The sequence below is a fragment of the Nuphar pumila genome, chromosome 16, assembly GCF_984573655.1.
Source record: "Nuphar pumila chromosome 16, dmNupPumi1.hap1.1, whole genome shotgun sequence".
NCBI classification, from domain to species: domain Eukaryota; kingdom Viridiplantae; phylum Streptophyta; class Magnoliopsida; order Nymphaeales; family Nymphaeaceae; genus Nuphar; species Nuphar pumila.
Window position 1 is genome coordinate 6,508,541 of NC_143264.1, and position 144,179 is coordinate 6,652,719.

At 35.3% G+C, this 144,179-nt stretch overlaps 3 protein-coding genes across 7 annotated transcripts; all 3 read right to left on the reverse strand.

Annotated features, from left to right (window-relative positions):
- Positions 1 to 6,397: 6,397 nt before the first annotated feature.
- Positions 6,398 to 47,631, reverse strand: SKB1 (SHK1 binding protein 1). The gene is made up of 23 exons (XM_089992180.1): positions 47,184 to 47,631; positions 37,543 to 37,663; positions 30,127 to 30,236; positions 27,716 to 27,805; positions 27,106 to 27,180; positions 18,609 to 18,703; positions 17,459 to 17,534; positions 17,269 to 17,355; positions 16,624 to 16,708; positions 14,927 to 15,018; positions 14,796 to 14,831; positions 14,585 to 14,653; positions 14,001 to 14,066; positions 13,822 to 13,875; positions 13,665 to 13,739; positions 13,049 to 13,141; positions 12,217 to 12,320; positions 12,039 to 12,087; positions 11,632 to 11,718; positions 11,243 to 11,348; positions 7,159 to 7,246; positions 6,943 to 7,036; positions 6,398 to 6,836 (listed from the first exon to the last, which is right to left on the reverse strand). Exons 1-23 carry the CDS (start codon positions 47,316 to 47,318, stop codon positions 6,753 to 6,755), a joined length of 1,971 nt encoding a protein of 656 aa, XP_089848306.1. The 5' UTR covers positions 47,319 to 47,631; the 3' UTR covers positions 6,398 to 6,752.
- Positions 47,632 to 76,463: 28,832 nt separating this feature from the next.
- Positions 76,464 to 92,731, reverse strand: LOC149812796 (paired amphipathic helix protein Sin3-like 4). Of its 5 annotated transcripts, none has more exons than XM_089992343.1 (24): positions 92,246 to 92,496; positions 90,821 to 90,970; positions 90,570 to 90,753; positions 90,350 to 90,448; positions 90,017 to 90,196; positions 89,576 to 89,924; positions 86,434 to 86,567; positions 84,704 to 84,769; positions 84,433 to 84,508; positions 84,308 to 84,337; positions 83,860 to 84,143; positions 83,217 to 83,371; positions 82,546 to 82,673; positions 82,173 to 82,427; positions 80,954 to 81,646; positions 80,282 to 80,367; positions 79,148 to 79,807; positions 78,960 to 79,060; positions 78,733 to 78,871; positions 78,496 to 78,648; positions 78,200 to 78,363; positions 77,986 to 78,097; positions 77,264 to 77,439; positions 76,464 to 76,823 (listed from the first exon to the last, which is right to left on the reverse strand). In XM_089992343.1, exons 1-23 carry the CDS (start codon positions 92,353 to 92,355, stop codon positions 77,287 to 77,289), a joined length of 4,461 nt encoding a protein of 1,486 aa, XP_089848469.1. In that variant the 5' UTR covers positions 92,356 to 92,496; the 3' UTR covers positions 76,464 to 76,823; positions 77,264 to 77,286. The 5 variants fall into 5 exon arrangements, with proteins under 5 accessions (XP_089848469.1, XP_089848471.1, XP_089848468.1 ...); XM_089992345.1 differs by having other exon boundaries at positions 83,860 to 84,131; positions 92,243 to 92,496; XM_089992342.1 differs by having other exon boundaries at positions 92,243 to 92,496.
- Positions 92,732 to 111,513: 18,782 nt separating this feature from the next.
- LOC149812797 (uncharacterized) lies at positions 111,514 to 132,067 on the reverse strand. Its single transcript, XM_089992239.1, has 3 exons — positions 132,006 to 132,067; positions 111,938 to 112,114; positions 111,514 to 111,668 (listed from the first exon to the last, which is right to left on the reverse strand). Exons 2-3 carry the CDS (start codon positions 112,106 to 112,108, stop codon positions 111,594 to 111,596), a joined length of 246 nt encoding a protein of 81 aa, XP_089848365.1. The 5' UTR covers positions 112,109 to 112,114; positions 132,006 to 132,067; the 3' UTR covers positions 111,514 to 111,593.
- Positions 132,068 to 144,179: the final 12,112 nt, after the last annotated feature.

Consider the following 144,179-nt stretch of genomic DNA (forward strand, 5'->3'; position numbering starts at 1 on the left):
CCATCCCCGTCCGGGGGTGGAGGCGGGGATGGACGTGCACTTTTCCCCGCCCCGCCCCACCCCGTCCCCGCCTCATCACCGCCCCGACCACTTTTCCCCGCAATATCCTTGCCCCGCCCCGCCTCATCCCCATTTGAACCGGGGATGGAGGACATGAAACGGGGATGGAGGATAAAATTCATTCCCCGCCGGGGATGGAGGTGGGGGTGGAGGATAAAATATTGAGGCGGGGCGGGGGTGGATACCTTGTCCCCCGCCCCGCCCCACTGTCATCCCTACTACCAACATATGGCCTTATCATGGCTGGAAAGCTACCATTGGATGTTCAGTTACATGCATGTCCTTCAATTCAATAACTAAGACAATTTTCGACTCTGTTTGACCTAAAACAGAACAACATTTTTGCTCATACTATTCCAGCGTTGGATTGGCTAGAAATGATCAAGGGTTTCACCCTATTAGTTTTCAGCAATTTGATGACAGAATGTGGCTAGAAAATGCCATTGTAGCATTATCATTGTGTACTCGTGTATAAAAAACAAATTTGCATATATAGATATATATACCTATATACTTGTATATATACTTGCATATGCTTAGATATTTGTTATATTTTTGCAATAAATATTTGATTTAGTGAGTACTGAAAATTAAGATTAATATTAACATCAATATTTATTAAGAAAGTAATAGTTTAGTAATATCACTATTACTATTCTTAATTTAATTTTAGAAACTCCTATTTCACCTTACTTGATTTGGATCCCTACATGAGAAGGTGCTGTTTAGCTATTACATGTGTAATACTTGATAAACAGTAGCAGAAAGGCCCTTATTTACTTTATCTCTAGAAGTGTCGCAGTGAACTAGGTAACCACTTACCCTCTTGCTTTTTGGCTTATGACCATTTGCTAGAATTGTCAGATTGATATGTAGGCCTTGTTAGTGAATTCATAAGCTCAATTCATAAAGAAGCATTTTTTGTTTTTGAGCTTGGAGTTAAAAGCATTGAAATCTGTGGTTCTCTTTTTCTTTATATGATAATAAAGATGTAGGACTTTTATATACAATGAACTTGTAAGCCAGTGCTACATATGTAACTAATATTTATGTATAGCTCATACTACTGATTATTTTATACTTATATCTATTTGAGAGTGCATAATAAACCCTTAGTGTAGGCTTTAATTCCATATCAACTCGAAAAGGGGAGAGCCTTGAAAGATCATACCGGACACATGGTTGATTATTATGCAAAACAAGTTATTTGGGCAATGAATCAAATAATTATTTTACCATCCATTAATTATTGTTCTTTGAGAGTTTGTTTTGTAGACATCTTTAAGTGGTATTTGGTTTCTTTGCTTTTTTTTTGAAAAAAAAAATAATTAGAAATTTGTTTATAGAAAAGTTTAAATCGGTTGCAAAATTTGCAGGTTGGGACAAGGACTTTAAAAGTCTTGACCTGGAAATTTCTTCATTGGCCCTTGATGGAGTCAAAAAGAAGGGAGCAAGAGTTGACCATCAACTTGCTTAATGTGCTTCATGGCAAAACCACAACTACCAGAACTTTTTTCTTGGAGCATCCAAAAGGTTTACGTACTACAGCAATAAGGTCAACAAAGTTCAATTTTCAATTATTTGTTGTTTTGATGAAGTTAAGTTTTCACTTATTTGATATTTTGTTATGGTTTAGTAACATCTTTTATTTAGTTTTTGATATTGTTTGCTTGATAACATATGTTAGATAAATGTCCTACAATAATTTTTTGGGAAAGTGAGTTTAGGATTCATGGAGAACACTTCAGAAAAATGAACTTGTTTATGTCCATGCCCATAAGTAGTTTTATGAGTAACTAAAGTAGATAGGGTGGAATTGGAATCCACTTCTTTTAATATTCTTCCATCAAGAACAGAGAAGGAAATTTGGTGAAATTAGAATCAAGTTTCACCCAAATCCACAATTCTAACACATTGTTACAGTACTCGTGATTGATAAGTTTTTTATGTATAGAAGAGTCCCCTCTTGGATATCCTTTTGAATTCACCATTTGTCAAGGTATTTTAACTTATCCAGAGCTATTGTCATGCTATACAGTATCTTTGTGAAGTTAAGTGATGAAAAATTCTCTTTAAGATCATGAAGCTTGAGTTCATGACATTCTTTAACTATGATCAATCAAAGGCCACTACAATTCTGAATCAGGGATTAAATGTGGAAGACTGGATGTTGCAATAAGTATCATAGGTTCCTCATAAAGAAAACCAGAGCAACAGGGTCACGAGTCTGTCTTAACATGGTTCAGTTTGCAAGAACCCACATCCACAGAAGGAAATCACTCTCTCCACACTTTCATTAGTTACCCATCGCAAAAATATATATAGCTGAGCATGATGAGAGTGGCACCAAAGATAAGGCATGCCAACTCTACAAAGACAATGAGCAAAACTACAGCTCAAAAAAAAAAAACTATATAGTTTTTTGAAATGACGAAGCAGAAATCCAGGAAAGAGATCACAACTAGCAACTGAAAAAATCCTTCTAGTCTCTTCCTTGATCATGATGAGATGTGCATGTTTTATTTCTATCATTTCTCAAAAGTGAATGTGTTGTATCCTTTCATTTTGAGTTTGTTTTGCTGAGTAAAAAAATCTCATCGAAATCCATGCTCTGTAGTTTACATTAAGAAAAGAGAGAATAGAGAATGGAGAACTTGGGTCAATACCCTCACACCTAGGGCAGGTCCTCTTTTATATTATTTATATAACTGATGTTACAAAAAATACGATTCAACTCAAGGAATGATACATCACACCAATGGTGAAAATGACTATTTTACCCTTATAATGACTTCTAACACACCCCTTCAATCTGTACATGGGTTATTTAAGACCATGGATAGTTTGCCTTTCAGTAGCCAATGTTTATTAGAAGTCAACAGCTTGGTAAACAAATCAGCAACTTGCCCTTCTCCTCCAACAAATAAAGGTTGAATTTCTTGACTCGCTACTTTCTCGTGAACAAAGTGTTGATCCAGTTCTACATCTTTCATTTTTTCATGTTGAACTGGATTTGTGGTGATGGTGATTGCACTTACGATCTACTGATGGGTTGATAGTGACGAACCACATCAAGTAATTTGATCATTGAGCTTGAAGGAGAGTTCAATCTTGGACTCGCTTTTGGCTATGATGAAAAATAAATAGAGTAGGAAGAAGATGACAATCACGACCATTCTTCATGAGCTCGGCAAAAGAATGCTTCGGGACACATGAACCTTGAACAAGAAAAGACACCTCTCCAAGATTATAATCACAATAAGGATCAAAGGAGTCTATTGGCTCTGATACCATGTAATGAGATGCCTCTAAAATATAAAAATGCAAAAGCCACAGAAGGCAAAATACAAAAGCCATTAAGGGCATACACAAAGCATAAAGATCACACAAGTACAGGCCACAAAGGGCACAAGAGAGTCTCAATATAAAAGTATAATTGTTATTGATAAAAATGCTCAAGAGAGTATTAACTCTGTAAGATGGGCTTCCTGACCTATACCCTGCCATCATATTGAAATATTTTATATTTTTCTATCAAATTGACACTTGACAAACTTGTGAAAATGGACAAAGCATTAAAAAAAATCTGATTTTCGCTTCATAGGGTGAAACCATGTGAATCTAGTATATCGTTGATAAAACAATGTTATACTTGAAGTTGTCCCAAGATAAGATGAGTGTTGGGCCCCACACGTTGGAATGGATCTTCATAAATGGCTGCATGATCACACTGTCAGAATCTACATGCCTTTCCTAATTGGCAACTGGGATAAATGAAACTTTTATTCTTAACAAAGGAGCAAACATCAATAAAGTTCTTATTCTTGAGAAACTTGATGATGCTAAACCCTGGGTGTCAAAGGGGAGCATGCCACCTTTCTTCATACACTCTTTTCAATTGTTTCAAAAATAGAGTGGTTTCACCTTCTTCAAGAGCGTACAATCCGCCTCTTCTACTCCCCTTGGCTATTATCTTCTCCGACCTCCTGTCCTTTATAACGCAACAGTTTAAAGAAAACTGCAAATCATAAAGAAATTTTGTCATTCATAGGGCTCACAGGCAGTAGATCTTTTTTCAACTTCTGAACATAAAGAATGTTCCTCAAGGAAATTTCAGATGTCTTTGAATGAGTTTTAGCATTATTTGTATGAGTAATTGACAATATTTCACCATCGCCGACCATGATGAAATCTTTCCTATCGTAGGGCTTTAGGTTGAGCAACTTAACTGAGTTCGTAGTCATGGAAGCTGAAGCACCAATGTCGGCAAGCCATTCCGAGTCATGCCCATTAGAAATGGACATCCTGGCTAGGTCCTGAGGTACTTCGTCAACTTGAAAAGCATGATTGAACCTGTTCTAACACTTCAGGACAATGACTTTTCTTGTGACGTATTTGACATACCACCACTTAATTTTCTTTCCCATTAGATGAATTTTGATTTTTCTTTTCATTTTGATTTTCACCATTCCTCTTATTCTACTTGTTGTTCCCTCCTTGAAAAAATCCATGACCATTAGAATTGAAACAATATTGATTGTTTCCCCTTCATTGTTTTGGATTCGTTGATTAAAGAAAGTCATTTTGGTTTGATTATAAGATGGAGGCTCATGCAATTTGTTTGGAACCTAAAAGCTTTGTAATAAGGGAATGACATCCATATAAGGAGGGACGGGAGGTTTAAGCATGATGGTCACAAACGATTCATAGCCATTCCCCAGACCCATGAAGTAGCTCAAAAACTAGCGTTGTCACCAACAAGCTTCCCTATGGCAGCAAGGTCGTTGCATATGCCCTTGAATACTCATGTAAAGAGTCTGCACCTTTGTGTTTTCATTAAAGATTCTTGATCAAAAGCCTCAATGAGCATAGTCCAAATCTCTTTCGAAATTTCAAGCCCCACGGGTATGCCAAGCACGCTTTCTGAAAGCGTGCCTGTGGTCCATCCATTCAGCAGCAATCTGACCTCCTCCCTGAAATGAAGAAGGGATTCAGAAAGTAATTTGCTCAGCTAGCAGCAGCGCTTTTTTGAAATAAGAGATGACAGTATAGGCATCTCTCCATTTATGAAGCCTTGCATGCCTTGGCTCTATAACTGGGCCAAAACCAAGAAGAAAGAGTGAACTGTCTTCTTTATGGCTCTGATACCATAATGAAAATCAGAGCAAGCAGGGAGACAAGTCTTAACATGGTTCGTTTTACAAGAACCAACTTTCGTGGAAGGAAAACCTTACTCACACTACACCTTCATTAGTTGCCTATCAGCAAGACATATACAGCTGAGCACGATGAGGCTGGTGCCAAAGTGATAAAGCAGGCCAACACTACATTGGAAGATACAAATGATAATGAGCAAAACCACAACCATTTTAGGAAATGACCAAGCACAAATATAGGTAAGAAATCAAAACTATCAACTCAAAAAATCCTCTTCTTTCATCACGATGACTTGTGCATGTTTCATGTCTATCCTTTATCAAATATGAATATTCCCTACCCTGGTCATTTTTCCATTGATTTGCAGAAGTTACACTGCCCTGCAAGATGACATGACATATAATACATATGCAGAGTGAATAGGAAACTTGTGATGTTCGAGGTTTCAGCCTAAAATAAATTTATGCAAAAACGTATAATATATGCAACTTAAGTAGGATATTCATGATGCTCGATTTTCAATTTAACCAGATGTTGGCAAATAAATTTAGAAGAGATCCCAAAGTCCACACAAGAAAACATGCAAATGCACATTTAAGTGAGCTTACACTAGACAAAGGGAGAGCGATATATCTCCCAAGAATTCCATCATTCGCAATTAAAAGATCTTACCAATGTTGGATATTTACGATTTCGAACATGAGAATAACAAATAAGGCATTTCAAAAAATGTGTCATTTTTATCCATACAATAGGGTCATTATTTAATTTTATATCCCAAACGTAGCACAAAATAACTTTGTGAGTTCCTTTCAACTTCAAAACAACGTAATTGGGGTTGAAAGCACTAGGCTTGCAAGAAATCAGTTTATAGACATTTTTATTGCTTCCTCACAAGTTCCATCTTTAAAACAAACTTTTTTTATAAATGAGCCAACAATGAAACAATGTACTTTTTCAGTAGGTTTACAGTCAGATCCTATTACTTTCAACAATGGAACAATATACTTCTTCAGTAAACAAGCCAGATCAAGCTTGGGTTCTTTAGCGCAGGCCTATTATGAGCTCGAGCTTCGGCTTGGCACAACACAATAGCAAGCCAAACTTGAACCACCTCAACCTTGGCTTGAGCTCGTTTACTAGCCCTAGGACTCATCTGAATAGGGAAATCTAGCATGAGTTTGGTAAAGGATGTTATCATTCCATATCCAAATCCAATTATGAAACCAGTCATGCAACATCCCATCATGAATTACAACCACTATCTCATGGGCGGAATTCATTCCCGCTGAACCCAAAGGCTTTACAGTATAGATTTGCATCAGTGGAAAGAGGTTTGGGATGAACTTTTGGAGTGATAAATACTGGCACCAAGCACAAGCATCAACAGCGAGGAATAATTTACACTGAAATGTACAGTTCGCATGGGCCTCACGACAGGACACGTGAAAGTATAAAGAAGCTTCTTCACCAGCTAGTGTTTCCTCCATCTCTTTCATGGCTCGCCCCCAACAAACGCTGTACTCATGTATGATTTACAAGCCAACCGAATATGACCGACCATTGCTGTTGTGTATAGGTGATGGTGACGGTGCTGAAACACACCATTCATACCAGACCTACAAGCCACGTGGGTCAACCAAAATCAAAGACAGGTTAATCTTGATACGGGTTCAACAACCAAATTAAATTACGAAGCAAAAATAGAGAAATGCTTGCATGTACCTTAGTAGCGCTGCAGCACCGCCAGAAATGAACTTCCAGTGGAGAGCCTGATGGCACATATACAGGCATTCGCAGCGGGAAGAAAATTGCAAACCTGATAGGATAAATATTTCACTTAGTGGTCAACCAAGAGAAAGAAAATAGAAATTGGCATCTTCTAACAGCTTCCGCTTTACAAGAAACAGAGGCACATCTTCAAGAACTCGGAAAATTTACCAGCTAAACATGTTTGGTGTTGCCATTGTGGGTTCAATGCCGAGGTGAACATCCTTATAAAGTGTAGCATCAAAGTAGCCAGCAAATCCTATGAATAAATAATCCAGTTAGAAAACGGGCAAAGCTTCATCAGCAGACCAGATATGTTCAGTATTATATATTTTTTTAGCCGTTCAAGTATTCAATGTGAATGCACCAAAATTTACAGTATATGACAAAGTTTGGTTAAGACAAGACAATCAAACAGGAGAAGTGATTCAGGCAAATACCTTATCAGCTGAAAGAGGAAAAGAAATATTTCAAAACCCACGATCCAGATGATTAGCACTCTCATGAAGAGAATCTGGTCTCAGTGATTTCAAAACAGAAGTATCAAATGTTTAAGAAACTCCTCTCAATTATTTGAGAAACGCATACCATCTTACATAGAAACTTGTTTTTATTACAATAGAAATGAGTATCAAGTTTGTTTCTATTAGCATCCTTGCTTACGAAGAATAATTTCATTTTATAAAGCCACTATATTTGTTAAGTCTTAAATATTATAATTTGTGAAAATTTATTATATAATAATGATTGATTTACTTTATTATATATAACTACTTTAATTTAATAGGTATCTTTATAGAAATATATACTTCATATAAACTTTTGAGAAACTCATACCAATTCTTTTAGAAACCATATCAACTCATACCATTTTTAACTCATACCAATTCTTTTTATATATTTTTTTAAAATATATATATATAGCATGAGTTTCAAACATAAGCCCCAGAAAAAAGGCGCTACCCCCTTACGGCCCCCCACCAGGGGGGAGCCCCCGAACCCCCCTTTCTGCAAGGGCAAAAGTACAATTTGCAAAGTTTATAAAAACACTCATGCTCGTGCCAAACTTTAGAGGACAATATCCACATATATGCACACAGGATATATTATTATATATATATATATTAAAATATATATATATATATGGCCGAGTCCCCGTGTCCAAAATTTTTAAAATTGCGCCGCACCCGTGTCTCACCCGCACCCATGTGACATAGCCCCTACTTTTTTTTGCTTTAGATAAAGATGAAATAACATCTATTCAGGAAAATATCCTTTGGTGTATGTTCATATATAATATAATACTTGATAGCCAAGATTTACAAAGGAAACTAGAACCATGGAGAAGCATATAAGAGAAAACTGGCCTCTTGTACAAAGGCTAACTAGAGCAATATTATGGCAGTATAAGATTATCACATCAACGATGCCATAAATTTCAATATCAAGGATCTATGGTACAACAGGATAGTGGATTTGAAGAAGATATTACTAGTAGAGGCGCTGGTTGGGTAAAGTGGAGATAGGCAAGTGGCGTGTTACGTGATAAACAAGTACTTCTAAGATTGAAAGGACATCTCTATAAGGCTGTTATAAGACCAACCATATTTTATGGGGATGAATGTTAAACTGAGCATAGTGACAAAAGTTAAAAATGGTAAAATCTCGGGACTCAAACACTCAGGAGATTTTGAAATTTTTCATAAATCTCACATTTTTCAGCAAAATTTTGGCAATAGGAAATAATTTAAAAAATAAAAAAATTAATTATTATAATAAAATATAAATAGAACACAATTAAAAATAAAAATCTCAGGGGGGGGGGGGTCATGATAAATATCTGATAAAACTGTAAATATCGTGATATTTGTCACAGTTTGAAAATCTCGCGAGAAATTTCCATTTTAAACTTTCAGGCAATTTCTCACAATATTATCACGAGAATTTTATAAATCTGGCGATATTTTCTACAGAGCAACCGAGAAGCGACAAGAAGCCAGAATGCATGTTGCAGAGATGCATATGCTAAGATGGATGGTTGGGTTATGAAAAAGTATAAGCTTAGAAATGAATATATCATAATGTGCCCAGGTCTCCAACCAACAATGGATAAGACAGAAAATGTTATTTAGGATGGTTTAGAGTCTTTAGACATATTGATAGCCTATGATTGGCTGCAATATGAAGGAAACACACGCACACACACACTATAGTGGAGGGCAAAACAAGACAACAAATACAAAGCCCCTGAGCTATAACACGCTTTCTATCTTTACGGCTAGGAGACTTACTACAGCTCCCGTGAAAGATTGAAACGATACAAATGGAAGGAATTAAGAAAAGAAGAAGACTAGAAGACTTCAAAGGAGGCAGTAAGAGGCGATATATGAAGGATTATAAAGTGACCAAAGTTGTATCACTAAATACAAAGGAATGAAATTATAGGACTCCTAAAGCTGCAAAGCCCATGCAGTTGGGATAAGGCTTGATGACGATGATGATGATGCAAGATATGCTAACAAAGACCACAATATTGGTTTAATTGATTTGAAATATTAAAGGATGAATGAAAATATTGGGGTGATATGATGGCCGAGCAACCTAGAATTGTGTTCAAAACATGGTCACAAGTCAATATAACATATCGGCCATATATATCAGTAATTCATCAACAACTTGCTAATACTAAAATTTAACTAAATTTGATTAACCAAATCAATTTTATTGGCTGCAACTATTAATTAGCTGCTGGTTAATTGTTTTAAATCTGATATTTTGTTGGAACACACAAGGTGCAATTCTGATTTATTTTTGCCTTGCACAAACAGTATTATATATATAGATGAGACCAGTGGAAACCTACTTACAAATGAGTAACAGAACACAAAGTGAATCAAATCCGACCAATGACAGAAACATTTGAATAGCCTTGGGCCATAAAGATGAAAAAAGGGAAGAAAATAAAAAGTGTGGCCTTTCGCAAACTTTTGATTATTCATCCAAGCTGGTCTAAAACAGAAGTTTCTAGTGTTCCAAGGTCATTAGCATGATACTCCGGAGGTATTGAGAATGATACATTGTTGACGATCAAGCTATACTTCATTAATAGCCTTTAAAATTAATTTAAAAAACCAAAATTTTGTCAAAGGTTAGTTATATTTTCTCCACAACAGTTTATCTAATTATTTACTCTTCAATCTTCCTGGTTCAATTCTGACTTGAAGACCAACAACATTTTATCACTTTGATAATACCATACAAGTTTATGAGATGCTTGTTTTCAATTCCCACATGTTGATCATGATCCCATATGGTTGCAATTCTCCTTCATCATTATCATATAATCAGGGTGTCTCTAGACCTGGAGGATGGGGACATAACCAAGACACAACCAAGACACAATGTGAGAAACAAAAAGCACAAACATGGTCATCTATTTCACGAAAAGAAATGCATGTTCACCTTGTACCAAAAGCAGATCCAACAAGAAAATAGCAACAAACGCTCAGCATGCCACAATAAACCAATGGCAGCATCACTATAGAAGCTCGCCACTTAGGGCAAGTTTTATTCAATGGGTGGGAAGGGAAGTGCCTTTCTTATGAAAGGACACCCTACATGAAAAGAAGCAACCCAGGTGGGCCCTGCAAGAAACCGCATGGCCTACAAAAGGACTTTCAAGTGGAAATCTGCTTTTCATACGAAAATATGGTCCCAAGCCAATAAAACAGGAGAGGTGTTTGTTTCAGCCACCATCGGAAAATGGCCCATTTAAACATGAAAATGGCCACTTTCCTGCAGAATTGGATGAAACAAAAAGGCCCTTAGGTGCCATGTCAGCTTGAGGATTGTATGCAATGGTACTGGTTTTTGAGAAACAATCATCTACAGGGTGGCATGTCCATTAATTATATCTTTTACATGCACTTCTTGCATTTATGACCTACTGTCAGTCACTTTGTGCACTTTGACAAACTGATTTGCAGGGTATAATGAATATAAGACATTTGAAGAAGGAATGCTCCCTAGCCCAATCTGGTTCTTCCCACAGATTTTATAATTAGCAGTACCAGAAGAAAAAATTGCAGCAAACGCATCATTAGTACGCAGACAGAAAGGAACTAATTCTACATTCTTATCACTTATATAATAAGAAAATATCAGCTTATCAAGAAACCATTCTTACACAACAAATTAACCATATCATGCATGGAGAAAATAGCAGCATATGCAAAAAAGGATTATCAAATCATACCATGAACCAACGCAGAACCTGTATCCGTTGGTATATCAAATCGCAATTTCTTGTACTTTTGATTGTCATTCTTAGATGCGGAATGTGGATGATGAAATGTGAAAACCTAAAAATAGCCACAACAATGTATCAAATAGTTAAACAAACATCTCAAAATGATTCACAATGGTGATGCACAAACTAAAAGAAAATAAAAATCGAAGTACTACTCCGAAGCATGCCATGTGTCAATGACACATCCCAGATATAGTTGAAGGGACTTCAAGTACACACAGAAGAATATCCAAGTTGGCAACCATCCAAAGCCAAAAATTATGGTAAGAACTAGGCACATACAGATTATCAAATGCAAACTGCAAATGATCTTCAGACATGGAAGAAGATCTTACCGGTTGTGAAGGAGCAAGCCCAGCCACACTGTGCAGTTTCACAACATAAGCTGTCTCAAAGTGTAACAAGTCTTTGTATGATTTAACCTGCATGGTAAAGAAAAAGTCTATGATAACTCAAACATATGGGAAGCATAGAAAATCTCTGAAAACATTCACAGTCTCAGGTATTCTTCGTGATAAGTTCAAAACTATTCTCAGTAAATACTTGACAAATGACTGTATTATATAAAAGACAATAAACAAAAAGAAAAACAGCAACAAAATTTTGAAAGAAATGTATAAATATCGGATATTTCATGTAAATCTTGGTGACTTAAAAACAAGAAAGCATGGCACTATACTTTAAACATCATGGTATTTCTCACATTACTGATGGGACATCAAAGAACTAAAAGTGACCATACATCATTATATAGCTTTGATGCTGTGATAGGCTGAAGAAAACTTGTATACCTGCAACCAAAATCAACCAGCACACAATCCATAAATTTGTTGAACACAAATGGGAAGTCCAGGAGTGAATCAAAAACACCAAAATCAAGAAACAGTAGCATTAGAAAGACTAGGTTAAAAAGACATTACGACGAAGGAATTGAAATGCCATCATCTTTCAGGAACCTCTGCGCTCCATCAAGGCACTCTGGGGATAGTTCATTGTCACCAAAAGAACCCAGCAACTCACTCACCTAAAAAAATTTAGTTAAGAGGAAAACCTTGAAAAAAAAAGTAATAGATGAAACACGTTGAAGTGTCTGATTAAAATATAAATGCACTTGATCTGACAAAGCTATACTGAAAATTACAAGCAGAAGACCACTTAAATATGACATTTTCAATAATTCTTCTGTAAGCAATTCAAGTAGAATTTACAAACTTCCTATTGGAAGAAACTTTGCAGGCTATACGCATTGAAAACTGCCCTCTTAAAACTATAAATGCCACACAAACAGTTTCTGCAAGCCTCACCACAATGCAAAAAGCAGGGGCTGCTTTCCACTTGAACCAGAAAACTTAGATACGACATTTTCAACAGCTTTTCTGAAATCAATTCAAGAACTTATCACAAAATTCAGCACTATAATAGAATTTTGCAAAAAAAGTTTGAATGATTATGATTTAAGGGTGTGTTTACAAGACTGAAAACCCATCAGGTTTCAGCAGAAACACACCAAATGTGACGCATTTCGGTGGGCCCCACCACACAATGCAAACATGGAAGCTGCTTTATGCAATGAAAAATGGCCACCAAAATCATTTCTGTCCCATCTCCCACCCTACCATTTCAGTTGTAATACTTCCTCCGTGTGGGTGGGTGTGGGCTCGCAACTCTGCTTCTGGGGAAAGCATAAATACAACCTAAGAGTGAGCCAACTTCTCATGGAACAAACAAATCTTATGAGGAACAACTGCTTACCAGGATATCAGCCTTCTCTGGAGCATTCCAAGACCTCATATCGCATCCAACTACAGTGACAACTGCCTCCCAACCCTCAAGTTTAATCAAACTCTGTTCCAGAAGAATTTTTCCAACGGTTAAAGGAAATCAATGATGACAAGGAAATAGAGATAAGAAAATAAATAGACATATAGCATGCGGGAAGCATGACCCTTTCAGACATAAAGAAGAATCTATTTGCAAAAATGAGTAGAAATTTTTCTAATGGTTATTGGAAACCAGGCCTCCTTCCCCTCTTTTAACCTTAAAAACTGATGAAACGCAAGTATAAGAGAGCTTGATTCCCATAATCCCCAACCTTCCCCTCATAAAAAAAAAGAATCGAGAGAAGAAAAGTATTTTCAGAATGTTCTAACTGGAATCTGATGTACAATCAACCGATGGCCATTAGAAATAACTGAATACTGGTATCATTAACGAAAAAAGAGATTGACGCAGGGGAAAGATACACCTTCCAAAGAGAAAATTCCCGTATCCATAACAAGTCGAGATCTGGAATCAGATTAATTAACAACTGTTTTGACCTCAATGCCACTACTTAAACATGAACATCAACATATTTATCAGAACTTACATGGAGTGTCACAACTGCATTGGGATTTTTCTCCACAGCATAAACTCTTAATTTTCGTCCTGCTTCTTCAGCTGCCTGCACTAAGTTTACAAAGTTCTGAACAAGTAGGCAACTTGGATGTCAAAGGCATCTACACTATCAGAAGAGTGAACAAAACCTGTAGTGATGCCCTAACAAGAGGACCTCGTCCTGCACCTACAACCATTAAGACCTATCACAAAAAAACAGGGACAACGTCAATCGGTACTAATCTCATGATAAAGCATTTCAAAAAATGGAATAGTGCAAACAATAATTAGCCAATAGTTGGCAAACATCAACGAGAAAGTGTCTTACAGTTGTTGTCGATGCTTTCTCATCTGAAACTCTTTCAAGCAGCGCTTTATGTACTGCTCTTTGATACTATCCAGGGAAAAATGATGAGCAACAAAAAGTAGATGTTAAACAAAAGTTGAAATTTCAAGGAAAATTCTATTGAAAAGCATGATGAGCTCAAAAACAAGATCAGAAGCATTAAAATAGTAAGCAGCAAAAAAAAGGAAACAAAAAGGAAAAGAAACAAAAATTCGAGAAGAAAACTATGCAGCATTTAGAAGATAACTTCACATATTAGAATGCCACAAAGTAATCAGAAAGGATTTTGAAAATAATTCTCTCATAACATTCTCGGATTTACAAAATACTATCACACACCTGCAGCCTCCAAATTATCATATTCACAATTTATAATACAAGTAAACAGAAAGGAATTTTCAAAATAAGCTGTGCTCATAAACTTATCATATCTACAAGTTGCCATAAACACATATAGCATCCAAAAGGCCAACAAGTAAAAGCTTTACAGAATAAAAGCAAGTTTATACATGTGATAAGAACTTAAACAAGAATGACACAAAAATCCATTAAAACATAAAGCTCACCTGACTGTATTTCACTGTGTCTTTCTCAAAAGTTTCGTATGTTTGAGCCTCAAGATTATCCATCAACGGCTGTATAAGAAGATAGAAAACAAAGCACGCTAAGCGGAAAACAAAAAACAATTAGACCAAGTAAGTATTAAAAGTAACTCTAAAGGAGGTACTCAAAACTGGAAATAGAAAATAAATGACTATATAACAAAATCCGAGTTACCTGCAAAGGTGACTGCAAGAAATCCCTATAACCAATCTGGCATAAGAATATTAAAATCAGTTGACTTTTTATGCATTTGACAGAGGCTATTAAAGTGTGAGGAAAAACCAAATTTTCCATTATCATCACACCTCAAATTGCTCCTGTTCAGGAAGTGGATCCAGCCTTCGATAAAGGAATGCAACATAATCAAAGTATGGTCGCATGGGATGTTTGCTTGAGCCTAAGACAGAAGCACAAACCAATTCAGGCATGCATTAACAGAATTCACATAAACCAACCATTACAACTAACTCCATTTAGCCTTGAATGATGGATGGTAAAGAAACAGAAATAGCTACATTACTTAAACATGCATAGATTTTAATATTTCTTAAATTTTTCAACAAAGCCACAAAGTTCAAGGTAAAGAAGTATGGCAAAACCATGGATACACTTGGCGGCATTTAGTCTACAATCAGCAAGCTGGGCACAACTACAGAAGCCCAGAAAAGGAGTATTGGCAGTTTCTCACAGAGAATTTTTTGAATTAGCATGTAAACTACTAGTTTTTCTTGAGAGACTCGAGTATCGAAAATAGAAATTTACAAAAAAAAGTAAGTCTTTTATGCTGTTTACAATAAAGTAGAAGTAGAAAATGACACCTCATCAAAAAAACAAGAAAAATAAATAAAGAAAATATCATGATAATATTGAGATAACATTGTCATGTATTGAAGTCACTGAAATATTTTCATGTCTTCAAGGTTTTTTATGAAAATCTCATAACAATATGATGATGGTTCACAGAATGTGGCAATCATGTCTGGAGGGACTGTAGTTGCCAGAGACGGGTACGCAAGCCCCTCAAAAGTTTCAGGCATGTTTTTGCTGAAACGTGTCTAAAAAAAATTTGGTATGAGTTTCTAATAGACATTGTTACGAGGTTTTGGTATGCAGTTTCCTTGATGATAATATGAGTTTCTAATGAAATTGATACAAATATTTGAAAATTAGATCTCATCATTTACCTTGTGAGAATAATGGCATTATATATGTTGAGATAAAAGAAATGCTACGAACAAAAGCAAAGGTACTAACTATAAAAATCAAATATCACATAATTTCCCTATGGACAGCTATAGCAATGGGCCAATGTCTTAAGTTAAATGTAAAAGTGAAATGTTTTAAAATAATAACCAAATAAAGAAAAAACATAAAATAATCTCAAGCTAATATGGTCAATATGATGTAAAAAGGCTGCCACTTGCAAGAATTTGTGAAAAGTATATCCAACTATGAGCATGATATTTTGCATATCTCTCAAATCTCAACCATGGGATTAATATAAAAAGTACAAAAAAACAGACTTAGAATAAAAAAAACTTCCATGACAGCCTCCAATGGAAGTGATAGAAGCATGCTGATGGTTTCAATGGAAGCAAGATAGATCTACATATAAAAGGACGGTCCAAAAGGGGCTGTGGAGGTCCTACTATCCCATGTTTTACCCTATTTGAGAGGGATCAATGCCATTACCACAAATGAAACCAGGTTTGGTAGTGGTTTCACTTGTACAAGGAACCAGTTTCTTATATGCTCAGGGACGAGTCTCATATTCATTTAGAAACGAGTTTCTTGACCTTTTTAAAATAGGTTTCTTTGTTTTTTAAGCTAGTTTGGAACCAGTATCAGACATTGGTACCCCTGAAACAGAATACGTAGGGAAAAATAGAGTTTTTATGCAAGTATGGGAGGGACAATTCAAAACCAAGTCATACTGAACGCAGATCAAACCCAAACAAGTGTAACTGCAGACGAAAGCAAACAAGGATTCTCAAATGCATACCTTGAACATGATTTTCACTTCCATTAGTTAACAAGCATCCAGAGCTTTCAACTGAAATATTATGCACTGCTCCAGATACGACAATCTGTCAAAAGGGGCAGAAAGGGTCAATCACAAAACCTAAGTGATGCAATAAATGCTCATTTATCATTTCTGGATATGATTGATGGAAGTAGCTCGCATGATAAATCAGTGCAAAACTATTTAACTATGATTGGATGAGTTTAGCAGACAAAGTGAGATCAATGGTGAAGACCTCTTTTTTCTTCTTTTTTTAACTCAAACAGGTCCACAAAGTACGTGTAACTCCCCTGTGATTGGGCATATAAAGTTATAAATTCCATATCATCACTTTAGATGGTGTTACTACTCAGATGTGGAAAACGAGTAAACTTTTCGCACTTTTCGCATGATATGGCCGTATTACTCAAACAAATAAGATCACAGAAATATCATTTATCTCCATCAATTCCAAGAAGCCATAATAGGCCCAGATGATATTAAGATGCAGAGTTGCAGACTGCCATCGTTTCCATAGAAATAGATCGCTAAGAAACAAGACAAGAAACATCTGAGGAAAATGAACCCCAGAACAGAACAGCAAAACAAGCTAAACCTCAAAGAGAAAGAGCTACTTCAGCTCACCTGCACAGAATGGTCAAAGAAACAGGCCATCAATCTTTGATGATTCCTTGATAGACAAGGGTATCCTCTTGCATTAGTGAGAAATGACTGGCAAAACAAAAATTACATCAGAGCTCCAGCACATTTAATATCACAGATTCACCAAGAGTAGCCCCCAAACTACAACATGCAAACCTTAGGAAATATTTACATTGGTATGCAAAATAGCTGCTCTAACAGGCTCCCCAAACCAACGACCAAGAGAATGAATTGATGGCAATGTGCGGCTGTCAATAACCAAGTTGTGAGATAGCAATTTAAACACAACTCAGTTACTCTTACAAAATTTTTGTCCTTAGATAAAAGTTTAAATCATTAAACTAGCAGACAGGCATCAGGAACAAATAAAAGAAGGGAACTTAAACATGTGCTCAATTGTGAAAAAGGAATAGCCGAATGGGCAAAGCCTATGCTACCATGATGCCTAGGCATAGCCAAAGGTCCTGAAATCATCCTCCAAAAGATGCACTTCTCCTTTTAACTTTGAGTATTGGCACCACAACATTTTAATGATATGCTAAAATCACGACACTATTATCTAACAATCATCAACTCCACAAATCCATATTACAATTTCTAATTGCAGAACAAGTGCACGCATTAGCAAGCAATAAGAATCACATTAACAATCAAAAATAACAAAAAAAGTGTTAGCTGGGCCACAAGAGACACAATTATAATTGAAAGGACTTGGGTTCAAACTGAAGCAAACATTCCAGCTGTCTTATTAAAACAAAAAGGATACCATCACGAAAAGGACGCAAGGCATTTACCACCCACAAATGGATGAATACAGACAAACTTCACCTTTAAAATTAGTAGTTGCCAAGGGATTCCACTTGTCTTGGCAACGCAAAGTCTTGCATTTAACAAAACAGACACACATGAAAGGCAAAAAAAAAACTTACTGGAATGCAAAAATGTGACGAAAACTCTAAACCTCTGAATTAAGATGAAAACCAAAATTTACAGCATAGCATTATAACAAATTGACTCATTTTGGCAGCTTTGAACATGGACTGAGATGTTCGTAAGTGTTCACAGTTAACATAAACATGAAAAACATAGGCCACGAGAAAGAAAGTTGAGCCACAGAGCAGATGTGTGTTTCATGACTGTTAACAGGTAACACAGACATGAAAAGATAAACTAAAGGGTAATGATACCTGTTGCATGAGTACCATAGATTTAGTATAACTTTTGCAAAGCAAAATATTTTATAAGAGAATACACATTTTTGAAGCAGCAAAAACATCAAAATCACCACTTTTCCAGTGAAGGTCCTTTCTTTTGTCACTTACAATATATCAAGAGCAACAGATAACTGGCTATGATGCTCACATAGGAGACGAAATGAATTCCACCATTCCCAGCTATCAATCACATGTTCTTTGCCCTGTAAGCAAATACAACAAAAAGTAAAGACACATCCAAGCATTCACTAAAAGATATTTTAATATTGGAAGTAACTTGTTAATAACAAATTTTTATGCCAAATAGGCAAAGCATTTCATGCAGATCATATAAAGGCATACTATGACAAAGCTGTAAATAAAAGACAGTCAAAAAAGAAGTTTTTTGTCAAAGAATTAGGGATATCACCTTGACTACAACAGGAAACTAGCAGCACAATTTTCACTCTTTCAACTGAAATTAGAATAAGCTCAACCCAAATTCCCCAAAATTAAAAAGGGGCAATGTATTTGAACTAGTTGGACCAGCTAACAAATGTTTATCAATATTTAAAATTACTAGAACAAATAACATCTCAGAAAACTAAAAAAAAGAATAGATAGGATAGGAACAATTTTTTTCAGCATCCACTGAAGATATTAGAATGAGCTCAAGCAAAATTCCCCGAAATTAAAAAGGGGCAATGTATTTGAACTAGTTGGGCCAGCTAACAGTGTCGACTGTTTATGAATATTTAAAATTACTAGAACGAGTAACATCTCAGAAAACTAAAAAAAAGAATAGATAGGAGCAATCTTTTTCAGCATCCACTGAAGATATTAGGAATACAGGCTCAAAACCACACTTTAGTAAGATCTGGTAAAATGGCAAGGATGAAGGAAGTCTCCACACCTGACAGAATGGCCAGGTCTATCATATTTCTTCATGCAAGCCTCCAAGAACATGAAAATTGTGTTAAAATGTACTCATCAATTATTGTAATTAGATATATTTTATATATATAAAAGATGATACATATACATATATGGCTATGTCACATGGGTGCGGGTGCGGGTGCGGGTGCGGGTGCGACACGGGTGCGGCGCAATTTAAAAAATTTTGGACACGGGGACTCGGCTATATATATATTAAAAAAATATAAAAATAAATATATATATATATAAGACTCGGTCAAAGTTGTGCCCATTAGGGGACAGGTGATGAGTTGTGAAGGCATTCTGTACACTTTCTTCATACAGGAATAATTCGCTTTTGGGCACTTTCTTCATACACTGTAATAATTCACTTTCTTCGTACAGGAAAAAACCACAAAAACTTGAGTTGTGCCCATTCTGTACTTAAAACTTGAAAGTGTACAGGTTTTTTAGTTGTGATGGGTTTTTTCCTTACAGCTGTAGCCCAGAAAATTTAAAAAAAAAAATTCAAAAAAAAAAATTCCAAAAAATGGACCAAAATGACCCTGGGTGCGTTGACCACACCCAGGGTCGGGTTGACCGAGTCCGAGCCGCACCCGTGTTGGTGCGTGTCGTCGCGGGTGCGGCGACCTTGGAGCCGAGTCCGTGTGACATAGATATATGGTATATATGTATATGTATCTTCCTATTTATATATATAAAATATATATTTTTCTATATTAGTCGTAGGGGTAGTTTAATCATTTTACGCATATTCCATTTTGGAATATGATTGTATTTTCCCTTTTATTTTTCATTTTATTTTTTCTAAAATTATTTTTTGTGGTTTGTGCCACATTGGAGGGGCCCCCAAAGAGTCGTTGGGGAGCCCCCAACGGTCACAAATGTGACCGTTGAGGGCTCCCAACGACTCCTTTGGGAGCCCCCAATGTGGCTCCTCAAAGGCTTATAAATAGGGGCTTTCCCCCTTGTATTTGTTACTCCTTGGAGGAGCTTTTGCTCCATTGTAATGCGTGTTACACCCGTCTTCTCTTCAATAATAATAACTTATGTCTTATAGGCATTTTTGCCCCTTTTGTGGGTTTATGTGTTAGCACATTATGTGCTTGTGTTTTCCCCTTTAGTGGGTATATCCGCACTTCATGTGCATGTGTATTGGTTCATTATTGAACCTAAATGTATTCAAAGTTGTTTCTTTACATGGTATCAGAGCAAGGTTGAGATCGAGTTGCTCTTTGTTGCATTGGGAAGCGTGCTATTCAAGATATTTTAAAGAAAAATGGTGAAGTTCTCGTTTCTCTCTTTTGCTTCTTAAAATTATTTGGTATGCATTATATTTCTTTAAGTATTGTGCATTATGAAGAATAACATATGTTTTTGCATATGTATTTCTCTCTTTTGCTTCTTAAAATTATTTGGTATGCATTATATTTCTTTAAGTATTGTGCATTATGAAGAATTAGATATGTTTTTGCATATGTGTTCTCCTTGTCTTTATGAGTTTGGATTCTTAACATTCCATTGAACTTTTTATTTTTCTTTCGTATATTATTCTCGTTCGTATGTCTCTTCTTGAAAAATAAGTCTTTTAAGAAAGTTATGTTAGAAGTAAAATGCTTGTGAGATATGTAGCATTGCTCACATACTCTCATCATAATTATTTCATATTAAAGGTATGTGTTTACCATCTAAAATGTCCTATATGAGGCTTTACATTCTTCAATTCAGTTTCAAGAATATGTTTTATTATAAAATTTATGGTCTTCATTAATGTTGCATACTTAGTACATTAGGAGTTGGTTATAATCTATTAAGTCATATAATATTATGAATTTTTTGTTTATAGATTTATGTCATAACGCAATCATATTATTCCTTTTGGGATTTTCTCCACTTTAATAAAGTTTTCTCTCTTCCTTTCGTATGTACCCTCATTTGGGGATTTGTTTTTTTTTTATCTTTCTTTGAGAGGCCTTTTGATCCTTGTGAATCTTCTTATGAGTATATACTCTTTGAGAAGATTTCATGATTGCTATAAGCTTCTATTTAAATAACAATATTGGTTTTTATGAGACTTCTTAAATATTACCATCTTTATGAAAGCATGAGAGACTCAAGCATTTGCCCTTTTCTATATATTACATACATGCCTTAGTGCATGTTTGCTACCTTTACGTTTTTTGCATATTTTGTTCAAGTATTGTGAGAGTGCCTTTGTGCACATCTTTTATAAAGTATTTGTGCTTGTATGCGTATTGTCTCTTCGTAGACATTTTCACATAGTACTCTATTTTCAATAAAGAGATGTTTATATTGCCTTCTTTAGGGCTTGTTTTTTGTCCCTTAATGGACTTGTGAGATTGTTTCTTTTATCGTTATAAGTGCTTCCGCAATATCTTGTTACATGTTGTCCTAAATTTGCACATTTAAGATTATTGCTATTCTACATCTTGGTATGCATATAATTGCAATTTATAAGGCTTGATTTGATTCTTGGATTATTCCAAATCCGTTCTCACACATAACATTGCTTATATATTTCATGTTGTGTTTATTAAGTCTTTTTTATAATGATCATGATTGAACATAATTTCGTGTTTATGCAAAATTATTGTTATAAGGCATATTGTTGTGATTAGTTATGTTGGACCTTTGAATCAGCCCTCTTTGTAAAATCACATATTTGGAAAATGATTTCCTTAAAAAGTTTATTACCTTTTTATGGCATTTATTTTCTATCCATCACAAGTTATATGATGCGTCAATCCTTTTTTTATGGCCTTATTGCTATATTAGAGATGATTGTTGAGGTGAGTTATGGGCACCTTGTGTTATGTCATTTTAGATTGTCCACTTGCCATATTATAAATGGTTGTTGAGGTGAGTTATGGGCACCTTGGGACTCTATAATGATTTGTTATATGATTTCTAATTATGAGTGTGCCACTCATTTTCTTTTGGCCATTAATCTTATGGATGCTCCTATTTATATATAAATGTGATGGATATATGGTGTTTGGAACCTTAAATGTTTTAAGGTATATTTAATTCAAGGGTTTTGAGACTATTGCTCAACCTTTTGTTGTTTATGAATCTTATGAGTGCATTTGCATATTTGTGAGTTCGTGTTTTTGTGCTTTTTGTGCACAAGTGTTTCAAGTGTTCTTGTTGTGCGTATGTGCATGTATTTATTTTCAAAATGTTGTCCAAGGTTTTATTTATATTACAAGTTTTATTGCCTCAAAAGTCTTCTCCTCTTATACCTCTTATCTAAGTGTCATCATATGTAGACAAGACATATTATTAAACCTTTGTGTGTTGTTAGCCCTTGGTTGGCTTTGTTCTCTTGGTCTAGTAGCTGAACACACTTGTCTTGAGTGTTATTATATGTAGACAAGGCACGTTGATTCACACCATGGTGTGTGATTTTAGTCCATGTTGACATTTGTGTCTTTGTTCTATTCGCTGAAATGTATGCCCATAGTTAGCTTCTTTCAATCATTTCAAGTGTCATTTTATGTAGACAAGAGATGTATTGTGTTTTAGCCCATGGTTGGCTTGATACTTTTGTTCTAGTAGCTGAACATACTTAATTTTGAGTGTCTTTTTACGTAGACAAGAGATGCTCTTGGTCCATGTTGGCGTGTATTTTCTTGTTCTTGTCGCTGATACACTCATTTCAAGTATTATTACATGTAGACAAGAGGTATTTTTACACACCTTTGTGTGTGTCTTTTGGCCTTTAATGGCAATATGGTTACGTTCTAGTTCTAGTTACACTTGATTTGTGGGTTTTGGAGGACTAATCAGGTAATTACTTGTAATAGATGAACTATTGTTGAAATTTGTAAAATTTCATTCATATTTTGCTCTTTAAAGATACAAGAGAATCATATCATTAATATGCATATTTTTAGCATTTAATCTACATACTAAGTGCTTATGGTTTTGGCCACCTTTTGTATTTAATATGCAAAATAAATTTTTATAATTGCAATCATTTGAGTGAGATGTTCCTAAATGTGTAAGGTTCCCTACTAAAATAAAGAAATGTGTAGAGTAAGCATTGTAAAATGAATAGAGGAAAAATATATATTTCACTCAAGAAGGCTTCAAAGAAGCATATAAAGAGGTATGAATTAATGGGTGTCTTGCCACTTTTGTGTTTTTTGTTGTTCCCTTGCTTATTAGTGGCTATTTGGGTATGTGCATGCTCTCTTGTTTGCTCTTGAAGACTTTGTTTCTCTTGTTCGGCACTTCATTATAAGCCTCTTATAGGGTCTCATGGCGGACCATTGCTTTATTCCCATTAAGGGGGTGTGTTTTGTCCATTTTTAAGAGCTTATGAAAGCATTATGAAGAAGGCTTCAAAGAAGCATATAAAGAGGTATGAATTAATGGGTGTCTTGCCACTTTTGTGTTTTTGTTGATCTCTTGCTTATTAGTGGCTATTTGGGTATGTGCATGCTCTCTTGTTTGCTCTTGAAGACTTCGTTTCTCTTGTTCGGCACTTCATTATAAGCCTCTTATAGGGTCTCATGGCGGACCATTGCTTTATTCTCATTAAGGGGGTGTGTTTTGTCCATTTTTAAGAGCTTATGAAAGCATTATGCATTCTTGTAATTCGTTTCCTCTTTGACATAATATATGATTTTGAAATTTTGGTTTTTTAAATTTTCTTTTAATGCTAAAGTAATTATCCTATCATGTGCTTCAAATTTCTATGCATAAGTTATATTTTTGCACCATTGTTTTGTGGGTGAGTCATCTGATATGCTTTTGATTAATCTTGTTAGGAATGCTCCATTTGAGTAAAGTGCAAAGATATTTTTTACTTGTTCTTTGTTGTTATTCCACAGGATCTTGGAGATGGGATAAAAATAAGTACCCTGGATAGATCGGGAAATGTGTTCACCATTAGAAGACAATTGGAGGAAGGCATTTGCAAATTTCAATGGCATCCTCACTGAAGCCTCTTGGAGTCTTGCGACTTTTTTCAATCTTTTTGTTTCCCCACGCAAAGTTTGAGGAGGGTGTTAAAATGTACTCAGCAATTATTGTAATTAGATATATTTTATATATATAAAAGATGATACATATACATATGTGGTATATATGTATATGTATCTTTCTATTTATATATATAAAATATATATTTTTCTATATTAGCCATAGGGGTAGTTTAGTCATTTTACGCATATTCCATTTTGGAATATGATTGTATTTTCCCTTTTATTTTTATTTTTCATTTTATTTTTTCTAAAATTATTTTTTGTGGTTTGCGCCACAATGGAGGGCTCCCCAAAGAGTCGTTGGGGAGATGTGACCGTTGGGGGCTCCCAACGACTCCTTTGAAAGCCCCCAATGTGGCTCCTCAAAGGCTTATAAATAGGGGCTTTCCTCCTTGTATGTGTTACTCCTTGGAGGAGCTTTTGCTCCATTGTAATGGGTGTTACACCCGTCTTCTCTTCAATAATATTAACTTATGCCTTATAGGCATTTTTGCCCCTTTTGTGGGTTTATGTGTTAGCACATTATGTGCTTGTGTTTTCCCCTTTAGTGGGTATATCCGCACTTCATGTGCATGTGTATGGGTTCATTATTTAATTTAATATATTCAAAGCCGTTTCCTTACAAATTGAACTCAAGTTGGAGAGTAGAAACAACGAAATGTTAATAGACTTAAAAGCAACCACGTCAGTCTTCAGTCAAAGAGAACCACAAGTACCAAGCTTCAAAGAGAACCAACGTATATGGGAGTACATGGTGGCACATTAGAACAGAAATACCGGAAGTTTCTTAGGTAGGTGGGAAGCGCACTTCCCAGAAGCGTGATACTCCCCACTTCCAAAACTTCATGGGAGTCTCGACTCTACCATGCTTCTCCTATGCTTCCCAGACGTCGTCTATGCTTCCCTACATGCTTCCTATATATTTTTCTCAAATTTCTTTTTGTGTTTTCCATGTGCTTCCTCTCACGCACCCACTCCCTTGCCATATGTTTTCTCTAAATTGGTAACCATCGCTGTTAGGTTTTAACAAAAATTTAATTCTTAAACTACAAAGTCGTGAAATATAAGAAGTCATTTTTTTTGTTTTAGTTTGCTCCTTGTTCCATTGTTCCTGTATTACTTCATTTGTTATTCCTATTTCGCTTTCAAATTGATACCTTGCTTCTCGCTTCCAATAAATTTTAAAATACCTCGCTTCTCGCTTCTCGCTTCTCGCTTCTCGCTTCTCGCTTCTCGCTTCTCGCTTCTCGCTTCTCGCTTCTCGCTTCTCGCTTCTCGCTTCTCGCTTCTCGCTTCTCGCTTCTCGCTTCTCGCTTCTCGCTTCTCGCTTCTCGCTTCTCGCTTCTCGCTTCTCGCTTCTCGCTTCTCGCTTCTCGCTTCTCGCTTCTCGCTTCTCGCTTCTCGCTTCTCGCTTCTCGCTTCTCGCTTCTCGCTTCTCGCTTCTCGCTTCTCGCTTCTCGCTTCTCGCTTCTCGCTTCTCGCTTCTCGCTTCTCGCTTCTCGCTTCTCGCTTCTCGCTTCTCGCTTCTCGCTTCTCGCTTCTCGCTTCTCGCTTCTCGCTTCTCGCTTCTCGCTTCTCGCTTCTCGCTTCTCGCTTCTCGCTTCTCGCTTCTCGCTTCTCGCTTCTCGCTTCTCGCTTCTCGCTTCTCGCTTCTCGCTTCTCGCTTCTCGCTTCTCGCTTCTCGCTTCTCGCTTCTCGCTTCTCGCTTCTCGCTTCTCGCTTCTCGCTTCTCGCTTCTCGCTTCTCGCTTCTCGCTTCTCGCTTCTCGCTTCTCGCTTCTCGCTTCTCGCTTCTCGCTTCTCGCTTCTCGCTTCTCGCTTCTCGCTTCTCGCTTCTCGCTTCTCGCTTCTCGCTTCTCGCTTCTCGCTTCTCGCTTCTCGCTTCTCGCTTCTCGCTTCTCGCTTCTCGCTTCTCGCTTCTCGCTTCTCGCTTCTCGCTTCTCGCTTCTCGCTTCTCGCTTCTCGCTTCTCGCTTCTCGCTTCTCGCTTCTCGCTTCTCGCTTCTCGCTTCTCGCTTCTCGCTTCTCGCTTCTCGCTTCTCGCTTCTCGCTTCTCGCTTCTCGCTTCTCGCTTCTCGCTTCTCGCTTCTCGCTTCTCGCTTCTCGCTTCTCGCTTCTCGCTTCCTAGTCTGGCAACCTTGCATTAGAACCATATGCATAAATTGAATGTTGAATTGATCTTTTTTTAGGACATCAAAGACAGAGATAGCACCACAGTTCATATTTGATGTTTTTTATGCAATAGACCAGGATATCATGTGCACTAATTAGTATCACCAAAGCCCTACTTGTTCTGCACCTTTAATATGATCATCTACATGGGATCAACTCTACATTTGCTATTTCTCTATTTATGCCTATCTAAAGCTAAAGTGAATGCATCCGGTTCCTCTCAATACAACCTGAAAAATCTGGCACTGACTACTTTCTACTTAAAATACTTAAACTAAACGGGTACAATTATCTCATTGTATCAACCCAATATAACGGCAATACCAGAATAACAAGAATCATCATGGCCTAGAGAAAAATCCAGATTGGAGAGTTATTACAAGCAGATAAACGGGCATATGTGCTACACAATCAGGAATGGAAGAGCAAAAGAGCAATTGAGTACTGGGTAATAAAGAAAAAAAGAAAAGAAAAGAAATGTTAAGAAGAGATGGCAACAGTTGCTAACCAGATGCTCAAAGCTGTCTGCCATGGTATTTGCATCATCAAGGTCAACCTTTTCCAAAGGCACCCTTAGCCACAACTTATTTGCAAAAACAAGCAATCATCAGAAAAAGTATCATAGACAAACTGTAGTGAATCTATGTCACATGGGTGTGGGTGCAGCACTTTCAAAAAACTTGGGTACGAGGGTGCAGCGCATATATATATATATATATATATATATATATATATATATATATATATATATATATATTGTGTAGGGGAGGGGTCAAGCCCCCTCCCTGCGCCCTCTTTGTGCAGGGGAGGGGTCGAGCTGATGAGTTGTGGAGCCTGATTCAGAGTTTTTACCCTTGCTGGGCTCCCCCCCTGGTGCGGGTCTTGTAATCAAATTTTTTTAATATAAAAATTGGACACAAATAACCCTGGGTGCGGTCAACGCACCCAGGGTCGAGTTGACCGCACCGGGTGCCGCACCAGCATCGCGTCGACGCGGGTGCGGCACCCGGTTTGCTGAGTCCCTGCGACATAGTAGTGAATATAAATTTTATAAATTTACAAATAATCAAGCAACATATGGAAAAGGACTTGTGATAGTCAACTTGTTGGCAAGCCACCTGCATATTATTCAACCCTTGCAAAATCTGATTGACACATCTGGCATAGTTACCACAAGATGGTCCTCGTGGGCAAGGAAGCAAGCATGCCTACAAAACCACATAAAATAAATTTCAATAGCACAAGCTGACATAAAAAAAAGAAAATCAAGAACTATAAGTTATCAAAAGCTATTGGGACCACTTCCAGAAAATGTACAAAGCACAGGCCAAAGCATTATATAACATCCAATGAAATGCAGCACTTCTCCATATCAAATAAATTTTGCAGAGGCATTGGCATTATGTTTATAAACGCTAAAACATGGCATACAATCTAAATGTCAACAGGAATCCCAAATAAAATCCCAGCACCATTTACTTTGTGAGGTTTACATGGACTCAGTTTGGAGCTTTTAATTTCATTCCATGCATGTGTGAATACATGTTGTACATAAATTATTGTTCCTATGTTAAGGATGTTCTTGTTCCTGTGGTCATTGGATTTGTTCTCTCATCCACCACGTGGTATCTTCTCATGTTGCTAATAGTAACTATTAAGTAAATTGGTTTGGGTTGGGATTCATCAGAACGATTTTGAATGTGGCCTGAAAATTAGACCATACCGATAGGAATCTGCTCTAGCTCAGGTCATATATAATATTTATTTAAGACCATATAAGTATGGGGTTCAGATTGGATATAAATTGCGGGTTTATAATGGACTGGGTTAAACTATTGGCAACAATTGTTGAAATAGAGTTATCAGGAATATTTTGTTTAAATAATTTCAAAAAATTAGAAATGTATGTATTCAATGAGGATAATATATATGTGTGTGTACAAATTTTTTCAGATCTCCGTGCATTGAGTATGAAGCAGTTTGTGTCCTCGTAGATTAAGGTTATTATGGGTATAGGTGTAGATTTGTTTAGGTTCAAGCAGGTCTACTTTCAAACTGTTCAGGTAAGGCTCGTTCAGGTGCACGCGACAAAGAATCAACAAGATTCGGTACAAAATTAGGTGGAGCACACTCTAGGCCTTGCATCTTACGTCTCACTTTCTTTGTGTCGCAATGCAATGATTAACGTATCATTTCTAAGAGCTTTGTTCACAGCAAACCTTGACCCGTGGGTGTGATGTGAGAACCAAATGAACATAGGTTGAAGGAATGAAGCTTACAGTTTCTGAAAAGTACCACTTCAGGTAGGGAAAAGCTTTCTAGTCAGTACAGTTAAAGCACAAGAGGTTTTGATGCTAATAGAACATAACTTTACTTACAATTGAGTTTCTAAACCTCTAGCGCAATCCATAAAGTACACCTGGGGAAACCCTTCATATGATCATGCCAATTAGAATGCAATTTCAGATTCATTTCTGTTATTTACTTAATAAAATAACACCAAGAAAGAAAAACTAATGCGCTTGATTTAGAAATTTATCAAAAAAAAATATGTAACTATATCATCGAAGAAAGCTTCAAATTCAAATCACACCATTTACCACTTCCTCAACAGGATAAATTCAAAAAATATTGGATTGGAATAAATAAATGCAAGCAAAAGAAGAGAAATCCCTAAACATACCAACTATATTTTTGAAATTTCACTACATTTTATCAGCATTTGTTTCAGGTTCTTCATCCATAGCAAGTATGTTATAAGATTAACTCAAAAATCAAGTAAATAAAAAAGTAGATATGTCCAAAGATTATCTTAACAAACTAAGATATAAAGTGCCTCTAAAGAAGGAAAAGGCTTACAAGTTTATCACATTGTGTTCAAGTACACATTCCAATCACATATGGAAGAGGATGAGCCCTTATGGAAGCTACCAACAATAGCCAGTGAAATCCAATACTAGCAGAAAGGAGCATTGCAATAGACACATGACTATTACTTCTGTAGTGAAGCAATTTAAAGTGCTACTACTTACAGAACCCCAAATTCTCATATAATACTATATGACTTTCAAATCTGAAAAAGGGAAAAACAACTACAATCAAATTTGAACTATTTCATTGCAGCATACTGGGAAAAAAGAAACTTATCAAGACAACATATGCAACTAAAGGGAAGGGGAAAACTATAAATCAAACAATCATTAACATCACAATGAGAAAAAAGGGCCACATTGCAGAAGTGAAATGTCTTGAAGAGTTAGAACAGAAGTGGCTTAATTGTTCATGCTCGTATCTACTTGAAATAGGGAAGCCAAACCTGACAGTCTGGAATCCTACCATGGATGGAAAATAAGTAGAAAGGCAACGGAAAATTAGCCAAGGAAACACATGATACTCCTCTGATTTTACAGAGAAAATCATACACAGCAGCATGTGTTTCATGTCCACCAAGCACACTTATTAGCATGTATATAATGCGAAAACCCAAGTTATAAAAAAATTGAGAATTGTCACTCATATGTCAACCAACCTGCAGAGAGAGATGAGAAGCCCATGAGATTTCCTGTTTCAAAGTTTTTTCTGAGTCAGCTCTAAGAACTTCATCTTCAGAATCCAAGTCAATCCATGAGCTGATTTTGCCTGAAAATTTTAAGAGTTTGCACCCCATTAACCATAAAACAAATTCATAATCTTGAGTTCAAGAAAACAATGATGTTAGATTAAAACATCACTACAGACACTTATTGAAACAATAGGCATAAAGGATCCAAACCAGCGGTGCCAGAATGCATTTACTTAAGCATAACGCCATTGGCAACATAAGACAAATAGGACCATATGGTAGGAATACAATGGAAAAATATTTTATTTAGGAAAAACAGGAAGCACAAGTTGGGTACCCGAGCTTAGGTTGAACACTGAAGTACAAAGACAATTACCTGCACCCATGTTTTGTTCAGGTTCTTACAAAAGAAAAAGGTGGACACCAGTTGCCTAGCATTTGAAAGGTCTTTTTTTTTCAGGTCATGGTTTCAAATATTGTGCCTTCTTAATTCCTTTCAGGGGGGAAAGGAAGAAAATTAGGGGAGTTTGCTTTAGTCATGAGTAGGATGAACAATTACAGCTGAGAAATTTCAAGCTGAGAACGTTGGTTGCAATGTCAATCTTGTGCCAACTTTCACAAGATTTAAGGCAGGAACAATCACAGCTGGCACTCAAGCACAACTTGTGCTTTCTCATTTTTCACTAAACTTAAGAAAGTGTCATGGTTGTGGTTTACAATCACAAGATCTTGAGAAATCCAAGAATCACAGGGCATTGCAAACATGCCCTTAGGGTCCCTTCCTCCACCCTTCCTATGAAAATGTCAATCTCTAGTTGCCAAGCACAAGCTTGGTCATTCAAACTCGGATTGACCATGAGCTAGATGGATAGAGTACCAAACCAAATTTATAAACATGACATCAGGCCTTAACAGCTTGTGTGTGTTGGCACCCACCACACCTTGAACCATAAAATCCCTCACCTTGCAACCTATGTCAAATGCACACTTCACTTAGCATGTGTATCACGTTGACATGATATAACACTCACACATAGTCTAAATTGTAGTGATTTAGAATTGTTGTTGAGGAGTTTGCACTTGAGATGTTATTCAAGTTTTATTGCTTTAGGTTAAGAATTGTATAAACACATAGACACACCTGTGTGTCTATGGTCGTGTCCCCGTGTCCAAATCCATGTAAGATAGATTGCAACACATTTGCTAAAGCCAAAAGTGGTAAGCAACACCTAGGCACCTAGCTGATGCCAGATGACAACTAGGAGTGACCACCTTCTTCATAAACTATAAAAAATATGAAAACTAAAATAAACAAATACTGATTAAAGAACTTTAATATTTTATGAAAAATTAATAAGAATAAGAATAATATCTTTGTAAAGTGGTTCTCATAGGAGCTTGACTAGTGCCCATCCTTGGCCTAGCTGCTCAGCCAGCACCTAGGCTGCCGAGCGCCTAGCACGATTTCAACTACATGCATTTACCTACAAAGAAATGATGCAGATAAGAGTTTGCTACACATGTTACGCCAAATTCAGACAATAAAGTTAGCCCCAGAACACAAGTACATCTTCTCTAACAGTATTGAAATGCAAAGTCGAGGAGGTTTGCGAAAAAAGCAAGAGAGCATATGGAGGTTAAAAAGTGTATATATATAAGTGTATAAATATAATTATATAATATATGTATATTTATATATATATTCTCTTTTCTTTTCTTTTTTATTTTTCAGTTTTTTAGTTCGCCTAGTTCATTTTGAGCTGATGGACTAGCTCCAACAACTCTGAGTCCATTCAAGGCCCCTCTCTTCCTCTCTCTAATGTGTATAAATAGGGGTAACTCTCCTCTCTTTGTTTCAATGCTTTTTAAGCATTTTATGTGATTGAAATAAAGATTATTGAGCCTTCTCATTTGTGCCCTTTTGTGGGTTTTGGTTAATGTGTCTTTAATAGACACTTGTGAGCATTTGTGCTTTTATTGAAGGTCTTGGATCTTGAAAAACTGCTACCTCGACTTTCCTGTCATTGAAGCAAAAAGTTGCCTCTTCTCCTTTTCGTTGATTCAAGTATCCTTTTGTCTACATAGTTGAAGAAAGGAGTGGTTCGTTAACTCTACACAAGGATCGTGGAATCGTGATTGTGCTATTGGTCTTTCTCCTCTTTCTCTTTTTTCTCTTCTTTTTTTTCTCTCTCGTCTTCTTTCTCTCTCTCACCCTTGCAAGAAAAGAAGACAATGATAAAGTCACTGTCATGCTCATTAAACTAAATGATACCAATTATGTAATGTGAGCTTCAATTATGAAGAACCGCATTTTGGGAAAGAGGTTGCGAGGGTTAATAGATGATTCTGATTCGGAACCAAAACTAATCCTCACAAAATATGAAAATCAGAAAGAGGTACCCCTCACGAAAGGAGAGAATAAGAAAAAAAAAAGAGGATGGAGGATGGGGTACGCCAAGATCATGTCTTGGCTAATTGATAGTGTAGATATCAAGAAATATTCTAGTCTTAAAAAGTTTGAACACGCCAATAAGGCTTGGGAATACATTAAAAATATGTATTCCCTTAAAAGATATTGCACATTTGTGCAATCTACAAGACACTGTGCAAACTATGACCCAAGGAGACAGAGACAAACGTATTAAATCATACTATAATGAGTTATCCAAATTTTAAAAAGAGTTGGCTCTTCATGAGCCAAAGTGGCATTGTCTCAAAGATACCGAGCTTCGTCAAAAATAACTTGATATAAAACACTTTTACCAATTTGTGAATCGTTTGAAGCTGGAATTTGAAACCACCAAATCAGCCATTCTAAATAGAGGAAATGTTTCCTCTATTGTTGACACTATTGAGGAATTAACTATGGAGGAGGATAGGCTAAAAAAAACTCCAAAGAATGAAGACTTCATTCTAGTCGTGTCTAGACCGTGGAATTATATGTGCACCTATACGCCGCCTCATCTCGGGAGACAAGGAAATAATTATAACAAAAAATAGTGATTTGTCACAATTGCCATGAACCGGGACATTATAGGACTCAATGCCCCAAATTAAAAAGAATAGATGAAAAGAAGGTAACTTTGATCGGCTTATCACAAGAATCAAAAGACCAAAGCAATCAAGATGGACTCGTATCTATGATGCAACTAATGAAAATACTTCAATCTCTTCTCAGAAAAGCATCTTCCTTAGTTGAAGCCTCGACTGAAGCAATTATTTCATCTTTTTTTGTTCTCAAAAAATCTTCTTAGCTTCTTGACTAAGGTGTTTCTTTTTATATGACTCCAAATAGTAATATTTTGTTTTCAGAGCCGATGGTACATCTCTTGAAATAAAAATAATAGAAAATTTTGAAAATTTCAAAACTGCAAAAAATTCTTTATCGCAAAAAGTTAGATATATTCCCAAATTAAATTTAAATCTTTTATTTATATCTCAAATATCTAATTATGGATGTAACGTCTCCTCTCTTCAAATAGTTGAAGGGTATAGGATCGGCAGTCTAGAAAGCTCATTAGGGAAGGCCATAGAGAAGGATAGAGAATGAGGTCTCTACTATATGGATTTTCTGGAATTACCCAAGAATATTTTTTGTTATAGTGTTTAGAAATTGGACTTGGATCTATGGCACAAAAGACTTGATCATCTTCATGTATTCAAAATACAGCTTCTTCCAAGTTTAGAAAAAATTTGTAATTCAAAAAATTTTGCTTGGAAAGATTGTATTCTTGGTAAAATTAAGAGATTATCATTTCATGATAGAACTTTTGTTTCCTCTAAGCTACTTAGAGATAATACATTCGGATGTTTGGGGTTCAGCACCAGTCACATCAAAAGGTGGATACACATATTATGTAATTTTTGTTGACGATTTCTCTAGGATACTTGGATTTACCTCCTTAAACATAAATCTGAGGTCTTTTTACCTTTTCAAACATTTCACAAAATGGTTAACAATATGTTTCAAAATGATATTTTCATTTTTCATACTGATTCAGGGAAAGAATTTTTGTCAAAAGAATTTAAGGATTATCTCAATTTATATGACATTACACATCAAAGATCTTGTCCTCACACATCACAACAAAATGGTTTGGCGAAACGAAAACACACACACATTATGGAAACTACTAGGACCTTATTAATAGCAAACCAAAAAACAAAACAATTTTGGAACGAAGCAGCCTTAAGGGTTACTTATCTAATTAACAGAATGTCGTCTTCTTCTTTAAAAAATATAACTCTAATTGAAAAACTTGTTAAATTAACTCTTGATTACTCTAGATTAAGAGTTTTTTATGTAAATATTTTGTTCTCACTAATAAAAATGATAAACTTTGCTTGTGTCATTCCTCTATCTTCCTAAGTTATATAGATAACCAAAAAGGCGATAGGTGTTTGGTGTTCAAAATGAAAAATGGTATGTATCAAGAAATGTATCCTAAAGCTTTTTTTTTATTTTGAACAAGCTAAAGAAGTAACGGAGTATTCCTTTCTTATAGATTTGACTTCAAAGTATGATAGTTGTGACTATGAATATAACCGTGATAATGGTCAAGATGTCGTAGATACGTCACATAATGTAATTAATGAAGAGCAAACCTATAAGGACACCAATTGTTTGCAATACTCCAAGCGTAAGGATTTCAATTTTCCATGTACACTAGAAAAATATTTAAAAGTACAAACCAAAAGGTCATCTAGACTCTCTAAACCTCACGGTAAATTTATGTCCTACGAATCTTTTTCTCCCAACTATAAGGCATTTATTGCATTAATACGCTTGTATATAAAACCTTCAACTTAGACTCAAGCTAAAACATATTGAATGGGAAGCCATGAGAACAGAATTAAAAGCCTTAGAAAAAGCTAACACTTGAACTATTCAAGATATTCTACAAGAAAAGAAACTTATAGGGTGTAGGTGGGTTTATAAGATTAAATCCAAGAGTGATGAAACTTTTGAAAGATATAAAGTCAGATTAGTTGCCAAGGGATATTCTCAAAAGTATGGGATAGATTATGAAGAAATTGTTGCTCAAACTGTCGGGATGACCACACTTAGGACCTTTGTAGCTTTAGCCTCTATTAGAAAATGACCTATATTTCAAATGGATGTTAAAAATATTTTTCTCAATGGAAACCTAGTTGAAGAAGTTTATATGGAGGCACCACTTGGTATATGTATTCCTAAAGGTAAAGTTCTTCGTTTAGAAAAAGCTCTTTATAGACTCAAAGAGGCATCAAAAGCCTGGTATGACAAATTTAGTCATGTTATACTCAATATTGGTTTGAAGACACATTGTTTTATTTATTAAGATTTTTGATGCAGGTATTGTTATTCTTCTCTTTTACGTGGATGACATGATCATCACCAGAGGAGACAAACAAGGAGTTGAAAATATTAAAAAGCATCTTAAAAATCATTTTGAAATGACTAATCTAGGTTTATTGCGATATTTTTTAGGAATTGAAGTTGCTTATTCCACAGAGGTTATTTATTATTTCAATCTAAATTTACTTTTGAAATTGTTTCAAGGTCAGAAATCACATATGATAAGAGAGTTGGTACTCCTGACGTTGTCAACTCCAAAATGTGAATTGATGATGGAGAACCTCTTGAAGATCTCACTCCTTATAAACAACTTATTGGAGCACTCTCTTACCTCTCAATTACTAGACCTGATATAGCTCACGTTGTACACACAGCTAATCAATTTCGGTACAAGAAGCAACAAAACGTCTCTCTTTCGTCAACCAAAACTAAATACAGAGTCTAGCTCAGAAGATTGTTGGTTGACACGAGAGTTGAAGTGACAAAAGCATCATGCATGTGTTGTGACAACAAGAGTATGATGTATATAGCTAGCAACCGAACATTTCATGAATGGGCCAAATATATTGAGATGGACTGTCACAACGTCAAAGAGGAGTATCTACATGGGACTATTGATCTGCCCTATGTTACATCAAAACACCAATTTGCATATTTCTTCACCAAACCTCTCACCGCTCCTAGATTTCATTTCCTCTTAAACAAACTTTCGATCATTGTACCGTAAGTTAGAGAGTGTTAAAAAGTGTATATATAAGTGTATATATATAATTATATATAATACATAAATATTTATATAGATTTTTTCTTTTGTTTTGTTTTTTGTTTTTCTTTTTTTTTAGTTCTACTAGTTCATTTTGAAGTAAACTCAATCCTAGTCAACACTTTGTTGATGACTAATTTAATAAAAGTCGTTGGACTAACTCCAACTACTCTCTTTGAGTCCATTCAAGGTCTCTCACTAATGTGTATAAATAAGGGTAACTCCCTTCTCTTTGTATCAACGCTTTTTAAGCATTTTATGTGATTGAAATAAGGATTATAAATTTTTACTCTTGAGCCTCCTCATTTGTACCCTTTTGTGTATTTTGGTTAATGTGTCTTTAATAGACACTTGTTGTGAGTATTTGTCCTTTTGTTGAAGGTCTATCTTTCATTACAGTTTCCTCATAAAATATTGTGGCAAATATAGGCATGTCAAGAAGCTAACTCTTGGAAACACAACTAGCTCCTCGAACCTCTTATTCCAAGAAGCTTTAGTAGTTTACCCATTAGAGCAAGGGACATCTGATGTGAATTGATTATACCTCTTAAAATACAAAATGTGAATTGTGTTCAGAATTAACTGGAATGACAATGAACTATAAGATAAAATGGCAGCAACAGCATGTCAAGGAACATCACTGTATGCTGAGAAAATCTCTTAACAGCAAGCTAGATAAGCTTAGCTGATTTTGGTTCTTCCCAAACCTCAAATGGAACCATTCATCCAGAAATCCTTATAAGTTTCATCCCTCTATCCTAGAGCTAAGTTGTTCCTTAGCATTTAGTACCCATAGCAGATCTGTTCAGTGATTTGGAATCCTGATGAAAAAAGTATAAGACAGGAACAAAATGGTGGTGCACGAGACGTGGAGAACAAAGAATGTTGATGGCAAATCTTCCAAAGTTGCAGCTGTATCCCGAGACAAGGAAGAAAGATGACATCTATGAGGTGCAGTTAAGGTCAGTCTGCTAACCGCAATGTTCTCTCCTACAAACTAGCTAGCTAACCATCAAATTTGCACCCTTATTCAGTTATTCCCCACCTCAATTTCATTACGTTGGGGAAATCTGATAATTCACTATCCCAGTGTGACCATTAGCAAAAAATCTAAAAGCCAAAAGACGTGCATCACAATCACACTCAAAATTGTTGGAGAAACTGGATACTTTATACAACCAAAAATAAATAAGCAGACCAGCACACAAACACTGCACCGAATTATAAGATAATAGTCAATGAGTGTGAAGCAGAAACAGGACTTGCCAGCATCATTACCTACCAACAACATGTCCACTCCACTGCGCAGGACTCAAAACTAGGTCAGATCCTGAAAATGGAAGGGCACGAGCTCCATTGCCATCATCACTTCTGAACAAACTAGGCCTATAGCCAGGGTCAATCTGCCATGATCATATGCAATAATTATTGAAAGTATTATAAGAGGAACAGAGATACAAAAGGTAAAAGCAACTCTACTTGGAAATAGTTCAAATGCAGTCCAGTCAAATCTTTGGAAAAAAATTGTAATCAGCAAAATGTTTCTACCATCCAACGATTTTATTCAATTCAGGTGATGTAGATCAGAGATAATGCAATGCAACTAACCAACAAACTCCAAAATGTTACATGTGAAGTTACTGATCTTTCAAACAAATAAAATTAGTGATTGGCTCATTAAAAGAATAGCTAACTCAGCACCAGTTTAATGTTCCACCTAAACATGCCACAAATAAAGGATAACACAGAAAAAAATTTAAAGCTAATCAGATACTCAGTTTCAAAGCAATTCAATATCAAATATCCTGCTTTCTTAACTTTTGTTTGTTTGCCTTATTTGGCATGAAGAAAATAGTGGAAGTCTGCATTAGAATTACAATTACCAATGTACCAGCCATGGAGATTTGTTTAAGGTCAAAAGAATGAGGTCTAAGTAAATTCCCCTTTTATATTTACATCGAACTTTCCAACAAGATCATAGAAATGAAACTTACAGATGTTACATCCACGAGGTCAACACAAAAGTCACATGCTTTAACAAGATTTCTTGGATCAAGTAAAAAACCAGCCATTTTGCAAGGTTCCAAACATGGTTACTGCAAGCACTTAAATAGAATGGGGAATCCCTCTTCCTAGGAAGTCAAGTATGAAAGTGGGAAGACACGCTTCCAAGACAAGCAGGAACATGTCAAGAATCTCACTTCCTACTATGAGAATTCTTGATTCCTTATATTCAAGAAATGTGATTTTATAGATTCAGAAATTGGGATTCTTGAAGCAACTATAATGTCAATTTATTATTGTAGCATCTTACTAAAGAGTGCCATCCACATCTTGTAATGTTTATTTAGATCTTACCGAGGAGAATACATTGTAGAATGTGTTAATTGTTGCATAATCTCTTTTTGTTAAAATGTTTAGTGCCTTGATATATAAGGTAAACTTGCAATTCCAAGATGTCTTTTTGTCTCATACTACACATATAGGAAAAATATTGGCTATACTTTTAGGTTCCAAACCCCCAGGTGAAACACTTTTTTTGGAACATCCAATGTTCCAGACATGATCTACATGTTTGTTTTAGTAGAAAGCAGCTCCTGCATCATGTTTTACTGATGTGTAGATTGGATTTTCCAAGGGTTGAAAAATCAACAACCTGCAATGTGCCAATTTTTCACCCCTAAAAAATCATATTTTTTTCATCAAAAAATTATGATCCAAGGGTTAACTCTTAGTTAGCATCTTCACCATGCTGAACACATCCATAGAGCCAGATGTAGTCAACATGACATGCTCCTGTGACTTCCAACTAGGAGGTTCGGAACCAAGCCAATACATATCGCATGCACAATAGTTGTTTTTGAATGTTCCATGTTTATTTTAATGTTTTCTAAACAATGTGAGCTAGGATATCTTGAAATATCTTATAGATTAAGATACTGACCTATCATGTTAAACAGTTATTTTTCCTTACATTCTTCACTTTTTTCTAACTTCACTCATCCTATTTTGCTTATCAAACAGTTCCCCTTATTGCTTTCTCCTGCTTATCACTTTTCGAATCCACACCAAACATGATTGACATGATTGACAACTAGAGTTCAGAATGGCACCGCGAATGGGAGATCACATGAAGCACAAAAAGCCAGACCAATGCAAGTCATCACCTTCATGCCAAAGGCACAGAACCCAATCTTTGATCTACCAACTGGAGAAATGATTTGATGGCATTTCTACCTAAGAGCTTACCCGCAATAAAACTTTCAAACAAATATTTTGGTCAAATCAACATTTTGGCCACAGCCATCAAGTTGTTTGATAAGAAGAATTTTAACACAAAATGCAACTAAGCCTCCAACCCTAAATATCACTCAATAATCATGGGAAAGCAATTGATTGTGAACCCATTGCTATCAAGATAATCATCACAATAGAAACTTCATCATTCAAAAGCTATGTAAATGGGTGCCCATGAAGCACCGCATCGACAAGCAAGTGAGGGTGCAGCACCCAACATGGCTGGGAGCAGGTCAACAAGTGTCAAGTGTGGTAAACCTCGCACCCAACCTTTTTTGTCCAATTTTGTACTTGGTTAACTTTCACCAAGTCCAAAATTTAGCACCAAGTTAATAAAAAAAAGAACTCATAATTGTATATTTATAAATCTGTCCTATATATACACATGCACACACATACATAAACACGTGTATATACATAATATATACATGCATATAGATTAAACATCGGTTTCTACTATATATGTGCAAGCCAAATATCGTGATAATAAAGGTTGCATTGATGAATCTCAAAAAAATCTTGGCACTAAAAAAGTATTAAAATTAGCAAAAGTAAGAAAAGAATATGTAGACATAGCAAAGTTATTTTAGAAATGTAAATAAAATTTATAGAAATTTTGTTATAGAAAATATATAAAAAGAAAAAGGAAAGCATTTAAACTGTAGAAAAGACATATAAAAGTGACTGAAAATATCATGATATTAACGCGATAATATAATAATATCATGATAACATCGCAATAAATATTAATTTAAAAATCCTACGATATTTTGCCTTAAACTTTTACCACATGAAAAGATAGATATAGGCAAAATTTAGAAAATATAGCCGATATCTGTGTATATGATATCATAGTCACCGATATCGCAGGTATTTTGAAAATAATGTGATATTATCAGTATTCCAATGTCAGCCAATATTTTCCAATGATTTTCAAAATATCGCCAAAACTGAAATATCGTAATACTTTCCTGCCGAGAAATTGACGAGAAGAATATCGGTGACTAATGACTGTATGATATATACATAAATATTTTCTGCAGTCGTTTGTACATACAATCTAATAAAATACACCATTTTTTTCAACTTTCTTACAAGTTTTGCAGATCTAACCATAATTGTCAGTCGAGGAAGCGATACAAGAAGCAAAAGCGGGAAGCGAGGCACTTTCAAAATTTTAGGAAGCAGGAAGCGTGGGACGACTTAAGAGCAAATCAGGAAGCGTCTCGAAAGCGACCTAGGAAGCGAATCGGAAGCAACCTAGGAAGCGAGGGGAAGCGAAAAAAGAGAAAAATAAACAAAAAAAAATACAAAAAATGGGGGAAGCGAGGGTGGAAGCACGCTTCCCCTAAAAAATGCGCTTCGAGGAACCGCTCTTCCCCAGTTACCTAGGCATTTCTAGTAACTCTGGATCTAACTTTCCAGATGTGATCTACATAGTTTGTTTAGTAGAAAGTAGGATTCAGATCATGTATTTGCAACATGTAAGTAGATTCAAAGGCTTCAAATTCTAGTGAAGAAGAAAAGTGATGGAAAAAATAAAAAAAATACAATTAATATATACAAAGGGAGATCTGACTACATGTTCTCAGTTTCAATTCCGATGAAGGACCTACAACTTCACAAATGCAGGGGCAGTCAAGTAGTGCCTTTGGCTTGGAACCACCATAGGCAAAAAGACCTACAGATATATACTTTCGAGGTGATCCAAAGAAAGGAAGGCAAAGAACCAACAGTGGATTGAAACACTCCACGTTAGAGAACCGCTTCAAGAAAGAATAAAGGGATGCAGTGTGCAAATACATTGGTAGGTGGTTTTATAAAGCGGGATTACCTTTTAGTACAACAAAGTTGCCTTCATTTCACAATATGATTGATGATTGAAGTCATAGGCCAATTTGGACTGGGGATGAAGCTTTCATCATACCACGAGTTGCGAGAACCAATTTTTAAGAAAAAAATAGTGAAAGCAAAGGAGTTCTTGAATCAATACAAAGTGTATTGGGCCAAATATGGATGCAGCATAATATCCATAATTTCATACTAAGGGTTGAACACTTATTAATTTCTTGGTTAATTTCACCATAGGTACAATGTTTTGAAAATTAGTTAATGCATCTGATGAAATTAACGATGCAATTTTGCTTTTTGAAATGTTGAACGAGATTGTTGAAGAAGTTGGTGAAGAAAATGTGGTTCAAATTGTTATCGACAATGCCTCCAATTATGTCAAAGCTGGTAAGATGTTGGAGAAAAAAAAGCATTTGGTTTGGACTTTTTATGTTGCATATTGTTTGGATTTGCAATTGGAAGATATAGGAGAGTTGTAACATTTAAAGAACATCTTTAAAAAAACAAAGCAATTGTTCCTATTCATATATAAGCATACTCAAGTGTTGACCCATATAGGCCTGCAGTGACAAGTTTTGCTACTGGGTTTTTAACCCTAGAAAGCATATACACTTCCAAAAAAGAATTGAGGTTCATGTTGGAAATGATTGATCCAAAAGCAGTTTCTCAAAAACATTAGTCGGTAAAAGATGTGAAAGATAGTCATGAACGCAAAATTTTAGAAGGGGTGAGTCATGTTCTTAAAAGAATAGCTCCTTTGACTAATGTCCTTCAAATGGTTGATAGTGAGCAAAGGAACAAATAAAGATATAAGTTAAGTTTTTTTGTATTCTATTAAGTGTAAATTTTGTTTTTGGTTTGTATGATTGAATCAATTGTCATGTTCTAAGTGAAGATGATCGAAGTGCACTAGTAGACCAACTGATAAAATATAGAACTGCTAATGAGCCTTTTGGGATAGAGTTAGCAAAGAAGAAGAGAAGTGTATTTGCCAAGTAAGTTGATCTAATTTAATATAACTTTCTCTTTGCATTATTTTTATAACTTATATACTTCAATTACATCTAATTTGATATTTTTTCTTTATAGTAGATTGGTGGATTTCCTTTGGCATTGGTTGTACCTAGCTCCAGGCCTTTGTTCTTTAGATCATAGGCCTCACATGTAGTTTATTCGGTTGCGGACGTAACTGAAGTACTTTTGTAGTAATCTATTATTTACTAAATTACTACTAAACAATATTTGTCAATTTATATAAATTTTAACTTTATATTTTTTTTAGATTCATACAAAGAAAAGAAGCCGACTTTTGCACAAGAAGTTGAATGATTTAGTTTTGTGCAATATAAACAGAGATTGAAGCGAAGGTACAATGAGCGAAGATACGAGGAGCGAATGAGCAAAGGAGATCTCATGGACCCCATCATCTTAAAAGTCAATGAAAAAGATGAGTGGCCAAGTGAAGATAAGAAAGCTTTTGAAGATGACACTTCACTTACATGGTCTCTTGTTGATAAGGCATCTAGAGTGTTGAGGTATAAAGGGCACAAATACTTGTACAGCATAAGACCAAAGGAAGAAAATACCGAACAAAGGAAAGAAGGTAGTGAGGATTGAAGGAGAGGACAAAGCTAGCTCTACAGAAACAAAAAAAGATGATCAATATATATAAAGATACTTTAGATGATGATGGTGGACTTTCAAGTTCATCATCTAAGGATTAGATTCAAGTTGTTATTGTAAACTTATTGGGATTCTTTGATCCTTACCCTTTTAATCATATAGCTATTAATAGAGGTGGAACTCATAGATTTAAGAAACATATTGTAGGTCTTTGTCAAAATGTATGTCCGTGTGATTTTTCATCTATTCGTGTCACTTTTCATGTTGATGTTACTGCTAAACTAGAAGCAATTTGAGGTAGAAGGATACTGCAAAAAATGCAAAGATAAAGGACTTCCAACCATTGTTCCAGATTCCGAAGATGATGATGACCCACTTGCCAAAAGAAAGTGCCAAGATAAAGAGATCATCGCACGACAGTTGGATGCAATGAGGACTTTTTGTCCTAATTCATGGCCTATAGGCCCTAGATGGTTTAGTTTTAGGATCTTCATAGTTATGGCCTATAGGCCCTAGATGGTTTAGTTTTAGGATCTTCATAGTTATTATAAACTCTTAGTAGTTTAGTTATGACTCATGAGATTTTAGTATGACTTGAATGTGAATTTAATATTGTTAAGGCTTTAATTGTGTTTAAATTAAGTAGTTGCCTTTTATTTACATTGTCAGTTATCAGTTGCATGGTTTGTTAATTTAATTGTACATTTCTTCTTATAATTCGTCGTTAGTTTTTTTGTATACATGATTTTATTTTTTATATATTGTTTATTCACATCTTTAGTTTTATGGTTTGATTATCCAATTTTTCATTTAGTCTTGATTTTTTTGAGTAGTTATCAGTTGCATGGTTTGTTTATTCAATTGTTCATTTCTTCTTTTTATTTGTCTATTGCTTATGTTTATTGTTAATTTTTTTCACACATAATTTTATTTTTTGTATATTGTTCATTCATATTGTAAGTTGTACAGTTTATACGATTGTTCATTTATTCTTGATTTTTTTAAGTAGGTTATTTAATATAATTGCTCTATAATGTTCGACAACATATTTTGTTTTGTTTGTTGCCTATTGTTGATCTATTTTATGTTGTATACATGTTTGTTATTAATTTTAGCAGTTTGTCTACATATTTTGTGTATTTTTTAACTTTTTAATTAGGGTATCGACTAGTCCACCTAGTCCCGTCTAGGCCCTGTCTAATCTTTTTAGGGGCTCACCGCCTAGCGCTTTTGACAACTAAGGATGTTTCTCCTACTTTTGACATATGCTCACAAGATATTCTTTCAATTTGAGAAATTGTTCTCTCAGGTTCTACCAATCATCAAGGACCTTATTGCAAGCTTAATATTCAACATCGAGATCTTTTTTTCAAAATTTTCAACATTTCAAATAACTAATCGTCATAGTCTAGCACCTTGCTCTGATACTAAACTAATGTAAACCCAAAACACAATTTGCAGAAAAAAATCTAACCAAACTAGGAATTGATTAAGAAAAGCAAGAAATTGAAGGAAATTACATGAAAATGATTGGAAATTAAATAAATAACAAAAAATTTAAATTAACTAACAAATATCTCAATCTTTTAATCTACCAAATCCTATAAACATCTCATACATTTATAAATGAGAAGAACCCAATCCTGATAAGCCTAAACTTCCTATTTAAAAAAACAAATTAAAAAAGTATCACAATCTATTAAAATTACTAAATTCAAATTTGCAACTAATAAATCCAATTCCCATTACAAAGATCCAAAACAAAAATTATCAAAAAATGAAAGATATGGATCTAAAATGATCCAATAAGCTCCAAGTATGATCTTGATTGCTCGTGTGTCATATTTCTCATAGAAGATATGTTCTCTACGCTAAGTGTTCCAAGTGATTAAAGTATTGAGTCATGCTTACTTCAAGCCTCATTAACAAAGGAGATTAAAATATCACCATACATTTATGTGAATCACAATGACCAAGAAATTGAGGTAGGCTTGATATCAAAAAAAAATGATGTGTCTTATTGAAAACACAAAACAAGTTAATTTATCGAGAATAGAAGACCATGAGATTTCAAGTTGTAGACAATAGTGCAGCCTTTGAAAAACGAGCCTCCACATCTCATGTTTAGTTTATGTGGATCAAGTTCTACACTACTTATGTTGTCTCTTCCACGATGTCTCCCCATGTTTCACCTAACCTACTCCAACAGGGCAAAACTGGCTTCTTTCCGAGTAACAGGTTCCTCTTAAAGGTCACAAAAAATTTGTAATGCATTATTAACAAGGTAACTAAGAAATGAATGGTTTTAAACAAAATTAAGTAGTGGCATTGCTAAAACTAAAGATTCCAACAATCATTTTCATTCACAAAGTTCTAAATTAACATTGACCAACATCCATTTTCATGATATGTACGTAACAGTAATTGAGTGGAAGATATATTCATGCATGATCATTCCACTACAATCAACTAACACCACAATATTATAGGTGAGCTTACTGACCATTCACACAAAATGGAGCTAACCAGAACTCACGTGTGACTGGCTAATTAGCCACCACCATACTGGCACATTTATTTTCCTCCCCTACCTACTATACTCCTGAATTGTAAAACTGTTTGTTTACATCACATGGACTCATCAAATCCAGTGTTGTAAAATGCACTGTTTTCCTAGATTTCTCACCATTTATCATAACCAGCAAAGGTTCCCAAATAAAAGTAAAATAATTTCCTGAAATTATAATTATAACAAGTCCTGCATTGATATCTCTCCACCATTTTTTTCTTAGAACAGATATGTTCTCTGCCCCATCAAGGGTAAGTTTGGTTTGCTGGGCCACATGTGATTCCAAATGAAATTTTATTTGGAGTAATATGAATCAGAATCAAATGAGGCTCCATGTGATTCTGATTCTCACATAAATGAGAAAGCAATTTTCATTTGTAATGGCAAATGAGAGTCCATTCTCACCGCTCATTTTATGATGTTTGTTTAGCCAATGCCAATGAGATTCATTCTCTCATTTGCATGAGAGTCCAAATCTCATGAGACTCAACAAAACATGCCCTAAGTGTTCCAAGTGATTGAAGTACTGAATCGTGCTTACTTCAAGCCTTGTTAACAGAGGAGATCAAAATATCACCATACATTTATGTGAACCACAGTGACCAAGAAATTGAGGTAGGCTTGATATCAGAAAAGCAATGTGTTTTATTGAAAACACAAATGCGTTAAAGAGTATAGAAGACCATGAGATTTCATGTTGTAGACAAAATAGTGCAACCTTTGCAGAACGAGCCTCCACATGTCATGTCTAGTCTATGTGGAGCAAGACCTACACTACTTTTGGTGTCTCTTCCATGATGCCTCCCCATGTTTCACATAACCTACTGCAGCAAGGCAGAACTGACTTCTTTTCGAGTAAAAATTCAGTAGTGGCATTGCTAAACTAAAGACAGAGCACTACTTACGACAATCATTTTCATTCACAAAGTTCTCAATTAACATTGACCAACATCCATTGTCATGATATGTAGGTAACAGTAATTTAGTGGAAGACATATTCATGCATGATCATTCCACTACAATCAACTGAGACCACAATATTATAGGTGAGCTTACTGACCATTCACACAAATGGAGCTAACCAGAACTCACGTGTGACTGGCTAATTAGCCACCAACAGGACAGTCAGTTTGATCTTCCCCTACCTGCTATACTCGTGAATTTGAAACAGTTAGCTTACATCGCATAAACTCATTAAACCCATCGTGCATTGCAGAACACAATTTTTTCGAGATTTCTCACCATTTAAACCATAAGACACAAGGTTTCCACATAAACTATAACACACTTACAACGATAACAGCCCCGCCCCCACCCAACACTTTCTATCCCTGAACCGTGAAAGAGCTTTGCTTTCTATTTCATAGAAACTCGCTTAACTTTTCACGAGTTACAAACACCAATATTATTTACGTACCACAGCGGAAATCGCGGAAGATAAAAATTCTCGTGAAAACAAGCGATTTGTGGAACTGGTGGTAAACGTAACTACACTGACACATCCACAGGAAAATATAACTACACGCTTTTCAACTACCAACAAAAGGAAACGAAAAGGAGATAAATCATAGCCATGTACAAACCAAAGGAGACACGATGAAATCAAACCCTCCAGATAAGTTGTACGTCAACACTTGAGGCATGTCATCACTGAACTCCGTCTCGATCCCGCAGTATCGCGAGTCGCTCTTATCCCCGGCCCTCTGTGCAAACGGCATCCTTCCGACTTCGAAGATGGGGGGAAACACACGTTTTCTTCAACAAAGACGATAAACTACCAAAAAAAAAACAAGAAAACGGTATCTAAAATCTTTTTTTCCGCTGACATAGATATTGAAATCCGTCCACCTTCACAAAATATATGAAGAAGAGAAGATCCCTATAAATGTAGAGTGAGGAAAGAGCCCTAATTTCTTGAAGGAATGAGTAACGACACCGAGCCCAAACCCTCCAGAGATCGTTCCCTAATTTGGGGAAGAGAGGGATCAGAAAAAACCCTAGAAATCAGATGGATGGTGTCTGAAAGCGTCTGGCTTTGAGGCGGTTCGTATGGGTTTTTATAGGAACAGAATTTAGGGTTTAGGGTTTTAGTTTAGATAGAAACTGAGTCGCGCCAGAACAACATGAGACGTCACCGTATCGGTGTTTCGTCGATTGTTGGCCACCAGCCAAGCTTGCGAGGGTGTTTGACTCGGGCTCATCTGCAAAGTGCGCTCATAGTCGGGGCTCAAGTTGGTCGTGCTTCCTTCCATCTTCTTTCATGTGGCATCGAATCCGTATTGTTGGACGGTTGATTTTTAAAGTTCTCAACTTATTTGCGATATTGTAGAGTAGACCTCCCTGAAGATTTTTCAAACCTTTTTGTTGATCAAGCCCTATAAATATTATTTATATAACTTAGTTAATAATACAAACATTTTGAATCAGGTGATTGTGATAATCCCTATTGTTGGACGGTTGAATTTTAAAGTTCTCAACCTATTTGCAAATCACAATCAACTGATTCAAAATATTGTATTATTAAATAAGTTATATAAATCATATTTATAGGGCTTGATCAAGAAAAAGGTTTGAAAAATCTTGAGTGAGGTCTACTAGACAATATCGTACTCAACATTATATAAAGAGAGAGAGAGAGAGATGGGTAGGTGTGAAATTGATATGTGCTCAACATTATATATTTAGAGAGACAGAGATGGGTAGGTGTGAAATTGATATGTGCTAAATTATACTTGTTAAATGGGTTTTTCTGCCTTTGGATATTTTTTTGGCAGTTCTGACCTCATAAATGTGTTGAGCATGGTCGATTTATGAGTAATTCACACTTAGATCATGAGTTTTTGATGAAAAAAACAATATTTTGGAGCCTCAAAAATTTACAAAGATTTTAGACTGTTGATTTTTTGAACCTTATAAAATTCCACTTGTGTCGTCAAACACTTCAAGAGTTGATCCCTATAAAATCAAGTACATAGATCACATTTATACGGTCATAATTTAAAAATAAGACAAAAAAAATCCCAAAAAACTCATTTAGCATGTATCATTTCGCACCTACCCATTACTCTCTATATATATATTACATTTGGTCAGGTCGCCATTTGGTCCGAATCAACTTTTCTTTTCATTTTTTTTATTTTTGTATCATTTTCATGCAATTAACCTAATAGATGTGGCATACATGTTTTGTTAGTGGGAATCAGCTTTTGAATGGCCTCGTTACATGTAAGCACACTTTTATGAGCTTTGAGAAATCAACAACCTACATAGTGTGATATTTTCTCAGCTCATAAATAATATATATACATATGAGTGCATCAAACTTTAAACTAGTTACATTAATGTTAACAATATTCAAATGATTAAAACAATAAAAAGCTCTTAAAAACAGTGATATTATTTTAAAGCATATCGTTATTTATTGGGGTAAGAAAAATGCATTTACTTCTCAAATTCAAATCATTGAAGTACACTATTTTTATAATATGTTGACTTTGTATTTTTTTACACAAAAAACTAAGTGTAATCTAAAAATAACTATGTATTTTCAAATATGTCATTGCTTATATATATATATATATATATATATATATATATATATATATATATATATATATATATATATATATATATATATATATATATATATATATATATATATATACATATATGCAATGGCATATTTGAAAATACATATAGATAGAGGCATGTTCAATTCATTGAAATAACTAAGAAACCCTTAAAGCGATATTTAAATATATATATATATAGATACTTTTTTGAGGGGGGGGAGGGGGGACACATTTACTATCCAAATTCAAATTAATCGAATGTAGTTTGTTATTTTCTGAAAATTATGCTTAACTAATTTATTTCTTTTAAAAATGACTCACTTTACCTTGAAAACAATACAATATTTTTTTTTAAATGTTATGGCTTTAAAGGCTATTTTAATCATTTAAATTGATTAAATGCTATTCATATTAATATAGCTAGCTTAATGTTAGATTTATATATATATATATATATATATATATATATATATATATATATATATATATATAAGGTATCAATTGTAAAGTCAACAAATTTTATGGGATTTACCGATTCAGAATCGTTCTACTTTGGTGAATTACAAATGTTTAGCAATTCCCCGTCTCTTGATATTATTTGGAAAATTAAATTGGGAAATTTGGAGAAAATGACTAAATAATAATAAAATACTATTTTAAGGATAAATTAAGGTTTTTACGAAAGTACAATGCTATTTGGGTGAATTTTGGGGTCATTTGGATCTGTTGTTAGCGGACCCTACCCAAACCAAATCCCAACTTGGTTTTGGATTCAACAATGGATCCAAGAACCAAGCGATGGGTTGGGATCCATTTTGATCCCACCACCCATCGCTCATCACCTCTCAACTCCTTCATTTTTTTCCTACTCCTTATCCTTACTCTTTTATTCTCTAAAACCCTCACCAAATCTTCTTACATCCCTTAAAATTCTCACCTACCCATATCACTATCCCCTAAATCCCTCTTTTCTTTTCATCTCTTTTCTCCTATAAGTACCCACATTTGCAACACTTTCTCTCCTCTCTCTTTCAAAAGAGAAGTGTTGTCAACCACCACCTCCACCGTGCACCACCTCCACCGTGCCTTGCTCCACCACTATACCCGACTGCACCTTGGTGTAGTCAACTGGTTGGACCCTAGTTGAGTGGTGCTTAGGTCAATTGAGCCCTTAAGTTCAGTTCTCCCTTACTAACCAGACTCCAGCCTCCCTGCTGAACTGAGACCACTAGTTTTGGTGGTTGTGCGAGACACCACCTGTCGGCTCTGCACTCTTTTAGCTTGGGATCTGCATACCTCATAATTAGTACACCTTGATCCATGCACCTTGGAATCCACACACCTAAGGAATTGCACTGTCACCTTTGTTATTGGATTTGCACACATTTTTGTACCAAACACAAAGCTCAAGGCATGCACTCTAGTCTTTGCCATATTCGAACCGTCGGCAAGTACTTTACATAGTGGAGCTTCACTCATTTCAAAGTAGGGTAATTCTATGCTAACTCTGGTGTTTGTTCATTTCTAATGCATGCAAGTGTATGATCCGTATGCATATCATTTTGGATAATTATATAATATATAATTATATTCAATTTTTATATATGTATAAATATATATATGCATACATATATAGTAATATATATATATATATATAAATTTATTTATTATGCAAAAAATGCAAGGGTAAACATTTACAAGTTTTTTCTCATATTCACGAGTTTTTTTTTAATAATTATAGACTTTTGAAATATTTATGAGCTTTTAAATAATTATGAGCTTTTGAAATATTTATGAGCTTTTGAAATGTTTAAGAGCTTTTGGAATAATTACAAACCTTTGAAATACTTACAAGCTCTTACATAATTATGAGCTCCCGCATGTTTATGAGCTTTCGCAGACTTTGCGAACTTTAAAGATCCATGCATAATGGTTTCTTAAGCTTGGATTTCGCATATGCCATTTCATAAGGAAGAATATAATTCATGTGTAATTGTATTGGAATAATAATGCATGTGATAATGTGCCTTTTGAAATGCCACTTTGATGATATATGCATGCAATGAATGTTCAGACTCAAATATTAGCTCTATGGGCATAATACATTAGATTTTTAAAGGTTTAATAAATTCTTTTATTGTGATGTGTGATTTGTTAAGTGCGCTTGAACCCAAAAAAAATTTAGTTGAATCTGAATCAGATCTAAATCCTTAGTTGGTTCTTGATATTGATCTAGATCCATGCTCAAATAGTGTCCAGATCCTTTAAGCATATATGAATATTATCCAAGTGGATATTTTTAACATATATGGATATTAATTTGAAACTATATTTTATGGATATATGCTTGAAAATATTTAAATTATTCAGTGATAAAATAGTAATTTCATAGTCTGGCGATATATTATGGAAAATAATTAAATTGTATAATGGTAAAATGGTAATTTTATGACCTAAGGATATATTTTGGTAAATAATTAAATTATAAGAGAGTAAAATAGTAAATTTATCAAGGCATTAAAATGATTATTTATGAAACTGAAATAAATAAAAGAAATAATACAAAATTATATAATACCCACCTTCTTCATAAAAACCATCATATTCAATGGTTTTTGTTAGTTGTTTTGCAAAACTCAGTCACAAAAACCATTGTCTAGGACACAGTTTTGCTCAGTAGAGGGTGAGTCACCCTCTCCCCTTTTACAACATAAGGACACCAAGGGCACCAATTTTTATTAGCCTATAAATACCTCCCCCCACCCCCCACCCCCACCTCCTTTCTCTCTCACCTAACTCACCCTTCTCTCTTTACCTTTCTCTCTCCCCTTTTCCCTTTGTCTCTCTAAAAATCCCCAACCTCTTTCTATATTTTTTACATTAAGACCTAGTTATTTTTAGTTCTAAAACGTAGAAATCCTATTAGATCCCATTTGCTACCTATCTACTGTTTTAAAAAAATTATAAGGAGTTTAGGCGGTTTGAAATTGTCGTTTGGAGCTTAGCCAACATAAGTTATGTTCGACTCAACAACTATTTTGAGGTAGCACTGCGGAGCTCTTGACAAGAATTTTGTAAAAACATGTATGTACTTGTAGCGCTATTCTGGTAATTTGTATGCGCTTGTAGGACTTCATAAATTTTTTTTTGAACCTTTAAGATTTCTTTTACAAATTAGATTGTGGCAATTATGCTAAAAATGTGGTTTCATTATGCTTCCATATAGGAGAGGTTCTGTTAAGATTTTTATAAGCAATTTTATAATTTTAAACTATTATAAGGGAGCTTCTGTTGGAATTTTTATAAATATTTCTAAAATTTTGAACTACTATAGTGGTGGTTCTGGCAAAATTTTCATAAATATTTCAATAATTTTTAGTTGTTATACAGGGAGTTATGTCAACGAAATTTTAGAACCCCTTTTGAATATTCAGGTTGTTACAAAGGAAGCTTTGTCAAAAATTTTATAATGATTCTTAGAATATAGAGAAAGTTTTGTCAAAAAAAATTATACAAATCCTCAAATTTATGAACTGGCACAGAGGAGGCTCTACTAAAAATTTTATAAGGATCTTTACAATTTTGACTTTATATAGAAGAAGTGTCCTAGAGTTTCAAATTGATATAGAGGAAGTTATGTTAAAATGCTCTTTTAATTTTTGAATTAATATAGAGCAAGATCCTTGGAAATTAAAATATATATAGATGAAGTCCTGTCAAAATAATTATTGAAATTTTGAATTAATACAGGACATGTATGGTTTTAAATTCAAAAGATTTATAGACATTATTACAAAAAAATAAAGCAGGTATTGTACCAAATTTTTTGAGAAATTTAATTTGAATTAAGAATAGGCTTTGCCCAAATTTCCAGCTTCATAATGTGAAATTATGTTAATTATGGCAATTTCTGCATGTTGACGTATTTTGAATAAGTATAAACAATTTTATGGATATTATATAAATGACACACTGAATTGTGTGGATGTGAATGTTGTATCTTTCATGATAGTCATTTTTTAAATGTACAATGTGATGCATAAATGTTTGAGGAAGAAAAATTATGCTTCATCTATGAATTCATGCTATTTAAATTGTAAGCATGTAGATTTTGAAAATGCATATTGATGCATATGAGTTATGAAAATGCATATTGATGCATGCGAGGTGTAACTCATTATGATATTTGAGCATATTGCATTAATTATAAAAAATGGCATGCATTGAGAAATTGTTTTGTGAAAGATAAGAAAAGTTGCACTAAAAATTTTAAAGCTTATCACAAGAAAAGATTGTGGACAGGCAAGTCGGTCAAATATAAACCAGCGTAAGCACCAATCCTATGAGTTTCCAATATTCACTATGATAATATTATATCCAAGAGCGAGTAGTTCGATAAAAAAAATTGTTATTTATATGCAAATAGTCTCAAAATAATATAAAGCCAAGACCAGGTAGTTTGGAGTTATTCAGTAGTCTTTGTGAGGGGTGATCCTTAACACCAGGTAGTCTGAACACTGAAAGATTAAAAGAGACATTGTCCCACCACCTCGAGTAATTAGGTGGATAGACTCGACTGACAAAGTTGGACAATCTAACCATGTACATATGTGTTAACAGTGCACTGTGATATTCCAGTGGGTTGATTCCTTGACGAAGGAATTGCGGATACTTGGTGCACGCACATGGGGAAACATAAAGAGACCAAATAAATGTTTGATTGTTGTATGTGATGTTATCTATGAGAATTGGGATATATCACTAATACTAGGGACCAAATAAATGTTTACTAGTATTTACTTTGACATTAAGTTGTCTCACTTGTTTTTATTAAAAAATTTAAGGTTCACAGAAATGAACAGGCGAATGTTACACTACCCGAGAACTCAACTATGATTTTAATATAGACTAGGTTAATTTGAACTATATCTAATTTTATATATTTTTGGCTTGTTTGAACTATAATATTCATTCAATGTAATGAAATATTTTTGAAATATTTGTTATGATTTTTTTTTTACGTGTAACGGGCCTGAATATCAGAGTAGGTTTATGTTTTAAAGCAATTTTCACTGCATTTCAAAAAGCAAACAATTTTTTTATGAAATTTTAAGTCTCTGAAATTTTGGGTCATTACAATAGGTCAGAGAGCCTTGCTAGCTATGCTCACATGTGGAAATGTCAAATAATTGTATTACAATGCATGTGATAATATACTTTTTTAATTGCCACGTGATAATATATGCATGCAATGAATATTCAAATTCAAATATCGGAGTTATAGGTCATAGAGCCCTACTAGCTATGCTCGCATATTGAAATGTTAAATAACTATGTTAGTTGATATATGCATGACTCGTGTTGGAGTTGGGGTTCAACGAACTCGTATAGTAACATTGGGCATGTTGGTGTGTATGGCAAGTGATATGTGATGTATTGTAAGCATGCATGTATTTATAATGGCTCATACATAAGCTTAAAGTTGATACAAACCCATGAGGTGCGAAAGGGGTACCGTTTTATAAATGATACATTTATACATGCACACTTATGATGATTTTGCCTTCATAGGTGAAGTGCTCATATGGGTTAAAAGCGCCCGAGCATCATCTGAATGGCTAGATACCTACAAATGAATTATGTTTACCATGGAAGGATACTAGGGTTATTGAACCCTAAAGTGCCTAATGATACAAGGTAAATGAAATGACAAAATCCTATAATAAGAACCCTCTAACCCATTTTGATCTATGGACTACCTTGATAGGTAGGTGGTATATGTCTCGAGTAACAATATTGTTTTATGAGAACAAGGCATTTCAATGATCTCCATTCACTCGAAGGTTAGGAGACTGAGGCTATCAACGTATTATAGGTAATAGATTCCCTACAAATATAGCTAGTTCAGGATGCATCATATTTCGAGTATACATCATATTGGGTTCTTCTCTTGATCATAGATCACTTACTTAGGGTCATGCTTAGTTCGACACCCGAGTAAAGTACAACTCATTAATAATATACACTTGAAATGTCGTGACTATTTAAGGAGAGCATTTCTCCCGCGTACTCGAGGGAATTGTAATAAAGATAAACAAAGTCATTCTTATTCACATAGATTTGAAATGAAAATATGCACTAATAATGCATAATTATATTCTAAATAAAGTTGCATATTTTTTCACAGTTGTTAAGTTTGAAATATGTCATAATATTTTCTGTTAAACTATTTTATGCTTTCATAAACTATATTACAATTGTATCATGCCTTGACAAACTATGACATTGTATATTAAATTATACACATGCATAGGAGTTTATGTGTTATATACACATGTTTTGAATTGTGAAATGTAATTAATTAAATGTATCAAATGTGCATGCTTAGTTTTTTGTACACATGTTTTAATTCACGTACGCATGCTTTGAAGCTCAATTTATTAAAGTGTGAATAATATGAATATTGATGTTATGATGTGATGTGTATTTGACATGATGCATGTAGAATTGATTAAATGCATAGAACATCATAAATATCTAATTTAATAAATTATGTTATCCTTAAATGTGTCCTTGAATTTCATATCAACTATGGACCCTAGTATGAGATCATGGTTGAATATATTATATATGCTAGTAAATGACACATCATACCTACTTAGTTACTTTGCAAATGAATACATTATGTTCTTTTAATTAATATATATCGCGTATATATACCACAATTGAAGTATATCGTGAATGTCTATTTGAATGAATTATGTTATCATTAACGTGCTACTTGTATTAGTTTTGCACACTCACCATATGTTCTAGTGTAGTCCTACCAAGCTTTCACTTATCTAATCCATTTTATGGGCAAACAAGTGATTACATGTTTAGCTGCAGAGTGGATGCAAGTTGTTGCGACGGTGTCGACAAGCCAATCATTTTCTTTTTTTGGATGTTGAATTCAGATACATGTTACTATTGTGTTAGTCTTATAATACTATGTTCTTTTGAAATTAAAGTATTTTAAACAAGTCATGCTATCCGCATTTAAGTTCAATATAATTGTCTTTGTGTGTAATGTAACCCGCCTGAGGTTTTGAACCAAAGTTAAAAATGTTTTCGCTGATGATTATTCAAATAAAAAAAAAGTTATTATTTTTACGTGTTTTATAAGTGGTTAAAAATCTTGGGGCATTACATCAATAATTCTTTTCATGTATGGGGCAACAATCATGTCAGTTAATTAACAAACTAGGATTCTAAGTCATTTCTTGTGTTGATCACGTGACACTTGAATTTGAACTATAGGGAAAATATTTACAGTCCCTTGCCCTACCAATCAACCATACTACCTAAAATACTAGTATAATAATATTTTTGGAAGAGTATTATTGAATCATTGGTTTTAATTAATTTGCATCTTCTGATTCTTCCTTTTTTTCTTGGCCATCTTTTTAACCTACTTTTTATTTAGTTAAATTTTTTATCTTGGTTCTATAGTATATTAACATAAACCTAAAGACTTTCTTTTTTAATAGCATTAAAAGAAAATGAAATCATTAATTATTTTCAATCACAACCATTCAATACATAATCAAAACCATAAACTATTGAATTAATGGTTTTTTGGTTCCTCAACTGCCTTACCTTGGTATCATAAGAAGAAAATTAAACATTGATACATAATCTCTCTCTCTCTCTCCGAGGTTAATATTTGGTCATGACACCAAATGCTAAGAATTGACATTTAGACATGTTCTTTTTGACAAAAAATACAAATGTCCGACATAAAAATTGAATCCTTACAAATACATGCCTACGTGTCATAAGTATATCAACAAGGTTGACTCCTACCAAACAAAATATGTATATCACATTTATAAGGCTAGATTTATGAAAAATAATAAAAATTAGGAAAAAGCAACCTTACCTCATGGTGCCATAACTATATATATATATATATAGCAAGAAATGGTCAACTAATTAACTTAACCAAGAAATCTTGCAGACCAATGTCATTTTTAAAAACATTTAGTTATCTCTTGAGGGAAAAAACACATTTTGCAAATCAAAATACTAATATATACTTTTTTATTTTTTAAAAATTATATTTGACATTTCCTTTCTTCTGAAACATAAGAGTTGATTTACCAAGACAATAACAATACATTTTTAAAAATATTTTGTTTTTAAATGTATTTTAGTCATTTTATTCATTTGAACATTGTTAATATTAGGGCCACTAGAATATGAGAACTAGAAATTTATGGTACTTTTTTTCAAATGTAACATAGTAGATGTATTCAACATTGTCCATTTGCACACACACATATGAATTATTGGTTTTTTGAGAGGGATATTAAATCATGAATCATTTGTTTTAATTACATTTGCATCTTCTAATCTCATTTTTTGTTTATCATTTTACTTAAGGTACTATTTATCTAGTTAAAATCATTTTCTCAAATTGATTATGTAGTATTTAAACATAAGACCTAAAAATTCCCTTTTCAGTTGCATTAAAAGAAAATAAAGAAATTTTCAGCAATACACCATTCAATATTTAATTAGAACAAATAAAAGTTTACAAGTGGTTCTTTGGAACTCCAATATACAAGTGGTTCTTTGTTGCTAGAAATCATGAATTAAAACTTTATTGACTTAATCTGGCCACATAGATGTTTTCAAGTTTGTTTCACAAAGATAAAACTTTGGATCATGTTATTTCAATAGAAAATATGACTTTAAATTTCTAGTGCATTATGGGTTGTCAATTTTTGAAGCTCTTAGAAAGCCTACATATAGGTTGCAATCACATGATTCAAAACTTATTTGTACTAAACAAACCTTGTATAATGCCCAATCTACAAAAACATCTAAAGAATATGAAAAGAAGGTGATTTAGACTTAATAATTCTTTGCCTTTAAGAGTCCTAAATATTAACCCCCCACCCACACTCACAATATATATATATATATATAAAGAGAGAGAGAGAGAGAGTGAGATATTGGTAGTTGCACAATACATACGTTCGCAACTCCAAATGAGAATTTGTTGAGCGTCTGTCACGAGGGTGATGGATGCTCATGTTTTTTTTTGCAAAAAAAAAATATTGAAAAATGTAAAAAATCACGTAAAAGGGCCTTTAGCAACATTTCTAAAGCATCGCTAAAAATATTTTTAAAATGACAGGCACATCCCCTAGGGGATTTAGCAACATTTTAAAATGTCGCTAATGCTAAAAAATGCAAAAAAAATATGCTTTGTTGAGCATCTATCGCGTAGGTGATGGACGCTCAATTTTTTTTTGCAAAAAAGAAAATGCTAAAAAACATAATAGACCATGCAAAAGGCCTTTAGTGACGGTTCTAAAGCACCACTATTTTTTTTTAAATGTCAAGTGCATCCCCTAGGGGCATTAGCAACACTTTAAAGTGTTGCTAATGCTAAAAAATGCAAAAAATATGCTTTGTTAAGCATCTATCGTGCAGGTGATGGATGCTCAGGGTTTTTTTTTTGCAAAAAAAAATGTTGAAAAACATAAAAACCCGTGCAAAGGCCTTTAGCAACAGTTCTAATTTTTAAAATGTCAAGTGCATCCCCTAGGGGCGTTAACAACACTTTAAAGTGTCGCTGATGCTAAAAAATGCATTTGTAGCATTTTTGCGTGTTGACCATCCATCATGCACGCGATGGATGGTCAACACAATTCCATTATAGCTATGAACCTATGGACTGCACAACTATGAATTTTCGTATATATATACAAGATAGTGTATCATTGGACGTGCTGGGCATCAAACGAGCCCATCGAGTTCGATTACAACCTTTTTCTTTTGACTTTTAGTTGTGGTCCTATATATATATATGATTTGTGCTAAATATGGCATGGTGCTCAAATTTCTAGTGTTTTTTCAAAATTTTGACTATACAGATGTGATCTATATGCTTATTTTTATAGAAATTAGTTCAGGGAGCATTTGATTCTAATGCATGGATAGGTTTTCATAAGGTTTCAAAAATCAATGGCCTACAAATTTCATAAAAAATTGGGGCTTCAAATACCATTTTTTTCAGCCAAAATGCATGCCATCTAATTTTGGAGAAAAACTATACCGGTGAATCATTGACTCTTTCATATATCCAGTTTTATGAGACATCACAACTACAAATTCTCTATAACTACTATTTTTCGAGACCACTATAAATCTCCAAGTATAGTGATAAAGGCTACAATACTATTTTTAACCTTTTTAGAGGTCATTATTAATGGCTTAAACCAACCACACAACATATCATTCATCTAATTAAAATAGCAAGTCAATATCATTCAACTACCCCCATTAAATGTCATTTATCCATCAATATACACTTCACTAATTTAATATCGTTTATAAATAGTTGATTAACAACATGCCAATCATTCTTTCTGACAAGTAAAATGGTAATATCAGAGAGCCAAAATCTATAAGCCCTAGTAGAAAATCTCTTTCCAAGGCATGCAAGTAAAGTGCCAAAACATAAGAGCATAATGGATTTTACACAAACCAATAATACATTGGATTTCAGACCGATAATATTTTACACAGGCATATCAATAATCATTTTCATTCATATAAATATTGTCATATGTAGAAAGTAAAACTGTGCAGTAATGGATATGTTCCACTTGATTAACCCCCTATGGGTATGCGCAGTTTAAATATGTTGATGCAAGTATTATATTATCTATGAAGAACATACACCAAGGGACAATTTTTTGAATAGAAGATGTTATTTCATCTTTAACTAAAGCAAAAAAGTAAGGGGTTAAAGTGAAACCTTGATATACCATAATTTTAATTAGGAACAAACTTGTCTTGCTACATGTAGTTTTAACAATATTCACCATTCTTGCATACATATCTTGGATGATTTTTAATATATCTTTAAGAGATTCCTTTCTTCTTCAACACTGACCAAATTAAGTTCCTTGGAACTTTGTCATATGCTTTTTTCATATCTATGAAAACCTTGTCTTTCTCTCCTGGGCATGCCACACTTCTAAAAGGTTGTTGACAGTTGTTTCTTTCATTTACTTGTGTGAGCCCTGTTGTAGTGAATCTAATTCTTTCCACAACCCATGCTTTGGACACACACACCCCATACTGAAGACGAAAATAGTCGTTCACTCCAAACTTCATCAGCTTCTCTTCTCATACACCAACCACAAATGCTTGGGCACAAACCATGTAATTGTTGCCGCCTTTTGTATTACACTTGGGGGCACTACTCAATCCCTTGTGGTTGGAGATGTTTTGTCTATTTCTCACTTACCGTTTGCTTTGTATTCTTGATATGCAAATTTCTTACCTTCTCAAAATCTTTCTATAAGCTGCTTTTATAAGAAATGAGCTTCTAATGTTGACCTTCTTGGCATAAAACCAAATTGATTCTCTGATACATGTGATTATCTTCTCAAACATTGCTCTATTATCCTCTTCTAAAGCTTCATAGTGTGACTCTTAAGTTTATTTAGAGTTGCCATAAACGGGTATGGGTATGCGGTACTGGTATGGGTACATGAGGGCTTAAAAAGTTTTAGGTATATTTTTATTTGATGTGCATATTGAAATGGTTTTGAAAAAAAATGATACCAGTTTCTAATATACATTGATACAGTTTCTAAAAGAATTGGTACCAGTATCTCAAAAGTTTATACGAAGTATATATTTCTATAAAGCTGCCTATTAAATTAAAATAGTTATATATAAAAAAGTAAATCAATCATTATTATATAATAACTTTCACAAATTATAATATTTAAAACTCTTAACAAAAACATTGTCTCTATAAAATGAATTTGTTGTTTGTAAGCAAGGATGCTAATAGAAACAAACTTCATACTCGTACTTGTTTCTAATGTAATAAAAACATGCTTCTATGTAAGATGGTATGAGTTTATCAAATAATTGAGAGGAGTTTCTTAAACATCTGATACTTCAGTTTTGAAATCATTGAGACCAAATTCTCTTCATGAGAGAGTGCTAACCATCTGGATTGTGGGTTTTGAGATGTTTCTTTTCCTCTTTCAGTTGATAAGGTATTTGCCTGAGTCACTTCTCCTGATTGATTGTCTTGTCTTAACCAAACTTTGTCATATACTGTGAAGTATTTTGGTGCATACACATTGAATACTTGGTTGTAATTTTCCATCCATTGGGTCAATCACTCGCCTTAATTCGCTAAACGACTAAAAAATATATAATACTGAACATATCTGGTCTGCTGATGAAGCTTTGCCCGTTTTCTAACTAGATTATTTATTCATAGGATTTGTTGGCTACTTTGATGCTACACTTTATAAGGATGTTCACCTCGGCATTGAACCCACAATGGCAACACCAAACATGTTTAGCTGGTAAATTTTCCGAGTTCTTGAAGATGTGCCTCTGTTTCTTGTAAAGCAAAAGCTGTTAGAAGATGCCAATTTCTATTTACTTTCTCTTGGTTGACCACTAAGTGAAATATTTATCCTGTCAGATTTGCAATTTTCTTATCGCTGCGAATGTCTATATACGTGCCATCAAGCTCCTCACTGGAAGTTCATTTCTGGCGGTGCTGCAATGCTACTAAGGTACTCCATCAAGCAAGCATTTCTCTATTTTTGCTTCATAATTTAATTTGGTTGTGAACCCGTATCAAGATTAACCTAAGTCTTTGATTTTGGTTGACCCACGTGAGCTTGTTTAAACTTGTAGGTCTGGTATGAATGGTGTGTTTCAGCACTGTCACCATCGCCTATACACAACAACAATTATATTTGGTTGGCCTGTAAATCATACATGAGCACAACGTTTGTTGGGGGATATGTGGAGGATCGAAGGAGCATACACATTATGTATAACACATATTTGAAGGGATATGGTCACATACCTGTCCCTGCTATTGCATTGATGTAAGAGAGACAAACGATCTCCTTAGCCGAACTGCTCCCATTGATGAGTACAGGCCTTCAAGCAGTGGGTGAGAAGGGACTGGTTTTTGTAAGCCTTCAAAATTCACTTGCTACACCACTGCCCATCATATGGTATATATAGGTATCCAAGGGATACCTCCGAAGAGTCACCATGCATCATACCAAAATGTATGATGCATGGAAAGAGACACATATGAAGGGACACTTTATTTTCCAACATTCTCTCACTTGACCCGAGTATATAAAAGTTCATGTGGATAGGTCTTAAATCCACTTTATCAGTCCAAATTTATTGTTATGCTAAATTCTTAAACATTATGAGCAAACTTGATGAATAACCAACAAAAAAAAGAAAGAAAGAATCATATCTTTATTATTAAAATGTGATCACATAAAAGTTAGTGTACATAATTACAGGGTTTCAAACAAGCCCATCCTCTTAACATGTTCGACATATAATCTCGAGGTCAAACCCTTAGTAAGAGGATCAACTACCATTTTCTTAGTCTCTATGTTATCAATATACACCAAAAGATTCTTTGTCCTCTCCTTTACAACAAAATACTTCAACTCCATATGCTTACAAGACAGTACTTTTGTTGTTAATGGAGAAGGATACAACGACTTCATTATCACAAAATACTTTCAGTGGTCTCCCAATGGATTCAACCACCTGAAGTCCTGAGATGAAGTTCCACAACCAAATGGCCTATGAAGTTATCTCAAATAGAGTCATGAACTCAACCTCCATGGTGTAGACAACAGTTGTGGATTGCTTCTCACTCCTCCAAGAAATTGCACCACCGGCTAACAAAAATATGTATGATGTGGTAGACTTTCTACTGTCAGGACAACCTCCCAGATATGCATATGAATTACCAATAACCTCAAGGTGGTGTGCCTTTCTGTAGGTTAAGATATAGTCCTTTGTCCCTTGCAGATAGCACATGACTTTCTTAGCAGCCTTTTAGTGAGCTAGACCAGGATTCAACTGAAATCTGCCAAAAACCCCGACTACAAATGATATCTCAGGGTGAGTGCATGTCTGAGCGTACTGCAAGCTACCGACCACTGATGCATATGGTATCATGGTCATCTGTTTTTTTTTTCTTCAGTCTGTGGGCAGTCCTTAAGGCTTAATTTATCCGCTTTTAATATGGGTGTTGTAGTAGGAGCACAATACTATATCCCATATCTTTTGATAACTTTATTGATATAAGCTTTATGAGAGATACCTAGTATACCTTTAGACCTGTTTCAATGGATCTCAATGCCGAGAACATAGGCAACCACTCTCAGGTCTTTCATTTCAAAATGGAATGATAGAAACTGCTTGGTTTCTGTCAGCATATTCTTATTGTTGGTTGCAAGTAAGATCCCATCCACATAAAGTACCAGAATTATGAACTTACTCCCATTTGTCTTGAGGTATACACATCGATCAACGATGTTTTCAGTGAATCCAAAGGTCAAAATGACTTTGAGGAACTTCATATACCATTGATGGGAGGCCTGTTTAAGTCCATATATTGACTTTTTTAACTTGCAAACCAAACGGTCTGACTTATCTTTATAGAAACCTAGAGGTTGTTCCATGTATACCTCTTCACTTAATTCACCATTTAGGAGAGTTGTTTTTATATCCATTTGGTGTAACTCTAGAAAAAATGAGCTACTAGGGCAAAAATAATCTATATTGACTCCTTAGTCGAGACAGGAGAAAATGTCTTGTTGTAGTCAATGCTCTCCATTTGAGTGACACCTTTAGCAACCAGTCTTGCTTTATATTTTTTGATATTGTTTTTAGAGTCTCTTTTGGTCTTAAAGACCCACTTGCACCATACAAGCTTGACTCCTCCAGGCACTTCGACAAGATCCCATACTTGATTTTTGGCTATAGAGTTTAGCTTTTTTTTCATAGCCTCTATCCAAGATGAAGATTGCTCACACTCAACAGCTTCCTTAAAAGAAGATGAATCCTCAATATCTATGAAATCATTGAACTCTTGTAGATACACCACATAATCTGGATGAATGACTGATCTTTTAATTCTTGTGGATCTTTTGATAATTGAACTAACTTGATAAACCTGTGGATGCTCTTTAGCATGATCCACAAATGATTCTTCTTGAGTTGGTGCATCACTAACATGATCAACTTCTGTTTAATCATTCGAATGAATAATGAAAGGAAGTTTTAAATTTCCAGGTGGAGTAACTTTATCCTGAATTTTCTCAAAAGAGAGATTTTGTAATGCATTTATACCAACAACCCAATTATACCATAATGTGGAGGATCGAAGGAGCATACACATTATGTATAACACATATTTGAAGGGATATGGTCATATATTTGTCCCTACCATTGCGCTGATTTGAGAGACAGGCGATCTCCTTAGTCGAACTGCTCTTGTTGATGAGTACATCCTTTAACCAACACGTGAGCAAGGACCGATCTCTGTAAGCCTTCAAATTTCACTTGCTACACCACTACCCATCATATGGTATATATAGGTATCCAAGGGATACCTTCGAAGGGTCACCATGCATCATACCATGAAAGAGGCACATACGAATGGACACTTTATTTCCCAACAGGATAGCCATGAAAGAGATGAATGAAGAAACACGAGCTGATGAAGATGCTTCTTTGTACCTTCACATGTCCTACTGTGAGGCCCATGCATACTATACATTTCAGTGTAAATTATTCCTCCCTGTTGATGCTTGTGCTTGATGCCAGTATTTATCACACCAAAAGTTCATCCCAAATCTCTTTCCGTTGATGCAAATCTATATTGTAAAGCATTTGGGTTCAGCGGGAATGAATTCCACCCATGAGATGGTGGTGGTAATTCTTGATGGGATGTTGCATGATTGGTTTCATAATTAGGATTGGATATGGATTGATAATATCCTTTAACAAACTCATGCTAGATTTCCTTATTCAGATGAGTCCTAGGGTTGGTAAACAAGCTGAACAAGCCAAGCTTGAGGTGGTTCAAGTTTGGCTTGTTATTGTGATGTGCCAAGACGAGATCAAGCTCATAACAGGCCTGAGCTAAAGAACCCAAGCTTGGTCTGGCTTGTTTACTGAAGAAATATATTCTTCCACAGCTGAAAGTAATAGGATCCGATTGTAAACCTACTGAAAAAGTGTATTGTTTCAGTGTTGGCTCATTTATAAAAAAAGTTAACTTTGTTTTAAAGATGTAACTTGGAAGGAAGCAATAAAAATGTCTATAAACTAATTTCTTGCAAGCCTAGTGCTTTCAACCCCAGTTACGTTGTTTTAAAGTTAGAAGGATCCACAAAGTTCCTCTGTTGTGGTTTGGGATATATATATATATATATATATATATATATATATATATATATATATATATATATATATATATATATAATATAGTTACGACAAGCTACACCTGTTGTTCATACTGAGCTTATTTTACAAGTTCAAACAATGAGTACTTTGTGAGCCAAGTCATGAGTTGGATCTGGCACAAGATGCAAAAGAGCACTAACTTTCTTGAGCCATCCTCATCAGGACTGTGCTAGCAGCTCCCAGAGATTCTGGATGTATATTAATCAGACACCCATCGTAGTCAGAGGAAAGACGCCTCTTGCGACTCATGCGAATTTGTTTGTTTGGGTGTCTAGATCCACATTTCAGGCAAAAAGATGTTTCTGTCCTCCAATCAGATGTTTGGATGTGAGCTATTCTCTCATTTCTCAGCCTTAGTTCCACACCATTCACAAGAGGATGTTTTTGGCAACACCATATTTTGAAAACACATGGAAATAGTGTTTACATTTCAATATAAGGCTCTTAAAGATAGCTTTAGCCCTTATTCAAAACATTGGGAAAGAACTTAATTGTTTGGGTAGTGCCTTAATCATGAAAAACTATATTTGGAAATTGATTCATAATAAACTCAAGTGCGGACTCCATCTTTTATTGGAGATTTCAGGCTTGTATCATGTCAACTTTAAATTTCTAACTTGATGCAAACGAAAATCTTGTGTTTTTTTTTTACATCGTTTTATAACATTAAAATTGAAATAAATCCTTGTGATATTTATGGATTTCTTTGTAGGTCTTTTTTTATGTCATGTTTTTTATCCGTCAGAAAATGACCATACAGTACAACAAAAATGACATGTTTCTCTAAATGCCTCAAAATTTTTGCTATTCTCTCTATGTTTAAAATCACAATTAGCCAACTTTGTTAGGACTTTTTTACCTTTCCCATGTGTGAACTCATAGAGTTATTGTGAATGTATCACTCCACTCATCGGTTAGGGCAAACTCTCACTTAAATGTAGAACCACACATTTTTTTGTGCGGACCTCAGGAAGCTCGCATAAATTTATTTGCGAGCATCCAGTTAGAATAAAACCTTGAAACATCTCAAATAACTCACTAAGTTCGCATATATAATATGAACCTCACATAAATTTATTTGTGAACATCCGATTAAACTGGAACCTAGAAACATCATAAATATTCTACTTAATTCGCATATATCTTACTAAGTTTGCATAAAAAAATATACGAACTTTTAGTTAAACTGAAGGTCATAACATCACAAATATCCTACTTAATCTGCATATACCTCAAGAAGTCCGTATAAAAAAATGTGTGAACCTCCTTTTAAACTGAACGTTGCAATATCACAACCATCCTACTTACTCCACATATACCTCACGAAGTTCACATAAAAAGATGTGCAAACCTCCAATTAAACTAAGCATCGAAACATCACAAATATCCTACTTACTCCACTTATAACTCACAAAGTTTGTATAAAATATGTGTGAACATCCTATTAAAATAAATGTCAGTATCCTACTTACTCCGCATAAACCTCATGAAGTTCACATAAAAAAAATATGCAACCTTCAGTTAAACCGAGCATCGATACATCACAAATATCCAATTTACTCTAAATATACCTCACGAAGTTCATATAAAAAAATGTGTGAACCTCCAGTTAAACTGAACGTCGAAACACCATAAATTTTCTACTTACTCTACATATACCTCATGAAGTTCACATAAAAAATGTGTAAACCGCATGTTAAACTTAATGTCAAAACATTGCAAATATTGGCTAAATATTTTCAAATTTATGACATATATGTGTTTAACTCTACATATATGCGATTTTTCTGACAAATATGTGAATTTTGCTGAAACTTTGCATATGTTTGGGATGAATGCTATGTGAGTTTTCTTATTTTTTGTGGAGTTCCTGAATCATATATAAACTCATTTTTTTATTTGGTTTCTTTTTTCATTTGTTTATAGAAAGAACCCTATTTTTCTTGTACAACCCTCTACATTGTTCCTCTCCTCTTTCAGTGTTTCTCTTGTAATTTGGCGTTAATTTTTGAGGAGGTTTTGGTATCATCCTTGTAATTGACTTTCCTATCTACAAGTTCGAAAGGTGAGTTTCACACAAACAATATATGTATGCATATTATTTTATTTCTCTCTAAACTTTTTTTTATAAATATGATTATTTAATAGCCCCATGTGTATTTTTGTTTGATTGTTGCCATGGATGTTTTTTTTATGTTTTTCTGTGTTTTATTTTATAATTGCCACAAGATTTACCATTTGGGGTTTACTATGATTAGTTTTTTTTCATAGATATATATATTTATTTGTGTTGTAGATGATTTATACTTGTTTGTTCACCTTTTAGTTAAAATTTGTTATTTTTGTGTTGGTGTAATGAGACTAGGGTTCATTGTGCACAAACAATGAATAGAGTGTAGTTAGTTTTTAGAGTAGTTGTTGTAAGTAGTTTTGTTAATTGAATGTACAAAGTGTATTTGGTTGACCTTTTCTCACATGTTATTTTTGTTAGTTGAATGATATATTGTGTAGTTGGTATTAGCAGTTAATGATGGCTTCTAAAAGGGTTAGAATACACTACTGTAACACTTATCATCCCACTTGGAGAACTGTACTAGTCTCTGAAAACATTAACTATAAGAAATTTATAGCTTTGATGTCTTGTAAAACTGAATATGCAGAAGAGTCAACGATCTTCTGGTGGAGTTGTTATTCAAAAATTAGATTGCCAACATATATGGATAGATGTCTTGGATGACAATGATGATGCAGACTCTAGGTTATTTTGTGATGAGGTTTATTTAGTTGCTCATAATGTTGAAAGAGAACTTGTTGCTTTCAGAGGTAAACAACAAGCAATTAAAAGAAGTGTAGCAATTAATAAATGAAATGATGAGAATCCTGTGGAGAATATGCATCTATCTCAGGCACCATCTATCGAGTTCAGTCTTTTCGTGACCATCTAACTATCCCAAATAATAAATGATATTGATGTCCTCAACATTGAGCTCTGACACGCAGAGGGCATGCATTTTCTCAAACCGATTAGAGATATAGATGTTAGATATGCATTTAACGAAGAACTTTTACAAACGATTAATGTTATATATGATAAAAGGATCACTCTCGAAGATGTTGAACCACATGGGCAAACTAGTACTAGTGATCTTTATTACAGTAATTTGGATGACATGCAGCTTTCTCGGGTACATGACAAAACTAGTTATAAATTGTTAGACTTTGTAATTTATACTTAAAATATAGGTGTGATGATGAATGTGATATTTTTTTGGCTAATCTTGAATATTGAAAATGCAAAAATATTACATCCATGAAAGCAAATGAAGCGATATATATGATAAATTTTGATTGTGTTTGTGCAACCAAACAGTCAATTAGCGATGTATAAACATAAAAGAAACCCCCACAGAAAGATAATCAAAACTTTGAAAGACCCCCAAGTAAGGAACTAATTGTGGTGCCAAAGGTAATAACAATATCCTGAGTCATGTGAGTATATTTGTGGATACAAAATATGTATGTGTTTATATACAATTTCAATTAGTGATGAGAAGAGGTTAATGAGAAAGAAAAAGTTGTGTAACAGAACACATAAGAGCTAAAAGAGTATGAATTTGGTGAAGAAACTCTGTTGGTAAGTGACATAAGTATTAGGTTTGTACGTTTGCATATACACTCATTTAAATCTAACATAAATACACCATATATTTTGACTATGTAGCATTTAACAAGATTAATATACAGACTCCAAGCAACCCACAACAATGCCAGGGATAAAGACGACTTGCCGAAGACTGTTAACCTTACTTCGTATTTCTCTATCAGTTCGAAAAGCGATGTTTCTGTTATTTTTCTACCAACTAATAAAAGTTAATTAGTTAACATTTTCTGTTCACAACAAGTGGTCACAACTAAAGGGCAGTGCAGAGGGAAGGTGGCTGCTTGTTCTAAGGTGACTTGCCGTATTCATGGTTTGAAGCTGACAAGGTAGCACTTACATAACTTTGCATACTGACAAAACTTAAATTTTTACATGCACAACAACCTTAAACTCAATTTATGTTAAAGGTCTTAATTTTTTTCAACTGGGACAACCAACATTAGGTTCTGCATATGTATTGTAGGTTTATTTTTTTGCAACATGGTTTGGCTACTACTATTACAACAAGTGGATGACTCAGACCATAGAGGGTATTCCTAAACAAAAAAATGAGTAATTACTTTGCATATGTTCGTTAACTCAATCCGTATGTGTACATGTTCTTAACTTAGTATATGATTGTTAGAGGTATGATTGTGGTATATTTGTCCTAGTGCACATGCAACACTTGGGCATTAATTAAGAATTGAACTTCATGTGGGTACATGTTTATATGTCATGTCATGTTTTGTTTAGTTCTTTGGGATGTAACCTTTTTTTTTCAGGAAGATATCACAACTAGAAGAAATCATATGATCAACTTCTATAAACAGATTAAGTTCAAGGCTTTGGAGTGTATGAAGGTCAATGAAAGGAGAAGATTGAGAAGACATCAGTCAGTGAGGTGCTGATTGACAATTTCTCGATAGTTGAGTTGTGAACACTTATGGGGACTGTAAATTTTTATTATAAACATCAAACATTAAGGATACAAATTATGAGTTTAAATTTTTAGACGTAAATTATGATGATGTAAATTTTGAATGAATGAGTGAATGTGTATATAAGCAGGTTCACTTGGAATAAATGAATGAATAAATGCATGCATGAATGAATAAATATATGAGAAGATTCATTTTTAATAAATGAATGAATGAATGTATGTATTAGAAGGTTCAATTTGAATAAAAGAAACGAATGTATGTATGAGCAAGTTCATTTTGAATAAATAAATATATGTATAAATGAATGAATATATATTCTGATTCATTTGGAATGAATAAATGTATATATGAACAAGTTTATTTGGAATGAATGAATGAATGTATATATGAGCTGGTTCATTTGGAATGAATGAATGAATATATGAACATATTCATTTAGATTGAATGAATGAATATATGAACATATTCATTTAGATTGAATGAATGTATGTATAAGCACGTTCATTTTGAATAAATAAATGTATATATGTACGAGTAGATTAAATTTGAATAAAAGAAGTGAATAATGTATGTATTAGAAGGTTCCTTTTAGAATGAGTGAAATGAATGGATGTATGAGTAAGTTAATTTAGAATGAAGAAGTTCACATAAAATAAAATATAAGAAGATAAATTTTTATTGGAATGAGGTAGTCCGCATAAAATAATAGTAACAAATGATAAATAGTTGTGAGGATAAGGAAGTTTACATAAAACAATTGTGACAAATGACAAATAATTGCGAAGATAAAAAGGATTTCCACATCCTAGCAACTATTTATTATTTGACGCAATTGTTTTTTGTGGACTATATCATTATTGCAATTATTTGTCATTTGTTGCAATTATTTTATGCAGACTTCCTCTTCATCGCAAATATTTATCATTTTTCGTAATTGTTTTATATAGACTTCTTCATTCCAATATATATATTTTATTTTTCTATATGTTATTTTATGTGAACTTCCTCATTTTAAATTTACCTACTTATACATTATTTCATTTATTTCACTTATTTAAAAAAGAACCTACTCATATATTCATTCATTTCTTGTATTCAAAATGAACCTGTGTAGACACTCAAATTTTTATCAAGATGTTTTTACACTAAAAAATTCATGCCTTTTCAAAAGTGAGGTAACTTCAAATCTAATTTTGGCATCTAAAATGATTTTTTTTAGACCTTTCACCAAAAGCAAAGTTTAAGAAAAGATTCTTATCTTTCTAATAAGCCAAAAATCAAGTTTATTCGATATCAATATCGAAAGTTATGGCCAAATCACCTTTCTAATCCATGACATGTTATATTGTCGCTAGGTCTATCCCTATTATTGTAGTTGTCTTTGAATTATTGTCAGTGTCTTCTAGATGTCATCAGAGTACCTTCATTTTCAATCGATTATGGCACCCCTGCTCTGACGACACCATAACTTGTCATCAATGCTCTTCTCCTGTCACCAAGGTTGGCACCTGGCCCATTAGTTGTCATTAAGGCTGACCTCTAACAACAACATAACTTGTCATTAGTGGTGAGATGTCACCATTGAAAGTTGTCGTCATAGCTTTGTCGACCTTATCTTGTCGTTGGATGGGATTTGTCTCCTCAACCTTCTAAAATTGGATTTAGAAGGCTACCCCATCTCAAATTCCCTTTCCTTATGTGAGACCTTCATTTAAGGCAAACAATCTTTGGATCGATCTAAGCCTTTCATTTAAAGGCAACCCGCTTAGCAACCCTCCATCTAGAGGAATCTCGGATACGAAGGAAACATATTTTGATTTGTCAAAAAAACTATAAATAGGGAGTTATTCTTCCTATTTTCTAGATCTAGAGTTTAATTGTGTCTACGTCCTCTCCTACAGAAATTCCAACACACCTAGCTTAGCCGACCTAGCCTAGCTAAGCATACCTAGCCCAGCCTAGGACCCAAATATCTTGTCTCACCCCACTTTACTGAAGGCTCAATAAGACATCAAAGCCATAAATTCTTTAAAGCTATTCTTTTTAAAGATCATTATAGATCTCCAAGTAGTATGATCGGTGTTACGGTAGTGTACTTTCCGGATGTCATCATTAATTGCCTACACCAACCACACAACATATCATTTATCTTTAGAAATTAGCATGAGAGAAAAGGTCATTCATACACACTTTTTACATTCAATTAATATAACTTCCTACAATAATCACTTAAAAAAACCAACTATCCCCTATTCAATGTTTGTGCACAGTGAACCCATCAATGACATTACACCAACAAAAAAAAACAAAGAATGTAAATTGTAAAGGACAAGCAAACAAATATAAATCATCTACAACACAAACAATATATATATATATATAAACCAAAACTCTAAACAGTATAAAGGTGAAAAATGTTAAACAAAACACACAAAAATGTACTAAAAAGATCCACAACAACAACCAAACACAATAGCATCTATATATTAAACATTGACAAAAATGCTATTGAAAAAGCATGGACAATGTAAAAACTTGAAAAGGAAACAACAAAAAAGAATCAAACATTATTCTTTATCATACAAGGTACGCAACATATAAACAACAAAACTGGAAGATAGAGGCATACAAATCCTTGAAACAAGTAAAAAAAACTATTTCAAAAAAATAACTAGTTCAACCGTTAAAGATGTGTGTACTGAGAAAAATCACCGTCAAAGATTCTAAACTATTCGAGGATGCAGTGTCATCGAACTAAATGCCGAAAATAGTTGTAGGAAAAGTGGCTCACAGAAAGAATGTTGGGGGACTATAAAAAACCCTAAAAGCAAGCAGAAAAAGCCCTAGGGTGCAGAGAATCACTTTTTATACCCACTCGTTAAGGAGTGCACACTTTTTATGTGCACTCCTCATATATAATCTCACTTATCCATGTATTTGCAAACAATAGAGTTTTGGGTTAAAACGAATGTGCTATTTTTGTGTGCATTCCTAATATATATAAGAGCACTTATTCAGGTGTTTACAAACTATAGAGTTTTGAGTTAAAAAGGATGTGTGCACCTAATTTTATGCGCACTTGGCCAGGTATTTGCAAAGTATAAGATTAAATAGGATGTTGACACCTATTTTTATGTGCACTCCAAATATATAAGCGCACATCCAAATATTTGTGATGTTTAGATATTTTGAGTTAAAAGGATGTACATACCTAATTTTATGCGCACTTTATAATATTTGCGAAATATAGAGAGGTTTGAGTTTGACAAGATATTCACAAATAGTATTACACGAACTTTGTGAAGTGCATGAAAAAGACATGCGAACATCATTTTAAGTGGTAGTTTGTGGTACCCAAGGAGCGGAGCGATATTTTGAGCACACTTCATGATTGCACATATGCGTGGAGTAAAAAGAACATTTCAAAGCTAGTTATTTGCAATTTTGGACATGAGAAGAATACCAAAAAATGTATGGCATTTCGGAAAGCGTATCAAATTAGCCATATAGTACAATAATTTTTCGTATTATAAAAGCAGAAGCAAGGGCATCATGCAAAAAATTGGATTCTCCTATAAATGTGTATTAATTGACATTCTTGCCGTGTGAGTTGCGGATGTAATTAAAAATATGTATGGGCATTTGTATATAGACTTTTAAAAAAAAATGAAGGGTCACGTGGCACATTATAATTTTTACAAAAATTAACTACTATTTATAACTTTTCTCTTTCTCTAAAATGTCTTTCTCCTCCTTAATAAATATTTATAATGTTTTAAATTTACCAATATACTTATGATTCTTATTATTTTCCCTTTCAATCTTGTTAAATCTATATGACAAACCTTTTTTTTACCATTTATCTTATAAGCCCGAGCCATCGGGCCATATGGGTGGGCTGATTATCTAGTCTCCTTTAATAATCAAAAAACATATGAGGGTTCTAATATTATGCAAGACAAAGACAATATGATCACTAAATCATAGTTAAGCACCAAGCTTCCTACTTTTGGGAGAAGAATTAAGGAAACTCCCTTCCCATTTAGTGGAAGTACGCTTCCCACATTTTTTTAATGTTATTATTTATTATTTTCAATTCATCGTTTGCTGTGCTTGCTTTGTTTCCTAATAACTATGCACTAAGCCCTAAGGAATAAATAATGGATTGGATTTTGAGATCGTGGTTATCATCTGCTTGAAGGGCTTGTGGGATGATTCCAGGGCAAGGACGGAACCTCAAATCAGGGACCACCCAGTTGTCATTATTGTGGAGAAAAATTTTCCTGTGTTAAACCGTACAAAAAAGTTAAAATTTTTCATGCAGAACATGGGAAAATCCTGGTTTTTATATTTCCGACATAATTTTCTTTCTTTTTGCAGGCCAAATGCATATTTCTTTTCAGAAGCTTTGTGCGAAAAGCATTTGCAAATGTAATAAATTCTTAGCAGGAAACCGGCATTGGTGGGTAGGGTTTGAAAAAGAAAGGTAAAACAAGAAAAACAGAAGGCGAATTAGTTAGGCCCATGCCACTTTGCAGGCTGAACCATACGTCGGAGCAATAGGCGTGGCTTCGCAAGAAGCACTAGTGACAATGCTGAGCTCATGAACTTGATCGTGCTACACGTACACGTGGGTCTCTCTCGCTCTTTCTCATATATATATATATATATATATATATATATATATTAAACCCCACATTGTAAATCACATCTTGTTAAATTCAAGATAAAAGAATAAAAACTTAATGAAAATTGTGGTTCACACATTAGTTCTTTGTATTCTAATGATTATATATATATATATATATATATATATATATATATATATATATATATATATATATATATATATATATATATATATATATATAAAAGTAATGAGTTTCTTAGGCCCTCTTTTTTTTTGTTAGGTCTCAATAGACTCTTCATAGTTTTTAAGTATTTTTTCTTGCTGACACCATATATGTGATCTATAGATTTTTTTTAGTGAGAACCAGCTTTTGGATCACTGGAATCTGACCTGTATATTGGTTTTTCTGACAATCCAAAATCAATGTCTATAAAGGTATCTGTTTTTTCCGACTCAAAAACATGTTTTTTTGTCGACAAAACATGATTCAGTTGGCTCCCACTAAATCAATCATGATAAACACATCTAATGATTCAGATCTATCATAAAACACTTAAAACTTATAGGTCGGAACAAGAAATGATGCCTAATATATATATATATACACACACGAAAATTGGTAGCTACTTACTCGTTAGGTGTTCAAACGGAGGTTGCTCATGCTAAGCATCCATTGCACGACATGATGGATGTTCAACATGCTCACTCTCTCTCTTATATATATTTGAGAAGTGAACATATTAGGCCTACTTTTCTAGTTCTGTCCCGTTAAGCCTCATAATTTGAAGTGTTTTATGATAGATTTGAACCATTAGATGTGTTTAGCATGCCCAATTTGGTAAGAATCGACTCTTAGATCATGTTTTTTTTTATGAAAAAATGTAATTTTATGAGCCGAAAAAAACTGATACCTTCTTAGCCATTGATTTTGGATCACCGAAAAACCCTATATATTCAAAAGCCGGTTTCCACTAAACAAAACCTATAAATCACATCTAAGGTGTTATATGTGAGAAAAATTACAAAAAAATTATGATTTTTGAAGAGTCCTAATGGGGCAGATCAAGAAAAGGGGGCCTAATATGTTCAATATATATATATACATATATATATATATAGTCATAAATTATTATTCTTTTCTTAAATCTAACCACATGGATGTGATTTACATGCTTGGTTTCATAAGAACATGCTCTTGAACCATCTGATTTTGATGCATAAATGAGATTTTTTTCAAGGCTTTAAAATCAATAGCTCATTATCTTCATAAATATTCAAAAATCACATTTTTTCATCAAAAATACACAATCCAATGGTTGATTCTTAGTAAATTCACCATGCCAAGCATATCCATATGGTTGGATTTGCAAAAAAAGGGTTGACATAATTCCAGTTATATTTTGGTTCTCTTATTTCAGTTCTGATATTCTAGTGATTATATATATAATCACTAGAATATCAGAACTGAAATAAGAGAACCAAAATATGATAACTGAAAATATGGGCATTTCCAACACTTTTTTGCAAATCTAACCATGTTGATGTGCTTGACATGATGAATTTGGTAAGATTAGCAATCTCACCCAGCATTTACAACCACAAATCCCACTCCGCTGTACTGTAGCTCAGTACAAGTGGTACCCACAGAGGGGTAGGTTTTGTGCTTGTAAAAGCTGGGTGAGATTCACCCAGGGTTTAGAGGATCCGTTCTCATAACATAATTCTATACACTTATCGTCAGGTAGATGAAACAGATGGGCTGTATGACAACAGTTCTAAAATCATAAAAACTATATACACATTCACGGCTTCTGTCAAATACATGTTATATCCCCCCATACTCGTGAAGAGATTTTCTGCAGCTTTGTTATTCTAACATTGGGGTGGGGGTGCCCATTCAGGAATTCACTGAAAAGAGAATGAGAGATGGGGAGGGATGTGAGGTTTCACTTCTCTGGCTGCTCCTATCTGCCTTCAACCAATCACCCGATCTGTTCCGAAGGATTTCTTGTTCCTTTTTTCTACAAAGGGTGAGCGAGCACCAGATGGATGACCTTGCAATTTGAACAAGGTTGAGATTTGTCATAAGACGCCCCCAAATCCTGTGACCACACAGCAAGAGACAAAAAATCAAAGAAGGAATGCAACAGATTCAGTTTGGCAGAGAGAACAGGGTCCTAAGTACCCGCTCTTGGTCATTTATACTCTCAATGAATTGGAGTTAGGGAAACATGGACCGCAATCTAAATGCGTTAAGAGCCGTCTGCAATGCCATTCATCATAAACAGCAATGCAAGACCATAGGGGCCGAATCAAGGAAAAGGAAACAAGTTGTGCACAGATAAATATCGATTCAATGATAAGACATGCATATGAAAGCACAGTTGGGAAATGCCAGAATGAAAGGATCACCGACATGCACAAGGGAAACACAAACATGAAATAGATATAGAATGGTGGACCATAGCTTCATTAGATACAGTTGGAATAAATAGTAAAAGGAGCTACTAAGATAAGAAATGAATCAAAGAGAAAAGATTACCAATTTGTTTGAAAGAAGCAGTTCTATGAGCCACCAAGCCATCTGCGGAACCTCTCTAGTTTTCCAACATTGAAAGATCTCACATGGTCACCACTCAAAGAATTCCCACGAGGTGCACTTATCCTTTTCCTACGAGTACGATATAAGAAGTCCTCCGTATCTAGAACATAGGAAGCCTGTCATATATGCATTTTAAGATCAATAGCCTGACAGAAAAGGTGCATTATATTAAACAGATTATAGTAATTATTTTGACATGAGATACCAACGGGGGCTCCACTTGTCTGGTAGGAGAAGATAGTGCACGTCACCTTGTGTTGGGACGTTGCAGGTTCAAAACCCAATGGTATAGTTGTATAACTGGTAGGGGTCTGCATACCCCCCCCCCCCCCGCTTGCCTTTCAATATATATATATATATATAATTTTTTTTTTATTTTTTTTTTGACATGAGATTTTGGTCTATCCCAAAAGGCAGGGCAATCTCCAGACACGAGCACCTGGGAACATCTCTCTTCTTGACAGGGGTGCGATTGTCTGAGATGGATAAGAGATAGAACTCCCTTGTGGAGATTATTTTGATGCACCCACTTATCCAGAAAAAGAAAGATAAGCTGGGATTTTCCAATTTATCCTACCTTTTGGATAAATAGGTGAATCCAAAGTCCAAACACCACACAAGGGATGAAAACCAAAGCCATAACTTGACAGAATAAAGAATACCTTAGAGTTGCTGCAAGATATCTTGCACTCCAAACCATTAACAACTTGAACACCTTCCATTGCCTTGGATATAGAGAGGTATTCATTATTGGTAGAACATTTCTGCATATTCCTGAAAAAAATATATATAAATTAGTCATCCAGATTTAAAATAGTCATTAGAGATAAAGAAGCCATAGAAGCAGTTCTTCTAATTTTTGATAAGAATGCCAACCTTCCAAGGAAAAGTGGACGTGTTTCTTTTCTCACGGGATTGATTGTCAAAAACTCATTATTCAGATATGCTGCAAATGTGGGATCCATAGTAACAGCTGTAACTTCAGTTTTTTCATGCCCATAATCCATCAGCTGGATGGACAAACAAGTTGGGTTGGATGACTGCAAAAACAATTATGGGCACATTAGTGCTGATAAAAAATCACTCACTTCTACATAATATATAAATGCCATTGAGCAAATGGACAAAAAGAAGTGGCATGAACAAAGTGGAACAGAGATGAAGAAGCCTACACATTCAAACCGATATATGTTCTCATCATGCAAAAGAATGCGAGTGTTTTCATGATAAACCAGATCAACAAATTTCATAGGTGATCTGGACTTCTCATATGCATGCAGCTGAAGAAGCTTATTGTCCATGTCATCGGATGAGATTGCTTGGAGCTGAAAAAGATATTACACTTAACTCATATAACATACCAAACTTTAACAATCAAAAGATGGAAAATGTAGGAACAAGAAACCGACCTGTTTGACAAGCTTAAATATCAACTTATCCAATGTGAATAGGACATAAGATTGTGTACCGATGATAGCTCGGCAGTCATCTTCAAACCTAGCATTGTCAGCAGTACCATCCAGTAAACTGTACAAAACGCTCATGAACCTGAACACCAAAATAAGGAGATAAAAAACTGTTAACACAAACAGAATCAATCAACGAGAAATGAAAGATACAACGGATAGAAACTCACTTAGCATATTGATCAGGTGGATTTGTATCTTTTGAAGACCTCCACTTCCTTTCAGCAGAAGCAGAGTTCACCTTAGCTGAAAGAATTCTCTCATACAATGTCTGGAAACAAGAGATAACATCACAATCTTTGAACATAGATACCATATTACCATGAAATAAACTATTCAATTTAGATGTATCACCTACCTGGTGAAGCCTAAAAAGCACATAGAAAGAGTCGTTCCCATAGAAAATTCTAGATTCTTTATTGCCCCTGTCACGTAATGCTGGTGGTACATACTTCGTGAGAGGCTTCACTGCCATGAAGGAACGCTCAGAAAAGGATAAATGTATCCGTTTTCCTTCACATTCAAGAGCATCAGCCATGCCTTCAGCTTCTCCTTCGCTTTCAGCCTTGACATCATCATCTTCTTCCTCTTCATGTTCCTCATGAGAACACTCATCAGCATCACCTGACTCACTACCAGAAACATCCTCACCGGCCTCAGACACATTTTCACTGTCAGTTGATCGGTGAGCACTTTCCTCCCCCTCATCATCCGCATCGGCATCATGCTCTCCTGCCTCGCCACAACACAGGTCTTCATCTTCTCTACACCTCCCATGACACTGCCTACTCTCAGAACCATCTTTTGCTTTAGAAGCAGGTTCCTGGGCAGCATCACGGTACACAGCAAAATTATCTTCCTCAAAATCCGCATTTGGTGATAACTCACCCTCTTCTCTCTCTACTTTAAAGTTGCTATGAGCAACAGAATCCTCGTATTTGTTTCCCACTGTGCTGGGCTTATTCTCTGCTGCACATTCTTCACTTGCAGTGCCAACTTGCCTGCTGTTTTCTCCAACCTGTCATATAGATAGCAAAAGATTAATAGCTATAAAATGTTAGCTAGAATACAAGGCCAGAAACTCCAACATGAATAAGTGTTTCTTTTTCTTTCGTACTTTGTTTGGAGTCGCATGAGACAGAGACAGAGACAGAGACAGAGAGAACAACCAATGGAACATCATGCATTCTTTGACATGGAAATCTGAATCCAATGGAACCATGTTTGCCATTCAATATTTCAGAATGCATGGCATGCCCAATCGGACAAGCCAGAGTTCAGCAACCAATATTGGAATATCAAAAATCTCTGCTGCTCAACACTATCAACTAATACATACACAAAATATTTAGAGAGAAGCAACATTCCAACCAAAATACTGAGATCAAGTAAGAACTGATTGACTTTAAAGAAAGATGAAAAATATAACTTCCACCATTTTCATAACATAAAAAAAGAGGGCCCCTTTGTTGGACACGTTTTTGAGACTTACCTCAGCAGGAGGAACGCCATCCATATGCTTGGGTTCAACTACACTTCCTACAACAATATGAGATGGCCTTGATGATGTGGTCGTACCTAAGAGTGACAACACAATGTTAGTCGTAACAGGATCCGGTTAAAAGGAAAATGTAACAGAAAGACAACCGCTGCATTCCACTACCCAAACATGATTTAAAACTTATGAAACGTTTGATTCACAATTGAGCACATGATTGTACCAAATCCATCCAAATGAGAGAACTCAACACAAAACAGAATAAATGACTACCATTAATTGGGAAAATATTGACTACACATAGGTTCTGACCACCCTAGATGAAACTCATAGGGGGCAGGTCATTTTGACTAAATCTGACCCCATGGATGTGTTCAGCATAGTCAAAATAGTAGGAATCAACCCTTGGATTGTATCCTTTCAACGTAAATTCTGAGGGTTGAAAATTCGATAAATTGTAGGTCATTGACTTTATAACCCCTGGGAAATCTGATATACACGTCAGAAAACATGATCCAAGGGCTAGTTTCAACTAAACCGAACATGTAGATCACATCTGGAGGATCAGATCTGGAAAAAAATAAAGAAATGGAGTTTTCACTTGTGGGTTTGGAACCCATGAGTGTAGTCAACATTCTCCCAATCACTTCGTATGAATATACCTACCTGATATATTTTCTAGATTAGGTTTTGCTTGATTGTATTCTTCTCTTATGCCCTGTGAGGAATTACGCTCAGGTAACCGGTCACCACAAGCACTATTTAAATTAGCTCCAGACATCTCATTGGCTATAGAAGCACCATTCTGCACTTTCACATTCTGAGTACTTGCACAAGAATCATTCTTATGCATGGCATCTACCTCACCAAAACCATCTTGTTTAACAAGAGTGTTCCCATTCACCAACTTAGCCCTTGAGGCATTTGCATGCGCCGTGAGCAGAGTATCAACACAATTACCAACAGAATTCGATGGCTTTGAGTTGCGGTTAATACCATTAGCACCTGGACAGTTATCACGTTCTGCAGCACAAGCTGCACTACCTTTGCGAGTATGACTCTTTGACTTAACCACTTCTTCAGTGTCTTCTGCACCCTGAGGTCGAGGAGGGACACCAAGCATGGGTTCCAGGAAAGTAGTCCAGATCTTCATCACTTTATCCAGCTGTTCAACAGTTGGACAGACTTCTACGCATGAGTACTTAATGATCTGATATAAGTCTTCATTAACATCTGGATCAGTGTACTCAAATTCAAGGTTAGGAATTATAGGTCGCCTGTTCCCAGCAGCAATTGCCAGAAGCACATCATCCGCTTTTCGTTTTTTCTCATTTATCTCTTTAATCTCTGTCAATAAAGCTGCATAAGATAAAAAATTCCATATATCAGAAAGATAAAGTAGAGACTAGCAAGACAAGCAAATGAATAAATAAAAGAATACAAAATAAGAAAGCTGGCCACACTACAGGCAACCAAAAAAATGGATCTACTCATTGCTCACTCACATAACCAAAATATCCCCAAGTGAAATGACAAACATATGCCAGTTTTGTGACTGCATATTTGATCATTTGACAAATAGGGGAGATAAGTGGTGAACAGAGAGGGGTCTGTTTAATTTATCTACATATATGACCGTGTGTAGTTCCTGGAACTACACAGTTTGAATTTTATGAAATAAACCAAGTCTCGCACCGTGAATGATTTATATGACTTCAATCAATTCACTCAAACACCAAATCCTAGCCAAGCTAACGCCATGTTTGTAAGAATTTAACTGCTTCCATTGACAAAACTGTCTTTGACTGAAACAAGGACTTACACTATACAATTTAAACAGGAATTGGATAACATGAGTAGCAAGTGTGCAAAAAAATGAGCCCACCTTTAGTACTCAAGCTCTTCTTATCTTGTTGCTTGAAATAAAAGCTACGATGATCGAGAGATTTATGATAGTTCTTAGCATACACTTCAGCCCAAACTTTATTCATATCCGAATGGCATCTTGACCATTCTTCTTGCTTTTGCTTCAGGCGAGTTAGTATAACAGGCAATGCCACATTTGCATTCTTGCGCAACAAGTCAATCACATCCAAACCATGATCACCATATATTCGCTCAATGCATCTCAAATTTATAGCTGGAAAATTTGAAAGAAAATGGAAGTCAATGAGGTTTCAAATACGATTAACCTACTAAGCTACTATTATTTGAGAAAAGGGTGCTTTAGTTTCTCCAATCACACTTAGCATACAAACCATTCAAATGGTCTTCTATCTGGATTTGGCCATCTGGTTTTAATGAATTGTTATGCATCTTTTCCAAGAGCTCCTCCACACGCTTAGTAGTCAAATTTGTCGATTCCAACAACATGTCCAGCTCAAACCTGACAGCACCTCACCAATAGGCAATAGAGTAAGAGCGGAAATCAGCACATGAAGGTGAAAAAAATCTAAGCTGGAATCAAGCAACCCAACATGACAGGTTTGCAATTAAAAAAGTCAGACTCAGGCATTCATTGGACTAGGCCCTAATGGATACAAGTCCCCTATCATATCAGTTCAAGTACCGCAAGTCAACACTTAGTTGCAAGACATTCATTAGGACTCAAAGCCTAACTGGGCTTCCATCTGTATCTGGGTCTAGAATTTGAAGCTATAGAAGCAAAACTGATGCAAAACAATATCATATGGTATTTGGTAATAAAAAGGGAACCTTACTACAGCCAACATGAAAATAAAACTACACCAAGCATCACTGAATATAACATAATGATCTTCAAAATATACAAGTCCGCTAGTGTATCCAAATGATTTCTTACAATAGAAATAATCCAAAAGAATGGAAAATTACTTGCATTGAAAACATATTAAAGAAATCAACTGATAGGAGCATATTTTCAAGTGTAATCCCTTAAGAAGAACTCTACCTATCATCTTCACATCTGAACAGACTCTCCTCATATTGGTTCTTCCTCATATGTTTAAATGAATAGTCCTCACTTCCAGAAGTTACGGATACCCAAAAATCATTCAGCACAGCTGCACCAAGCTCTGTTCTATGGCTTGAAGGAAGTAATTGATACTGCACAAGAATAAGCACAAAGACTCAATCTGAAAAGTACAATCTAATGTAGAAATCTGTGTCACATAGACACGGACACGGGTACATGACATGATTAGAACATTCCTGGTACGCTACAAGAAATTTGCAAAACCAGGGTATGGGGATATGGCCGTGAGTGTACACAGAACACTTCTAGATCTTTATGATTATAAACACTAAATAGTAATCCGCATTGGAAATTGATATGTAATGTAATCAAATCACAAAATCAAATGAAATGAAAGTAAATACAAAATGAAAACCAAGATCATGAAAAGAAATAGATGAAGCTAGGGACACAGTTGACCACGCCTGATACAGGTTGGACTGTGTTCATGAAGTGTCATGGTGTATCCAGTGTCGTGTCCGGTGCCATGTCATGTCGACACAGACACACATGCTAAATGAAGTGTCCATGCAAAATAGAAGAGAATATCTAGAACAAAGGAGCCAAACAGATTCCTCACATGCTTTGGAAGGAGACGGTAGCTAGGCGAACACCTCTGACAGCCAGAAAGGTCAAGCTCTGAAATAGGTTTATTCACAAATTTATCTTTATTATTTAACACTGAACCCTTGTGGCTAGCCGAGTCTTTTGGAAAAAAAGGAGAAACTCTCTCTGGTCTTTCCCTTTCTTTTTCTCTATCCCTTTCACGGTCCCTATCCTTTTCACGTTCATCTTTGTCACGATCTCTGTCCCTGTCCTTGTCTTCAGCCTTCATTCTCTTTGATAGATGGCCTTCAAACATTTCTCCATAATTTTCAAAGCAAGCATAAGAATACAATATTCGATTGAATATCAAAAGCTAACAATTTGAAACTTCTCATCCAAGCAGTTAAATTGTAAGAAAAGCCCCAGTAGAATATCAATAATAATGGTTATGAACATGATGCAGTACAAAGGATTGCACTTACTTTTATTAAAAACGCCTTCAAGGAAACCATCTGTTGCATGAAATATTCCCGTTAGAAAAAACACATTAAAAATGCATCCAAAAAAGAAGGTGCCTAAAGAAAGCATAAATTTATTTCATAATTACCAATATTCTCACAGTGAGATAGAAATTCATTGAACCCTTCCATAAGATCTGGATGCTTCCCAAGCAAGTCAGAGACCTAAAATTGAAGAATGTGCTGATTATGTTAGACATTTATGTATAACAGTAGGAAAAAAAAAGAAAGTGATGCAACATATAATCAGTTATGATTTTCATATCAGCCGAGGCATTTATAAAGATTAACACTGAACCAAAGACCAGGTAAGTTCGAACATTAATGAATGCGGAAATTTTCTGAAAAAATAATATTTACAAGTTTGTGTCCAATATCCTCTTGGAGTCGCAAGGGGCGAGATGGACTGCGCAAATTCTCATTGTTCTGTTGGCAATAGAAAGGGGAAAAGAAAAAGAACAAAGATTAAGCCATTCACATGCCAGGCTAACTGAAACTACTGATTTATTCTGAAGCTTTTCTAGCAGCAAAGAAGAAAAAGAAAGGATGCATTGATGGGTGAAAATATGAACCCTCCCAGCTTTGCCTGCCATAATAATTCCAAATGGTCAAACAGCACAATTATTTTATGTTTCAAGGGTTCCTGGCTCCAAAGAGACAATCTGAACAGATTTTCCAAATAAGATGCCAGAAGTTATAAGTATTTTGTTAGTAAACGGTGATCCCCTAATCGAATATGAACAAAAAACTCAAGAAAACAATAAAACTGCAGTTTCACATCAAACTCTATTCTCAACTGAATGCAAAGGATGAAAAACAGTAATCAGAGAAAAAAGGGCATATAGGATCACAAAATGGACGTAAGGAACATGTTACTCATGCAAAGTATAAAGTCAACTAGGATAAATGCATCATATCGACATCTCTCACATAAATCAGATACACAATGTGACTAACTTGTGATCTAGATGATGATGAGAACTTCACGTGAAGATGAGGTATTTGGGAAAATACTTAAAAAGTAATAATAACATTAAACAGCTTCCTGGTTGCGTGAGTAATGCTAGTTGCAAGAGTCAACTCTAGGAGCTACAACAGAAAAGTTAAAGGCAAAAGGTATTATAGATGAAGAAGATCTCATAATGTTAAAGATTCATTGCATCAAGCTGTCTCAAAATTTTAGGGAATGAGTAGTCTGAGGAGCAAAACTAGCTCCAACATCACAACCCATTAGGCAAATGCTCAAGTAACTCACATGATGATTTTCACAACTCAATTGGGCTGCATTTAATGCTCGGTTAAATAGTGATCCATGTTTCCACGTACTTGCCAACATGGCCACATATATGCTATGTTCTCATATTCAGGTGGGTGTCTGTGCATATTGGATTCTATCATATCGAGACCACGGTCAACAAGCCACATATGTTAGTCAGATTAGGGGGCTGATCCCCACCCAATCCATTCAGCTTTTGCTCCTGCCTAAAAACAATGATCCAACTTGGAACCTATCCAGATGTTACTGGGAGCTTATCCAGATCAACTACTTACATTCATCTCTATCTCTGGCCCATATTTGAAAATGGCCCGAACCCCAGGCCTCAATCCCGTCCATCCCTATGAAGCAGAATCATCAGAGAGTCCATTCCTTTGTCACTACAGGGTTGTTACTTGACTTGCCAGTTTGAACCAATAACTTGGAAACCTTCAATCATTTTCTTGTTAACAGGTTTACACAATCACCATTGAAGTCAAAACATTGAACAGTTTTTGCCATTTCATTTAGAATGTGTTTGCATCATGTGATAAGTTTCTCCGGGTGGAGAAACTTATCACGGAGAAAAGACATTGGATCACCCCAGCGACTTTTTCTCTCCGTTTTTTAGGGAGAAGTACTTCTCAAAATGGCAGACAAGTAGGGGAACTTTATCATGCTTTGATAGCGCACGTGGGGCCCACCAAAAAGGAAAGGTTTTTCTGGGCGGAGAAAAAAAAATTGGCTCCATCAAACGCCCTTTTAATTAAGAAAATTTTCTACAAAATTTTTAAATTCACAGAGATCTATTATGGTCTCAAGGTGAATATATTACCAAATTCTGCAATTCTGGGCGTGAAATAATCTCAGTGCTGTAGATATGCAGGCATTGCAGGAACTCCTGGTATCTGGGATGGTCTAATCTCTCTTTGACTTTGTCACAGAAAATGAATTCTTGTGCATACATACCTGAAAAATGGCATTGTGTTAATAGACCAAAAATTCCAGATAATAAATTGTGAAGCTCATGAAATATGCCATATGGTAACATCTACAAAAATGAAAAGAAAAAAAGGCCTTCCCTCTCAAATGCCAAAAGAGCAATGAAAGGGTAACAGATAACAGATCAAAACGTGCATAAAGTCCAACAGTCAAAATGCAAAAAAAGTACTGAACAGCCAATTATTTTGATATTTCCAGTACATAAATGCAAAATTAACAAAAAAGTTAGAAAAATATCCCAGCGAATCTGACAAAACAGAAAAGGCCAAAGTGAATTTAGCCACTATAAGAAGATACCAGTATGGCTAATCATGCATACCAAGTAACAACTGGTTATAGAGATATTCACATTATTCAGCTAGATCACAACAACGTTGGACTCATACATGCGTAGTCATTAATGTGAGTCTCTGTTCACCAACAAACTCCGCTCATATCCAGTCCATTAGTGACAAAAATACAATAACAGTAAACTGAATGAACATGGATTGAACCACTTCTCATTTAATATAACTGGGCAACATCTGCACATATCTGTCTGCTTGTTTTTTAGATCTCTAAACACAACTTGCCAAACCACAAATGGACATTTGAATTTTTTCTTCTAGAGTTGAAAAAAGGAAGACACCAATGAAAAAGAAAATGGAAGGTTGAACAGCAAGATATATTCCCAAATCACAAGAAAGAACAAGCTTTCACCACAAACATGTCAAACATACAAGTGATAAAGGACACTACTGTCACAAGGTCTATCGCATTTGTCATGAGAAAGGGACTAATATCATCAAGGAGTAATGAATAGTCACACTAGTTTAATGTAAAAGTGGCATGCCAACAAAATAGGATTCAGAAAAAGCACCATTATAACCATTAAAAAAATAACTAAAATATAAAGCCACGACCAATGTTAAAAATGAGCCTCAAGGCGCAAAAGGTGCGCCTCGCCTTGAGGCGAGGCCTTTTGTGCCTTGAGGCACTAGCCTAAGGCGTAAATGCCCTGAGGCATACGCCTCATACGCTATGAGGCATGCGCCTCAGGGCGACACACACCTTATATATATCGGGTCAAATGGGGGTCACCCAATTTTGAGGGTAAATAGAAGAGGCCCTGATGGCTACCCTCGTCTCCCAGATCTCTCGTCTCTCGGTCTCCCTATCCCTGCTCTCTCATCTCTGCTCTTCCTACTCTCCTGGTCCCTGCTCTATCGTCTCTCTCTTTTGCAACCTCTCTGCCAAAAAGAAGAAGAAGAGGCCGACATGTATGCTCTCTCTCTTGTCTCTTTCTTTGTCAGTGTCTCTCTTGTCTCTATTCCCCTCTCGCATTTCATTAAAAAGAAAATGCACACCTTGATATTCCTCATATATTCTATAATCTATATGCTTTTGTGCTAAGGTGACTTGTAACACATCATTGTAATGTATGTTGAATATGAATTTGAATTCATTGGATTATATAAAGCATTGACTCAATTTTTTTGAGGGGTGCCATGTGACTTTGAGTTTTTATAAATTTTTGTGTTAATATATATATTTTCTTATATGCATTTTTGCAGTTGAATAATGGGAAGAGATGTAGGATGGGATCATAGAGTTAAAATTCAAAATCTCACTAAAGATCCCAAACTCATAGGACATGTAATTTGTAATTACTGTCATAAAGAGACCATAGAAAGCATCAACAGGATGAAACATCGCTTAGCTTACATGAAACAAATGATGAGTCGATTGTGGAAAAAGAAGATCGAGTGTTGCCTAATGATCCCAATTGGTTGGAGGATTCATGGTTGGACCTGAACTTCAACATAAACGCCATTGAGCATGTGCCTATTGAAAAAGTCACTTAACATCATGATTCACAAAATGGTTTTAGGCAAGATAGGTCTTCAAGAGATTTAGGCAAAGCTATATTCCTTTTATCTTGCTATGAATATAAATATATTTTTTTAATTATATACAATAAGTATTTAATATATAATTTTTTAATAAAAGAAAAAAAAAACAAAAGAAGTGACTGAGAATGTGGAGGAAGAAAATACAGATGATAAAGAATCACATAATGAGGATGAAGGATAATGTGTTTATATGGATTCCTCAAATGATGACATTGAAGACTTGGATATTGATGATGACGAGAGACAAAAAGAACCTAGGCCACAATTCATACCATAGGACTATGGGCATTTATATGTTTTTTTGGGTATTTCATTTGCACTTGTGAATGTTGTAACACTCGCATTTTGGAGAGTTTTGGACAAATATATTAACATTTGGTTGTTAATGCCAATATGCATTTTCTAATGATGACATGATGTTGTTAATGCCAATATGCATTTGGTTGTTAATGTGAATTTTTTATTGAATGAATATTCATATTTTATTTCTTAGATCCTTACATAGAGCAAGTTGTTGCATTAATGTTACTTTTACATGTTAATCTCATATTTTTCGGTATTTATTCGAGATTTTTTATTTCTTGTTGGTTGTTGCTTTATCAATAAAGCATTTTTTATTTATTTGTAATTTTAGATATTTTTTTAAGATTTCAAAAAAAAATTGAGGCTTACGCTTTACACTTGCTTCAGTTTTTCGTGGAGCGCCTTGCTTCACCTCAACACTTTTCACAACATTGGCCATGACCAAATCTCTACCAATAAAGTAACAAATTAAGTAGGACTGACACATAAAAGCAAAGAAAATAAAAAGTTGTTGGTGACCCAAAATCAGTTGAGATTTTTTGACATGCAAATTTATGCTCCTTTAGCATAAAATCACTTTAAATGTTTAAAAAAGGGAAAACAAAGCAAGAAAAAAAATACACCAGTATAGCCAACAATGACTTTCTGCAATTTACTTTGCACAAAAAAGATTCACTAAGTTTACATACTTCTGGCATTCTGTTTTTCTATCATATGTAAGGTGAAGCATGTGCAGAATAGCTCATCTATATACATTACCAATCTTGAGAAGCAACTCACTCTTTAGGGCAAGCTTGTCTTCAAAGGACGAAGCTAACACTGGCTGTAAACCAAAACTTTCAGCCCCATCTCCTGCTTGTGATGGATCAATCAAGTCATCAGTTCTTCTACCAGACTTCCTCTTCTGGGGAAGGCGAAACGTGTTTTCCATGTCCCTGTCTCTGTCATTATCTAGATCTTTATCATCTTGATCATGAAATCTCCTCTCCTTCTCTTCTTTCTTGTCTTTCTCTTTATCAATCCGTTTCCTTTGTTCCTTTTCAAGTTTCAGAGGTGCTTTGTCATGTTCCTGGTCTGGGCGATCAACACTGAGATCGCGATCAGCATGTGAATTAGGCAGTCTCTCCCTCTAAAAAACCACCAATTTGAAAGAGATGTAGGTCATTACCGAGGACACTTTAGCTGAAACACAAATATAGGAAGCATTCAGAAATAACATACCTTTTCATGCATATGTCTCATTGTGCCCATGGCAGAGCCCCTCTCCTCCCTGCGCATAAAATTTCCTGACACATGCCTTCCAGCTGGAACATGTTGAACAGGAGCTGCAGTTGTGGGATCTGGCAGGAAGTGTGTGAATTCTTCAAGTAAGTCATGGTGCTCCCGAAATAGAGAAGCTACCTGCAAATGTTCAAATATATTATCGGAAAACTACAATCATAATTAGCAGGTGAAAAAAGAGATCCAAGATTACGCTGCTTTATATAGAGATTAGAGAGCTAATTCAAAAGTTCATCTGTTGCATACAAAACCCATCACAATTAAAAGATATACCTCCTGGTAAACTTCAGTAATTGATTTGCACTCCTTCCTATACTGATTCAAAATCTCTAGAAATGCTTTATACACACGTTCATCATGCTGGAAACGAGTCTGCATTCCATAACAAACACAAAATATCAATAAGCAAGGCACGGCACAAATATCCAAAACCTAGCTTTAAACAATACCAAAATTTCATAAGAAAATTGATAGCTTTGGCTAAAACATTTACCTTTATCTTGTTAACAAAATTGATGGCTTCCTCAAACTCGACCGGTTTCTTGGGTGGAGGATCATCCTCTGATGGGAGGGTGATCTCATAGCCCTTTGGCAAGAACGTGTTAAAACCCAAAATGAGGTCTCTGTGCCCCTTAAATAACTCCTTAACCCTCATAATTACACCAGCTGTATCAATCCTGAAACGAGTAATGAAAATTAGAATCTGTCCAAGACTGGAAAAAAAACTGAGAGAAGTATTATTACCTTTGTGCCTTGAATTCTTTCATCACTTCAAGGAACTCATCGTATTTTTCCTTCTTATCATGAAACATCTCTCTCACTGCCTTCAAGTACGCTAGGGCATCCCCCGTGGTTAATTTCTGCGCCCCTCCAGAATTCTGAGGCGGCCCAGACCTATACACCATAAACACGAAAACGAAAAAAAAAGTATTACAGTAAAGCCTCAAACCAGAAATTCGATGAAAAACACAATAAGAATAACAAAATCGCATTAACGTTAAACTCCCCACAGAAGCCCTTCTTCAGAAGTTTATTTCTCCTAAACTGGTAAGGATTAGTAGGAAACCATCTTTAACATACAGATTGTTAACAAGAACGTAACTCATCACAAGATTGGGTTCCAGTGCGAAAACATAACCCGAAATTTATCATGTATTCTTCTAGTAAATTACCAAAGCAGACTAAGCTTAGTTTCTGGAGCAGGGACTCATATAAGAAAGATTCGCAGATGGTGGCGATCACAGTATGTAGTAACTGACATCTATTTTATCGCGATACAATTATTCGGCGTTAAAAACAAACAAGTATATTGATCTCAAAAGAAACGCAACTAGGAGATCCCGAAAAAAGAAGGCCAGTTATCTTCAGAAACCCTACTTGTCATGATGAAAACAGAAAATTAATCTCAAGAAACAGTCAACCGGGTTCAAATATTTGTCATCAGCTACACAGAAATCATCCATATACTCAAATGTCATCTGATCAAAAAGCGCTAAATGCAAGGATTTTCCACTAAAATTGAACCACAAAAGGCCCAAAAAATCTTTTATTCACAACGTCGTCCACAAACTCCGTGCTTAGGAGAAGCACACACAAGCCGCTTCTTTGTTCCGTAATACAAAAGCCGAAAAATCAAATTTTGAGGCTTAGCAAACATACTTGCCACAATGGGTTTTTTCTGCTCAATTTGAAAAGGGAAAAGAAAAGGAGAAGCATACCAAACCCTAACATAAACTAAGATCTCCGCGTCAAACCTTTTTTATTCTTCAGAAGCCTATTACTGCAAAACTGAAGACGACCACAATGGCAAAACCATACGAAACTCGGACGTTTAAAAGAAAAAAAATATTGAATCATCGCAGAGCCGGATTTTCAAGTTATCAGAATGCGAGCTATTCCTTCTAGAACGAATTGTTCAAACGCTAAAGAGGCATCTCATCAGAAAATAAAAAATATTTGAGGTTTCACAACAAAAAACACTATTTTCTCGAAATTCATCGTTACGATCGTAAGATACACGCCACGAGAAACTTTGGCTGAGATGCAGAAAATCGGTTAAAACTCTCTTAAAATCCCGAAAAAAAAATAAAACAAGAGAGAGAGAGAGAGAGAGAGAGAGAGAGAGAGAGAGAGAGAGAGAGAGAGAGAGAGAGAGAGAGAGATTACGACTCGCCGCGCGAGGGAAAAGTCGGCCGCTTCATATGAGAACTCATGTAGCTTTCTTCCCGAGACCTCTTTACCTCCGGAGAGCTCTCCGCCTTCACCCGCGACTCCCTCATGGCCCCGCAACCATAATCTCACCCCCCTCTCCGCACGCAGAATCGACGTTTCTGACCCGAACGACGCTCCAAAACCGCTCGATCCTCGCCGTCGCCCGCTCTTCAGCCAAATTCCGTCCGACAGCTCGAAGCTCACCGCAGATCCGCCAGCCGAAAGCAGTGACCGCCGGCAACAGAGCGGCCAAGCACACACACAGAGAAGAGAGAGAAGAGAGATGTTCAATTCTTAACTTCGACCAACCCGACGAGAAGATGGAATCCAAGACGTCCGTTCTCCGCCGTAACCGAAATAAAAAGGCAGAATAAAGAGAGAGAGAGAGAGAGAGAGAGAGAGAGAGAGAGAGAGAGAGAGAGAGAGAGAGAGAGAGAGAGAGATCTGTGTAATTTAGAAGCAAGAAAAAATAAGAAGACGAAGGAACCGAAGGAGAAGGAGAAGGCGAAGAGAGAGAAAGAAAGAGAAGCGCCAACCTGAGAAGAAAGACTCCTCAGAGAGAGAGAGAGAGAGAGAGAGAGAGAGAGAGAGAGAGAGAGAGAGAGAGAGAGAGGAGGAGGAGGAGGAGAGGCGTCTCTGCTTTACCCGTTAATTAAACGAAAAAGAAGAGAAGCAAGAAAATATAATTAAAAACTAAAAAAGACGGCAAATAGAAATTTGAGAGCGGGACAGAGGTGGAATACTTGATTTTGTAAGAGGCCATAATCGTCACGTATTAAATGACACGCAGCGGGAGACGTTTTTTCATTAAAACCTAACTCGAAAGCAAGGGGTAGGGATCCGTTGACCAACCGGCGTGGTTTGAGTGAAAGTCTGACCCCATAGTGACTCGGCCCAGGGGTGTGATCTGCCTGGCCTAGTCTCTCATGGCTCGATAAAAAGGGTCACCACGGTCTTGGTTAAGTTTGGTTTGTGTCGTAAGGTCACGTGTAGTCAAATGCGAGTCTTTGACTAGAACTTGGTGTCTAAGACCTTGTTTGTTAGAACATTTAACCTATTGCTTAACCTAGTCATTGGAACTCAAGTCATGCCCATAGATAAGTCCCATATGATACTAGTTCTGTTAGTTTTTGAACTTGTACGACCGACGCAGCTACGTCTCAAGTGCCTCCTTAGCCATATATATATATTAGGGGTGTCAATCGGTCAGGTTTGGTTCCGACCCAGGTGGAACTGACCCGTTTTGGGGGTATAATATCGGGTCCGGACCTGAGTATAGTCGGATCCACCATAAACGAAACCATATGTAGACACGATAAGAACTACATGAACCAGACCGGGATCATACCTGGTGAAACAATATTTCTTTTATCATTTTTACATTAGAAAATTGCAGATCTTAATCAGAATTCAGGTGGGTCCCGGGTCTGGTATAAATTTTCACAAACTATACCTGGTCCATATATTAATCAGACTTTCGGGTCTGGATCCGAGTCTTAATCAGCTCCTCTTATTTATCACCATACCCGAACCCTATAGGGTTTAGTTCCGGTGGTAGACCCAACCATTTTACACCCCTAATCTCTCTCTCTCTCTCTCTCTCTCTCTCTCTCTCTATATATATATATATATATATATATATATATATATATATATATATATATATATATATATATATATATATATATATATATATATACATGGGAACGGTAAATGAAACATGTTATCCGGTGTTTTTTTGGGAATCCTAACAGTGCAGATGTTAGCAAATGTTACCCCACACATATATATATATATATATATATATATATATATATATATATATATATATATATATATATATATATATATAGGGTGCTCCTCAGAGTACCTACTCCCGGTATGACAGAAGCTTCAAATTTTTAAAATTTGAGTATTTTTTTTTTTGGTTGATGAAGCCCTATAGATATGATTTACAACCATTGTTTAGTGAAAAACAAGTTTTGGATCATGTGACTATGATTTTTATTTAGTGATATACATGTAGGGTTTTTAAGAACTTCAAAAATCAAGGGTTCACAATGTACCAAAATTTTATGACTTTAAAAAACCTATTTTGATGTCAAAAAACATGATCTAAAACATGATTTTTATCAAATAAATTGTGTTAAGTACAACTATAAGGTTTGATTGAGAAGATGCAACCCACAACTATGATTTTTATAAGATGGGAGTAGGTGCTCCCAGAGTACCTGAGCATTACTATATATATATATATATGTGTGTGTGTGTGCGTGTGTGTGTGTGTGTGTGTTTTGAGTCATCACCATTTCATGTATTAGGAACAATAATGCTTAAACTTAAATCAATTATTTAGCTAACGAACAAAGGGGTCTTAGGTCAAGTCAAATTTGAGTCTTAGTTCTACGTAGCATGACTATGCAGCATGGCTTTCACGGCGCTCACTTTTTGACTTTGCGTGGTCACCTTGTCTCTTGTCACACCTCGCCTAGTCTCACTTAAAACCTAACCTAGACATGGCCAACCGTGTTTTATCGCACCTGCCCTAGGTTCACTTAAGTGGGTTCGGCCTTCCACAAACTAGATCGTGTTTGACTTCTGGTAGCTGGGCTAGTTGGGTTTATGCACCTTGGCTCCGGCTGGGTCCTGCCCGCTTATGCCAAAGTAAAAAATAAATCTGATCATTTTCTTTGTAAGTAAATGCCAAGCTAAATGGTATTGAGAAATGATGAAAATACCCTTCAATGTAGGAAAAATCGGGTTTCCATTAGATCTGATTTGAACTGAAATATTATCCAATTCCGAAATGGTTTTTTTATTTAAAAAGAACCAATTCCAAAATGGTTCGAATCGTCTGGTTATCATGTTTTGGATTGGATATAATAGAATCCAGATTGATACTTAGTATTAAACATGAATCCAGAATAGTATCATTTCAGATAAGCCATATCAAATCTGGATATGAATCAACTCATTGTCTCAAACTTATGTGAAGCAGCTATGGACCCTTGATCATGGATCCATATGTAAGTAGATCAGATCTTGATCAAAAGAATGATCTATCTTTCTCGATAAAGCAATGATGCGAATAATTTGCCGAATCTCACTGGATTAATGTGATCACAAATTGCTTATTATTAGTAGATATGCTTCGCTAATGTTTTCATGATCCAATTCTTCAAGGAAGAAACGACGTCGTACATACATTATGCAATAAATTAAGTTTGTCGAACACATTTTTTGCTCCTATACTAATCCACATTTCTTGCATGTTTTTTTAGTGCGAGAAACCCTCACCCAACCGAAGCAAGGAAATCCCTGGGTGGGACCCACGATCACCTCTAAAAGCTATGGACACACCCGTGCGTTAGCAGGGTTTGGCCTGGTGCCTTCATCTCATGACCCTCATAACCACCTTGCTAGAAATGCGGGTGACCCCCACGAAGTCGATCCCTAAGATCTTTGATGAAATCATGTTAATGAATTGTAAGGATTCATTTTAAACAGATCCTCTTGTGTAGTTGTGTCAATGGGTCCGGTTTATCCATACCTGACCCGGACCAAACCCTATAGGGTATGGGTGTGATGACAAATAAAAAGACCTGATAAGACTCGGGTCCGGACTTAAAAGTCCGATTAATACATAGACCCGGGTATAATTTGTGAAATTTTATACAAGCCTAGGGCCCGACCCGAGTTTCGATTAGGATCCATAATTTTTCAATGTAAAAATGATAGAAAAAAATATTTTATAGGGTATGGTCCGGGAATAGGTCATGTAGTTCTTATCGGGTTCGGGTATGATTTCTCGTATAATAGACCCGATTAGACCTGGGTTCAGACCCGATACCATACCCAAAAATCTGGTTCAAGTCTGGTTCTACCTAGGTTCGAACCAAACCCGACCCATTGACACCCCTACTCCTGCCATCTTAGGTCCGCAGTTTCCAACAGTTTTGGCTCATTAATCTCCATACCTAAACTTGCCAATTGGATTTAACGTGTGTGTCTTGAATGTATTATGTACTATCTTAGATTTGCTAAATCCAATATAGAAACATGGCTTTTAGTACATTTAAAAAAAAAGAAACACGTGATCGGACCTGGATTTATACCCGGATCCAGATCCATTTAATGAAGCTTGAACATTAACATAGGGTTGGAGTACGAACTCATAAGATCTTAAATGATCACAACTGAATCTGAATAGAGGCTGCATAGCTCACATACAACCGTGGATCCAATAGAATCCTTCCTGGATCCAACCCGTTTGGATCTGGAGTCCTTGTGCGGATTTGTTTAATTCTTCAGGGGCATTACAATCATTTCCTTTTATTGTAAAAGTAAATTTTGCATTTGACGAGATTCGAAATTCACTTCTTAGTGCAAGTAATGCATTTAACAATACGAGTTTTAACGCATTTAGGGTTTGCAGAAAGAAATGATGACAAGAGAAGGAGCCTCATGCATCGTAGCATGCGTATCCAATCTTCGCCGTCTAATTTGATTCTTTACGGTCATGATTACCTCATAGATGGTGCACGTGTTCCAGATCTGACCATTCGTTACGTTAGCAAGAAGTCTACGTCGCTGTTTATCTAAACCGTCGATATTTAATATGAACGGACGAAAACGCACCATTGATATGACATATATGCGAGCCTTCCGAGTAAATACGTGTTTGCTTCTGCATGAGGATCACCCAAATCAGGAAGGAAAAGGACGATTTAGATAATCCTGGTGGGACCCACGCTGCCAATTGCCAAAAGTAACTATCGGTGACTGAACCCGGATCGGGTGCAATAGGATTGCACAAAGATTTGTGCATTAAGTACCCCGTCACCCTCCATCAGGTCTTGGGTCCCACACCTGACAGGCCCTGTCCCAAGATGGAGGGTGATCAAGTACTTAGGTGCTTAGTGCACAAATATCTGTGCAATCACATTGCACCTGAATACCTGATCTTTTCGCATCCGTGACGTAGCTTATCGCATACGTATGGCAGAAAAGATAAACGAGAGACACAAATTAGTCAGGGTGCAAACGGGTCGGATAAGGGCCGAATCATGATTGATCCAATTATAAATTAGATCCGATATAGCACCATCCAATTCGGATCCGAATTTGATACGATCATACTGGATTCGAGGAGAAAAGGATTAGAAACAAATTTCACCATGTAAAAATTCAATAGGTTTGGAATTGGATTTGATTTAGAATGTTGATTTGAATCCAAATCCAACACTGGAAAAAGTCCTATCATGTAAATCTAAATTTACATTCGAATCTAATTTTAAGATCCATACCCTAGAATAATGTGTTAGATTTGGGAGAGCTGACCTAATTCAATCTGTTTGCGGCCCCTAGAAATCAGGTAAAATGGGTAGGGTCATTGCTTTAGATATGGTTTGGCATTCATGGACTTTCTAGTTCCTCATCCAAAACCATTGTCCAGTCATCTGTAAGCCATAGAGATATGAATTGGACGGATCTGATTTAAAATCTGACCTGAAAGGAGTCCTATTTGGACCCACTTGTGTGGAACAGTAAGTTCATTGTGTTATGTAATTGGTAGGATCCGAGTCTCCACGGGCATGGATTTGATTTGGATATTTCCAATTCGGACACAGTGCGTGACTCTGATCTCAAAGGAGCCCTCTCTTGAACCCACTTCTGTCGACCATGCTTATCAGGTTATGTTGTCCGGGTATGGATTTTGATTTGGATATTTCCGATTCGGACCCAGTGCATGACCCGGATGTCCACGACTTATTTTGAAGGAATTAAATGGGGAGATGGATGGACTTTCGAGGCAAAGTGCGACTTGGCCATAAAGGTTGAAATGGATACGATTTTGTTGGATCCAGGAAATGAATTGGTATTTTTTTGGATATGGATCTTAAAAGAGATATGGATATGCTTTTGGATCAGATTCATACTTATATGCCTGGACTCTTTGCGAAGATCGTACTTGGATGCTGATCACTATGTTCTGCGAGATCTGTGATTGGATACAATCTATTTGTATGGTTTATATCCAAAATACATGGTTCTGGTTCAAATCTACTTTTTTGGATCTATCTCGGATCTGGATCAGATTAGAATTCAGATTCTGATTCTGATCAACCATGATCCAACGGTCCAACATATATCCGATCAGTTTGATTCCCTACTTTGGCAATACCCAGTCCAACATGAAACCAGATTCACTTCTATCATTGTAGGGTGTCTGAAGGTTGGACCTGGACCCGAGCTTATCACTATTTAGGGTGAGACTGAAGAATTTTCACGGTACCTGAAAACCTGCTTGAATGGACCTGGACCTGAACGGGCCTGGATCCCAATTTTAAGATTCCTAAATGTCTTTCAATTGGTTCCTAAGTCACAGGGACACGCCATTTTGGTGGTGTGTCCCTGGTGACACAGGCAGACACGTTATTTTAATAAATTTATTTGTATTTTTTATTTCAATAAAAATACATTTTTAATGTTAAAATACTAACAAATTAGTTTTTACTAATTAAAAAAAATCTGTGTCCTCGTGTCTCAAACTCGAGTCCCTCCCTATACACACAAGTGGTTGCTCATGTACGTGTGCTAACCAATGCATCAAAAGGTTTTAAAATGATCTAAGTGCATAAAGTTAAGTCTTTAAACGACTAGGATTATAACAATGTGCAGATCGAAGGCGGATGGCATAGTGGGATGGGGCCAGACTATTTGACGGGCAGCCTAGCCTAGATTTCAATCTCATGTCGCCACTCTCTGCGTAAGCCAAAGCTTGGTGACTCCCTGGTATCAGAGCCGTACCTGTGTTTTATGAGGCCTGAGGCGGAGGGAAAAAATGGGCCCTTTATTAATAGTAGGAGTTCGGGGGCAGCGTCTCCAATTTTTTTTTAAAGAATCAAAATAACAATAAAATTTGCATTCACATTAAATAAATATAATATTTCAAATATTTATATTATATTAAATAAATGGGGAGCTCGAGCCTTAAAAATGGGCTCCTAAATTTTTTTTGGGCCCAGGGGCCCTGAGGCCCAAGCCTCATTGGCCTCTTTATGGGTCCGGCTCTGCCTGGTATACACTTGACTGCCCTCCATCCCTAGGGTATATAACCTGTCAGCTGTGGGCCTCAATAGAAGATGAAGGGCAGATCAAGTACAATCGCACGTTTGGAAGAGAGAAAAAATCTCATGTAAAAAGGTTTTGCCTATGAGAGTTTTTTATATGAAAAGTTTTTCGAATGAAGGTTTTTTGCTTGTTTGTGTAGTATGAGAAAAAACAAAGTGGAAAAATGTGAAAAAATGAGAGAGAGAGAGGAGGAAGAGGGTGGAGGGTGGTGGTGGTGATGGTGAGACGGTGGGTGGTGGTGGTGAGATGTGGTAAGATTGGTGGTGGAGAGCGTAAAAATAAATTTTCTCTTGGTAGGAACATTCCTCCACCCTCTCCTCACCTGGAAGAATGTTTCTTATCAAAAAGTGTACTTTTAAAAAACAACAACAAAAAAGTCTCTCTCTCGTTTGGAAGGGTCAAAAAATTTATACGGTTTTTTTCATTTTGTATCACTTTTCCTACATTTTTCTCACTTCCAAACGATGCCCTAAAGTGTGTAATGTGATTGCACCAGATCCGCCATCCAATGAGCCTATACCAAACAAATGTCCAGTCCAGTTTGGGTCATCTTTGGACTGGGCTGACCAACCATTGATGAATTAGGCCAAGCTCCATCATAGCCAGGTTGAGGTTCAAAGTGGCAACCCAAGCCTTCCACAATGCGCAAGGGCCATGAGCTGCATGACATGCTGCTTAGCCCAGTGTCCACTCCTAATTGTTTGCCAAAATACTAGAATTGATAAGAGATACCAACGGCTTGTGTGATAGGAGCTTTGTGCATGTCATCTTGTGTTGGAGACGTTGCAACTTCAAAACCCAATGGTACAATGTATAACTGGTGGGTCTGCCTAACCCCAGCTTGCTTTTCACAAAAAAAAAAACTCTAAGACCACCGTGGGACATAAGGGAAAATATTAATTGGCTATCGTCGAGTACACCATACCATCTAGTAGAAACCACAAGTTCCTTCACTTTTTTTTGTGTGTGAATTAAGCCCTACAAATATGATTTATATCATTTGCTTAGACAAAACCATGTTTTAGATAGTTTGATGGTATCGTATAAACACATTTTGTAAGGGCTGCAAAATTCCATGGCCTTCAATGACTAAAAATTTTAATATTAAGAGTATCATATTTTATGTTAAAACCACTCAATCCAAAGTGCATTTTCTAGTAAACAGTTCATGCTAAATGCATCCGTAGGATCAAATTAGCAAAATAAAGCTCACACCTATGAGATTCAACTAGAGAGTACCGTACCTTAGAGCATATTTAATATTCTCCCCCATGATAAAAAAAAGGGATATATATTTTATATAGTTAATGTAAATGTTATTAAGTTGGAAAATCAAAAGGTGTGAGCTATGCTGATTCAATCTTACTCTATGAAGGTGTTTAACATGGTTTGTTTGCTAAGGATCACACTTGGATCATATTCTTCTAACACAAAACTATGATTTTTTCCAATATTTAAATTTTAATACATTGTAACCCGTTGATCTTCAAAGTGAGAGAAAAAAGCCATAACACATTTAGGGGTATCAACAGATTGGGTTTGGTTCGAACTTAGGTGGAACCAGACTTGAATCAGATTTTCGGGTATGGTATTGGGTCCGAACTTAGGTTTAATCGGGTTCACTATAAGAAGAACCATACCTGGACCCGATAAGAACTACATGAACCAAACCCGAACCATACCTGGTAAAATCACATTTTTTTATCGTTTTTACATTGAAAAATTGCAGGTCTTAATCGAAACTCGGGTCGGATTCGCATCTGGTATAAAATTTTACAAACTATATCCGGGTCCATGCATTAATCAGACCTTCGGGTCCGGATCCGGGTCTTAATCACTTCTTCTTATTTATCACCATACCTAGACCTTATACGGTTTGGGTTTGGGTCGGGTATGGGTAAACCAGGCCCGTTGACACTCCTACTTTTGGGTATTGCAGATAGGGTAAAGACAATAATGAAAGAAACTCTATGATATACGTTTGTGCATTTCATTTTATATAATTTGTTTTCTTTATGCTTATCGTATTGATTTTTTGATAAATTTGGATGTAATCTATCTAGCAATCCATTAGATGTGTTTGATTAAAAGTATCAAATCATAGGTAGAGAGGGGGTCGGATGAAACAATATCAAGATGTGTAGACATCAAAACATCAGGCTGGATCAGATGCAATGGCATTGCACATTTTTGATGTGCCGCTAACTACAGCACCCTTCATCTTTCCCATACAGCCTGTTAGCTGTGGGGTTCAACACCAAATGATGGGTGCTGCAGCGGCACACTAAAAGTGTGCAATCACAATGCACCTAATCATCACGAGGGCAATAGGATCAGGGTTTTAATATCATCTTGACTTTTATACAGTAAGCTCGCTTAGAAGTACTGGAGCCAGGTGGGCACAAATGCACAATGAATATATAGGCTAATTGAAACCTTAAATCTATTTGAAAAAAAAAGAGACCTAAAATTCAAACTAAAATCAAACATGTGAAATAATGCTTAATGTTAATTAACAATACAAAAACACTTATTAAATATATATATATTATTTAAAAAACAAAATAAATATTCATGCTATTAGAAAAACTAACTAGAAAATCTCAATCCTAACAAACTAACTAAAAAAGATCAATTCTAAAAAAATAAATAACTAAATGTTATTTGACAAAACTACAAAACTCCTAAAATTTAATTAAATATTCATGATATTTTAAGAAAACTAATTAAAAAACCTCAATCCTAACAAACATCATTCGTATATATATGCTAATTGAAATAAAAAAAAACTAAACCCTCAATTTTACTTAAAATGAAGCAGGTAGAATTATGTTTAATGTTGATTAATTAAAGAAAACACAAAAATATATAATTAAATATTCATCTCATTTAAAAGTCAAAATAAAAACCTAAATATTAATTAAAAAAACAAAAAAGGCCTAATTAAGACCCTAAATTATAAGTTTCTAACTAAAATCAAGAATGTAAAATAATGTTTAATATGATTGAAAATAAAAAAACACAGTTATAAACATTCACGATTCATCCCTAAACCCGATAAAACACACAAGAAAAAAAAGGTGTGCTATCGTGCCAGAGAGGATGGCAGATGGACGGACGTAAGGCACAGGCGTCCCACCTGAGGCCTTGACCCGGCGTCCCTGCCTAAACGGAAAGAGAGAGAGGGTACGTCTTGTGCCTTTGGGTCAGGCCCAGGTGGTGCCCACCTGACCCGGGCATGTACTGCGGTTTCTGAGACCCGATGGACACATGCCCACCCTGGCCCTAACGTGGCTCAGCCACTGACGTGTCGTGTCCATATGTCACTCGTCGTTATGATGTTCATCTACAAGACTCTTAACTAGAGAGAGGGTGGGCTTTGTCATCTTGTGGGTCTAAAAGAAACCACACTTGTGATCTTGTGGGCGGGGCAACCTCTGGATTGGGAGTCTGGATCGAGTGCAATATAGTTGCACACATATTTGTGCATTAAGCACATGGAGGGTGATTAATGCACAAATATGTGTGCAATATGATTGCACCTGATCTTTTCACCTTGCTTGGATACATTTGATATGACAAGAAAACGTCGCCAAGATCATGAACGTGAACGCTTCAGGAACACTAGGATTTCATGATCTGAGTCAATTTGTCCTGGTAAAGATTGTGATTCTTTTAAGTAATAACATGCTCCGGTTGTGACCAACATCACAAATTATACATCAAATAATGTTTTAATAGTAGAAACACTAGAATTCATGATTGCTGGAGAGTTGCCTCATACAATGTTACAATTTCTTTATGTAATCTTAGTAAAAAGAATATTTCGTATCTTTATACTTTATACATCATAAATGCTAATTGGTATTTAATAAATATGTTTTTGAATTTTAATATATAAAATTAGATATTCTAATTACTCAGTTACTCCTATATCTTAAAATATTTTATTTCTACGTTTAACCCGTTATGTGTGGGGCCTTAAAAGGCAAAAGAATATGAATAATCACCAAGTCACCATATATAACATCTAGAACATTTGTTTCCATATGTGGATAATTGAAAATTCTTAATTAGCATGGAAGTGGATTAGGAAAAAATGAAGAGATAAAAAATGGGGAACAAACAATTATACATATATAATGGCGGCAGTGGACCGGGGGACCCGCCCCGTTTGGACCGGGGATGAAGGGTATGAAACGGGGATGGAGGTGGGGACGAAGGTTAAAATCCATCCCTGTTCGGGGATGAACTTACACTTTTCCCCGCCTCGCACCACCCCATCCGTGCCACGATCCCCGTCTATCCCCGCCCCGCCTCATCCCCAGTCCTTCTAAAGGATGGCAATAGACTACGGGGAAACGAGCCCCCGCCCCGCCTCATTCCCGTTTGAACCGGGGATGGAGGACATGAAACGGGGATGAAGGCGGGGGTGGAGGTTAAAATCCATCCCCCTGCAGGGATGGAGGTTCTAATCTTGAGATGGGGCGGGGGTGGAGACGCTGTCCCCTGCCCCGGTCCATTGCAATCCCTACTCCCAAGGCAAGGGGTAAGCCCACAAAGTTTTATGTTGCCAGGACAGTGACCGTAAGTATGGCAGGCAGAGCCAGCGCGGCTAGGTCTTTGTTCATGTGGGTGGTTTATCCGCGTAAATATCAAAAAATAATTATACATATATAATGGCTCACCAGGGCTCTGCCTTTTTGGTTGGGGGGAGCGTGGTTTGTTATTTGACATGGGATGATCACGGATCGAAACTCATGGGGGCGTCCCCTACTGTAAGGTCAAAGCTGAGTGTGCTCCTTAATAGGCAAGAACAACCAAAGGCAGGTTAATGTATGGTTGGTGATGCAGGATTTTCACTTAGACTAGCCAAAAAAAAAAATCACACGCAAAAAAAAAAAAATCGAATTTGACTATGCAACATGGACATGGATCTATAAATGGTATCAAAACGATGTTACTTCGCTCCATATTTCTATGTTTAGATGTTGTGAATAGGTTAGCCATGGTTCATGGTTCTGGTCCAACAGATCCAGATCCGTAAAGCTATATTGTCTTCTCTCCCTTGAGAGATTAAGATCACGTCAAGGCCAGATCCATTTTTGGATCTCGCATGAGCCAAGCTTATGAAATGGGTGAAGTCCATGTAGGTAGAGGATAATGTGGGACTACCATTTCAGACTTTGGATATGGGATTCCTTTAAAGGTCCTACATAAGATTGAGAGTTGTGAGAGCAGATGGTTGGTGGTCATAGTGACAAATATTGGCATTTAAAAAAAAAGTGAAAAAAGTTGCTTAGTGATAAAAGCACAAGTGCCCATAAATATTGCAAGAAATTAAAATTTTAATTTTTAAATTTCCTTTATAGAAAGCATTTTTTTATTTTTAATTAAATTTTTTGACGATATATTGCCAAAAGAGTGAGAGAAATGGAATTTTTAAATTTTTATGAGAAAAAGAGCGGCATATTTTTATAATTTTAAATGTTGGAACTATTGGTGGTGGTAGGGCTTTCAACAGATCGGGTTTGTATCAGCCAACTCCGGATATCCAGGCAGGACACAAATAGGGGTGTAACTGGGCCTGAACTGGTTAGACCCAACTAGGCCCGTGTGAATTCAGGCCAGGTTTGAAATCTAGACACATCTCAGAAACGACTCAGCTCTTGAGTGAAAAAATATCGAACCAAATCTGTTTGTACTCGGCCCGTTTTTATAGTAAACCAAACGGATTTATGCAATTTGTTCCTGAACGGATCCAAACCTGAAACCACTTTGTACCCAAGCTTATGTCATACCTGACCTGAACCAGAACCGACCTAAATCCCAACCCCACCCGTCACATGAACCAACCCAACCCCAAACTCCGTTTATACGATCCAACCCGTTTCAAGTAATATTCTTTTCATCTCTAAACTTCGGCATGCTTTAGAACAATGACTTTTGCAAGTATTTCAATTCATGAGTGTTCATGGTAGTGTTCGTTAACTTATAAAATTGTTAAAGAATAATATTTGACCTCAATTAAATGATAAATTCGTTTAAATTCGGGCCAACCTATTTTCCATAGATACAAATACCGGTCTTAATCTTTAAAATTGTTATATATTCATATATTTAATAATTTTATATATCTAAAAATTTAAACTAATAAATGAAATAAGTAAAAAATGTAAAAGAAAGAAAAAAAACATATTTAAGACGTAGAAAAAAACAACTGACAATATTGTGATATTATCATGATATATTTAAAATTTTGATATTTTCAAAATATCGTGGTATTTTATCTTCAATATTGTTTGCTGGTTTTACAACGATACTATCGCTATATTTTGAAAATGTCACCGATATCTTTGCCTATGCCATACCTAACCTAATTTATACCCCAACTTGTCAAGCTGCATGGGTCTAAAATTTTAATTACTTTCGCAGCTGAACCCATACCTGAATCAAATAGGGTTGGTCTGAGTCAAATTTTTAGATCGGATTGAAAATAGTTCTATACACGAACCTATTAACCCATATGGGTCTATAATTTCAGTCAACCTGAGACCCATATCAAATAAAGTAGCATTTAAATTTAATTTTGAAAAATAACCGCACTATACGACAAAAATGATGCATTTTAAAAAATGCCCCACAATTTACCAAATTCGTCAAATAGACAATTTCGTTGGTTCTCATTTTTTAGGACCTTTTTACCTTTCTCATGTGCTAACCTCACCAATTTCGCAACCCCATGTGAATTTTCTCAAAAATTTGCAGAACAGTCTCTGTTCTCCGATCTATATCTCAATCATCCAATATTAAAAACCCACATTTTTATAGCCACTATAAAGTTGAGACACAGATCTCAAACTTTCCTGTTTTGAGTCAGAACTGAAAAACCATCTACGGTTCTCACTTTTTAGATCAAAAAACAAAACATAAAACTGTTCTTCAAACTGTTACAACTGAATAATATGTGTTTCAGAAGACGTTTCTTTTCAACCATTCATCATATCAATATGATCTTAGTGACATAGGAAAATTCACATCTTGATATTTCTCTGTTATTTTTTTTAATTCTTGGCACAAGTGACTAGAAAATAGCATATAATCATCGGGATAAGCGCAACTACGTCTGCTCATCTCTTATTTTAGAAACATTCACGAGGTTATATTTCAACGCCCATTCATTGTTTTCCGGTGAATAAAATATCATTCAAAAATATATTTTCTTATAAAGTCTCTGCTTTTTTTATATATTTTTGAATTTCTTCATTTCTTGAGTAAAAAATCAGTGACAAGATGAAGTACCGTCGATGAAGTATCACCAATTTCATCAAAAATAGTCATAGAAAATGAAATGTCGCATTTAATACAATAGTAATTTCACATGCTAAAAAGAAATTTTGCATCACCACATGCAAATTTTTGTGAATTTTGCAAACATTTCAAGAATTATGTAAATTTTTTAGAAATTTTGCAACCAACAACGCAAAACTCATGGCAAACTTCACAAGCAGTGTCACAATTTGTGTACTATAGATGCGAAAATCGTGAGAAATTTTGCAACCCCATGCAAAATTACTAAAAACTTACCAAATTCTTAAAGAGTATCTCATGGAGGTCGCAGATTCCTCATAAATTTTGCATGGGGTTGCAAAATTCTTATTCACCTTCACCATTCGCAGAATATTGACTAAAAAAATCATTGAACGAGAGGTCATAATTTGGGGTTTGCGAAAATAGGGCATCCAGGTGAAAAAGGGGTTTGAAAAACAAAGCTTCATTCTTTCACAAAATGAAGTTGTTCATATATTGCATTCATTCAATTCCTTCACAAAATGAAGTCGCTCATACATTGCATTCATTCTATTCTTTTATAAAATACATTGCACGGGAAAAAACATCATCATCATCTAACACATCATAAGAGCTTTCACAGTTGATTAGAGCGAAGGTCCCCCCATCAATTCTACATCATCATCATTCATGTTCTCTATGGCAAGAACAGATTTTCAGTTGATCAACTTTTGCAATACTTCATGCGATACTCCTTAGAAAATTTGCAAGGTAAAAGATTTTTGCAATAATTTTGAGAATATCGCAATATTAATTGCGATTTTGTTGAAGAGTTTCACATGTCCATCAACTTTCAACGTCATTACTTGCGGAAATAAATATTCACAGCTATAAAGGGTAAAAGCATCCTAAAAAATCAAGAACCTGCAGAATTGCGATTTGACAGATTGGGTAAATTGTGGGGCATTTCAGAAAACATATCAAATTTGTCTTACAATACAGTGATTTGATAGAACGGGTTTGACAAAATCTGAACCAACCAACGAAACCAGTTACACATGTAAGCATACAATACAGTGATATTTTTATAATATATTTAATGTATAATTTTATTAATATATGTATTTTATATAATATATGTAATTATATATAAAAAATATTATATATGTATATATGCATGACTCAACCAGGTCAACTTGATGACTCGGTCAAGTTTTGTAAAAAATGAGTTTGTACTCATTTTTGACCCAGCCGAGTCAAACGAGTCACTAGGTTGACCCAACGAGTTTTTAAACTTTGGTTTTTAGTAAAAGGAGGTTCATATATTTTGAGGACCTTCACAACTATCTGTGAATGTTCTCTTGCCTGTGTATGTATTTTTTTAGTAAAAGAAGGTTTGGACCTTTTGAGGACATTCTTAACAGTGAGTTAAGTCGTGCTACATTTGCAGATGAGCTAATATGTTCTAACAAAATCAAGAATCAAAATTTTAGACATGGGGTAGATTTCGATAAATTGTGTGTTTTTTTTTGAAGCACACCATTTATAAATTTTATAAAGACAATATGATTATTTGTTTTTGTATAATTTATGTGTTCATAATGCAGTGATGCGGCATGATGCAATGCTTTGGCAGCCCCCCATCTTGGCATTTCTCTAGATGAGCGTGGTCTCCATCTCGAGAATTGTTGAGATTGGTGGCTGTCAGCATCGGCAGCGGCACTGCATCATGCAAGGTCGCTGCATAAAAAAATGCTCATAACTTATATATATCAAGAGTCACCAATCAATCAAAATCCTAAAAAAATTCAAAAACAAAAAGCCCAAAAAATTGGTATCACGATATGTGTCAGATTAAAAATTAAAAATTTTCCTATATTTCCCTTTTTTGAATTTTTACCCTTTCCATGACAGAGAAAATCAAATTCAGTGATTTGATGGGATTCAGTTCAGAAAGGTAAAAGATTGCATCCCTCAAAGATTTTCCATTTTCTCACCCATTTCTATAGCAAGTATTTCCCACAATTTTCTTTCTCCCTCTTATTTACATAAAGAAAGAGATGAATAAAAGGACAGGTAAAAAATACGCGTGTTTCTGGTTGCTTTCTTTTGATGCTTAACAATCTTACAAAGGTGCTTAATTTTGTTTTTATTTCTGCAAAATCTAAACTTGGAGCATACTCTCTCTCCCCTTTTCATCATTTTCCTGCACATGTTACATGTAGTTGCATTTTATTTATGCCATTTGATTTTTTAATAACAATTGAATAGTGTAGCTAATCCATTAATTTAGTGCTTACAATTGATCTTATTATGTGCTTTAATAGCAAAAAGAATGCTGATAAATTTACTGATATATAAGCTATATATAGCCAGCAGGGTGGTTGTGAGGGTGCTGAGATGAAGGCACTGGATCAAACCCCACTGGCGCACGTGTGTCCGTAGCTTTAAGAGGTGGGCCACGTAAGGCAGGGTGGTCGTGGGTCCCACTCACATAGCACACTATTTTAAGTTTTCAGTTATGAATGGTATATTTGGGGGACATACATGTGTCATTACGGTATCCCTGTGACATAGAAAGCCAGAAGTATACTTTGGCTGATTTTTTGAAAAAAAAAGACGACTCATTTTTGTAAGTGAAAATAAAAGGACGTTTACCAGCGGGGGGCTCTGTTTGTCTGGTAGGAGCAGCTATTGCACGTCACCTTGTGTAGAGACGTTGCAGGTTCAAAACCCAATGGTACAGTCGGATAACTGGTAGGGGTCTGCCTAACCCCAGCTTGCCTTTAAAAACAGAAAAAAGAAAATAAAACGACGCAGTATTCATGTGATTTTAAACAACTAGGAGGTTAATAATAGTTTGGCTGATTTATCTCACTGAAGCACCGCGTGCTTGGAGGGAGCTGTCAGTGCAGTCTCCTTGTGGCGGGATGTTGCAGGTTAAAACTAGGGGTGGCAAAATCTGACTTGACCCGCCAACCCGCTTCTTAGCCGGGTTAGGGTTTGGCTTAAACAGGTTCGTGTTGTAAACAGGTCGACCTGCCTAACCCATTTATTAAACGGGTCATGTTCGTGTTAGGGGTATGCCAACCCGTTTACACGAACCCATCAACCCACAACCCGTTTATATATATATATATATATATATATATATATATATATATATATATATATATATATATATATATATATATATATATAAACTTATCTAACCCATCAACCGTGCCTATGCGGTTATCGTGTCTATGTTATTGGGTCCACCAGTTTATTGTGTCATGTCAACCTGACCCGTTTATTCAACAGGTTAACCGTGTCGTGTCGGGTTACCCATTTAATAAATGGATCGTGTTTGCCACATCTGACCCGTTTAATAAACGGGTCATGTTCATGTTGAGGTATTCTGACCCGCCAACCCGACCCGATTGCCACCCCTAGTTAAAACCCCATGATAAGTTGAATAATAACTATGGGGGTATGCCTAACCTCAACTTGCCTTTCAGAAAAAAAAAGCATGTATAGATGAACATAATGGTGGTTTGTGAACTGATTTTTGTAAAAGATTTGATAAAACTATACTGCATAGGTATTTACTGCATTTATGCATGGTTAACAAAAGTAGTATCTGTTATGTGAACATGATAAGCTATTTTTAGCTAAGAAATTAAGACACTAATCGAGTTGCATAATCAAATTTAATGCATTTAATAAATAATTTTGATCTCATTGAGGTGTGGACAAACCCAAATTCAGCCCCTAGGGGGCTCCAACAAGGGTGCACAAACAAGCCAAGCTCGAGCTTAGCTTTAGGGTCGTTTCTTTAAATGAGCCCAGCCCAAGAACAATGTTGGGATCGTTAAAGCGTGTTTATCAAGAATGGTTATAGCTCAAGTGATCCAGCTAAACCAAGACTAGACAAAGCTCAACTAGGCTTGTGTGCCTCCCTACTAGTGCCAAGAATCCGCAAAGCCCATTTATGACAGCGCTTCATGAGACTCACCTTGTGAAGAACTGAACCATGAAGCGTGTTTAAGCTCGTTTACATAATTTTTTGAAACAATATGTATAAAGTGTATCTAAAGTATAACGGATAACAAAAAAAGGTTTTTACCCCATTAGGGTGTTGGCCCTTCCAGAATGGGATTTTAGGTTCAAATACCACAATCAATTCATAAAATTTTTAATATTGCCACAGAAATCAGGCCAAGCCGAGCTGAGCTTGAGCTTCTTGTGTTTGAATCCAACCGGGCCTTCGACAGAGCTGTTCAAGCATGGTTCTAGCTCAAGTGATCCAGCTAAACCAAGCCTAGACAAGGCTCAACTAGGCATCTTTGCCTCCCTACTAGTGCCAAGAATCCGCAAAGCCCTTCCATGACAGGGCTTCATGAGACTCACCTTGTGAAGAACTGAACCATATATTTGTGGGAGTAGGGGCAACCTGTGAATGTCACCAACTTGATAGGATGTCACAAGTTCCAAACACATGGGTGGCATCCCTTACCGCAATGTGGAAGCTGGGTGTACTCCACGGTGGGCAGGAGGAACACCTCAAGGGTTTTACCAATTGGACAACAGCCAATGTGCAGTTGGTGATGGGAGGGTTTTTCCCTTGAATTATCCAAAAAAAAAACAAAACCCAAGAAACCCATCACTCACCCTCTCTCTCTTACCACCATCACCCAAGTCGAACCCAAATGGTTAGAACCAAATTGGATCAGTCAATAGGTTTGGTCTGATAACCCTCTTTCCATCTCAGTCGACGAGAAAAGCCCCAGCTCCACCTATCTCTATCAAACAATAGCAAATAGCAAATCTTTTCCTCTAAATAAATAATTCACAATATTTATTTCCAAACAAAACCTACAAAAAAAAATCAGGGATGTCTCTACTTTCTCACTCTACCAAGCCTCTGTAGGTGGTAATTGATGCTGCCCCATGACCTTTTAGTATCTTTACCACTCTGCAAAAACAATCAGGGTTAGCAGAATATATATATATATATATATATATATATATATATATATATATATATATATAGAGAGAGAGAGAGAGAGAGAGAGAGAGAGAGAGAGAGAGCGAGAGAGAGCGAGAGAGAGAGCTATTTTTCCTTTGGCCAGGCCAAGGGAAAACCTCATCGACTGCACATTGACGCACATTTGATATGTGTCGCACATATGATATCAGATGGGGAGAGAGAACACTCCCTATTAATACATATGTGATATATACCTGATTATCCACGCATGCTTGCAACAGTTCCTTCTGCCGCACACACTTGTCATCATTGTTCTGATTAAGGGACAAACAATTCAAGAATGACAGCATCTCCTTCATGCAGGGTTTCTGGGCAGCCGCAAATTTCTTTGGGTTAATATATAAACCACCACCCTTGCGACCCATGGAATACTACATCAACACAGAGCATGACCAAAATGAGTCTTAAAGAGTCAAATAAACTGCAAAGAACCATTGAAGTTTCGTCTGCCTGAAGAATGAGCCAAACTTGTCAAAATAACAGATTCGAAGAATTAGCACAACCTTGAACAACCATTATCAGCCACAAATAGGAGAAACTGTAAAAAAAAACTAAGACTAGACAGATTTGTTAGTGCAATGCATGTTCAGAATTCCACATGCATCATCAGAAAATTTCCAAACAAACACAACTGAATCAAAACAAAGTATCACCGACATTTTGAAAATATAAAGTCTGTGATTTGAGATTCCTAACCTGTCTAACCACTGCACCTCAACCTTAAGCAAAAACATTGCCGAAGTAAAAAAACCACAAAAACAAAAGTATGTTTCACATGACTAGGCATGCAAGGAGAGCCTAAATATATAAGTTCAAATATCTTTATAAAAGTTAAAAGGCCTTCCAAGAGGAAGCAGTGAACAAGTGGAATCTCGAGACTAACTACACATACCACAGATTGGACAGTCTTCAACAAGACCAGGATACTAGTATTGGAAGAAGGTATAACATGGTTAGGACCAATGTGATCAAACAAGATATATCTAGCATTCAAGCTATGATACAGTGATTATCTTCTCTTATATCAATTGATCTATCAAATTATCCATCGTATTTGAAGGATCATTTCAGAGTGTGAGTTTCCTGCCAAATCTTTTCTACACTTACAACTAAGATCTTATAATATGAAAATAGGAAGCAGAATAGCAACTCCTGCTTGTACGTAATTTATTTTAACTACTTTTTAGAACATGAAGAAATGTATAATCCAATGACTGAGTTCCCATGCTGAGTGCTAAGCCATGAACCAGAAAATGTTCTGCTTGCTTATTTATATCGATTAACATAAAAGTCCTGTATCATAACAAAAGTCTCACAAATACACATAAAAATGAGTTACATGAGCAGTTAAGCGAATAGAAGCAAAATAACCATTCATGAATAGCATCTCCCCAGGGCTACCAAAGAAGTAAATCAACATAGAGGAATGAAGTACAAGATATTTTATCAAACAAACTTCTCATAAAGGCTCAAATCACAAAGAGTTCACAAACACTTCTAAATGAACCACATTGTCTTGATAAATGTAAACATGATTTAGAGGAAATGCGAGTAGCTTTTTCAATCATATATGGGCGGCACATATATCATTTGACCCTCTGTGTGGTCAATCGCGCTCTGCAGCCAGATGACAAGTGATCAATTTTATGCTTTTGTAAAAGAATATCGGACAAAATAAGCAGACATTCCAAGGAGTCTGCATTAAAGGTTGTCAAACTGATATGGCATCTAACCATATTTTGCTCTATCTTTTTTTTTATTCATATAGTTCATGTATCTTCCAGTTCAAATATCATGGCTATTGTGGAAAGCAACATTGCCAATTAAAGTGATACATTTTTATTCTAAACGATATTCATAAATCACAATGCATAATTTAGACTTCCTATAATCTGTAGCTTTATTTCATGCTCTCCAATAAGTTTGGGTACATTGGAGCATCCAATGAAATGAAACCAGATTCATGTTCATGATTTTGGAACCATTTTACTATGGATATCCAAATAATGCCCGTGTTAGAAAGTAGGATTCAAGGACTCTTAAAACTGAAAATAGACATTAGCTGGTTGGAAGTTCATGGTTCCAGGTAAAACAAATTTTATGAATATAAAGTACCAAGTGGGAGGCCCTAATAAGAGCCAACACAGAGGCCAAACTAGATCAAATGGGCCTGGAACGGTCCAAAGTAAGCTCCAGATGATTAACAGGTGTTACCCAAAAGGAACCTAAGGGTCTTCATCGTTACACAAGACAGTATTGGACTGTCCATGCTACGTACTATCGACTGGAAAAAAGCAGAGGACCTGGGATGACAAAGTTATTTTTCACACTAAAATAGAAGCATAGCGCTAAACAAAGCAAACAACAACAATCATATTTCTTGCAAATACTAAATATATGTATTTCAGTAGTACTGTTTAATTCAATATTTACTGAAGCAAAAATATGGATCCAATAGTCCACTTTATGTCCATGGCAGTGATAGGCAAGAAGAGAGTTGTACGCATGGGTAGTGCCAATGGAGGAGTAAGCATGACCAAGCATGGGCATTCAAATAACCCGACTTGCAAAACTAATGCACAAAAAATAAACAACAATTTAGGTTATTCTTTCCCTCTAAGGTTTGGTTAAAAGAAAAGGGGAGGAGGGAAGGGGGGGTGACAAGACCTTTGTAAATCCAAAACATGTTTTCTACTAAGTCAACCATGTAGATCAATGTTATAAATATGGTATTGTATCGTACAATATGATATGGTGTATCATAGTATTGCTAGGCCAAGCAATATGATATATTCTCCAGCAGCGGAATGAGTGTACCATGCTGTATCCTACTGTATCGTAAGCTGCAACTATTTTTTATATTTTATTGTTACAAATTTCTAGATAACTTATTTTGGATCCCTTTTTCACTTTTAATGGAAACTCTTTAAATAAATAAACTTTAGTAGAGTCCTATTCATTTATTTAATAAGCTATAGAAACAAAACTGTAGATTTTTTTTCTTAGTTTATTGTGATCATTGGAGACAAGAAAGTACGCAAGAGCACACTATGAAACTGATTAAGAAAGACCTTATGAAACTTCTTTTTAAGGTTTAATACTTATCAAATGACTTACCATTTTCTTCTTTTTTTCTTACAATGTTTAATCTCGGACTAGTATGATATATTCATAGTGACAAATCTGTCGATATTTATGAAAATCCCACAAAAATATCACCAGAAATTACCTAAAAGTTAAAAACGGCAATTTCTAGTGTTTTTTTTCTCAAAAATATAAATATCACATTTTAAAAATGATATTTATGTTTTTATTGGCTATTATCGTAGAAAAATTGTGTGCTTTTTATTTTTACAAATTTGTATTTTTATTTATTTATAAAAAATTAATTTTATATTATTTTTTATTGCCAAGAATTTACCAAAAATGTGAGATTTACAGATTTTTTATTTTTCACGATTTTTTGGCTGCAGAGATTTTTCCGTTTTTTACTTTTGCCACTATGAATAAATGTAATAGATACATTTTAAAAACATCATGATTGTGGCTTTTAAATTTGATAATGGTTGCATATTTATTCATGCACAAATTATTTCATAATTAAGTTTACTTAATATCGTAGTTTGACTACTCAAATATGTTTTATTTCTCTTTGTGGTCTTTTTTTTACAACAACAACAACAACAACTACGCCTTCATCCCAAAACAATTGGAGTCAGCGATATGAACCAAAAAAGAAAATCATACTCAGTCTTCCACATGAATCCTTCTCCTCCAATCATTTCTATCCAATGCCATGTCCTCGGTGATGTTCAAAGCATTCATATCCTTTCCTATCATCTCCATCCATGTCTTCCTAGGCCTACCCCAACCTCTTTTAACTAATATATTTTCCCATTTCTCCATCCTTCTAACTGGAGCATCATTAGGCCTTCGCCGAATATGTCCAAACCACCATAAACGATTCTCTCTCATCTTATTTTCAATGGGTGCAACACCTACCTTCTTACGTATCTTCTGGTTCTGAATCTTATCTTTTATTGTATTTCCACACATCCATCTAAGCATACGCATCTCAGCTACACTCATTTTTTGAATATGATGTCTCTTGACAGCCCAACATTCCGTACCATATAGTAAAGCGGGCCTAATAGTCGTCCTATAAAACTTTCTCTTCAACCTCAATGGCATTCTACGATCGCACAACACTCCAGTTGCACTTTTCCATTTCATCCACCCAACCTTTATCCTATGATTTACATCTCCATCAATTTCTCCATACTTTTGAATGATAGATCCCAAATATTTGAAACAATCATCCACCGGTATTTCTTGCTCACAAAGCTGCACTACACTCCCATCACTACTTCGTTGCTTACTAAACCGACATTCCATATATTTTATCTTACTCTTACTCAACTTAAAACCTCTTACTTCCAATGTCTGTCTCCATAATTCTAACTTAGCATTAACCCCAGCTCTAGACTCATCAATCAAAACAATATCATCAGCAAACAACATACACCACGACACATTTTCTTGAATTGATCTCGTAAGCTCATCCATCACTATAGCAAATAGGAAAGGGCTTAAAGCAATTCCTTGATGTAACCCAACCGTTATAGGAAAATTGGTTGTCACCCCTCCACAAGTGCGGGCATTGGTTACTACTCCTTCATACATATCTTTAATTATACTAATGTACTTGAGAGAAACACATTTCTTCATCATTGTCCATCAGAGAACGTCCCTAGGTACTCTATCGTATGCTTTCTCCAAATCAATAAAAACCATATGCAAATCTTTGTTCCACTCTCTATTTCTCTCAATAAGTTGTCTAAGAAGATGTATAACTTCCATAGCTGATCTTTCAGGCATAAAACCAAATTGATTCTCCGATATCTTATTCCTCTCTCTATTTCTCTCAATAAGTTGCCTAAGAAGATGTATAGCTTCCATAACTGATCTTCCAGGCATAAAGCCAAATTGATTCTTCGATATCATGACAACCTTCCTCAACCTAGACTCAATCACCCTCTCCCAAAGTTTCATAATATGACTCATGAGTTTTATACCACGATAGTTTGTGCAATCTTGTATATCACCCTTATTCTTATGTAGAGGCACCAAAGTACTCTTCCTCCACTCATTAGGTATCTTATTTGTCTATCAAATCTTGTTAAAATGATTTGTCAACCATTCTAAACATTTCTCTCCCAAGCATTTCCAAGCCTCGATAAGTATACCATCGGGGCCAACTGCCCTTCTTGATTTTATTTTCTTCAAAGCCTCGATAATTTCTTTCTTTTGAATCTTGCGCATGAAGTCACGATTCATCTCATGAAAAGGAATGGAAAAGTCTCCAAGATCCTGAGCATGACTTCCATTAAATAGCTAATCAAAATAATATTTCTATCTCTCCTTAATCTCCTCATCTTTGACTAAAACCCTTTGTATTTCATCTTTGATACATCTAACCATACCCAGATCCCTCAATTTGCTATCTCTCATCTTTACAAGCCTATAAATATCCTTCTCGCTCTCTTTGGTATCCAACTTGTCATAAACCTCCTCATATACCTTATCCCTCGCGTTTCAAACTACTTTTTTAGCTTTCTTCTTTGCTATCATATACTTCTCCAAATTCTCATTATCACGACTCTTACTTAGATTTCTATAACGCTCTTTTTTAACCTTAATAGCTAATTTGACATCCTCGTTCCATCATGATGTATCCTTACCTAGCGGTGCACCGTCTTTAGACTCACCCAATACCACCTTAGCCACCTTTCTCATGCCACCCGCTATCCTATTCTATATTGATTCTGAATCCTCCTCGAGACACCAATCAGCTTCCTTAACTACCTGGTCTACAAACATTCCTTGTTTAGCTCCTTTCAGTGCCACCCGCTATCCTATTCCACATTGATTCTGAATCCTCCTCGAGACACCAATCAGCTTTCTTAACTACCTGCTCTACAAACATTTCTTGTTTAGCTCCTTTCAGTGCCCACCACTTAATTCTAAGATCTATCCTATGTCTATCCCTTTTGCGGCATTGTCTAATTCTAAGATCTAAAATTAAGACTCTATGTTGTGTAGCTACACTTTTTCCCGGTATAACCTTACAATCGATGCAACAACCCCTATCTCTCTTTCTAAGTAAGAAAAAATCTATCTGACTCGTATTAACCCCACTTTTAAATGTTACTAGGTGAGACTCCCTCTTCCTAAACCAAGTGTTTGCTAAGATCATATCATAGGACAAACCAAAATCTAAAATCCTTTCTCCTATACCATAGCCTCCATGGATACTCTCAAATCCATCCCTACTAATGCCTACATGTCCATTAAGGTCACCGTCGATGAAAAGCTTTTCTCCATAAGATATCCCTTGTACTACTCCATCTAAATCTTCCCAAAATTGACGCTTAATGGAATCATCTAAACCTACTTGAAGTGCATAAATACTAATAATATTAATAATATCTGTACCTAATTCTAATTTAATCTTTTTAATTTTTGATAATTATTTTTAAATTATATAATTGTATAGTTGGATTACTCAAAAGTTTTCTCTTGTTTTTTGTTATCTAATGTTACTCTTTACTAGCAAACCTTTTGTTTCGTAAGTTGTTAGTTTGTTACAATATTGTTTCGCATGCTATAGTAGTGCACGTGTATGTTTAATTGTTCATAATCCTTAAATTTAATTACTTTTTTTCCTAAAATTTTCTTATTTTTTAATGTTTTCTAATTTTGTGAATTTTACATTTTTTGTAATTTTTTAAAATGAAAATTTGCCGTATCTTACGATATGATACACTTGTATTGCCGACCCTTCCGATTCGAGTTCAGCTACAATATTTATAACATTGATGTAGATCACACATATATGGTCTGATTTAAAAAAATATCAACAAAATATGGAAAAAAACTGTGATTTCTACTCAATAAAACAATACCTTCAATAGTAGCCAATGTTTATATATAGGAAAATTGGTAGTTCCTATTTAGTAAGCAGTTTCAACTCCTGAATGTCCTGAACATTTTAGAAGAACATACTTGCAAGTATGTATTGCTTATATTGAACTTCTAGACATGTTTGTCATTGTTTATTTGCTAAAAATGAGGCTTCAGATTGAATCAATTTTGATCTTTTCAAAATCAAGTTTAGTGCGATATAAGCCATCGAGTTTTACTGCTCCAAAACCACATTTGAACATGCAAAGTAGCTCATTTAAAGAAATTTTCCCACTTACATATAGGCTCTAAACAGTCTTGTCTCTTAAATTGTCCTAAACAGCTAAAAAATTGCATATGAATAGGTGTTTTCTTAATCTAAACCTGCATATGTAGTCAATATAATTTACTAAGTAGAAACAATGTTCCGCTTTTACATGCCAGTGACAACTTGATCATTCTTCTCCCTTCCCCTTCTTTGCAAAATCCTACCCCATTGTCACGGGGAAGGGAGTTTCTTCAACTACACATACTGGAAGACTGGTGTTTGACTACTATAATCAGTGACTGGCAGCAGGAGAAACCAGAGTTGCCAGCTGAGGAAGCGGGAGCGGGAAGCGAGGCACTTTCAAAAATGTAGGAAGCGAGGAAGCGTGGAACCACTTAGAAGAAAATTATGAACCGTCTCGGAAGCGACCTAGGAAGCGAACCGGAAGCGACCTAGGAAGCGAACTGGAAGCGAAAAAATGAAAAAATTGGGGAAGCGAGGGGGAAGCGTGGGGGGAAACGCGCTTCCCATAAAAGGGGGACGCTTCCCCTCACGCTTCGGAAGCACGACGTTTCGCGCTTCCGAAGCGCGCTTCGGGGAAGCGCGCTTCCCCTTTACCCTAGGCGCTTCCGGTAACTCTGAAAGAAACTGATATGAGTTCGAGTGCCACTCCCGTACAGGTATCTTTTTTTTCTCCCAATTCAAGGAGGGAGAAGGTCTCCAAATCCCTATTACTAGGGCCAATTCTCAAACAAGAGACTAAGAAGGGAGAATCCTTTTTTAGATGGTTGAGTGAATTACAAAGACTCTTGGCTTACATAGCCTTACAAGAGAAGATAGTCATTGGACCCAAAATACAACTATCCATATCCAAATCCAATATGGAACCCAAGACCCACAATGGACCCCTTTTATTTGCATATGTGGATCCCACTCACTCCCTTACCTACTTACAATCCTCTCTTAAAGCGGACCCAAGGTGAGGTTCGTATCATTCCCCACCCCTTCAAATTCGCCTTGTCCCAAGGTGAGAAGCCTCAAAAAGTGTGTGAATATAGCTTATTCACATGCATGATTCATCCCAATTCTTCAATTGAAATTTGAGCACCAAAAAGTACCAAATGTCCAGCTTCGCTTGTTAAATTGTCATGTGATTCTGTGTGCAATTTCAAGACTAATCCTGCCATAAAAGTTTCAGCCTTGACAATGAGCACATTGACTCCAAGAGAAGGCCTAAATTTCAGTATTGGTTCATATTTCAAGTTCAGATATACCAGCTCGGTTACACTCTTGTCAGTTAATATGCTGGTGGTTGTAACTTTGTAGTTCTGAACCTTGTTTGCCAGAAATTCATCTGCAGGCAGACAAGGATGATTAGTTGCCAACAAGCAAGTGGCAAGCAACAGGTCACAATATTCAGTTACAATCTCCTTAGGTGGAGTTTTGCAATTCAACCCAGGAACTTGGTCATAAGTTTTCATTACTGAAATGTGGATCTGAATGTATTGCTGTCCTGGTTGATAAACTCTTTGTGTAAATTGAAATTGTCATTGCAGCTGCTTGAGAGTTGTCATTGGAAGATGCAGGAATAATAGTGTTTGCTGCTGTCCGGGTAAGTGATCGTAAGCCATCAACTCCAATGCTTCCTTCATCACGTTCACATAATCTTCACCATCACTATTAAGGTACTCATCCATGGGTGTCTTTGTTCCCACACCCAGCAGGCTCTTATAAAAGTCTCCTTGAGCCTTCATCTTTAGATATTTTGGAAACACATACTACAACAATAGAGTTTCCAACCATGTAACAAAGACTCATCTATAGGGTCGCCACAACAGTGTCAGCTCGACGTGATGCGGGTGCAGGGAGACGAGGGGTCTCGCCGCACCCAGGATCATTTAGATCCAAAGTGGACTCGATCAACTTTAACCGAGTCCACTTTTGTCCAAAATTGAAACAAAAACAAAAACAAAAAAACGGTTGTGATATCCTAGCCAGCCAGATAGATTGTGGTTGAAGAAAACCAAGAATGCTCATCTACCACATTCTTTTGCTCCATGGTGCTGTAAGAGTATCTTCAACAAGATACTTTAGTTGATAACGCAACAACCTTGAGAACAAATGTGTGAACATACACACCCAAGAACACTTGTGCACAACAAGCACAACACACCGAATCACAAATGTGCAAAAGCACTCATAAGTTTCATAAACAACTAAAGAGGTTGGGCTATAATCCCAAATCCCTTGAGAAAATACAAGAGGAGCTGCCCATATATATAGGGCTTGGAGGAGGCCTTGGGAGGGGCTCCACATAGTCGTTGGAGCCCCTCCAACGGTCACAAATGTGACCGTTGGAGGGGTCCAACGACTAGTGGGTTGGGCCCCTCCCAATGCAAGTACAATGCATTAAATGCAAAAAGAAAAAGAATTAAAGAAAAAAGAAAAAGAAAATAAATACAAAAAACATATTCTCGAAAAAGAATATGTGTAAAATTCCTAAACTACCCTTACTAGGAATATATATATTTTATATATATAATTGATAAATACATATACATATATTATATATATGTATATGTATTACCTTATATATATAAAATATATATGCGAAATTACAAGTTTGATTACATAATTTAACACCCCCCCTCAAACTTAGGGCAAGATGATCGAAAGTTTGCCAAGAAGGAAGTTGAACCGCGGAGCGCACAAGGCTTTAGTAAAGAAATCTGCCAACTGATATTCAGACGTGACATAAGGGAGATCAATAACTCCCCGGAGATATGCTTCACGAACATAGTGACAGTCCATTTCGATGTTTTTAGTCCGCTCATGAAAGGTGTGATTCTTTGCAATGTAGATTGCACTCTTGTTGTCGCAGCATAGCTTGATGGGTCCTTCAATTTTGACCCCCATGTCTTCTAGCAGTTGGTGATTCCAAACAATCTCCATGGTAGTAGTTGCCATAGCACGATATTCAGCTTCAGTAAGGGAGAGCGACACCTTTTGTTGCTTCTTGCATCTCCATGAAATTAGTGAGTCTCCTAAGAACACACAAAAGCCAGTGGTGGAGTGACGGTTATTTGGGTCACCTCCCCAATCCGAGTCAGTATAAGCAATCAATTTTAAGTCAGAAGAAGAGGACAGAAAAACTCCCTTATTTAGAGTACCCTTTATGTATCTTACGACTCGTAAGATGGCACTCATGTGAACGGATGTAGGCGCATGCTGAAACTGACTTGCAGTATGGACTGCATGGGATATATCTGGTCTGGTAATACTCAGATACATCAGAGATCCTACAAGCTGTCTGTAGGGTGTAGGATCCAAAAGGGGAACCCCATCATCAATTTTCATCTTTGCTCCTACTACCGCAGGAGTTTCACAAAGCTTCTCATCTGTAATACCTGACCTGTCAATGATCTCAGAAGCAATCTTAGTTTGAGATAAGAAATATCCTCTAAGAGAGTATGCTACTTCAATTCCCAAAAAATAAGTTAGAAAACCCAAGTCAGACATTTCAAATTTATCTTTTAAGATAGATTTTATACTCTTAACCCCGTTAGAATCACTCCTAGTGATGAACATGTCATCAACATACAGAAGTAAAATTACAATCCCTGCATTGGATTTTCTAACAAATAGAGCAGTGCCAGTAAAACAAGAGGAAAAACCATTCTCAATCATAACAGAGTTAAATCTGTCATACCAAGCCTTGGGAGCTTGTTTTAGGCCATAGAGTGCTTTCTGAAGACAAAGCACCTTTCCCTTAGGAGTCTCCATTCCAGGAGGAGCATCCATGTAAACTTCTTCGCTTAAGTCGCCATTTAAAAAGGCATTTTTCACATCCATTTGATAGATGTTCCATTTGTTGATAGAGGCAACAGTTATAAGACATCGAACAATGACCATACGAGCTACAGGAGCAAAAGTTTCTTCATAGTCAATACCATATTCTTGACTATATCCTTTTGCAACCAAGCGAGCTTTATACCTTTCAAGGGATCCATCACCTTTAGTTTTTACTTTGAAAACCCATCTGCACCCTATTGTTTTGTTGCCTACAGGAAGATTTTGAAATTCCCAGGTTTTGGCTCTTCTTAGAGCCTCAAGCTCATTGACCATGGCATTAATCCATTTAGGGCACTTTCGTGCTTCTTCAAAATTTCTAGGTTCTATATAAGAGTGGATGGCACTAAGGCAGGCTCTATATCTTGGTGAAAAAGAGTCATAGGAGATGAACCTAGAAGGAGGCCTTCTATTTCTCTCAGTTCTACAAGGGATCACTTCATTCTGAGAGGCACTGGAACTGGCATCATTATATCTGTCAAGAGCACTCCTAAAGTTGTTTTGATCTCTATGAGAGTAGGTGATAGGGTCTCTAGGTAATTCAATAGATTGATGTGACGAAGGAGGCAAGGAGATGTTTTCCTCGGTTTCAAATTCATTTGGGTTACTTTGATCTGACTCATTATCACTAGTATCATCGTCCTTATTTAGTAAATCAAATAAAAAGGAATAATCCATATTTTCATTATGGGGGTCACAACGTTCAAATCCACTAATATTTTCCAAAAAACTCACATTTCTGGAAACATACAATTTGTCACTTTTGATATCATAACAACGAAACCCTTTTTGGGTTTCAGAATAGCTAAGAAAGGCACATGGAATGGCTTTAGGAGAGAGTTTGTCATTCTTATCAGTGAGAACAAAACATTTACACCCAAAGACCCTTAACCTGCTATAATCAGGTTCCTTATCATACAGTTTTTCAAATGGAGAAATTTTGTTTAAATTTTTCGATGGGAGACGGTTTATGAGATAGACAGAAGTAAGGGCTGCCTCAGCCCAAAGATTTTTTGGAATATTTTGAGAAATGAGCAAAGTCTTAGTTGTTTCAATAATGTGCCTGTGATTTCGTTCGGCTAACCCATTTTGCTGAGGGGTTTTCGGACAAGATTTTTGGTGAAGAATACCAAAATTTTCAAGATAACTCTTAAATTCATTTGAGAGATATTCTCCTCTAGAGTCAGACCTAAAGATTTTTAAACTTCCATTGAATTGATTTGAAATCATCGTGTGAAAATTTTTAAAGGTTGAAAAAACTTCATGTTCATGTTTAAGGAAATAGATCCAACAAAACCTAGTATAGTCGTCCACAAAGATCACATAATATGAAAAACCTCCTTTTGACATTACCGGAGCCGGTCCCCATACATCGGAATGGACAATTTCAAATGATTTTGTCGTAAACATGGATCTTTGAGAAAAAGGCAAACATTTCATTTTCCCAAGAATGCATTCATTACACAAAAAGTCACTTTTACAAAGATTTTAAACAAAGGGCAAATAGGAGATTTTAACAATATTGGGATGACCCAATCTCTTATGCCATACATGAATATCTTTGTTTTGGACGACGTTGCAAAATTGACTCTTGGGAACTTGAAGAAAATCTACGTAGTAGAGGTCTCCTCTTCTAGAGCCTTCCCCAATCAATCTCCCGGACTGGCGATCCTGTATCCAACATTTATTAGAAGAAAATTTTATATCGCAACCATGGTCCGCGAGTTGGGAAACGGAAAGAAGATTTAGATTAAGGTTTGGAATAAAACGAATTTTTGGAACAAAGAAGTCTTGTTTTTCAAAATTACCTATTCCTTTAATCTCAAGAGATGTTCCGTCCGCGGTTGATACAAAGGATGAAAAGGAATTTTTAGAAAAATTTGAAAGAGAGCAATAGCTAGGGGTCATGTGAAAGGATGCGTCGGAATCTAAAAGCCAAGATGACTTACCGGGGGAAGAGGATGACATAGCGGCTCCGGAAGTACCTCCCTTGAGAAGAGGTTGTAGTGCTTCTACGATTTGTTGAAGTGAAAAGGACTCACTTGATGAAGAAGGTCGTTCTTCAATTTGAGATGCCATAGCCATTGCAATCAATTTCTTCCATTTAGGATACAAAGGTTTGATATGTCCGGGTTCTTTACAATGATAGCAAGTCACTTTGCTATAGTCTCTTTTGCCATACCGATCATTTCCTCCTTGCCCTTGATTCTTGAAATGAGGAGGTCTATAGGTCCTCATGTTATTTCCCGGTCTTGACACGGCATTAGCCATTTCACCATCTTCTTGAGTAGAGGAAGCAACAAGAATGCTAGGATTATTTTTGCCAATCCCCATACGAGTTTCTTCACCACTTAGCTTGGTGATAACATCTTCAAGTGAGGGGGATGTGAAGGCGGAGAGAAGAGAGGACCGAACTTGTTCAAATTCGGGTCTAAGGCCATTTAAAAAATTGAAGAACCGGTCTTCTTCAAGTTGTTTGTGCCTTAATTCGATTGCCTCACCACTCCATTTAGGTTCAAGGATTGCGAGCTCGTCCCAAATAGAGGATAATTCGGCAAAGTACTCCCGAATGATCATGTCATTTTGTTGGAGAGTCAAAGCCCTCTTTTGGAGAAAGTATTTATGGGATAGATCTCTTGAGGTGTACATTTTCTCAAGATATACCCAAGCTTCGGAAGCCCTTTTAAATTTGATGATATTGGCGTTTATCTTGGTCTCAACGGATGAAAAAATCCAAGATAAGATCTTGAAGTTCTTCATTTCCCAATCATCATGTTTCTTAGAATACTCTTCAAGGGCCTTTTGTCTTTCATCCCCTTCAAGGATCTTGATATCCCCTCCTTCAATAATGGTAATTTTGGGTTCCGGTTCCGGTTCCGGTATGGATCCATGAACGTAACCCCAAAGCCCCTTTCCTTTAATATGGGCTTCCATATTACCGGCCCAAACATGATAGTTTGAGCCATTAAGCTTAAACCCAAGAGAAAAATGGGAGTCTTTTTCGCCCATTAGAGAGGAAAGAATGCAATGGATAGTACATACCTTAATTACTTTTTGCGTCTTTCTTGACAAGGGAGGCTCCTAAAATATTGCTCGAAGAAAGTGATCCTCTTTGATTTTAAAAAACTTGAAGGCACGCTTTTAGAGGAATGCACGGGAAGGCGAATCACAATTCTTCTTCTTCAACAAGGCTCTGATACCATGTAAGAGTATCTTCAACAAGATACTTTAGTTGATAACGCAACAACCTTGAGAACAAATGTGTGAACATACACACCCAAGAACACTTGTGCACAACAAGCACAACACACCGAATCACAAATGTGCAAAAGCACTCATAAGTTTCATAAACAACTAAAGAGGTTGGGCTATAATCCCAAATCCCTTGAGAAAATACAAGAGGAGCTGCCCATATATATAGGGCTTGGAGGAGGCCTTGGGAGGGGCTCCACATAGTCGTTGGAGCCCCTCCAACGGTCACAAATGTGACTGTTGGAGGGGTCCAACGACTAGTGGGTTGGGCCCCTCCCAATGCAAGTACAATGCATTAAATGCAAAAAGAAAAAGAATTAAAGAAAAAAGAAAAAGAAAATAAATACAAAAAACATATTCTCGAAAAAGAATATGTGTAAAATTCCTAAACTACCCTTACTAGGAATATATATATTTTATATATATAATTGGTAAATACATATACATATATTATATATATGTATATGTATTACCTTATATATATAAAATATATATGCGAAATTACAAGTTTGATTACATAATTTAACAGGTGCATCCCATCATCTACTACTAATTGGGTTTGACAAGGTGAATATACTAGCAAGCCAAATAGATTGTGGATGAAGAAAACCAAGAATGTTCATCTACCACATTCTTCTGCTCCATGGTGCATGATGCGAACCAAGTTTCGGGTGAGCTCGATCCAACTCCGAAGGTTTGAATCATGCAAACAGGTCCAATACAAGCCACATGGGACATCGGCCATGTCATGCAACCACCTTAGACATACCACCACTTCATTCGGATGGGACCTTGTGAGGCGCCCCCCTCATCAATGCCAAATGGAACCCACATGGGGGCATCCCCTCTAGAAGCCTCTCATGCCAAAGTGGGCCCCACCTAGTTGGCGCCTCCCAAGAGGCCGTTAAGCCTCAAAAAACGTGTGACCCTTGGTTTCCCTCCTTTATGGCCTTAGAGCTCAGGAGTCTCATGGGTTAGTGGGTCTCATTAATGTTTTAGGTAGTGCTTATCTTAGTGAGTTGTTTGCTTTTATTTTTTTAATTAAGTGAGAGCTCCTTTGGCCTATAAAAGGAGCTCAATTTGTGAAAGAAGGAGAAAAATAAAACTTAGTTTTAACCTCTCAAAATCATCTCTCTCTCTCTCTAATTGTTGTGATTTGGTGAAATTAGCCCAACTTAAAAATAGTGTTTCTCCCAAACCGCACCTAGTCCAAGCCTACAAATTTAACCCTACTTTAACCCATCTGTCCTTAACCTACCCACCAAAAATCGGATCCAAACTCATTCCCAGTGAAGAGAAATAAATTTGACACTGAAATCTATTTTTACCAAATCCCAGTCTTAAAACAAACCTGACCTAAACCCGTGTCCTAAATTCTCCTATTTTTAGTTTCCAAACTATAAAATCTCAATTTTTTACCAAACCTTCCTTAGCCTATCCCAAGCCCACCCCTAATTTCTCATATTTTTCTTATTGGTATTCTGAGAGGAATAAATTAATCTCTCAAGGTCAGAACTTCCCGAAATTTTATCTCCCAAAATCCTAAAATTTTTATCGAAGCTTGTCCTACATGTCTCAAAGCCCTTCATAAATTTTCAGCATTTTATCTATTGTCAATTGGGAGAACTGAATTTATTACCAAACCCTGCCAGAACCACCCAAACCTATTACCCAAATTTGATTATTGACTTAACTCAAACCTAACTCAACTCACCTGAACCTTAATCCCTGAACCTATGCTAGCCGATCATAATACATAAGTGCATCCCATCATCTACTACTAATTGGGTTAGATTGTACTAATTGGGTCTGGACTCGGGTCTAATTGGGTTCACTATAAAAAAAACTATACTTGAGTCCTATAAGGATTACACAAATCAGACTTGGACCATTCTCAGGCAAAATAATACTCTTTTATCCCTTTTACATTGCAAAATCAAATGATTAGAACTCAATTGAGACCCGAGTCTAGTATGAAATTTCACAAACCATACCCAACTCTATATATTAATTAGACCCTTTGGGTTCAACCCAGATTCTAATCAGACCTCCTTTATGATCAAACCGTAACCCTATAGGCCTTAGTAAGTTGACACCCATAAGAGGGATTTAAATGGGTCGGGTATACTCGACCCAACCCAGTGGCCTAACTTTGTTTATCGGGATCCCCTTCTCACCACCTCCCTCTTGCCCTCCTGCATACCCTACTTCCGACCAACGCCCTCCTCCTTCGCCGTTGCCTGAACAAATCCCTCTACATGTGGCATCGTCAGACGAGTATGTTCCCTCTCTCTCTCCATTGATTTGTACCCTTTTCTGGCCAACATCCCTATCTTTACTGTGATATTATACTGAAATTGTTGTTCTAAATTCATTGGTTTAATCATATTCAGTTGTAATCCATGAATGATTTGTTAGATCATCAAATTTAGAAACCCATTTGTTTGTTCCTTATGTATATGCATGAACCATTGAGCACCGTGACTATGTTGTGTTCCATTGATTTAATAGCATGATGCAATGTTTTCTTTCAAATTTGATTTATTTTTGGGTCTCCCAGTAATGGCTTAGATCCATTAGGTCAGTTGGTGGATTGATTAAGCAGACATTCTAGTAGATCCCAATTCACTTAAAAACGCCAATATCTCCGGATTCAATTGAAGTACCCCACTAAATTTAAGACAGTGATCGTCGGAAGAAACATAGAAGGAACTAAGAAAAGAGGAAGACCACTGAAGACTTGGAAGGAGGCAGTTAGAGTGACATCAATTATTGTAAAGTGACCAAATTTTTAGCTCTAGATAGACAGGAATGGAGAAATAGGGCTCGTAAAGTGATCCTATGTAGTTGGGATAAGGCTTGATAATGATGATTATCATCCGAAGAAACACAAACAAGAAGCAAAAATCGTTAAAATCCAATCAAAAGTAAGGTAAAAAGATTCAACCACTGAAAAAGCCCTATTTGGAAAAACCAATCCAAGTACCAAAGACAACATTTCGTCCTAATTTAGGATAATGATGAAGATCCTTTGAACATGATCTATCTGGCTGGATTTTCCATATCAGCTTAATGCATTTAAGTAGCAATGCAACTAGACTAGTCTTAATTTTAAACTAAAGATTACTTATTATGTTCACATAACAAACACTACTATCGTAATAAGGGTTAATATATCCTAATCCCCAGCCACTCTTCATCAAAGAATAAGAGTTAATATATGGTCAGGTCACCATGACTTCCCAATGAGTATTCTTTTTTAACTTTTTTATTGTGTTATGAAACTAACCTTCCGAATGTGATTTGCATGGTGTGGATAGTGGGAACTGACTCTTGACTCATCTGATTATGACATGTAAGCACAATTTTATGAGCCTTAAAAAAAAATCAATGGCTTACATTGTGCAATATTTTCTTGATCGATAAAATTGTATTTTTTCATTGAAAAAACATGATCCAATAGTTGGACTTGACATTTGGTTCATGCTGAAGCCATTTATGAGGTCCATTGTGTCAACACAACCTGCACCTATCATTTCCAACTCATTCAGACACTTAGGTGGACATGACCAATTATTATGCCATTGTATGATAACAGTTGCAGGGGCGGAACTAGAAAATTTATATAGGAGGGGCACAACACACACACATAAGAAGGGGGATGGTCCTACCGAATGTTGTTAAAAACACACCTCAAGGCGCAAAAAGTGCGCTTCGCCTTGAGGCGCACGTGTGTAGTGCAAAAGGCATATGGCATGCGCCTCATAGGCCTTGAAGCGTGCTCCTTGAGGCTAGGCGTGCCTCAGGTTGAGGCGCACAACTCAAATTCATTGGGTCAAATGGGTTCAAAGCCCCCGTTTGACACAAATCCAACCTGTAAAAAAAATAAAAGGGGGAGGCCCGATGATTAGGTCTCTCTCTCTCTCTCTCTCTGAAAGAAGAAGAGGAGGTATATAACCCCCTCTCTCTCTTTCATCTCTTCTTCTCCTTTTTCTCTTCTTCCATTCTTCTTCCGTTCGTCTGCTTCTTCTTCCTCTCTTCTTTCTTTTTTTTGTTCCCTCCTTCCTTTTCTTCTTCAGTTCTTTTTCTTCCAATCTTCTTCTTCTTCTTCCATTCTCCCTCTGTCTCTTTCTTCTTCCGTTCTCCCTTCGTCTCCTTCTTCTTCTGTTTCTTTCGTTCTTCTTCCAGTCTTCTTCTTTTGCATCTTTCGTTCTTTTTTCCTTCTTCTTCTTCCCTCTTTATTTTTTTCTTTCCCTCTTCTTCTTCTTTAAAATGACTGGATATTTTTAGCAATTAATTGACTGTATATAAAAATTGTATATGTCAATTTTGTTAGTTTGTTTATGTGTTAGTTTGTTTATATAAAAATCGTACATGTGAAATTATTACTTTCAGTTTGTGTAATTATTTGCAAATATGCATGTGACTGTGTATGTAACTGTGTATGTACATATAATTGACTCCTAGATCATGGAAATTAAAAATAATTTTCTGTTAAATGAAAATGTTTATTTTTTTGTTTGTGAGACTAAATGTAGATATGGATTATTATGTGCGATTTTCGTAGTTTGATAGAGCTATTTTCTCAAAAATTAGCTTAATGAAAAATTTGTGTGCATTATATGATGATGTTGAGGAATTCGATTATTAGTGATTTTGTTAAATTTTCATTGAATGCTCATATTTTATTGCTTAGATACTTACATAGATCAAGTTGTTGTGTTAAAATTACTTTTACATGTTAATCTCATATTTTAGGTATTTATTTAAGATTTAAAATTTCCTATTGGTTGTTGCTTCATTAATAAAGTATTTCTTTTATTTATTTGTATTTTTAGATATTTTTAAAGTTTTTAAGTTTTTAAAAAATCTGAGGCTTATGCTTTACGCCTCGCTTCGGTTTTTGGTGGAGCGCTTTGCTAGGCCTCAATACTTTTCACAACATTGGTCCTACCCCTCCTCTCTCTCTTGCATTAGAGAGAGAAGGTGTAGGACCATAGTGAAAAAAGTTTAAAACGACAATTTTTTGGTTATGAATTTCTTGTGAAATTTTCAACTTTCTGAATATTTTTTATTTTTTTGGAAAAATCTCGAGAAAATTTTAAAAAATCAAATAAATTTTCAAATATCTAATTTAAAAAAAACAAATAAAAATAAACTAATTACACAATTAATTTTACATGAAAAAATATAAAATCTATTTTCAATTCCACTAACAAGTAGACCAACAAATTGGATATTATGTTCCCATGATCAACAAACTCTGAAACAAGTAGACCAATCTAGAAGTCCTATAACCTGTCTAAGTTTTAGAGAAATACCAATTACTCAATCAATCGAGTCTACTTCCTATATACCAAACTTCATTCTATGGCTCTCTAACAAATCCACAAATTTATTTATTCAATTGCAAACCATATAAATCCCAGAATAATGTCAGCATACGACACCAAAACACAAGAAAAAAATTAGACTTTTTGAACACAACAACAGAAGAAGCAAATCGCCATCACCGTAAAAATCTCCCTAACCATCCATCCTCATGGGCTCAATCTAACCATGAGGATCCAGAACTCCAGTCAACATGAGGCCCTTTTCTGCTGGATGCAGAAAAATAGTCGGAAAAGGGCTTTAATTTGGTCCTTTCCCGGCTAAACCAAACAGATAAAGGAAAAGGGCGTCGTGGAAGGCTATTTTCCGACCATAGCACAACTAGTCGACCAAAAAATGACCCAGCCTGAGGCCCTTTTCCTGCTTATGCGAAAAATAGGACAGAGCAAAAACAAAAGAAGAAGAAGAAGATGATGATGAGAAAAAGAAACAGACGAAAATGAGAAGAAGGAGAAGGAGAAGGAGGGGAAGAAGACGAGAGAGAGAGAGAGAGAGAGAGAGAGAGAGAGAGAGAGAGAGAGAGAGAGAGAGAGACTCACAGTTGGATTGGTCGGACAGAATCCTTCACGCACTGTAGGTGAGTCGAGTGACGCTGTAAGAGGCTGACTAGGGCTGGCTCGGCTGAGAAAGAAAGCCCCTTTTGTTTAAAATCCGAAAAAAAAAACTGGGACAAATAAGATGGCGATATCTTGCGATATTTACAAAATCTCGTGATATTTTGGAGATATGTTGTTACGAACGATAAATCCGATAGCTTTTGTAAATACCGTGAGAAAATACCGTTTTTAACTTTCTGAATATTTATCGCAAAAAACACGAGGTTTTAGCAAATCTCACGATATTTGTCACTATGAGTAGAATATATATATATATATATATATATAGGTCTAGGCCCATATAATTTTTTTTTTTTTTTAAATTCCTTGGGTAGGCCAGGGCCCCTGGCCCCACCCCTGGTTCTGCCCCTCAATAGTTGTTTGTTTTTTAGATAAGTAAGCTGAGGTTAGGCAGACCCTTACCAGAGAGAAAATACAAAGCGATGTTATATCACTGCATGCACTTCTCTTAGAGAAGCTTAAAAGCAAGTCCTTATTTTAGCTTTATTTAAAACAGGAAAAAGGGGTCAGGAGCATAGTTAGCAATACGTGAAATGCAAAAAAAAAAAATCATTAAAACTGTATATGTTATTTGAAAGGCTTTTCAATTAAAAAAATGGCTGAAAATATGGTATAAAAAAAGTTGCAAAAAATAAGCAAACAATACATAAGAGTTTAATCCGGTTTTGATTATATGAAATAAAGTTAAAAATCAGATATATATATATATATATATATATATATATATATATATATATATATATATATATATATATATATATATATATATATATATATATATATATATATATATGAGATTTTTTCATGAAAATAAGTTAGGGCCCAGAAACTATATATGAGATTGGATTTAAGAATCATTATGATCTTAATCCAACATCCAATCCAATTGGATCCATGATTGGTTTTTTTTGAAAAGTATTTTATTTAAATATAAATTTTTGCATTTTAAAGGCTTCTCTCAAGAAAATGCATTTTTTTATGATCTTTTGAAAAAAAGGGAGTGTCAATTTTTTTTTCATTTTTAAAGTTTTATTGAAAGGAATGTGTTTTAAACTGAGTTTTGCTATCTATGGTAGCGAGGGGTTTTTCGTAAGCTTGAATTCAGATCTCAAACCAAAACAAGATCCTTAGATTTGACATCCAAGGATCTGAGAATTGGATGAGAGATCTTTAGGTCTCTTGCTCACATCTATTTAAAGGATCACAGATCTTTGATATGAGATCGAATTCTTGGATCACCTGGAATCTGGGTGCAGGACATATCAGATCCTCAAATGATGTAAGGTGAGTGATTTGACATCATGACGTTCCATCATGGTGTGGAGATGTTCCATTGAAGACAACATGTAAAACTAAGTTTGCTTATTTTTTTCTTACATTACCTAAGTCAGTGAGTTTATTATTTTTTTCAAAGTTTAGTCTTAAATGGAAGAATTGAGAGAACTTTACATGGTTTAAATAGTTTAGAGTTGCATTTATGGACAACACCAGTGGGGCATGTCAATTGAATATTGAATTTTGAACCTTAAACTTAGGTTTGAGTTTAGCTTGCAATTTGGTCTTAATCATGGTTATTTTTGGACTTTCACAATCTTTTTGTCTCTAAAGACAATTTTATCCCAAAAGACATTGACCCACCCATTATGAGCCTTGACCATCCATTTGTGACCAAGACCTAGTTGAACCTGCCCTTGACCATGTGCAGCATTAATGGTCCAAAGTCTCAAGATCACCCCCCATTTATTTTAGCCTATTTTGTCTTGATTTCATTTGGTCTTGGTCTTGGTCATTCTTAGACTTTGACCAATCAAAGTTTGTGATAAATTACTTATCTTTCAAACAAAAAAAAAGTCACATTAAAATGAGTTATATCTTGGGAGTTATGATAAAAACCAAAAAAGTTGTCCAAAACCTATTATTTTGGATATGTTTTACTTGAGAAAATGTGTTTTTGACCTAAACCAACTTACTTAAGTCATAGATTCTCAAGTTTAGGCCTTCCAAAACATAGTACTCCTACCAAAATCTTTTTTCTTCTTCCCTAAGTAAACCCGATTAAGCCATGCAACCCCAACCAATTAGACCTTGACATGCAATCTCATCAGCCAATCTACTGTGCAATAACTGGATTTGAATAGTTATACCCAAAATCTCATGAACTTGGATCTAGGATGCAAGATGTGAGGTCCAAGATCCACCCAAATATTTATAAATAGGGCATTCCCTGTCTTATTCCAGCATCTAGAACTGGAGTGGGAGGAACCCTGTTGCACTAACATCCCATCTTAGCCTAGGTGCTTACTATATGAGCCAATTTACCTCACTTGACTTAGTTCTAGATCCACAACCTTCGCCTATTTGGCCAACCCTGTTGGACCCAAGCCCACATAACCTCAACCTTGCGAAAGCTCTACTAGATTCATCCCAAGCTCGCCAAGTCATCTAGGAGGGCTATCTAAGCCAGTGTGAGCTATCTCTTTCTTCTTTTCACTCAATTTTCTTATTTATTTTATTTATTATCTTAAGTTTGGTTTGTCTTACGTGTACTACTTGTTATGTGTTTTCTCATTTTTTCAGAGCTTCAGTGGTGTCTAACACCATTGAAGTCTCATTACTTATCTCTAGGAGTTTGAGTAGATGTACAAAGCACTAGATATGCAATGAAATGAAGGTCAAATTGGAGTTGATTCCTCACCACTTGGGGAGAAAATATCAACTTGCAAGTCGAGCACCCATATTTTAAAAAACTTTATTAATCTTTTTAAACTATTTTTGGTGGTATGTTATATATGCATATCCACAAATACATAGACAAAATAGTATACTTAACATAATGGTATAGCTAAATGAAAAAATAAGACTCTAGTAGATATAGTTAATACTTATAAGTTCTGGAATAGAATATAATCTATAGGGTGATGCGTTGCTTGGTTCATCTCATATCTTAAAAAGAGTTTTGTATTCTTATTCAAATACTATACCTTATGAGCTTTAGAAAAGTAGAAAACCGAATTTGAGTTATTTGAAAGTTTGGGGTTGCATTGCTTACGTAAGACTAATTAAACTAAAATTAATCAAACTTTGTCCAACAACTTGAATGCGTATTTTCATCGGATATTTTCAAAATGGTAAAACCTATAAATTTAAGAATATTGAAACTAAAGTCATTTTAGAATCTATTCAAGCTATATTTAGAGAAAATTTAACTTTAAAATCACTTAAAGTTCTAAAAGATATTAAAAATGAGACAATTTTTAAGAAAATAATGAAAATCGAAAAAGAGATTGAAAAAACCACAAGATTTTGGTCTTGATTTTCATCTCTACATGATATATAGAAGTTCAATTTTTTTTTTATAAGTTATGACTTCTCCATATTTTATTTCTTGGAAAGAGGTTATAGAGAATGAAATAGATTTTATCATAAAAAATAAGACTTGGATTTTATATATTTACCCCTTAATTTTAAACCTTTGAAATGTAAATAGATTTTCAAGAGAAAACTTCGACTTAATAATTCTATTGAGACATTTAAAGCAAGGCTTGTTGTTGAATGTTTTTTAACAGAAACTTAGACTTGATTATTTTGACACATACGCTCCTATAAGTAGGATTACATCCATTAGAACCATGATTGGTTTGACATCGATTTTCAAATTTAAGCTTCACCAATGAATGTTAAAACTGCAATTTTAAATGGTGAGTTAGAGAAGGAGATTTATATGGAACAACCTGAAGGCTATGTAATATCAGGCAAAAAAAATGTTTATAAATTGCTAAGGTTAATGTATGGTTTGAAACAATTACTTAAACAATCACATGAAAAATGTAATAATATGATTGTATCATACGGGTTTCACATTCATGACTTTGATAAATATATATACAACAAAGTAAAAAAATAACAATATCATAATTATTTTTTTGTACGTAGATGCTATGCTAATTCTAAACAATATTGTAGAATGCATAAATAAAAACAAACGATTTCTTTCATTTAAAATGATATGAAAGACATAAGCTTAAGAGATGTTATGCTTGACATTAAATTGATTAGACATGAGAATGAATATGTATTAACTCAATCCCACTATATTAAAAAGATCTTGAGAAAATATAATCACTATGACTGTAAGCATATTTCTACTTTGTTTGATCATAGTACTAAGCTATTGATTAATACTGAAAGAAGTATATCTCAACTAAAATATGTGAGTATTATTGGTAGTTTCATGTATGCAATGAATGAAACTAGAACAAACATAGTCTTTTGCATGATCAAGTTGAATTGATACACTAATAACCTAGAACCAAAACATTGAGATGTTATATACCACATCCTAAAGTATTTGAGAGAAATTCTAGACTATGGGATAATTTATGAGAGAAAACTAGATGTACTTAAATAGTATAATGATGCAAATTGGAATTTCGGTTTTAGTGAATCTTTATCAATAAGTGAATGAATATTTACCCTTGATCTGGAGTAGTTGCCAGGAGATGCAAGAAGTAAACCACGAAAACCCATTATATAATGAAAGCAAAGTTGATGACACTGGTTTCATCTAGTATGGAAGCCGAATAACTGAAAAAACTCTTAATGGAGATACCATTAAGAAATAAGTTGATACTCTCAATAGTTATACATTTGATAGTCAAACAACTATTTATAAATCATATAGTAATATTTATTGAGAAAAATATAGACATATCTGTCTAAATAGAATTATGTGAGTAGTTTACTTAAATAAGGAATAATAACTATTGAGTATGTAAAATCTTGTCAAAACTTGGTGGATCCATTAGTAAAAGGGATTTCTTGAGAAATTGTCTTTAAGTTTTGAAGGGGAATAAGGCTAAAGCCTATAAAAATAATCACTTATGATGAGAACCCAACCATATGATATGGGTAAAACCAAGTATAATGATTTAATGAGAAGAACAAGAAACTCAATGATTGGATTGGGCGCTTATAAATTTCTCATTCCTAATGTCAAGTACTCGAAACCTATGTATGAAAGTTGAGTTCAAATTGAACTATTAATGAGAATCACAAGCCTTATATTTGAGGTGTTTCAAGCATATTTACACCCTTGATGGGCACACCTATGTGAGTGTGAATGTGGGTGATGCCTTCTATAAGACTTAGGCTTTGTTTCTAGAGCACTAATAAAATTAAGATATGATACAAAACTCTTAATATGTAATTTCTATATACTGATAGGCACACTATGATCACCTATAATGACAATGCGTGTTATTATATTTGGAAAGTGAATTAGGGCTCTTAATTCAAAGCTAATGCTATTAAGGTCTCATACTAATTATGATTAAGTAACACTAATGTAGAGGTTCAAATATAAAAGATACTTTTATTTATGCATTGAATTTTTATGAATAGCCTCTTGAGTCTTTTTGTAATTTTAATCCACATAGGGATTGTTGGGTTTTGTCTCAAAATTATTAGGTTAGAACATAGATTTGCCTATTGTTTTTTTCTACATTACCTAAGTGAGTTTATCACTCTTTTTAAAAGGTTTGTCCTACATTGAAGAGTTGAAGGAACATGACATGGTTTAAATAGTGTAGAGTTACATTTATAAGCAAGGCCCATTAGGGGCATGTCAATTGAACTTTGGACCTTGAACTGTGAATTTGAATTTGGCTTTGGACTTGGACTCAGACTTGTGTTTGAGTTTAGATTTAGGTTCTAATTTTGGTTTGGTTTGGTCTACCATGGCTTGGCTCAACACAATTTGGTTTGGTCTTAGTCATAGTCATTCTTAAACTTTGATAAATCTTTTTGTCTCTTGGAATGGTTTTATCCCTAATAGTTTGATTATAACACCTAATTATTTTTCATAATTCTTTTGATAAACAATGATGAAATTTATGTCTCAAATTTAAGTTGAATTTAATTTAATTTAAATTTTAATTTAGGTTTAAATCTCAGTTTAATTTGAAGTTGAATTTCAATTTGAGATTTAATTTCAATATCAATTCAAATTTCAATTTCAATTTGGATTTGAATTTCAATTTGAGTTTGAATTCTAATTTATAATGAATTTAAATGTGAGTTTAATTTAGATTTGAAGTTGAGTTTGTAATTTAATTTTGGATAAAGTTTGAATTTAGAGTTAATTTTAAAAAAAAAGTATGGTAACTTGACCCATAGGGTGGAACACCCCTCTATGTGGTCCCCTCTTGGATCAAGAAGTCCAATATGAAAAATGACTTAATTAAGTCCAAGCCAATCCAAGATGGGGGGGGCTCATACTTTCTTAATTTCTCCACTTAATCTAAAGTCAAACTAACCAATTAGTTTTCTTATTTCATGAATATGCCTAATTAGCTAATGGGTTTAATAGTTTTCTTTATTATTTTAGAATCTTAATTAACTAAAAATTTTAAATTAACATTAAATTTAAATTAACATTAAATTTAAATTAAATTAAATTTGGCTAAGGTTTAAAGGGGGTTACCTTAATCAAAATTAAAATCACGAGAAAGTTATTAAAGGAGGTTCCTCCCACATGCCCCTAGTTTCCCAATATCTTTATTATTCTCAAGCTCTCTCTATTTCCTATTCTCTATCTCTCCCTCTTCGTTCTTCCTCCCACATGCCGCTCCTTAAAGAAAAAGGTGTTGGTGTTAGGTGGTTGCTTCATTGGTGGTGTATGCATAGGAGGAATCTGATTGGTGATATACTTTGAGTGAGTCTCCTTCAATAGATTCAACATTTTTTGGGTAAGATCACTTTAACAATGTATATATATATATATATATATATATATATATATATATATATATATATTGTGCTAAGATACATGAGTATGCTGTGGGATGATCTTTGGATGAGTATCATCACACATATAAACCTAAATTTATATATATTAATAGGGTTTTGTGCATGGAGGTTTTAAAAACTCGAAATCCTTTTTCAGAAATCGATTTTGAGAAAAACATTTTCTCTTATGGCAAAACGTTAAATTTTTGTGTTTGATTCATGATATATGTTATATTTATGTATTTACAACATACTTAAATGCATATATGCATGAATATAATATATTCTTGATGAATCAAAATTTGTTAGATGTGTTTCTTGATGATTTTGTTGAAAAACACAAAGTTCTTGTTGAATTCTTACAAAATTGCATGTATTTGGACATTTTATTCTGATAAGTCTTAATAATAAATCTGGTTCTCTAAAACCATGAACCCATAAATTATGAAAATTTATGGAGATGTTTCAGACATATGAAAGCAGTAAAAATTTGAGGCTTAGATGAGTTGTGGCTAGGAAGATATGCCTGCTGTAAGTTGACACAAAAATCTTGTCTTGATAGAAAGTCTCTGTAAGTAGTATATTTTTGCAAAAATTATATTTCCTAGAATACTCAGTATCTTGGGCTAAGATTTTTATGTATATAGAAGAATGCATAATAAAAATCTTGAAGGTTGTTTTCTCATGGTTTGAAAATAAAAATTTATGAAAATTTGATTCAGAACCTTAAATTTCTAGAATTTGTTCTGCCAAAAAACAAAAATAGGGTGTATTACAATATTTTTAGAGCTCTGCTAAAATTAAATTTTATTTTAGTTTTTTGGGGCTTGAGTCAGACACATCAAGCCAACCATAGTAAAAATCTTATCATCTAATTCATTTTATATGATTGTTGACTTATTTTCATTGAAAAGACAGAGTTGAACAAGACTGTTCTGGGAACAAAAAATAATTAGTAATCTCAGAATTCTTATTTTTTGATCCAAAATGAGTTTAGATCTGGGTTTTTTCATGTATGCTTGTAACATGTTTAAGAATCTTCAGTTAAAATCCTAGACCCTGAATCATTTCATATGATTTATGAAAGAATTTATAATGACAAGTAAATTCTATCGTATCAGTCTTAAATTAGATAATTTTGTTTGAATGCATGTCATGGTTCCAAAAGTGAACTAGATAAAAATTGCATATTTTCAGAGGTGAACCAGATGAACACATGACATACTAATGTATAATATGTGGGCCTATTGAAGTTGTGTGATTGTGTCATCACTTGTAAACATCTTTTTAATCTTAAAGCTTTAAGTTCGGTTATGAATGATATGATGTGCAACATTGTGTTATGATATGCAACATGATATTAATATGATTATGATATGCAATAAATCATAAAAAACATGCATGCATATATGGATGATCGTGAATGAGCGTGTTTAAAGAAACCAATGTAGTACCATAAGTGTATAAATATATTATGTGACATGTAATGATGATGTGCTATAAGGCATGAAAAACTTGCATGCACATGAGATCACTCATAAAAGAGCAAGGAGTTGAAAAAAATTCATAAAGTGCTAATGGTGCACCAAGTTATAAAAAGAATATACATGTACAAATAATATAAGAAGGGGTGTGAATGCTTGCTTGCTTTAAAGGTATCAGAAGCATCTAAATGAATTATCAATATAAATGAGCAAATAAAATATGTAACTACCATAAATGAGTAGTATGATTCTCATGCCATGAAAGACAATGTGAAAAGTCACCTTAGAGGGGTGATTGAATAATTAAAGCATAGTGTGTTGAATGATAAAAGACACATGTGTAAAAAAATGCATTGAACTCTTACCTGTAATAAAGATGACCCAATAACTTATTCAAACTTAAGCTTACCTTATATCGTTATGTATTTTAAGAACTAAAGACATCTTTTTGGTCCCCAATACTCAAAGTTAGGGGGTCAGACTACCAATGTGTCATGGATGGTATATCTATCTCTTATGTAGAAGTGTTATAATACATCCTATTTGTTGTCATCACTGGTGGAATTTTCTCTCAGTCATAGACCACCCTTAGTGGAGCCGTTTCAGTAAGTTACTCAGAAAAACAAAAATGTATAGCATAATCAATACCCAAGTGGTCTTCTATGATACAATGACTTAACCTTTGTATGCCCGCAAGAGTGATAAAAAGAAAAACAAAGCCTTACACTTGAGTACACATATTACTTGTAAAACTTATATTGAAAACATGCATTAATAACTCAGATGTATAATCATGAACATATTCTTGCATAAAAGTATTGGTTATACTTGTTCAGTTGAATGCCTTATGATTATTATGTTGCGGTATACATATTCTAAAAGAATTTATATTTTCAAGTATGCTGAGTTCTATATATGCATGCATTATTATTGTATTCCTATTGAGACTCGATAAATTTGACCCTTATATCACAAACATATAAGTAATGAGTAAAGGGGTGGGGCAATGGCGGAATGCTATGGGTGATGCTAAAAATCAAATCTTTTGGATTCGAGATTAGTCTTGAATAAAAAAGACTTGTTACATTGTTTTGAGAATTGTTTAAAAATAATTCATTAAATCGATGAATGGTTAACTTGGTTCATAAATTGTTTTGTCTCTTATATATTTTATATTTAGACTCTTGAATTGGAATTGATTCATGATATAGACTTGAATCCAAGTCTAATATGAGAATTGAATCCAGTCTCATACTGAGTTATTATACTTGTAACCCACCCAAATTTCTAACCAAAACCAAAATGAATGTTTCTGCTATATTTTCATTTTGCTTTGATAAAAGGGTTCTTGTCTATAGTTGTCCCTTTCTCGAACTTAGTTCTATTAATCTAATATACATTCGTGCTTATACTCAGAAGAGCCCTCTAGTACTTAGTTTGGTTGGAGCAATGCTATCGATAAAGCCACTTAAAAATATATATTCAAGTATTTTTGGGTTAAAATTTTGGGTCATTATATTGATGAACCCTTTTTAACCATTAATCGACCCATTTATTAGCCTTGATTGTATGTTTTTGACCAGTATTTAGTCAACCATAATGTTGGAGCTGACATTTAATGGTCAAACATCTTAAGATCACCCCATTTATTTTTAGCCCATTTGACTGTTGACCACACCTTCTTATTTAGACTTTTTTTGTACATGCTAGGGCCATTTTAGATCTGTTGATCATATTTTTTACCTTTGGTCCATACATGGGCCTTCCTAGTCATTTGGCTACCCCAAACCCCTTTATTGCTAGCTGTTGGGATGAGGCCTATATATACCCCAACCTTCTTTCATTCTTCTCATCAATCTCAAGAGCTCTTATCTTCTCTCTTTTCTCCTCTCTCCCACAAGTTTCTTGGTCTCTCTTTTCTTCCATGAGCTCTTTGCTCTCTTATGCTTTCTAGAGCTCTCTCTCTCTCTCTCCTTAGTTCTATTCACGTGTCTCTCTCTTTAGTGAGTTTAGACCTTGACTTAGTCAAGGATTCACCTAAATTGAGCCTACGGTTGAGCTTAAGTTGAGCCTATGGTCTACCTAATTGAGTCAAAAGGGTATTTAAGGTAGTTCGTATTTAGTTGCTTGATCTCACCCAGATGCAGGACATGAGTCAAATTTCACGAGTAGGTGAAAACTTAATTATATCTTGAGAGAAGTTGCATAAATACCTATTGCACTAAGAAGTTGATCCTAAGTAGGGCAACTGTCACTTAAAGATAACATGTCTTACACAAGCCTTGTATTTAAGTTCAGCTGCCATACCCACCGAGTTAATTTCTCAACAATGGATCACCAATGTGACAATCCACTACTTGGGGCTGCAAATGGATAGAATATGGTCAGGTATCTGATCCGAGTACAACAAGTTATTTCTGGATATGAATCCATTAAGAAAATTTTAAATATGCATTAAGATCAGATCTTGATCAATCAATCAGATTACTTTCACATTTGGATTCAGGTAGACATTTTAAGTTAGATATGGATTTTATTCAAATCAAAATCTGACCCTACTTCATTTAAGTTCATGCTTTATCAACTCACTCTTACTACATAGATGTATTCAACATGGTTTATTTGCCAGTGATTAAACCTTGTATTGTGTTATTTTGATATAAAAATAAGATTTTTTGAATTGTCAAACTTTAGTGCATTGTGGACTATTGATTTTTGAAGACCTTAAAGAACTTGCTTACATATATGTCTCAATCACATAATTCAAAACTCATTTTCTACTAAAAAACCTTGTAAATCACATTGATAAGGTTGGATCTACAAAAGAATCTAAAAAATATGAAAAAAGTGATTTATACTCAATAGTTATGTGCCTTTAATAACACCAAATATTAACCCCGGTGTTCCACATGTATTTTAGATTCAAATTCAACCTTATCTCCTCATATCTAATTCAGATCTAAATATTAATTTAGATTTGAATTCGGATCTACTGTTTACATTTCAAATTCAAATTTGGATCTTGCAAGATCCAGCCCAAATATGAACAGTTTGCACCCCTAAATCCACTTATTTCAGTTCCTTAATAATCTCACTCATAGAGAGAAATATAGTTTATTGGCTTCGGATTTAGGTGCAATTGCATTGCAAAACCAAAATGTGATGCACTGCCTGACTGCACGTGTATGCAGTCTAGACACATGTTGCACACTCAGTTGGGGCATCATATTTTTTCATGAAATGAGATTTCACCATATCAATTCTCCTATTTATTAGCCTTTCAATTGCTTGATCAAAAAGATGAACTAATCAGAGAAGTTTTAAGAGGAAATATCAAGATTTTCTACAAGGTCTAGATTTTGGTGTAAAACCTCCTTTCAAGGAAACTTTGTCTTTGTAATTTGTAACTATAAGTTATTTATTCAAGATTAGGTAAGAAACTTTAACATCTAATTACAAAATTGATGTCATTTGTGTAAAATGAAACTATAGCTCATTTATATTTAATTGTGAAGCAACACGTGAAAGAAATAATTACGGATTTGTTTGAAATTAAATGAGCTTCCTTGGGCTTTCCTTCAAGTTTGATTTCTTGTGGTATGGTTCTATGGTGCACTATGAATTGTTATTGTGAGACAAGTGCGTGTGCGTGCACACACACATGTGTGTGTTAAATGGGGGATTAGCATTGGGTTGGGGACATTGTATGTTGTCAGTATTGGTATTTGCCCGTATAGTTTGGCCAACGATTTAGGTGATACCGATAAATTGAATTGTTCTGAATAGGCCAAATTAAATTTAAAAATATTATATGTCAATCAGAATG

Excerpts from the sequence above, each read along its gene's own strand:
- SKB1 (XM_089992180.1), bottom strand. The coding sequence starts at position 47,318 with ATGCCGTTTGCACAGAGGGCCGGGGATAAGAGCGACTCGCGATACTGC. Across the intron at positions 17,535-18,608 it reads TCTGTTGCTCTTGATATATT|CCGCACATTGCCATCAATTC; the intron begins GTAAGTGACAAA and ends GGTTATTGACAG. Across the intron at positions 11,349-11,631 it reads GGCTTGCTCCTTCACAACCG|GTTTTCACATTTCATCATCC; the intron begins GTAAGATCTTCT and ends GGCTATTTTTAG.
- LOC149812796 (XM_089992342.1), bottom strand. The coding sequence starts at position 92,355 with ATGAGGGAGTCGCGGGTGAAGGCGGAGAGCTCTCCGGAGGTAAAGAGG. Across the intron at positions 81,647-82,172 it reads GAAGAGCTTGAGTACTAAAG|CTTTATTGACAGAGATTAAA; the intron begins GTGGGCTCATTT and ends TATCTTATGCAG. Across the intron at positions 78,364-78,495 it reads ACATATATCGGTTTGAATGT|TCATCCAACCCAACTTGTTT; the intron begins GTAGGCTTCTTC and ends TTGTTTTTGCAG.
- LOC149812797 (XM_089992239.1), bottom strand. The coding sequence starts at position 112,108 with ATGGGTCGCAAGGGTGGTGGTTTATATATTAACCCAAAGAAATTTGCG. Across the intron at positions 111,669-111,937 it reads AAGCATGCGTGGATAATCAG|AGTGGTAAAGATACTAAAAG; the intron begins GTATATATCACA and ends TTGTTTTTGCAG.